At 47.8% G+C, this 142,701-nt stretch overlaps 2 protein-coding genes, 1 long non-coding RNA gene and 1 other non-coding gene across 7 annotated transcripts; 3 read left to right on the top strand and 1 right to left on the bottom strand.

The window, feature by feature from the left end:
* The first annotated feature begins 5,381 nt into the window (after positions 1 to 5,381).
* LOC142450259 (uncharacterized) lies at positions 5,382 to 12,963 on the top strand. The gene is made up of 3 exons (XR_012784927.1): positions 5,382 to 5,878; positions 6,755 to 6,857; positions 10,242 to 12,963. It is a non-coding gene; the product is annotated as an uncharacterized LOC142450259 (long non-coding RNA).
* An 11,840-nt stretch (positions 12,964 to 24,803) lies between these two features.
* Positions 24,804 to 74,989, top strand: CDC42 (cell division cycle 42). 4 transcript variants are annotated; one of them, XM_075552030.1, is made up of 6 exons: positions 24,804 to 24,950; positions 51,678 to 51,830; positions 59,759 to 59,831; positions 67,720 to 67,829; positions 67,944 to 68,141; positions 71,807 to 72,084. In XM_075552030.1, exons 2-6 carry the CDS (start codon positions 51,726 to 51,728, stop codon positions 71,894 to 71,896), a joined length of 576 nt encoding a protein of 191 aa, XP_075408145.1. In that variant the 5' UTR covers positions 24,804 to 24,950; positions 51,678 to 51,725; the 3' UTR covers positions 71,897 to 72,084. The 4 variants fall into 4 exon arrangements, with proteins under 4 accessions (XP_075408145.1, XP_075408153.1, XP_075408131.1 ...); XM_075552038.1 differs by lacking the exon at positions 71,807 to 72,084 and adding an exon at positions 70,201 to 70,558; XM_075552016.1 differs by lacking the exon at positions 71,807 to 72,084 and adding an exon at positions 73,312 to 74,989 and having other exon boundaries at positions 24,805 to 24,950.
* An 11,103-nt stretch (positions 74,990 to 86,092) lies between these two features.
* Positions 86,093 to 86,253, top strand: LOC142437956 (U1 spliceosomal RNA). Its single transcript, XR_012782453.1, has one exon. It is a non-coding gene; the product is annotated as a U1 spliceosomal RNA (small nuclear RNA).
* An 11,387-nt stretch (positions 86,254 to 97,640) lies between these two features.
* Positions 97,641 to 123,431, bottom strand: WNT4 (Wnt family member 4). The gene is made up of 5 exons (XM_075552051.1): positions 123,350 to 123,431; positions 109,570 to 109,805; positions 100,279 to 100,410; positions 100,037 to 100,179; positions 97,641 to 98,219 (listed from the first exon to the last, which is right to left on the bottom strand). Exons 1-5 carry the CDS (start codon positions 123,424 to 123,426, stop codon positions 97,752 to 97,754), a joined length of 1,056 nt encoding a protein of 351 aa, XP_075408166.1. The 5' UTR covers positions 123,427 to 123,431; the 3' UTR covers positions 97,641 to 97,751.
* Positions 123,432 to 142,701: the final 19,270 nt, after the last annotated feature.

A 142,701-nucleotide genomic window follows, 5' to 3' on the forward strand; every position in this document is an offset into this window, starting at 1 on the left:
GAAAAAAAAAGACTCAAGTCTTCTTTGGTCACTCATTCTTTCAACTAATTTTACAAAGCATTGCCTAGGTTTAGTTTTTGGCACTGGGGACATGGGGGTTGGGAATGGGGATAGGACAGACAAGGTCCTTGGCCTTGGGGGCTCTTCTAGGAGTAGATGAGCTAGCAAATAACCACGTAATAACAAAAGTAGGCTAACAGGCTAAAAGGGACAGGATGGGTTCTGGGGTCAGGGAAGCAGCAGAAAAGGTTACTCTGGGGAGGTGATATTTGAGTTGGAACTTGGAAATATAAATGTTAAAAGTGGTAAAAATAAACTTATGTTTGCATAAAAAATAATAATAAGGTCAGTGTGCCTGGAGCAGAATGAGAAAACAAAAGAAACTCCCTCTATGGGGTTTCCGAGGTTGCTCATCTTCATGGGAGCAGACAGCCTCATCTTTCTCCATCAGAGCAGCTGGTGGGCTCGAACCACTAACCTTGAAGTTAGCATCTCAGCACATACCTAACAACACCACCAAGGCTCCCATATGTCCATGGGTTTATTCCACACAAATATGTCTCTGGGATCAGTGGGTGGCTGCACACAAGTTCTTTCAGTAACATACCGTAACTTGCTTTAGTCCTATTACAGTGACCAAAAAAAAAAAAAGATAAATAAAAATACTTTTCTGTGCTATGGAAGAAACTTCAGTTTTGAGACTTAATATCAAATTGTTAACAAAACACAATGTTCAATGTTCCAAATGATTGAAGCTTCCCAACAAGTTTACATAAAGCAACAGGTTTTAGCTGGATCAAGCTTTTTCAAGAAGGCCAGACAGCTGCTAAGATGAACCAAGAAGGGAAACTGTCCTCCTCAAGGAATGAAGACCCATAGCTGAAGCTCCCAGACTGGTGGAAGCCTGGAGGCTTACCATCGATGCGACAGTACTGCTGGCACTGGGCTCCTTGGGTGCCAAAAGGATTCAGCAAAGATCAGCTAGCTCAGAGAGCTGATTTTTCCATCAGCCCTTTTTTCTTTTGCTTTCCTTGGATTTTATTATTATTATTAATCCATCAGTCTTTAAAGTGAGATAGAAACTAATAAAGATTATATCATGAAACAACTCGCAACCAGGGATGAGCCTGGGGCCAATAGGATTGAGAGAACAAAATCCAAGCAAAGTAATTTCTAGGGAATCTGCTGAGCCAGTTAAACTCAAGGCAGAGAGGGCAGACCAGAAAGTTATGGAAACTAGTTTTAGGAATTTCAAAGGGATAATCTTAGTAGATATTATTGAAGTACATAGGATGATCGCAGAGGGTTACTAGAAGTTTTAAGAAATTTGAAAACTATGCTGTTGTTAGGTACCCTTGAGTCACCTCAAACCCATGGTGGCCCTATGCAGAGAACGAAACACTTCATAGCCCATGATCACAATTGTTCCTATGCCTGAGCCACTGGATCCACCCACAGTGTCAGTCCATCTTGTCAAGAGCCTTCTTCTTTTCTGCTGCCCCTCCACTTTACTGTGATGTCCTTCTCCAGGGACTGGTCTTTCCTGACACTATGCCAAAGTATGCAAGGTGCAGTCCAGCCATCCTTGCCTCTAAGGAGCACTCCAGCTTTAGTTCTTCCAATCCAGATCAGTTTGTCCTCTTAGTAGTTCATGTTACTTTCCGTATTCTCTATCACCACAATTCAAATGCATCAACTCTTCTACGATCTTTGGTATTCAATGTCCAACTTTCTTTTCTGTCCTTCTTCTTCTTCTTCTTTTTTTTTTTATCATTTCAATGGAGGGGGCCTGTGGTAGTTACATAATCTGTTGTCAATTTGAAACTTAAGAGTGAAGGGGTGGAGTTTAGTCTTTCAATCAGGTCGCAGCTTAATGCCTCATTCAGAGGCACTAGGGAGAAAAAGAGCTCACTGGAGGCAGGACACATGCTCACTCCCTGCGAGACATTACTGACTATGAGCCTGATGGAGCTATGCTGATGCAGCCAGAGCCTTGGAGCTGAAGGAGCAACGTGGAGACCCCCGCCAGCACTGAGATGCTTTCAATGCCACTGGATCCACAAGACCTTCCACCCACTGGCCTGTGATCTTCCTGCATTCGGCATCATTGCATGTATTGCGTGAGTTTGAAGAGGAATTTATAGATTGGTATCGGACATATGGGCTAATACCAGACTTATGAACTTGATCTGAACTGGGCTGGGATTTTTCTCAATATTCAATTGCTCTTGTATATAAAGTTCTTTCTTATACATATGAGTGTCTCTATGAATTTGTTTCTCTAGTCAACCCAGGGGCTCTTACCAATCTTACAACAATACATCATTTGATTGTCTTAAGCACACTTGTACATATGTTGCCATCAACCTTTCCAAAACATTTTCTTTCTACTTGAGTCCTTGGTATCAGCTCCTCTTTTTCCCCCTTTCCTCCCCAATCAATTTCCAATGTTCACATGCATATGAGGCAATTGAGAATACCATGGCTTTGGTCAGGCACACTCAGTCTTCAAAGTAACATCTCTGTTCTTCAATACCCTAAAACAGCGGTTCTCAACCTTCCTAATGCCATGACCCTGTAATACAGTTCCTCATGTTGCGGTGACCCTCAACCATAACATTATTTTTGTTGCTCTTTCATAACTGCAATTTTGCTAATGTTATGAATCAAAAGACCCCTGTGAAAGGGTAGTTCGACACCCAAAGGGGTCACGACCCACAGGTTGAGAACTGCTGCTCTGAAAGGTCTTATGCTATAGGCTTGCCTAATGCAATACATCTTTTGATATCTTGACTGCTATTTCCATGAGCATTGATTGTGGATCCAAGTAAGACAAAATCCTCGACAACTTCAACCTTTTCTCCATCGGTCCAGTTGTGAGGATTTTGGTCTTTCTTGCATTGAGTTGTAATCCATAGTAAAGGCTACAATCCTTGATGTTCATCAGCAAGTGCTGCCAGTCTTCCTCAATTTCAGCAAGCAAGGTTGAGTCATCTGTATACAGCAGGTTGTTAATATGCCTTCCTCCAATCCTCATGCCACATTCTTCTTCATATAACCCGACTTCTCTGATCATTTGCTCAGCATACAGATAGAACAAGAGGATACCACCCTGTCTCACACCCTTTCTGATTTTAACATGCAATTTTCCCAAGTTCTGTTCACACAACTGTCACTTGACCCATGTACAAGTTCCAAATGAGCACAATGAAGTGCTCTGGAATCCCATTCTTCTCAAGGTCATGCAGAGTTTATTATCGTTCACACAGTCAAATGCCTTTGCACAGTCAGTGAATCACAAGTACACATCTTTCTGGTGCTCTCTGCTTTGAGCCAAGGTCCATCTGACATCAGCAATGAGATACCCTCGTTCCACGTCCATTTCTGAATGTGGCCTGAACTTCTGGTAGTTTTATTTTAATTATTTGGAAACTATACCGAGAAAAAAGTCAGTAAAGTTGCACCGAGGAGTCCCATTGGCCTTATGACAATGTTCTTCTTCTTTGAGGGTAGCAGGGCAGTTCCATGAGACTCCTGTAGAGGAGCTTTACCCCATCCACACTACAGTCCTCATCTTGCCCCTTCAGACCAATATCAAAGAAGATTTCAAATGAACCAAATTTGAGTCCTTCCAGGATGTCATTTTGATATGCTATAAATGGAAGAGCACAGAATTCTTCAGGGAAGGATTAGAAATGCAAATGGAAAAGTATATGCACTTAGATATGTCAAGGAGGATATGTCAAGAAACAATTAGCTTCACATCTTGATAAATTTGCTTAATAAATGTTTCTTGGAGTTTGTAACAATACATTTTTAAACTTACCCTTAAATACTTGCATATAAAGTTATGAATCTATAAAATTGGAGCTGCTTTAGGACTCAGCGCCTTCCACCCCAATTTTCTGAAGCAACCCCAGTAAGCTTAGAGTCTGGGAGAGACATCAAGATCTCATCCAATTCTATTTCAGGTGGGAACATAAGGCTGACAGGGAGGTGGGAGGTGCAAGGTTGGAGGGTGAGTGAGAGATGGGCTTCAGGAGGTAGGGGTACAGCAAGGAGTCCTGATTTCTGGTTCCCCAGCTGGAGTTGCTGGCCCTCTGAGAGTTTATAAACCAGCAGTGACAACGTAGACTGAGGTCTTATCTTCTTTCCCTAGCAATCTTGGACCTGGGGTGTTAGCCTCACAATGTTCACTTGTGTTCTCCCTCTTAATACTTGATGGTGCTGTGGGTTAGATGCTGGACTACTCACTCACCAAATGGTTGACGGTTTAAATCTACCAGCTACTTTGAGGGACAAAAATGAATCTGGGGGCTCTCACAAAAAGCTATTGTCTTAGGAATCCTCTATAAGGCTGCAGGAGTTCATCCCAAGGAACTCTGATAGTGTGCTGGGTCCTCTTGGGCTGCTAACGACAGGCCAGCAGTTTGACCCCACCAGCGGCTCCTTGGAAGAGGAGATGTTCTGCTCCCGTTAAGTCTTAGTCTTGGAAGTCCCCCAAAGCGGCAGGTCTACTCTGTCCTATCGGGTCAATGAGTTCGGTTGGGGTTTGAGCCTATCCTATTTGCCAGGCCAACTGGAAGGCGAGTGAGCCTGCCACCTGGGTGTCCCCCAAGAGCTTAATCCCTTCTCTCTCCAGGTTCAGAGCAAGGTCAGCAAGCTGTCGTGGCTGACATCACTGCTCCTCTTGCTGACTGGGTCGTTTGACATGTCTGCCCTGACTCAAACCAGGTCAGCATGACTTCAAAGCTTACCCATCAGGTCCAGTTGCAGAGTCTTGGAGAAGAGGCACACAGGACTACGGTTTAGCCTCCCACACATGGGGTTCTCCCCACTGACCTCGACAGCCTGTCAACCCCCCATGTGCTCACAGCTTTCTGGGTACAGTGAGGCAGGACCTAGTTAGTTCATTGGCTGTGTCCACTGCCGCCCGTGGAAAGATTCTACAGGGCGCAGGCAGGCTCTTTGCCTCCACGATGCAGCAAGCCATGCCTCCAATTCGGATTTCATTCCTCTGAGTGGTGAAAAACCTCACTCAGGGTGGGGCCCTGACTCAGCCGCTGGACCTAGACTATCACAATTCCTGCTTCATTCCCCACCCCCACCCCTTTAGATTTGGGTAAAATGCAGCTCGCAAAGGCTTTTGCCGAAGAGAAGAACCTGTTTAAGCCCTACCAAGGCTCGGCCCAAAGAAAGACTAGGATTTGCTTTGCTCAACGCAACAGTAAAAGCCAAAGGGCCACAAAGGTCAAGGCCAGACCCAGAGACGCTCCCTTACCCCACCCCTCTATCTGACCCCGCCCCTCTATCTAGCCCCGCCCAACTTCCGGGCTACGAGGCCCGGGTTCCGGTTCCGGCGACGCGCTACGAAGCTCTGCGCCCGGCAGCTGGGATCCCTTTTCCCGGAGGCCGGTGCTGGGGCAGGGCCCTCCGCCGCGCCTCCCGGTTCGCGTTCCCCGCCCTCTCCGTGCGCCGGGGCTGCGGCGACACCCGGGCCTGCCGTGGGGTGGCCGTGACCGTGGCTGCAGCCGCAGCGCCGGCGGCGGAGAGAACCGGGCTGGGACGCTGGGGGTCATTTTCTGGCCCCCCTTGGCCCTGCGTCTGGCCCCGGCCCGAGATCTGCGCCCACGCCGCGGGAGGGGCCCGGGTCGGACCCGGCTCCCTACCCCGACGCCGGGGAGCCCTTTACAAGCACGGTTGGTCCCACTACCTCCGTGGGCAGCTCCCTCCTCTCGCGGCCTCGGATGGCTTCTGTATAAATGAGAACGAGTGTCTGCTCCACTGGGTAACGGAGAGGGAACGGCGGCTGTTCACGGCAACAGCTGGGCAGCAGCGAGGCGCGTCCAGTGCTCTAGAGGAGCCATCAGAGGGGATGGTATGTAAACTCAGCCACGTCCCAGAAAAAGGGCTCCTCTCAGTGCCCATTCCGACGCACAGCGACCCAAACGGACTGGGTGGAACTGCCCCTGTGCATTTCTGAGTCGGACGAATCCTTAAGGGAGTTGAAAGCGCCATCCTCCATAAAATGCTTAGTTAACTGGAATTGTTTACTGGTGGAAAGTAAGCTTCATGCTCGGCAGGTGGTCTCCAAAAGGCGGTAGAATGAACAACCTGGGTAACGGGTGTAAGTGGTCCATGTTTTCAGGACAAACCTTCCTGACAATTGGGACCATTCCTAGAAGCTGGAGTTGGAAAGGCCAAGGGTGCTGGTAATTACAGCAATTCAATAAAAGGATGTTTTTCTAAACGTGTCAGGGGCTTTGACTCAGAAGGGTTGTGGGTAGGAGGGGAAAGCTCGAAAAGTTTTCCACTTGAGTCGTGAAAGTAATGTGTGCTTGTCTCTTAAAAAATAAACAAGATGAAACAAAAAGAATAAATGCCCTCTTGCCTCTGCCTCTTTCCCTAGGAAGTAAGATACCTCGAGTTTCTCAGTCTCCCAGGCACTGTCTGTGGTGTACATTTTAAGACTTAACAGTTTTTCATTGAATAACAGGACCATACTTGACTGGCAGTTTAGACTGTTCCCACGGTTTCCCGTTCCTTCCATTTTGCAGCCAGTTGTTCCTTGGCTACATGCTTTCTTGTATCCTAGGCTTCCTTGACTTGCCAGCTCTCCTGTTACCTCAACACCCTAGATGAAGTCACTTTGGGGAATGAGCAAACTCACTGCCATCGAGTCAAATCCAATAGTTGACCCTATAGGTCAGGGAAGAACTGCCCTGAGGGGGCTTCTAAAACTAACTCTTTACAGGAGTAGACGCCCTCCGAGAAAGTTGCTGGTGGCTTTGAACCTTGCCGTTGGCAGCCCACCACATAAGCTGCTACACTACCAGGGCTCCTGGTCAAAAACCCAGGTAAGTATGTGAAAATTGGTGTGCTCTTAGGAGAAACCAACGCCCTGGATCTCAAATCTGTTCAACGATCTTAGAAAATAGACCAGGGAACCATTCACACCTAGGTGACCAGCTATTAGATCTGGCAATGCAGGGTCTCTGGCTGTGTTGGCCTCTATCTGGTGTCACCCAGGACACCAGTGGAGTGAGTAAGAGGAGGGATTTTCAATGTCAACATGAGCTAGGTAGTGCAAACAAAATCCCACTGGAATTAATTCCAACTCATAGTGACTCTAGACCTCGGAGGACAGAGTAGGACTGCTCCTTAGAGATGCTGAGACCGTAGGTCCTTACAGAGGTAGATAGCCTCATTTTTCCTCTTGCGAGTGGCTGGGGGTGTTGAACCACCAACTTTGTCGTTTAGCAGCCTGATGCTTAACCCAGGGTGCTCACTAAGCTTCTTGTAAGTAGAACCAGAAAGGATGAGTTTTGGGGGGAGGGTGCTAATGAAAAAAAGCTGCATCTTGAAAAAGATGTTATAACATGCCCCTTGATTAGGTGACAATGTACCTGTAAGTGCCAAAACACCCTGAAGTGAGAGTTTAGTTATTCCTGTTGTCATTTGAAGAACTGAGTCTTCTTTTTTTTTTTTCACAGCAGGATGTGGTTTTTCTGTAAATAACCCAACCCCTCTTTGTACTAACCTAAATGAAGCACAGGCTTCCGCCCTCCCAGCACCCTCCCGGCAGGTATTTATTTCTTCCCTCCTTCCAGAGCTCATTAATCCTTCAAAGCTCAAAGGAGGAACCATCAAACCTCCAAAGGGTTGCAAGTCTACACTGCTAGGATGCTGACAAGTTCTTACACTAAATGGAAAGTGTCCAGGTTTTGATCTACCTTGCGTTCCACCCTCAGTGTTAGCTACTTTGGAGTGTGTATGCCCTGGCCCACAGCCGCCCCACACACAGTGCAACCACATTGCCTAGCCTGCTAGCCCCACGTCCATTTGTGGCTTGGACTGTTGTGACCCACAGGATCTTCAGTGGCGGGTTTTCAGAAGTAGTCTGCTAGGCCTTTCGTACCCCGTCAGCTGCTGTTAGTTGCTGTCAATCATTTCTGATTTCTGGAGACCCCATTGTGAAGCGTAGAGCTGGGCCTTAGGGTTTCCAAGGCTGTGACCTTTCAGAAGAGATCAGCTAAGGCGCCTCTGGGTGAATTCATATTACCAGCCTTTGGGCCACTTGTGAAGGTCTTAACTGTGTGTGCTACTTAATGGACTTGCCATGATAGCTCATGACAACCCCACTGATGAGTGGCCTTATCAGACAGAGTAAAGCTGCTCCTTAAGGTCTCCAAACTCCAAACCAAATGTACTGCTACTGAGCCCATTTTGACTCATGGCAACCTTATAGAACAGAGTAGAATTGCCCCTGTGGATTTCCAAGGCTGTAACTTTTTAGGGGCAGTAGAAAGTCATCTTTCTCCCCCTAGAGTTGCTGGTGGTTTCAAATTGCTGGCCTTGTGGTTGGCAGCCCAATGCATAAGGGCTCAGGGACTATAAATTTCTATGGGAGCAGATAACCACATGCTTCTACCATGTAACTGGTAGGTCTGAACTGCCAACCTTATGGTTAGCTAGGTAAAAGATTTTCTGGTTAGCAAGGCTAGTGTTCTTCATTCTGTATGAGAATACATTTTTCATTTTGGTACCCATTGATAACATCCTCTGAAGCTGTGTCCCAGTACGAACACAAAAACCGGTTTTCCAGGAGTTTTAGTTTAACAACCGCTGAGATAAAATTGATAATAGCAGCTCAAAAGGTTAGAGAAAAAGCTCAAGGGAGCAGTGAGTTCATTTAAGTAGTGGCGGAGTCACTTTGAAAAGAAGGATGAGAGCGGGATAAACAATCTGGAGGAGAAAACTACGGGTCTGATGGTTCCGGGGGGACAGTAACAATAAGTGGTCTAAAATTGATCAAGGACAATGTAGCTGGGAGGAATTACTGAGGCCAGAATGAAGACTGAACATGATAGTGGGACAAGAGGAAAGTAAAAGGAAATAGAGGAATTAGTTAGGAGGCAAAGGAAACTCACAGGTCTAAATACAGGCATGTACATATGTATACATATTTATATATAATGATAGGGAAATAAATATGTACATATATGTTAAGTATTAAGGTAGCAGACAGACATTGGGTGTCTACTCAAGTACTCCCTCAATACAAGAACACTTTGTTCTAATAACCTGGCATTCTGTGATGCTTACCTTCCTGACACGATCACTGAAGACAAAATGTGTGCATAAGCAAATGTGGTGAAGAAAGCTGATGGTGCCTGGCTGTCTAAAGATATAGCAAGTGTCGGGTCTTAAAGGCTTGAAGATAAACAAGCGGCCATCTAGCTGAGAAGCAACAAAGCCCACATGGAAGAAGCACACCAGCCTGTGTGATCATGAGGTGTTGATGGTATCAGGCAAACAATCCTCTATCAGGGTGAATGAGGGGAAGTGTTTAGAGACCCATCTGTAGACAATTGGACATCCCTTACAGAAGGGTCACAAGGAAGAGACAAGCCAGTCAGGGTGCCGTATAGCACTGATGAAACATACAACTTTCCTCTAGTTCTTTAATGCTTACTCCTGCCCACCCCCACTATCATGACCCCAATTCTACCTTACAAATCTGGCTAGACCAGAGCATGTAGACTGGTACAGATAACAGCTGGATACACAGGGAATTCACAACAGATCAACCCCTCAGAACCAATAATGAGAGTAGTGACACCAGGAGGGGAAGGTGGGATGGGGGGGGGGAAGGGATTGATCTACATATAACCCTTTCCCTGGGGGACAGACAACAGAAAAGTGGGTGAAGGGAGATATCGGTCAGTGTAAGACATGGACAAAAAAAAAACTATCAAGGGTTCATGAGGGAGTGGGGGTGGGGGGATGAACTGATACCAAGGGCTCAAGTAGAAACTTTTAAAAATGATAATGGCAACATGTACAAATGTGCTTGACACATGGATGTATGCATGGATTGTGATGAGTTGTATGAGCCCCCGATAAATGATTTTTTAAAAAAAGAAGGAAAATAACTGTACAGCTAGATGGACATCATCAATATCACTGAATTATACCTGTGGAGAATTTGGATTTGCCTTATGTATTATCCATAGCAACACCACCACCAAAAGTATTTATTTAAAAAGAAAGAAAAAAACCCTTAAGATTGGAAGGCTGATGAACCCTGGCTCTGGGCCTGATCCGTGAGGCCGAAATGGGTTTAAATCTGTGGTCTCTGGGGACACTATGTGTCGGCATCAACTCCTCCGTGAATGTGGTTTGTTTTCCTGTTCTTGATGGTCTGATTTGCTGTTACCCACTTGTCTCTTTGTGCCTAGGAGTCTGAGACATTGTCTCTAATTCCAGATGGAGACTGAAGGATACCTGGACACAGGGGAACAGAGGAACAGTGTTGACCACAGTCAGATAAGGTTGCTATCAGATGAGCAGCCAGAAGTTCTCCTGATAACAATTCCCAGGGTCCGGGTTTCGTTAGCCTCTGTGAGCCTCCTCCCAAAGAGGCACAGTGAAGAGTCTGTTGAGGACCTTGAGGCCATCTCACGAAGACGTGCCCCCAACTCCGCAGCCTCCCTGCAGAGGTTCAGGCCGTCTGCTATGAGGGTGCAGCTGGGCCCTGGGAGGTCCTTCGACCCCTCCAGGAGCTTGCTGAAGAGTGGCTGAGCCCGGACATCCACAGCAAGGAGCAGATTGTGGAGATGCTGGTGCAGGCGCAGTTCCAGGCCATCCTGCCCGAGGAACTGACTAAGCACTGGTGTCAGCCAGGGCCCCGAGTTAATGGCTAAGCACCCCCCCACCCCACTAGCTCCAAGCTCCGCCTATAGGCAAAAAAGGAAGCCTGATCCAACTGCAGCAAAGGGGGAGTGGAACCTGTTTCCTTTCAGCTTGCCTTTGTTGGTAATAAGAAAGCCCATGTGTGGACAGACCTCTTTTTGGCCAAGGCAGCTTTATTTCCCAGACTGAACTCCAAAAAAGAGTCCCTGTGCTGGGATAGTTGGCCAGTGACTTCCAGCTCTTTCTGGAGCGTGTGTATGCTCTACCAAATGCTGTCTCGTTTGTACTTGGTGATAGGCTTTCATATATTATTTTTACCCGTCCAAAGAGCTCGCGTAGACTAGAGAAACAAATCCATAGAAACTTATATGTGTATAAGATAGTTTTACATAAAGGGTAATTGTACATTAAGAAAGCATCCCAACCCAGTCCAGTCCAAGCCCATAAGTCAGATATTAGCGATATCTATAAAGTTTTCGTCAAAGTCATAAAACACATGCAATAATGCAGAATGTCGGATGATCACAGGCCAGTGGGTAGAAAGTCTTTGGATCCACTGGCGTTGTAAGCTTCTCAGCGCTGGCAGGGGTCTCCACGTGGCTTCTCTAGCACCTCGGGCTGCATTAGGGTGAGTCCATGCGGCTTCCCAGGAATTTCTCCCAGGGAGTCGGCCTTATCAGTAGAGCATCTCCAAGGGAGTGATGAGAGAAGTGTCTCCCACCTCCAAGGAGGAAGTAACCGGAGTAACCAGAATCCTCAGGGGAAGGCCATGTCCACACAGAGACCTTGTTGGCACTGACCCAATTAACAGACGACTCTACCCCTTCACTTTTAATCTTCTCAAGTCCCAAATTGATGCCAGATTATGTAACTACCATACGCTGCAACTTTCCAAACTCTTGATTCTCACTGTTAGCCTGAATAGAGTGTGCTATTGCTCCACAACATTCATTAAGGATATCCTCAAAGTATTAAATTGGTCCTTAATAAATATGTCCTGTGATGATTGACCACTTAGCTCTCCGTAGTCAGCATATGACATCACCATCCGGAGTAGGTTGGGAACTGTCACCGAGCAGGGAAATAGGAGCAAGCCTGGCCTTTGTTTTAAAAAATCAATATAGGGGGAGCGGGGAGGGAGGGGGAAAAAAAAAGACCTGATGCAAAGGGCTTAAGTGGAGAGCAAATGCTTTGAGAATGATTGGGGTAGGGAATGTATGGATGTGCTTTATACAATTGATGTATGTATATGTATGGATTGTGATAAGAGTTGTATGAGTCCCTAATAAAATGTAAAAAAAGAAAAAAAATCAACATAGATCGCGTCCTAAGAGGCGAGGAGCTGAGCAGAGCTGGTAGAACCTCTGTCTCCCTACTTGCCAGCACCTTGGTGCTGTCCAGCCATCTGACAGTGTGCTGTGGACCCGCCTCACCACGGAGCTCAGCCTCGCTTTCCGGCTGTGACCCATGTTTCCCCAGCTGAGACACACCGGGAGCTGAGCTGAAGATGGGCACAAAGTAAACAACAGCTGTTTCCCCAGCCTGGCCCCGAGGAGCCTTCCTGTCCCTGTGACCTGACTATTCTTGTACTGTGGATTCACTCCTGTAGCTAACTGTGCCAACCCAGAAACGAAGCAGCTGGGGCTCGGAGTACTGTTGATGGTTTGGGGCCCCCTGTGCCTCTGGGACTGATGTAGACGCCAGAACACAAATAAGAAACCCATTTCAACGCCGCTCGACAGTTTTTTGATGAAAAAGGATGAAACCATGAACATGTTCAGTGGAACAGTAACATTTCAATTGTACCAAGGGGTTACTTATCCGATAGGGGGAGAGTATCCCAGAGGTTGGTTTGGAACATTCTGAAATGGGTCAGGCATGCCCCTGGTGGGCAGGAATGTCTTGGCCTGTAGCAGCTGCTTCACCAATCGTGACTTTTGGATGTGAGCCGACCAAGAAGCTTTGTATTACCTTTGAGGTCTTAGGGCAAGAGTTTTCTGACAGCTGACGTTTCTCAGTGTTGGCACTGGACGCTAGGGCCAGAGCATTCTGTTGCCTGCGCTATGCGCTGTGGGGTGACAGCAGCCCCCATGCTGGACTAGGGGCTGAGGAAGAGCAGTGTGAGCCGCTCTATACCTCTTTTATGTGTTGGACAGCGCCACCCATTTAATAGACCCCCCACTCAATGCCGTTTTCATGAGTAACCATGTTCGCTGTTTCATTGACACATACTTTGTGTGCGATACAATTCAGTGGTTTAAATATAATAAAAAGAATCGTGCGATCATCACAATCAATTTTAGATCACTTTTAAAATTTTTTATTTTATTTTTATAGATCACTTTCTTCATTCCTGAATCCATTGCTTTTAGCTTCCCATTTTCCCAAGCCTCCCATCCTTAACTCTTAAGGATCTCTTATTCTGGTTACTGTCTCTAGATTTACCTATCCTGGGTTTCATATAAAGAAAATAATTTAAAAAAAACAACAAAAACATCAGGAACATGGGTCAATAAAACCAAAAATAAAATAAAAATGGGTCTAAAGGGAAAATAAATGGTAAGCTGTTAAATTTTAAACTATTTCTGTAACATTCATTTTCTAGTGCGGTGAGGACAAAACTTCTGACACCTGGTCCATGGTTACTCTGACAAACCTTAAGCTCTTTGGTGTTCATCTTCAACGCCTATTACACTCTATTGCGATGGTTTCCTGTGAGGCAGGCCCTGTACCGTTGTGTTCATGCTTCCGGTTAGTCCCAACAATTCGGTGAGGAAGTCGTACCTCTCTACCTGATTGACAGATGGAAAAATAGGTCCAGGAGTTACAGAGGACCAATCAGTAGAGCTAGACTCTGAGCCTGGGAGTTTTGTCCCTCTGCTGGTAGCTTTTTCCATCACATGTAAATTTTACTTATCTGACAATTTGGAATATTGTTTCTTAAATTCACTTTAATATAGACTTAAAATCCTTTTTACTATTAATTGGGAGTTAATACATGTATCATTCCATACTTCAATCATGTTAAGCAGAATTGTATAATTGCTAACACAGTCAGTTTCCAAATATTCTTTTTCTTCCTGGATTCCTTGATAGTGTCTCCCTTTTACCCCACCCCCACTACTTTCCCTGCCCTTCCGCCTAGAAAAAAACTCTTATTCTGCTTGCTGTCCCTATGGGATAATTCATCCTGGGTTTCAAATACCCAAACATGGAAAAACAGTGAACACAACTTTAAGAGGGTGACTGATAACTAGAAAAAGATTTTTTAATAGCCCAATAATCTTACCACCTAGGTAACTCCTTTGGCTTTTTTTTTTTTTAGGGTAAAGAGATATTTATACATGAACTTAAAAAAAAAGACCCTTGCTGCCCTAGTGACCCTATAGGACAAGGTAAAACTGCTCCTGTGGGTGTCTAAGACTGTACCTCTTTAGAGGAGTAGAAAGCCCCATCTTTCCCCTGAGGAATAGCTGGTGGTTTCACACTGCTGACCTTGAGTACAGTCCAGTGCTTAAAGACTATGCCACCAGGGTTCATTTGTGGGTAGAAAGCCAAATCTAGAAGGAGATAAGGATTATACACGTGCAAGCAAATGTGTAGGGAGCCCTGGTGACGCAGTGGGTGACACAGTGGTGAACGAAAAGGATGGCAGGTTTGGAGCCAGCACAGAAAGCCATGACGGCCTGCTGCCTTACAGAATATTCCCTTGGAGACCCCAGGGGGCAGTTCTCTGTCCAATAGAGGTGCTGTGAATCTGAATCAATGCTGTGGCTGTGGGTTACATAAGCAAATTGTGTGGTATGTATACACGTTACACGAAATAGACATTAGGCGTGTTTTGTTTTTCCACACAGTAAATCTTAAGAGGGCTTTTGCTAGTTTACTTTTTTTTCCCCTCATTTTTTTAAGGTGCTGTATGGCTATTTTAGGTCCACTGTATGGCTATAATTAGCCTCGCTCCCCAGTAAGAAGTGTAGGTAGATGATTTCTGTATAGGACCAAACTGCCAAGCGAGTTTCAGAGAGGAACAGCCAGGACAACACAGTATTCCACAGCCTGGACCATTCAGTACTGTGTAGCACACTGTCCACCAGCCCTGCTCAGCTCCCCACTCACCCATGGGTGGGGATTTGCAGTTGAGAGTCTTGGATGCATTGTCCCGGGTAGACTCAGTCTGGAGAAAGAGGAGTTCATCTGGCACCAGCCCCATGCTCCAGTCACAAGGTCACATTGCCTGACTGTCAGAGTCGACCAGCTCTGATGTTTCCAGACCTGAGAGCAGAATAATTTCATACCACCTGCTGAGACAGTCCCTATGTTTCCACTACTCCGTCACTACCTGTGTCACTGTCATTTGAGGGGGAAACCCAGACTCCACCTTTTAAGTTCCCTAACCACACTGAGTCCAGTGAGTGATGGCGAAGGAGGAGGCACGCAGAGAGCAGACCAGGGGAAGTGTTTCTAAATGTCTTCTGTATCTGGTTCTGGTATCCCCTTTGTGTTCCTTTTGCCTCCAAGTGCCACAAAAGGACGACTTCATCCGGTCTTTGAAAGTGCTCTTGCTGCCTGGCTGAGGGGACCACAAGGGGCCGGGAGATGCGTAGCAACTGGCCAGGGCCATGGAAAAATCTGTCATGTGTTGGGCAGCTACTCCCTGAGCAATGAGTGGGTGTCAGGCTCTGGCTGCCAGAGAAGAGGCTGGCTACGGGGGGTACGGGGCCATGGGGAGTTCACCATGGTGGCAGTGGCCAGAGAATTCAAGTGCAGCTAAACCCTCCTCGGAGGGTCATGTGTGGCCAGTCTCCATATGCGGCTCATACAATGCACACTGAGTTGGCTAGGCCTTTGCTTCCCACCCACTGGGTTGGTTGGACATGTTCCCTCGGCCTGGAATGTCACCCCCTCTCCCCCCATCTTTGTCATCCTACTCCTAGTCATTCTTTGTGACTCAGATAACACGGTCACCTTGGAGAGGTTCGCTTTCACTTCCGCCTTGAACCAGGGCTGGGAACCCCATCTCCTCTGACACTAGTTCTCTCCCAGGCTCAGCACTTACGGGCTGTGGGCTCTGTCACATGTAGAAGGAAGGGCTTCTTTGGGTCCCCCCCCAGGTTGAGCTCCAGGGAAATGGGGTCTCTGTGCTTCGGCATCCAACACAGAGCCTGTACCCCATTGATCCTCCAGAAGCATTTTGACTTTTGTGGGAGACAGCGGTGGCCCCAGTTGGAAGGCATTTCCTGGTGAATGCAAACTTAACAGCAGCTCAGTGAAACCCCTGGAGTGTTGGTGCCTTGAAGGGGAGGAAGTGAAATGAGGAATTCCTGGGGGTGAAGGTACACATTTTTAAAGTGAGAAGATTCTGTCAGGTGGCTGGTTTTCCTCCCTCTTCTGTACCTGACCTTGTGACAAGGTGAGGTTAATGAGGTGAGGCCAATGGCCCTGGCTGGACCTGCTTGAAAGCTCAAGGGCCCCCTGGGTGCCTAGCAACGGTTCTAACTTGACTTCCCAGAATGATGATGTTGGAGCTGGGTGTGTCTCCTGGGCAGGAAGCCACCCACACCACCAAAGCAGCCAGAGCCTCCCCTCCACTTCCTCTGAGCTCAAACTCCACCTCCAGGGGAGGCCAACACTTCGTGTTTTTGAGCTTTGTCTTTGGAACACAACTGGAGGGTTCTTGCATTGACTCTCTCCCTTAGGGGGTACCCGGTCTCAGACAAGTCACGCCCTTCCTCCGAGGCGTCTTCCTCCCAGCCAGGCTCACCCTAGCACAGCACCCAGGGTGCAGAAGCAATCCCTGTCATTATATTGGAATTGGCTTGGTTAGGGACAGATCATTGAGTGGTGCATTCTCCCCCCCCCCCCCCCTTGATCTAGTTCTTTCCTCCTAGTCCCTGTCGCGAACCATCTCAGCAGCATAAGTTTCTCTACCTGAAATCCCCTCCTTGCCACCCCACTCATCTCTACTCTCTTAACTACATTTTCCACCACGGCTCCATCTCATCAAGACTGGCCAAATGGCCCCTCGTAACAAACAGCCAGGCCAAGACTGCTGCTGGTGGGATCTTTAGGTTGATGAATTTTTAAGTATAACTTGCATTCTGTAGAGTGCACACACCTTAATTATACAATTCGGTTCATTTGTACAAAATGAGTACAGCCCTAGAACCACTGCCAGAGGAAAATACCGAATATCACCAGCACCCTAAGAGCCTCCTTGTGCCCATTTTACTCATTAGCTGCCAGTAAAATTTCTGAAGGACACTGTTGGTGGAGAGGTAGAATTCTTGCCCTCCACGCAGCAGACCGGAGTTCCAGCCCCAGCCAGGGTGGCTCCTGTAGAACCATCACCCTTTTGTCAGTGGAAGCTTGCCTGTTGCTATGACGCTGAGCAGACTTCAACAGCTTGCAGACCAAGTCAGATTAGGAAGAAAGGAAGGAGCCTGGTGGGGGTGTGGCTGGTGTGTTCGAACCCACCTGCTGGCTAAAGAGGAAGCTGTCTGCTTCCTTCAAGATTGACAGCAGCGGTTCTCAACCTGTGGGTCGTGATATCTTTGGGGGTTGTACCGATTCCTAACAGTAGCAACATTATAGTTATGAAGTAGCAACAAAAATAATTTGATGGTTGTGGAGGGTGGGTCACCACAACATGAGGAACTGTATTAAAGGGTTGTGGCATTAGGAAGGTCAAGAACTACTGATTCACAGTCTGGGAAATCCAAAGGGGGCAGTTCTACTCTCTTCTAGGGTCCCTAGGAGCCTGACTTGACTCAGCAGCAGTGGGTTTATTTAGGAAAAAAGGCCTGGTGATCAACTTCTGAAAGTCAACCAATCACAACAGTTCAATCTACAACGTGGCCTGGGGGTGGGGCCGGGGTAGGGCACTGTGCTGCCTCCAAGCAGCTAACGATAACATCCATAGTAAGTTCTGTCCTTCTAGAGTAGTGTTGGTCGGAATGGATTCAATCAGCAGAGGGTTGTTGGGTTTTTTAAAAGATCATTTTATTGGGGCCTCTTACACCTCTTATAACCTCCTATACATCAATTGTATCAAGCATATTTGTACATCTGTTGCCATCATCATTTTCTAAACATTTACTTTCTATTTGAGCCCTTGGTATCAGCTCCTCTTTTTTCCCTCCCCGCCTCCATCCCATCCCACCCGAGAGGGTGTGTTTTTGTTTGGTGGTAGTGTCTGTTCTGAACTGACAGGGATCATACACTACACATCCTATTGTGTCTGGCTTTGTGTGTCCAAGGAGATCCATCCATTCCCTTGGTATCCTGCTTTTCTGTGCTCATATACCTGGAAAGGCCTGTTCTTTCTGCCAGGACTTGGCAAGCCCCACCCCTGCCCGGCCGGTCAGTGCAGGTCCTCGGGACTCCTGCCTGCCGGGAAGCCTTCCTGCATCAGCTGCGCTTTGCATTTCAGGGTCTCCATTACCAGCTCTGTGATTCTGGGCAAGTGTTGCCAACCTTCCTTCCTTTACCTGGCTTTTCTCTATTCTAGGGTTCCTGCGGATTTTAACAGAGATGTCGACCTGCCGCCAAGGAGTCGATTCGGATTCATAGTGATGCTCTAGCACAGCGTGGACTCTCTCTTTGGGGTTTTACAAGTGCAGACAGGCTCATCTTTCTGAGTAGCAGCCTGGTGGGTCGGAACCAGGTTAATATCCCAGTGCTTAACCCACAGAACCACCAGGGCTCCTTTCATCGAGATCATGCATATTAAATACTTGGAAAAGGGCCCAGAGCATAGGGAGTGCTTGCCCAGTGTTGGCTGTAACTACTGTGAACACTCTTATTCATGTAGGTCCTGGTACCTTCCCTGGCCTTGGTGCTTATCACAATGCAATGCATTTTATTATTTGTGTAGCATTTATATTGCTCTTTGAGAATAAGGGCTGTGTCGTCATTTGCTACATTTTTTCAATAGAGACTTATGGAGTATTCACTATATTTTAAACTGAAGGGCAGTGGTGAATGAAGCCCTTGAATTTGCTATTTAATAACAAGAAAGGCCAATTGACTAGGTCAGTCTGCAGTCTTTAGAACAATCAACCACTGGAGATCAAAAGGGCAGCACTTACTCAAGGACAAAGTCCAGAGACTGAGGAGAAGAGGAGAAATGCAAACAGAAAACACAGGGAGGTAGATCTGTATTACATCATGGGAATTGCAACCAATGACATGAAACAAAGGCGAAGGAGTTGTTGAGTGGAAAATGATTTGTTCTGTAAACCTTCATCCCAATTTACAATTAAAAAAAAGAAAAGAAAGAAAAGCTAACAGATGAGATCACTTTGGATGGAGAAAACACTATGAAGGAAACAAAAACAATGTGGTGAGACAGTGGGCTGGGTCCCACTTATGCTGGGCTGGGGCGATGGGGGCAGGAGAGGGGGTGCGATGGGGTGAGAAGGAGCCAGGTGTGAGAAAAGCAGGAATGGGAACAGCAATGGCACAGGCTTGGCGGTGGCAGAAGCTGGGTTCCCAAAGAACATAAGTTAGCACGCTAGAGGGCAAGTTAGAAGCCAGCTAGTTGAGGTTCTAGGTTGGCATCTCATTCCAGGGGCCAGAATATCATTCATCTTTGCATTCATACTATGTAGCCCACAATACTCATAAAGGCAAACTCACTGCCACCGAGTCCACTGTGACTGATGGCCACCCTCCAGGAACCAAGACTAAATTCTAACTGTTGTATCAGGAGCCCTAGTGGTTCAGTGGTTAAGCTTTGGCCCCACGGATAAAAGGCCTGGTCATCTGCTTTTGTAAAGATCATGGCCAGGAAAATCTTGTGGGCACTTCTACTCTGTGGGTCACTCGGAGTTGGAATCAACTCAAAGGCACCTAACAACAACCTTTCAGAAAGTGGCCCCCAGAGAGATTTTGAGCTTGTTGTCGAGGTTGAAATTTCACCCTTGTGCCATGTGCCTTAAAGCCCTACTGGACAGTGATCGAGTTGTTATTTCTAGACTTTTCTCTATCTCACCCGCCCCTGCTTCAGGGACCTAGATTGCCATCTCTTCCAGAGATGTGTAACCGAGAGGAAGGAGGCAGGCCTGGGCCAGTTAGAAAAGACACAAGTGGGAAACAGGTTTGGTCAGTTCTTCTTTCCCTAGCTTCAAGAAACACCAGGTCCTTGGACAGTCATAAGCTAACCAGGAGGGGGCAAGCAGATATTGCAGTCCCTCAGTCTCAGCCGTGTGGAGTGGTTTGCAGCTTTAGCCGCTGTGGCCTCACATGGGTATAGCAGGCCAAGCCAGGAATACCCTGGAGTCGCGGAGCACAGCAAGGCTGCTGGTCATGGGTAGGAGGATGATGGGAATTCATACTCCAAAATCAGCCTTTCAGTAACAACCACTTCGGTTGACACTTAGTGGATTCTAACGGCCTCGTGAATGCCAGCATTTGAACTCTGGTCTCTTAGGGCTTTCAGTGGTGGATGTTTTAAAAAATAGATCGTCAGGCCTTTCCTCTGAAGTGCTCCTGAGTGGATTGCTAACCCACCTCTCAGTCAGCAGCTGAGCGCTTAGCTGTTTGCATGACGACCCAGAGACTCAACATGGAGGCTTTATTTCTCCTGCTTCCTTCTTTTTGAGTTTGTAGACTGCTATCCACTCCTGCGATTAAGACTGATGTTGGAAGTTGGAGTCAGGCAACCTCAGGGACAATGGGACGGGACCTTTGTAAGCTGTAAGGTTTTCATTTGTCAGAAGAAGAACGCTAGGTTTTCCCCTAGTGTGTCTTTTCTGAAGGCTTGGTTGAAATCGGTTCTGCATCACAGCACCTGCCAGACTTCAGCACAGATGGATGGGGGCTGCGCCCGAGTGCGTTGGCTGAGATGGAAGTCACAGCTCCCACAAGGAAGGTGGGAATCCTAAGGCCGCTCCACAGACGGCCCTGATCTAGGATTTGGAGCCTGTATTAGTGCAAACGACCGCCCGGGTGAGAAGTGCACAGCGACTAGGAAGCAGGCCCAACGTGCTCACTGTCCAGGTGAGCATAACAGAGCTAGAGCCCTGCCCACCCAGGAGTCTACCCAAAGGTATCCTTTCCAGACCCCCCTGCCCACTCCCGTCAAGGGGACCAAGGATCACTCTGGAGATAAGCAAGCGCTAGGAAGGACAGAAAGCAGTGGCATGTGACAATAGGGTAGGTGCGTCTGAAGCTGGCCCCCCAGGGGGAGTCTTCTTCCCCGGCTTGGAACAAAGACTGATGGGGTGGGAAGGAGCCTGGCAGAGTCTCATGATCATCACTTCCTTGCTTTTCTGGGTCCTTTTATCTCCTGTACACCACATCTCTCCCTTCTACTGCCTTTGAATGGATGCTGACTCACAGCGACCCTATAGGACTCCCTGTGAGTTTCTGAGACTGTAACTCCTTACTGGAGTTGAAAGCCCCATCTTTCTTCCAGAGTAGCTGGTGGTTTTGAACTGTGGGCCTTGTGGACCAGAGCTCAATGCTTCACCACTACGCCAACAGGGCTCCACAGAGAAAGTTTTAAACTAGGATGTTCTTACACAACTCCCAAGAGTGAAGACCACAAAGGAGAATCTCTTCAATGTAGATCCTTGTCTTCTTTATAAATCCCAGCAAGCCCTGAAGAGATGGTGGTTGGTTTGTGGTCTCGAACATGTGGCCAAGAATGCAATCAGAGGCTGTGTGTATCCAGCAAGTGCCGAAGGGCTCATACTGCTCAAGGCCTGGAAGAGCACTGCACCTGTCCATTGGAGCACATAGTAGGCAGACAGAGCATGGGTGAACATGGTCGGGCTGAAGGCGGTGGCGGTGAAGGGGTAGATTTTCGCTTGCCATGTGGGAGACAGGAGTTTGGCTCCTGGCCTGTGCCTTTCATATGCAGCCACAAGCCAGTGAGAGCTTGTGGGTTGCTAAGATGCTGAGCAGGTTCTAGCTGCGCTTCCAGACTGAAATAGATGAGGAAGAAAGGCCTAGCGATCTACTTCCAAAATTCAGCCTATGAAAACCTGATGGGGCACAATAGTTGGATCTGCCAGTGGTCACGCGGACGGCTGGGCAGCATGGCGCTCTGTTATGCATGGGATCAGCCTGGAACAGGTAGCTGACTTGATGGCTGCTAGCAACAGCAGACCTGATCCGACAGGTAGAGAACCTCCAGAAGACTCAAGCAAGAGAGATGGGATTGAGAAGAAGCAACTCTCGGGTGGTGGTGGGGGATGTCGCAGAGGTGGCAGAGTGAGTTAGCAGGAGCCTTGTAGTTGTTGCAAATGACAAAAACCTACCCACCTCGAATGTGTTGGCACGCGATGTTAAATGGAAGCAAAGTTGGGCTCAGGGACTCCAACAATGGCAAGGGCACTTCGCTTCACCGTCTCCAAGGGTCAGCTCTGCTTTCTCTGCCCGCCTGGGTCTCATTCTCAGCCTTTCTCCTTGCAGGGGGAAGATGGCTGTCAGTACTGCCACGATCACTTCCTGCTCTCAGCAGAGATTTGATCCAACGTGACGTTTCTGACCAAAGTCCCAGAATTGGATCTCACAGGCTCTCAGGAAGTCACATGTCCATGTTGTAAGTGCTGTGGCTTGCTCTGATTGGTGGAGCTTGGGTCACAGGCCCCAGCACCTGGATTAAGAGTCATCTTTTCTCCAGTTCTGTGGACTGAGAGCTGGGGTCGGGGCCTCTCTAGGAGAAATAAAGTATTGCTGATAGAAGCGGGAGGCTTTGACAGTGAGTGGTTGCTGGCAACCACAGAGTGGGGGAGGGGCCAGAGAGATTCACAGGCTACCTCTCCTGCTAACATGGGGCAGGGCAGCTGTAGCCAGTGGAACAGTGAGGAGGCGGCGGCACTCGGGTCTGTAGCAGCAGTTGTGTCATGTTGTGGTGCCTCTGCCATTTGGGCCCGTGAAAAGGCCTGGGAGGGCCCTTCTGACAAAGCTCTGTCTACAGAATAGACAAAGTGCTAAGTGAGTCCTTGTCCTCAGAATCAAGGCAGGAAAAGTCAAGTACTTGGGTGACACCCCATCGAGATATCGCTGCTATGGAAAGGGCAGACATTGTCTGGGGATATTCATGGACTGTGAGACTGGACGATGGAAAGGGCACTTCAAGCTGGCTTTGCAAACGGAGAAAACACCGCTGGTTTTCCAGCTTTAGAAACTAAGCTTCGGTAGTTTTACAACAGTCCAAAATTTCAAACATGTTAAAATAGCCATCAGCAACTTTAACCTCTAACAATAAAAATTGGATAAATATTATCATAGCCATATAGAAAACAGTCTTTTTTAAAATGCTGCTTTATGTGGCATGGGAAGGTGTTTTGAGAGAGAAAAGCAGTTTACAGTCTTATTTTTGTAAAACCCAAAGAAACCCAGTGCTGTCAAGTTGATTCTGACTCCTACTGACACTATAGCACAGAGAAGAACTGCCCAGAGGGTTTCCAAGCCTGTACAGCTCTCTGCAAGCAGACTGCCACATCTTTCTCTTGGTGGACTGGTTGGTGGGTTGGAACTAGTGACCTTACAGTTAGCAGGTAAGTGTTTAACTCCTGTGTCACCAAATCCCAAAACACTGCCACCCAGTTGATTTCAACTCAGCGATCCTACAGGACAGATCCTAAAGGACAACTTGGGGTTTCTAAGCCTATATCTTAACTGGCGCAGCTGGCCTCGTATTCCTCCCTTGAGCAGCTGGTAGGTTTGAACTGGTCTCCCCTGACATATCCAAAGTAGGTGAGCTGAAGTCTCCCCACCCTTGCCTCTAAGGGGCACTCTGGTTGTACTTCTTCCAGACAGACATATTTGTTCTTGTGACAGGCCAGCACCATACTTCAAGGGCATCGATCCTTCTTCGGTCTTCTTTATTCAATGTCTAACTTTCACAAGTGTATGAGACCATTGAAAACACCACCACTTAGGTCAGGTGCACCTTAGTCGTCCAAAGTAACCTTGCTTTCCAACACTTTGAAGAGGTCTTATGCAGCAGACTTAGCTAAGGCAGCATGTAGTTTGATCTTGTCTGCTGCTTCCATATCCGTACAGACATAGAAAAGTATGAAAAGTTACTCACCAAGATGAGAACAGTTGGTATCCTGAGGGTAGGATGACAGCTGAAGTGTGTCTTCTGATTTCCCTAGAGAAAGCTTGCTGGGCAGTAGAATAACTGAGAGGTCTAGCTAGAGCTAGTCTCCTGGGTCCAGTCTCTACTCTGCCACTGCTTGGCTCGGTGACCTATATCAAATGTCTTAGGACCTCAGTTTTAACTCACTCATCCATAAAAAGGGGATAATAGTTCTTAATAGATAATAGTTATTTTAATAGATAATAATTCTTAATTGTAGTAGCTAATAGAATTAGTTACTACTACATGCAGTGTTAACACTATGCTTACAGTAAATACTGAAAAATATGGTTATTAAAAAACCCCAAGAGAAAATCTGATTATTAAATGAACTATATGGAATTTTGTATCTTTCATGGCCAAATAGCTGTAAGCAATATATGAACTATTATTAGGGTAAACCAATTTTCTCTCAACATTAGGAAGCATCTGAGGATAAAATAGAGAAGATTTCCATTTTCCTGGACTGGTATGTACTAGGATAGGAAGGAGCACGCTAGCAGCGGTGACATTATAAACGGGTGGTGTGAGGATAGGTTGACCAGGGACGACTGGGGTGGGGAGGGCTGGGGCGTGCACTTAGGGCTGAAAATCAACCAACAGTTCATTGCAAGGCTCTACATCGTAGGCAGGAAGTTTCTGAAACAAAAGGAAGCCTTTGTGGCTGAGGCAAGGGACAAGGAGGTGTAGGCAGCTCTCACGCCACAGCCCACTGAATACAGTCAGGCCACCCACTTGCTGTTTTATTTCGGGCAAGCCACCGCTCGTCTCTAGGAAGCCTCCGTCTTTTTTGAAAAATAGGGACGATAATATTTTGCTTCCCAGGGGTACAAGGATCAAAGGAAATTTAATTGACGTGATTTGCAATCAAGTGTTTCTAATATTACGATAACTACAAACCTCGGGAAGAGAGGCGCGGGACAGCAGCCAGACAGCGTCGGTTTGCGCGTGCGCGCCGGCCGGGCTCCGCCGAGGCTGGGGAAAGAATCAAGGCTCCGCCTGGAACCGTCCCAGCCGTTTCCTCCCCTCCCCTTCTCTCCTACTTCCGCGGGCACCCAACCGTGCGTGGCTGCGTGCTGACGTCAGGTGCGTGCCCCTGTCCGGCAGTCGAGGAGACCCCGCGCAGTGCTGCCAACGCCCCGGCGGAGAAGCTGAGGTGAGTTCGGGGCCCGAGGCTCCTCGCGGGAGAGTGAGTCCCCTGTCGTCCTGTCCCCTCCACGCCTCCCCTAGCTGTTCCTAGTCCTCGGGGACACTCGGTCTCGGGGATCCCGGGCCGCCGGAGGTCGCGGGACCCGGGGCAGTGCCGGGCTCGTGTTGAGCCCCTGGGCGAGCGCGCGCCCGGCTTCTGGAGAGGAACTCGGGGAGGAAGTCGGGGCAGGGACGGGGGGCTGCGCGGACGCTGTGAAGCGCGGCGCCGGGGCTCGGGGTGCTGGCCCGAGGGCGCGGACCCGAGGGCGCAGGCGGGGCCGGGCTGTCACCGGGCAGCGGCGGAAGGAAGGGGTCACACCCATCCCGGCCGCCCGGGGCTCCCCTCCCCCCCCACCCCGGGCCGGCCCCGTGGCCCCCGAGGGCGGCCTGCCGGGCGGCGCGCCTTGGGCCCCGGGCCGCACAGCCGCCAGAGGTGAAGGAGGCGACGGTCGCTGGGGCTCGGAGGCCGGGAGCTGCCCACAGCGCCCCGGCCCCGACTTCCTGCTTCGCCGGCCTCGGCCGCCGCGGACATTTTGCGGCGGGCGGGGGGAGGGGGCCGACTGTGTGGCGGCGGCGGGGCTTCGGCCGCCGGGGAGCTGATGGCCTACGGAGGGCCCCGCGGGGGCCGTGCCTGCGCCGCCTTTCCCGCCGCAGCCGCCCGGCGCGGGGTGGGCCTGAGTGCCTTTCTCCAGGCTCCGGTCCCCTGCCCCGGGTGGATCGCCCGCGATTTCCTTCCGCCCCTCCAACCTCTCTCAGCCGCCCCGCGAATTCAGCCGGAGCTTCCCCTTGGCCGAGTTACCTAACCCCCTCCCGGAGCTGCCGCCCGGCCGCTTGCTTCGTTCCTCCTCCTCAGGGGAAATTTTCTTTGTTCATTTGTTTTTTTTCCCCCCTCCCCTTTAAATCCTAGAGAAAATGCGGTGTGGAAGATTACGTCATCGCAATATTAGGGGTGCGAGTTTTAACTCCTACAAGTCAGGGGCTCTGCAGATTCAGACAGCTTTAGGCTGTCACCCTGCTTGTCACCTGCCCACTTCCCAACGCATCATATTTAAAGATGTTTTTTGTTGTGTTGAAATCCTGTTACTTGGATTCGTGGCTTCCTCACATGGGAAGGCTTAAAAGCCCATGATGAAGGTGTGGTCCAAAATAAAGCTTGCAAAGGCACGGACTTTAAAGATCCCCTTGAATGCACTTGAATGAAACCGATGTAACTGTGATTGCATTTGTTTGGCCTCAAAATGACTTTCCCAGACGGATAAGACTTCCCATCTACTTATTTACTTGACGCAAACTACCTACCTAAATTAGCCCACTGGCTCTTTCTTGTGGCCAGGGTGTGGTGGTCAGACTTGTTTCTTAGGCCTAGAAGTTTGTCAGTTACAAGCTAGCTTGGGATTTTGAACAGGAAAAGCAAATGAGTGTTAGATTTTGGGAAATCACAATTTTTGTTCCCAAGACTGCCCGGTTCATTCTAAGTTTGATATCCTTCCCTGCGCAGAGTCCAGTAGCACAGAAAAATGTGAGCATTGTAAAGCAAATGAGATCCGATTGTGTAATGCAGTGTTCGAAGGGGAGTTCATGTTGGAACCGGCAGAGCTTCTCTCTTGTTTCTCATTTGTATGGAGAGAACAGATTGCTCGTTGAGCAGCACTTTAAAGAAGTGGTGGTTTAAATGAGCGTTTCTAGGTGGTGGGTGTTACAGAAAGGTATGGACCTTCTGAAATAACACTTGTTTGCTTTAAAGTGGTATCTTGTTTTAAGAGAATGAAAATGAAGCACTTACCTCTGCTGCCTTATTTCTTGAGGTTTTCTGTATCTAAGAGGTCTTTATCATGTGTCAATTCACATTCCCTTTTGAAATATAGCAGAATATTCTGAATTTTCAGACTGAGACAAAGATTGGCATTTAAGGGGGTATTGAAAGTACACTCCTAGTAATTTCTAAAGACATCCCACGTTTAACCCTAAGATGTTTTCATAAAATAACCAACCCGTGTGCTCAGTGGAGAAATCTGCCCTCCCACTGCAATCTAAGGGGGTGCCAGTGGGTTTCAAAAAGTTTGAGGATAAAATTTTTAAAAGTTACCTTTTAATTGCATTTACAGACTTTTTGAAGTCGTCCCTATCATGTACAGCCGAAAGTAGTTAGGGCACTTAAATACCAGTGAGATCCTTAAAATCTCTCCAGACTAAATCTAGGAGTTTTTTTTTGGTAATTTAAGGTTTTGCTTTTGTTAGGATACTTTCCCACTTAAATTTTAAAAAATTGTTTTAGGTGAAAGCTTGCATATCAGGTTTCTGTTTAACAAGTTTTCTATAAATTGCTCATGATACTGGTTACATATTTTACAGGGTGTCACCATTTTCATGCTTTCCATTTTGTTTGTTCTGTTGCCCATAATTAGCTTCCCTATCCCTCCTTAGCACCTCATCCTCGTTTTAGAGTAAATGTTGACTGTTTGAACTCATACTTACTTAGGAAGTCCAGTAGTCATCATACTATTCATTTTATCAATCTGTTACTTGGCTGACAGAGGCCATCATGAGTTGTTTTACTTTCAAATTTAAGGGTATCTTCGGGCGATAGTCTTGGAGGTTTCTTTAGTCTATTGGTCCAGTTAAGTCTGACCTTTTTGAGGAATTTGAGATTTGTTCTACATTTTTCCCTTTCTAACCAGGACCTTCTGTTGTGCCCTGGTCAGAGTGGTTGGTAATTGGGCATCTTCTAGTTCTTCTGGTCTCAGGCTACATGAGGCTAGCTGGTTCCTGTTGGCTTAATCCTGTGGTTTCGTTTCTTTGAGACTTTGGTTCCCTTCCGTCTCTTCTTCCTGACAACGAGAGACCAATAGTACCTGAGTCCACCCGGGCTTTTATGGACTATTGGGAAAGCATTTCTTGTACTTTCTAGAATACTTGTATCAATAAAATATTTTGATCTAAGAGCAGCAAATTTGGAAAACTTAATATTTATTTCTGGGGAATATTATTGATAGGTATTCTTAGGGAATCAAAGGTAACATTTTTATTTCTATATGCACTTTTTTTTTTTTTGAGAGTGATGAAGAGCATCTAATGAGTACTTTAGACTATGGAGCTTTTCAGGGGAGATAGAGTAGTACTGTTTTAATGTATTTCCCATATGTAGATTTGTGATAGTGTAGGCTAAGCGTTGGCCTGCTAACAACAAGGTTCGTGGTTCAAACTCACCAGCTGCTGTCTGGGAGACTGGTGAAGCTGTTCTAGTAAAGATTTATTATAGTCTTGGAAACCCCAAGGTTTACTCTCTGCTACACATTTGCTGTGAGTTGCCATTTCGACAACAGTAGACCAATATCCTATTTTTAAAGGGCTGTCTCCTAGGCTTTTGAGATATGCCTTCTTCAGGTTACTCAGTATATTGGTTGCCTCTCTGCTAGTATATAAGCTCTAGGAGGGCGGGGCTTTGGCCTGGTATGGTTACTCCTCTAGTCTTAGCACCTAATGCCAAACACTTTAAGTTTCAAGAATTCTTTGTCAAATAGGTCAGTTTGATACTGTCTGATGGTTAACATTTTCTTCTCTAAGCTGCTGTACTGTGTTTTCTGACTGCTTTTGTGCCGGTCAGCCATATCCATATTTGGACTCATTGAAGTGAGATTACTAATCTAGCCTTGTTTGACTTTATCCAACTCTTTGGTCCAGTCGCTCCTATAGCTTCATTATCTGAACAATTTACCATCACTTAGAAAATCTTTTTTGATGTCCAAGTTCCTTATTCTCCTAGCAGTTACTCAGATGTAATGTTGGTTTCTCTGGCTTCCTCAATTTCATTTCATTGTTCGCGAATAGCAGCTTGCTTTCTGCCACTTCTTCCCCTCTGCAGTCTCAAATTTCTCCTCATGTGCTTTATCCTTGACCAGTTTCTACTTTTAGTTACCCCTTCAGTCCAAAATATTTTTGCTAGTGTCATTTTCACTATTTGTCATTTCAGCTCTGTTGGCCAGGGCTGCTGTTATAAATCCTGGGTATCACTTTTCATACTTGGGATGATATTTCTCAAAAGACTTAGTCCTTGAGGTGTTTTTCCACCAAAAGGATGTATTTCCTTTCAGTTTTAGAAAACCATGTTGTTTATTTGACTATAGGTATTTAGCATTAGCTATTAAGCTAAAGTCCAGAATAGTTTTTAAATGTAACAAAGACAACCCATGTAATTTCAAGCCATGATAGTTAACCAGACCAACATTTCTAGGTGTGTATAACCTGAAGAGCACCTCAGTGACTAGGTGGTGTTCTCTGTTGTTCACTTTCATGCTTGCGTTCTCTTTTGCAACCAAACCCAAACCCTCTGTCCTAGAGTCGGTTCTAGCTCTCAGCAGCTCCATACAGGGTTTCTGAAGGAATCTTCTTGACAGCAGTCTAATTTTTTTTCTTCTGTGGAGGGGCCGATGGGTTCAACTCTTACCCAACAGCACCACCAGGGCCCTTTGTTGTCTTCTCTAAAGTAAACTATTTACTTCCATTTGCTATTTTAATTTTGCCATAGTATTCTTGAGAGAGATACTGATGATGTAGTGCTTAAAGTATAGACTCAGGGACCATATTAAAACCCAAAAACCGAACTGTCATCAAATCAGTTCTGACTCAGAACAATTCTGTAGGATAGAGCAGAAGTGCCCCCAGAACTTTCCAAGGTGCTTCCCTAAGCAGACTACCTACCCATCTTTCTGCTGTGCAGCAGCTAGTGGGTTTGTTGATGATCTTTCTGTTAGCAGCTGAGCTGCTTAACCATTGTAGTACTACCAGGCTGGGAACCAAATTGGGTTCAGACACTGGCTCTGCAGTTTATTATCTATGTCATCTTGGACATTTAAGTACACCTTTGTAATTTAGTAAAACATGGAGAAAGACGGGGCTTGCCTCTCCTCCAGAGGTAGTCTTGGAAACTCACAGGCAGTTGTACCAACTTGTCCTTTAAGGTCTCTATGAGCCTCGATGGCATTGAGTTTGGTGTCGTTTTGGTTTTGTAAAACAGTTAAATGTTCCCTACTTCACAGTTTTAGGAAGATCAAATAAGTTAATATATGCAAAGCCTTCAAAATGTCCATGAAAAATTCTTTTTAATAATCTTTTAAATTTCATTTTTCCCGACAAACTTCTGAAACTCCCTTGTATGTGAAGAGGCACATAGTAAGTGAATAGGTGTTTGGTTTGCTTACTTTCATAACCTCCCTTAGACCTTTGAGAAGTTTTGCTGTTTCTTCCAAACATCCACATTGTAATAATCATTCTCCCCCAGATCTCACTATGAACCATACTAAAACCATACTCACTGCTGTTGAGTCAGATTCTGATCTAGAGCAACTCTATAGGACAGAGTAAAACAACTTTTTGGGTTTCAAGACTCTACATTTTATTTTATTTTAAATCATTTTATTGGGGGCTCGTACATCTCTTATCACAATTCATAAATGCATCCATTGTGTCAAGTACATTTGTACATTTGTTGCCATCATCATTCTCCAAGGCTCTACATTTTATGGGAACAGACAACCTCATCTTTTCCCCTAGGAGCCTCTGGTGGGTTTGTACTGCTGACCTTGGGGTTAGCAACCCAACACAATCCACTGCACCACCAGAACTTTTCAAATGAAGTGGGGATTGTTGACTTCTGTGCATTTTTATTCATTATTTTTAACCAGTAAGGAGTCCAGTTAAAGTATTTGGCTGCTAACCAAATGGCCAGCAGTTTGAATCTACCTGTGGGGTGCATGGGTGAAAGTTGTGACAGTCTATTTCCGTCAAGATTTAAAGCCTTGGAAGCACTGTGGGACAGTTCTCCCCTTGTCCCTTAGGGTTTCTGAGATGGAGTTGACATTTCTAGAAGCAGGGCTGGCCTGCTTCAAGGGTACACTGCATGGATGAGCTGTATAAGCAACACTGGGTCATTCATTAGAAATTTTAGGCCCAGGCCTGCTGAATCAAAATTTGCATTTTTACAAGGTTTCCACTTCATTTTTGTGTACATTAACATTTGAAGCACCCCCTTAGGTCTGCTAGACTAATAGGTTAAATAATTTTATTAACATGTGGAGTGTTTTTATTGGTAAAATTTTATTGTACTCACTGCCATCATGTTGATGCTGACTCAGACCTTATAGGACAGAGTAGAACTGTTTGTGAGTTTCCCAAATTCTAACTGTTTACAGGAGAGAGTTGCTGGTGGTTTCAAATTACTGACTTCAGAACTCCCCTTTTTGTACTAAGATATAAAACAAAACACCAGTAGAAATTTTCATGTGTACAATTCAGCATTCACCATGTCTGTTTGATAATAGTTTCTTGCCTACTGTGTAGAGTTGCCTAAGTCTGCTCAGTCGGTAACTAATGTGTTGCTTAGAGTTATTAAAGTTATCACTGCCCACAATTAAGTTCATGGTTAGCATGTGAATTACATATATAAATTTAAGTGACATTTAATTGAAAACAAAGTGTGAAAAATAATCCAAGTATATGATCAGGATAATTCATATATAATTATTGACTGGAAACAGATAAAATAAAAACTTGGCACCATTTACTCAAATGTTTTCTTTGCTGAAATAACTAAACTAGTCTCATTTCAGTTAGCTGCCATCTTGAAAAAAATGTGCTGTTTTTCAGACAACATTGATTTTGGGGTCATTGGAGATTGATTTAGTATTAAAATTCTCATCTTCCATGTAGGCAACCTGAGTTTAAGTTCCAGTTGGAGCATTTTATGCACAGCCACTGCTGCATGCCGAAAAGGTTTCAGTGGCGTGTCCAGACTAAGAGGAAGTAGGAAGAAAGGCTGGTGATCTTTAAAGAATCAACCAGTGAAAACCCTATTAATCACAGTAGTCTAATCTGCAACTGATCATGGAGAAAAAGGTGCAGGACCAGAGAGCACTTAGTTCTGTTGTGCATGAGATTTTTACCATGAATTGGGATTGACTCAGCAGCTAGCAACAAGATAGAATTTATTTCTCTAATAATTATACTTTTTCATTTTTCTTAAACCATTTGATGTAGGTGAAAGTGGTGTAGACAGATACTTGGCTGCTAACCAAAATAATCCCAGGCAGTTTGAGCTCAGTTTGCAGCTCTGTGGGAGAAAGACCTGTAAAGATGGATAGCAGAGAAGAGGGGGGAGGGGAAGGAAAGACATTGGATAGTGTTAACGTGACAAAATAATAATAATTTATGAATGATAAAGGGTTCATGAGGTAGGGGGGAGTGGGGAGGGAGGGGGAAAATGAGCAGCCCATATTAAGGGCTCAAGTAGAAGGCAAATGTTTTGAGAATGATGATGGCAACACATGTACATATGTGCTTGATACAATGGATTTGTGTGTGGATTGTGATAAGAATTGTACGAGCCCCCAATAAAGTGATTGGAAAAAAAAAGATGACAGTTAAGAAAATCCTGTGGACTGTTGTGATTAGTTTAGTGATAAGGGCTTATGTAAGTTTCATCTGAATATTTGCAGGAATGAGTGAAAGTGAATTTGTTGTGACAAAAGTTTTATGTGATTTAAAAGTAATTTAATTTTGACTTAAAGTAAAACAAAACCAAAAGAAAAGTCTCTGGTGCAGTTCTGCTCTATCATAAAGGGTTGCTAGGAGTTGTTACCGACCCAGTGGCACCCAGTAGCAGTGTCCCCATGCAGTGCGTTCTCTGGAGAAGTACTTCCTACCCTCCTTCAACTCAAGACAGATAGAGAAACACTTAATGCCACCCGAGGATAAGTAGATGCTGCTGTCTTGCCTGGCTCTGTAGGTGCTCCAGACCCAGAAGCCAGAAAGACTTGGGGATCAGTGTCTCAGGCAGACCCATGCCCCATTCTCTGGGTCCCAGGAGGCAAAATGAAGCAAAAACCATTCCTTTTAGTTTAAAAGATCGTTGTTCTTAGTGGAAAGAGAAGTTGTTATCTGAGAATATACCAAATGAGCAATGGAACCAGAGGGGGGTGGGCCAGGGGAGAAGTAGAATATAAATGATACTGATATAGTGTTAAAGGGAATGGGGAAAAAGAGGATATGTTTCTTTTAAAAAAACTTATTTTTTAAGAGGATGTTTCTTATAACCAGGCATATGCAGGATTTCAGCTTTAATCTATTTGGTTGGTAGGCATTTCAGAAAGGAGTTACTGTTTGTTTTAAAATCCAATTAAAAGCAAATAATAGTGGGACATCAAAGAAAATTTCTTAACAGAATTAATGCTTTCTGTGGTCTCAGGGACTTTTTACTAAAAACAACTTTACTATATAAAAACCAAATAACTGAACCAGTTGCCATCAAGTTGATTTTCTTTCTTTTTTTTTGTCATCAAGTTGATTTTCATACGTGGTGACCCCATGTGTTTCAGCGAGAACCACACCCCATAATGTTATCCCTGACTGAGATCTTTGGGAAGTAAGTTACCAGGTGTGCGAAGTACCAACCTGTGGGGTATAGCTGAATGCTTTGTGACACTCATAGACTCCTTTCCTATAACCTCCAAACTAAACTTGGCATAGAGTTGGTTCCAACTCATAGCACTTCATATGCCTGAGAGTAGAGCTGTGCTTCATGGGGGTTTTGATAGATACATTCTTAGGGAAGTTGCTGTGCAAGCCTTTCTCTTCCAGTGCTGCTAGTTGGATTTGAAAAGCCAGTTATTTGGGTCACCCAGAGACTGACTTCACTATTGAGCTACTGATCTTAAAATTTCCCTCCTCTCAAATAATATTCAGGGTCAAGTGTTGGGCTGTTAGACACAACAAGGTTGGAGGTTGGAACCCACCAGTTGTTCAACTGGAGAAAGCTGAGGTTGTTACCTGCGTTCAGATTTAATCTTGGGAACCCTGTGAAGAAGTTCTACTTTGTCCTATACAGCTCCTAGGAGTCCAAATCAAGTCAGTGTCAGTGAGAGCAAAACTAACCATTCTGAAATGTCATTAAGTCATCTACATTACTTACCACTCTCCCAGAATGTCCTGTTTTCAAAATTGGGCTTCAGATGAACAGTGTTTGAAATGATTAAACTTTAAAATATAAAGCTTTATTAGATTACTAGAAAATAATGTATAGTTCCTATGAATACCACACACACACACACACACACACACACACACGGCTAGGGTTTAAATCAGTGTCTCATACTCTAATTTGTTTCAGAAAAGTACAAATACTATTGCTAAATATAAGCTTATTGGACATGTTTGAATTATTTTAGGACATGTTTTAATTTCTTCTGCTCATCATAGACCAAAGGAGGAGACATTGTTATAAATCTGATCATTATGAACCAGTAGCTTAATTTTCACTAAATGGTAGCATAGTGTTAATGTGCTTGACTGCTATCCAGAAGGTTGCAGTTCAAACCCACCAACTATTCCATGGGAAAAAAATGTGTCAGTCTGCTTTCTTAAAACTTTACAGCATTGGAAATCTTATGGGGCAGTTTCCTCTGTCTTGTAGAGTCACTATGAGTTGGACTAGACTTGACAGCAGTGGGTTTTAGAGTAATACTTATTTTGTGTATTGGATGTGTACCTGGCAAGATGTTCCATGGGGGAGAGGGAAGGCTGTAAAGTAAGTTAAGCACCCCATTTTTTATGTTCTCTTCTTGGGAATCAATGACATCAATTCATTAAAAGCTTAGAGAAATCAGGATCTGTTTAATTTCCTGTTTCTTAAACTTGTTTTGGTCCACCCTGCATGCCCCTCCCTCCTCCATTAAAAGAACCAACAACTCAGGGCTCTAGGTGTGGTTTTCTATGAGTAGAAAAAAGAGAAAAAATTCCCTTGAAGTTCCCAATGTGGGTGAATTAGAGACTTCAGCAGAGGGGGCCTCAAGCAGACCTGTTTGCGGTAACTTTAATTTTGGATTTCTTGGAATGGAACCAACATATTATGCATACACAAAGGTTTCAAAAAGTTTGTGGAAAAATGGAATTAAGAGTTTCCCAGGAACTTTAGAGGCCTCCTTGTGTATGTAGAAGTCATTATAGTAACCGTAGGAAGTAGGCCCGCTTTGGCCTAAAATTGGGGAAAGGAAGAAGCAAACTAGCTTAGGACCTGGGCAAGTGGTTGTCCATTGGCTGCCAGGGAAATTTCTGAAACTGAGCTACTGGATTTAGTGTCTCCTGCTCTTAGCTCAGTGAAAATAGTTGGAATATTTTATATTTTAATATTCTCAAAGTTCTAATTCTTAAGTTTTTATTTGTGCCTTACGGATTTTAAAATACTCATTATTGCTCTAACTTTTCTTTTTTTTTAAACTGTTTTCTTAATGGTTCTCGTTCATGAGAAGTTAAGTTTCTTTTAAGAGTTTTGGATATAAATTTTCTATACATTTTTGTATTTTTAAAATTAGTGCATTTTTTCTCGTGATAACACCCCTGCCAACCTCTCCCAGCTCCTGAAAAATCTCATATCCCATCTTTTAAATTAATTTGTTTTCTGGTTGCAAGTATTAATATGGGAATGAGGATAGAACCACTTTTTACTCCTTAAATTTTGAGCTAATTAAATGAGAGCCAGGGGCAGAAAAATAATTTAATTCACATTTATATCTGTGTTACCAGGAGAAGTGAAGAAAGACATAGCTTTGTATATCAGAGTTAAGGGTAGGGGCGCATGTTATTTCATATCTTAAGACGTTTCTATTTTTTGGTAATTAAGTTAATTTTTTTCAGGGTCAAGCTTAATTACTGTCCTGGATGTGACGTGTTGAAGAGCCAAACATTTTTTTTTTCTGTCACCAAATCTTTCACCTGTCCTTTCAGTTGGAGAAAGTAATACAGTTTCTTTTCTTGATTTATATATAATGTAAACCAGCATCTCTTGCTCTCAGTCTGTTTCTGAAATTGAAAGTTGTGTTATTATCTTAATGGTGTTAATCTTGGGTTCAAAGTACTTGTGAAAAGGCAGATTTGTGGTCAACATTATGGTTTATTCTTCAGAGGTTTTGCAATTCTTGGGAGAAATGTGAGGCTATTTCCTTAAAAATAAGCAGTGAGAGTTTTGAGTTGCAACTCTTGTTTTTGTATCTCTTGAGTTTTTAGTGGCTGGCGCTGTGCCATATCTCACTGCTGTGCAGCCTAGTTGAAGCATCTGCAGGTATGCCAGTTGAACTGTACTGAGATACTACTGCAGCACTTACTAGTCTGTCAGGAGTTACTCATAAGGTATATGATTGAGTTTTTTTTTTAGAAATTCATCCCATTACTAACAAGGCCGTATCTCAAAATTCATAGATTGCTTTGATTCAAAATCTTGATAATCTTGTCTGTGATGATTATGCCCTTGTCAAAAATGGCTTGTGGTTTGCAAGGCTACAATTGTATGAGGATGTGATGTGCACCTATGCATCAGATAGGACCAAAAATTGCGCTTTTGTAGATGGCAGCTAGTCTGCTAACCTTCTACAGAATGTGCTAGACTGTTCCTGTAAAGATTGACAATCTTGGAAACCTTGTGCAGCAGTTTTACACTGTCCTCTAGGGTTGCCATTAGTTAGATGGCAGTGGATATGTTTGATCTGGTTAGTAATTCCCCCCCTCCACCATTCAGAGAAGGTTTTTTACCCCCCTTGTGTGTAAACCTCTTTTTTTTTGAAAAATGCCTCTTGTTTGTCCTTCTGTGATTGACTTATTTCACTCAGCATAATGCCCTCCCAGTTCTTCCATGTTGTGAGAGCTTTCATCAATACCTTGTGTAGTAGTCCATCATGTGAATGAACCACAGTTTCTTCATTCATCCATTGATTTGGGTTATTTCCATCTTTTTGCTCTTGAGAATAGTGCTACAGTGTTACGGGTGTGCATATAAGGGGACTCCCCCCCCCCAAAAAAAAAACCCGGAATTTTTTTCAAAGCTATGTACTTAATTTTTTTTTTTTACAAAACCACCTTATCACCTTAAAAGTACACTTAATACATTTGTCAAATCTGCGATTCCATTCTTAGAAACATTTTTCAAACTCATCTGTTTGAATGGCTGACAGCGCCTCCCTTGTGTTTTTCTTCAACATCTCTTCAGCATCATCAAATCGCTGTCCTTTCATGTCCCTCTTCATTCGCAGACACAGAAAGAAGTTATACCACCAACCAAAAAGTTGCACAGAGTGAGGTCAGGTGAGTCAGGTATGTGGGGCAAGAGAGGCATGCCGTTTTTCGCCCAAAACTGGCACACTGAGATTGTGAGTAGTTGCATTTCTGTGGTGGCAAAACCAGTCCCCCACCTGCCACAAATCAGTCCTTTTTTGTCACAGTTATGCATCCTTTTCAGGACCCCTGAATAGAAAGCTTGATTAACAGTCTGACCCGGTGGAATGAACTCCAAATGTATGAGTTGACATTTTCGGCTGTTCGGGAAGTTGATGGACATCCAGAATGAAGTTTATCATCAATCATTTTACCTATTTTTGAAATGAGAAAACCACTCACACATTTGAGTTTTTCTAAATAGTGCTGCCCTTGTAAGCTGTGATCAATATCACAACCATTTCTGTGGCATTTTTTCCTGAGCCGGAAGCAAAATTTCACAGCCACATGCTGTTCTCTTAAATTGGCCATCACAAAAAACGAGGTTCGAGCAAAACTGCTTTTATGAAAATACTCTGTGACTAGAAGGAGCCTTTCCAGGTGACACCACTGGGTACACTAACTCGAGTGAGTTGCTGGATGCTTGCCTAGCCAGAAAAAGACATACTATAAAAGCTCTGCTCCCCCAGCCCAATTCCGGTTTTATTTGGGTATCCCCTTATATATCTGTTCAGGTGCTTTTTTTTTTTTTGGTATTCCTTCTAACTAGAAATTTCTGTAATATGTATTATTTAAAAAATTTGTGACACTCAGAGATTGTAATTTTGCAACAGTTGTGCTAACCTCTTCTTTTTATAGCCAGAAATATATATGGTGGTTGTGTGTCAATCTGTCTTGCATAGTATTTGGCACTGAATGGACATTCTGTAAATTATTGAAATGTTTTGAAAGCAGGCTTCCTTTCTTACCCAGTGTTTTTAAGTATTTTGCTGACTTTATTTAATAGAATTATTTCTTGGAAAAACAGACGCCTGTTGTGTCAGACGTTTTAGTTCTTAGTTAAGAACTAAACTTGGTCCAGATGCAGTGAAGATTGAATGCGATCTGATCAGCTCTTGGGCCTAGCACAGCTACTGTTAAAACGATTTGTTTTTATTTTCTTCGCTTTCATTAGAACAGCCACAAAAATCTAAGTTAATGACATTATATGGTTTTTAATAGCATTGTCTTATAGTTTCCACAACTATTTAAATATGTATATGTATAGTGTTTCCTCTTGTGTATTGTTACTTGATCATTTTTTATTGCAATAACATTTGATGTTATGAAATTCCAGTGTTTCTTGATAAAATACCTTGTTCCTTTTGGATAAATACTTGAAGTGGAATTACTGAGTCAAAGGATGTGAATACTTCTATGCTTTGTAAATTATTTGTGCTAGACATTTAAAGGAGACCAAGGTTTTTTGTGCATTTGGCTTATTAGGACTTGTTTGGCAGCTAGATCTCAGGCCTGCCACTGTTTTTCTTAAGAATATATCTAGTAGTGGATTAATTTCATTTAGTAGTTATTATTTTGAATTAAGGAAAATAACATGCATGTGGTGAAAACTTCAGTGCAAAAGGGAATAAAATGAAAAATAAGTCTTTCACCTATTCCAGACACCTGTATTCCCTTTCCCGAGTCAGCCAGGAATCAACTTCTTGTGTATCTTTGTAGTCTTTGCATCTTTATCATAAGTCAGTCCTGATGGAAATCAAAGATCTTGTGTGTGTGGTTTTATTATTGCCATTTACTCTCACTTTCTTTGTAAATCCAATTTTTATTTGCTTTTGGATGTTGAAAATATTACATAAAAACTTACAGGTGTATTTTAATACATACATAAAAATACACAAACCATAAATATTTACTTAAAGGATGGATGTTGTTGGCATTTTGCTAGTTGTGGTAATAACTCCACTTGTGGAAGGTTCTGGATTGTGTTAGGCAAGGTTTTCTAGAGAAAGAAAACCATGGCGTATGATTTAATTATATATATTTAAATACACCATATATATACATATATGGATAGGGTTATACAACAAGAAGGGTTCTAACAGCTAATTAGTCCACACAGCAGTACAGAGAGTTCAGTTCAACTCATTTCCTTGGAAGTCAAGGTCAAGGAAGCAGACAGGGAGTCCTCCCTCTGGCAAGGTAAACAAGAGTCTGCCCGCAGGCAGGCAGCAAGCAGCAGGGTGGGTCACTGATAGCCTGTGGCAGGGAGCTCAAGGAAGCAGGCCTGGATGCCATATGTAGTGTAGTGCGGGCAATACAAGGTGACTAGCTCCAACAGCCTCAAATTCTGTTTTTCTGATGGTCTATTTCTGAAAAAGCAGCCATCGAAAATCTTGTTGAGCAGGTGTGTTCTCACATAACATGGTTATATTCTCATACTTGAGGTCATCTTGAGTCATATCTGACTTAAAAGCCTCTGTTTTGTGTGTGTATGTGTATTATTCAGTGAATGAGTACCTATTATGTACCAGATACTGAACTACAAGGGCATACCCTCCCCCCAAAACAAAAGAAAACAGAAACAAACCAGAAAATATTAGTATGCATTTCCCCCCCCCCCCCCCAGGGGAGCATTGGGGAACTCGCTCTGTGTTAGGTACACCCAGTGGTGTCACGTGGGAAGGTTATCTTTGGGCACAGTGAATTTTTTTAATAAAAGTTTCACTCCAACTTATTTTTTTGTGATGGCCTATTTAAGAGAACAGCATGTAGCTGTGGAATTTTGTTTCTTGCTCCGGGGAAAAAGCTGCAGAAACTGTTGGGATATTGAACACAGCTTATCATGACAGTGATATGGGGAAAATCCAAGCGGGACGAGTGGTTTTCTCATTTCAGAAAAAGTGAAATGTCTATCGAAATCTTGTTCTGTCTGTCAATTGCAAACTGTTAATCAAGCTTTCTATTTAGAGGTTCTGAAAAGATGGCGTCACTGTGCAACAAAAATGGCCTGATTTGTGGTAGACTGGGGATTGGTTTGTCACTATGACCATGCATCTGCTCATGCAGCCATCTCTGCACTAGTCTCGGCAAAAAACAGCATGTCTCTCATGCCCAGCATACCTTACTCACCTGACCTTGCTCTGTCACTTCTTTTTGTTTCTTCAAATGAAAAGACATGAAAGGACAGTGATAATGTACAAGACATGAAGAAAAACATGAGAGAGGTGCTGTCAGCCATCTGAACAGTTGAGTTTGGAAAATGTTTCCAAGAATGAAACCACAAATTTGGCAAATGTGTTAAGTGAAAATGGAGAGTCCTTTAAAGGGGATAAGGTAGTTTTGTAAAAAAAAATTAAATACATAGTGCGGGTGGTGGGGGTGGATTCGGGTTCTTTTGGGTACCACTCGTATTTCCTGAGAATACATCATGTTAAATTTTACATGGAGTTCCTTCTGTATTATCTGCCTCCTTTACTGCCAAGTAACAAACAAGATAATTATAGATTATGACTGTGCTGTAAAAGAAATACACAGGGAAGTATGATAGAGTAAGGAGGGGGAGAAGGTAGTTACTCTGGAGTTTTTTTTTGGTTCTGAAGACATGATTGAGCAGAGATGTGAAGTTCCTGAAGGAATTTAGCTTTGTCAAGTGCAAGGGGAAAGGTACTGTAGGCAAGGGTAAGGTTCTCAAGGGAGAGCTAGGGAGGTTGGGCGTCGTGGAGGGCTGTGCCACTAGAGAGTGTGGAAGCTGAAAGGGAGAGGAATAGGAGAGCACATGTGCTGTACGACCAGATGAACTGAGGTCACAGGAGAGCTGGGGATAGTCTGTCTGAGAGCTAGGATAGTTGGGGAAGACTTCTCAGATAAGGTAAGATTTGGCGATAGAAAACTTGAGTAGGAATAGAAAGAGTTTTAAAGCTGCACATGCAGGGAAGATTTGGGGGGAAATTATGTGGGAAAATGGTGTAGACTTTGAAATAAACACGAGACAGGCTGGATAATTGAAATCGTATAAGGCATTTAACAAGTTGAGTAATTTTAACCCTTTTTTCCAGGTTGTCTGGACTTCAAAGTTTGTGATAACATAGATTTGAGATAAACTTTCTATCTCGTATTGAAATATGAGGATTAAAAAGGACTTGTTTTTATTAAGAGAGAAGATTATGTTGCCCTTTATTAATTGGGAGACCAAAATTGTGGGAAACATACACATAGGATGCCAGTTTCAGAAGGTTATAACGGAAGAATATGTGAGTTAGAAAGGTGATGCTTAATCTGTTTATTGAGGGTGTAGACTTTGTTCCATATAGTGTGGAGTTTATAGGACAAAGCGTAGTGTGTAGTAGAGGATTAATAAATATTAATAAATATAGAATATTTCTTGGAAAAATTTCATTGTAATTTTCATCTCCTAATCAAATACTTTAATGGCCATGTTTATTTGTATACTCTCCAATTTTTATATATCACTTGGTTTGAAGTATTACATGTAAAATTATGTAGTTTATATAAATATTTACTGATTACAAATTTTAAATACTTTCCACCCACAAATATGAGGGGCATTCAAAACGTTTGTGGGAAAATTCCATTAACTTTTGAATTCAATTTTTCCATGAAATGGAAACCTTCTATTTTAACATGTAAATCCCTTGTGCAATATAGAATGGCGACTGGCTAATATCCCATAGTTTTTGTCGATTTGATGAAGGAAAATTAAAGTGGTAAAAATATAGACAAGCTTTCCTTGCCCGTCATTCCAGAATGAAGTCATTTTCAGAAAAGAAACTGAGATGGCAAACTTCTACCACTGCTGAACCCATCTTTGACCACATGGAATGTAATCTTTCATTTGATAAATACCACTCCAGAATTATTTTTTTGTGACCCAGAGAGCTTGGTTTGAGACCCATTGCTCTTTTCTCTTCATGTACTGTATATACTCGAGTATAAGTTGACCTGAATATCAGCCAAGGCACCTAATTTAACACAAAAACTGCATAAAAAATGTGCTGAAATACTCGGCTTATACACAAGTATATACGGTATGTTGTATCATTTTACAATATGTTACTTCACATGTAGCTGAAAATGAAGGAATTTGAATAATTGCTTTATTTAGTGCTTACTAATTTGCCAGGCAATACTTGATATGTATAATACATTTAATTGGCAGCTGGAGATGTTAGGAGTTTTGCAACCATTTTGTGAGACATGCTTGAATGCTTGAAAAAATTTCATACTGTACGGGTCTTGCAAAAACATAAAGATACTTTTGATTAATACTCTATTTGAAAACCTCTGTTTTCTCCAACAATCAACAGTTTTTCTCCTAGTCACTTACTGGGAGAAAAATTGAGGCTTTCTACTCCCATAAAGAGGTGCAGCCGCCTCAGAAACCCACAAGGGCAGGTCTGCCTGTAGGATCACTGTGAGTTGAAATCTCCTTGATCGGAGTGAGTTTGGAGTTTTCACTTACATTTCTGCATGAGTCTTCTTACTTTGACTTTTCCTGCATAAAACACCTGCTGGTTTTTCACACGTACACTAGCCTCACGTCAAAAGTCAACAAGACTTCATCCAAGTAACAATAAATAAAAAGTTCAAGTCAGCTAGAGGAAGGCAGCAACAGGAGCTCCCTGTCAAATACCATGGAGACTGTCCTTTACATTTCTGGGATGGTTTGACACTGGAGGTGGGGAAATGAAAGTTGGGTAGAAAATGAGATTACCTACAACTATTCACGGATAGTAGAAAACAAAATGTTTGTTTGAAAGACCAAAAAAAAATATCCTTGATAAAGTAGTTTCTCTCAATTATTTTTATATGCATACAGTGAGGAAGAACCACCTTCCTTTCTTGGTGCTGGAATTCTGGCCTTCTGTAATACCTTTTTAGAATAGGCACATCTAGACGATAGAACGATCAGAACAAGTAAGTAGCTTCTAGGGATGTTGCGCTCACTGATGTATGAGTGAGGGGAATAAGGTATGAAAACCCCCACATTATTTGAAGGATGTTTTTTCTTTCACAAAGTTCATTCAATTAAGTACATAGGTTTGGAACTTTTATCTTTTAGCCTGGTACTAATTTAGCTGCCAGAAGACACAGAAACTAAGAACTTAGCCCCACACCAAGCATCATGAGCATTTCATGGGGTGTTGTGGAGATCCGAGATGAATGGTTTGCTTGTCACAGCTGGGGAGTACTGACTTTTGTGACCCACCACATAACAGCAAGCTGTAAGCAAGCCTGCTCTTTGCCCCTAGGGGATGCTACTGAATATCTTTATACTTGCAAGCTGAAGGCAAATTATAGGTCGGAAGCATCCCCTTTTGGATTTTTATGAGAGCAAATACTTTGAGCAGTAGCTGCACTGCTTTGATTTTGAATAAATGTCAAAAGTTTTCTAAGATTTTTTTCCTGGTTTACTGGAGACTTGAAACAAATTATAAACTTAAAATAAGGGCTGTCTTTATATGGCTTGTTCTGTATTTGCCTGAAGTAAGCAGCATTAGAAAAAAAATGTCAGGCAACTTGAGTGCTCATGTCTGGCTGTGGGGAAGATTTCTTGGGATGGTTGAGTTCATTCATTTGGGGACCCTCCATTTCTTTTTTTTTTTTGACCCTCCATTTCTAAAAGAAAATTCATTCTTTGTTTTGATTCGTTTGATTAATTTTGACTGAGTTCACATGATTAAACTCTCTTAAAATGTTTTCTAAGTTGATTTCAGGTTTGAAAAACTCCTTTTACACTGTTGTTTATTTTGTGGGAGAAGATACCTGTAGTGAAATTGTAATAGGATTTATAGGCAATACTTTATTCTTAGTTGAACATAAAGGATGAGTTACGCTTTTTCCTTTCATATATGCTGCATTGCAACACTAGACAAGACAATGGAACAGATGCATAGGTTACAGCTCTGTACTAGAGGTACTTTAGATTACTTAATCACAAGGAAAATATACTCTATTTTTTCTAACTTATTCATGCTAACTGTAACGTACAGACAAAAATGATTGGATTTGATAATAGACAAGTGGTTCTGAGTTTATTTATCTAACTAAATCTTGCCACCAGACCACCAGTTCCATTGGATTGATTAAGGCAGGCTTGTAAAATTGGGTCATTCTCTTATTTCCTGTTGCTATTTTCTGTGCCTTAGGTTTGGAAATTAATTACTTCTGGAGGAAAATGTATTTCAGATGAAAACAGCCTTAATTTTAGTGTGTCTTGCATTACTCTGAATTTCCAAAAATGGGATTTTTGCCTTTTAGTCACATAGTTTACTATCAGTAGTTAACAATCCAGTTGAGATAGTGAATTTTGTGCAAAACACACCAGCAAATCCATAATCTCAAATATTTTCATAGGTTATTTGTGCCTGTGTCTGCTTCTTCTTGCCCTATGCAAATCCCTTTTCCAGGGATTGTTTTTGGTGGAGTTTAATTAGCAGTCAACCAATAATAATAGCTGATTCTAGAGAGAGTTCAGTAGCTCCTTAAAATCTAGAGCTTATGGACCTCTGAAAACATCAGGGGCTTTAACTGAGGCTTTCAAAGGGTAATGGACACCCAAACATTAAGAACATATAAAATTGTGGATATTAGAATGACTGCCTAGGACAGTGGTTCTCAACCTGTGGGTTGCGACCCCTTTGGGGGTGGAACGACCGACCCTTTCACAGGGGTCACCCAGTTCATAACAGTAGCAAAATTACAGTTACGAAGTAGCAACGAAAATAATTTTACGGTTGGGGGGTCCCCACAACATGAACTGTATGAAAGGGCGGAGGCATAAGGAAGATTGAGAACCACTGCTCTAGGAGGATAGGTATTGAGAAGGAAGTTGACAGACCTTTTAACAATTTGAAGCTCAGAGTCATTTTTATCTTGCTAGTTGTCCAACTCCAACTCGAAGTTGTGGCACAAATGAACATTGTTAAAGAGTGTTTGTTGTTAGCGCCTGTTGCTTTGACTCAGACTCTTGGTGACCGGGATGAAACTTTGCCGGGTTCTGCACCATCTTCATGACTCTCTTGATATGTTTGAGTTTGTTGTGCCAATTCACCTGATTGAGGATTTCTCACTGTTTCACCGACCTTCTACTTTACCCAACACGATAGCCTTTTCAGTGATTGTCCTTTTTAGATATGTTCAACGTCAGTGAGCTAAAAATCTCTTGCCATCCTTTTTCTAAGGGGCTGCCTGATAGCACTGTTTTCCACGATTGATTTGTACATTCTTCTGGCAGTTCATGAGAATAGTATTTTTCACTAACCTTACAATTTGAACACATTGGTTCTTCTGTCCTTTTCTAATACGCAGTGCTTTTTTCCCCCTTTTTCATGCATATGAGGCAACTGAAAACATGATTTTGGCCAGGTATACCAGAGCCTAAAACTTTGAAGAGGGACGTTATTTATTCATAGCTTTTTTTTTTTTCCTTAAAGCCACTCTGGATAGCCAAATGGTCATTGGTGCTATGGAGTCTTTTTCCTGTGGTAGTATTTGACATTCTTTCAATAGGCAATACACACAGATGTTCAGATATGTGTAGTTCACTTTCCTCCATGTTGTTGGAAGCAAAACCAAAGTCTCTCCTTTGATTGCTCTCCAGATCTGTCGGTCATCTGGTGATATTTGAATACAGGAACACTTCGGTTGCTTACACTTTGCTTTATTGCACTTTGCAGATACTCCTTTAAAAACAAACAAACAAACAGTGAAGGTTTGTAGTAATAGAGTATCATTTTTGGAAATAAACATTATGTTCTTCCTACATAGGTTAGAATTACTGTTTTAAAACTGTATTTTAACTTGAAGTTGCTTTTAATGTTTTAAGAGTGAAAGTTAAGGTTTATTGGGCACAGACTGTATATCAAGCACTGTTTTAAGTTTTTACATGTTTTATCTTACACAATCAACTTACTCTATGAGGAAAGTACTACTGTTGCAATCTTTAAACAAGGGAAAATTGAAACACGTTTAAATTCCTGCATATTCTCGAGTATAAGCCAACTCAAATATCAGCTAAGACACCCAATTAAAAAAAAATCATTTATTGGGGACTCGTACAATTCGTAACACAATCCATACACGCATCCATTGTTTCAAGCACATATGTACATTTGTTGCCATCATCATTCTCAAAACATTTGCCTTCTACTTGAGCCCTTAATATCGGCTGCTCATTTCCCCCCCTCCCTTCCCACTCCCCCTACCTCTTGAACCCTTCATCATTCATAAATTATTATTATTTTGTCATGTTACACTGTCAGACGTATCCCCTTGCCCTCTTCTCTGCTGTCCATTTCCCAGGGAGGAGGCTATACGTGGATTCTTGTAATCAGTTCCCCTTTTCTACCCCACATTCCCTCTACCCTCCAGGCATCGCCACTCTCACCACTGGTCCTGCAGGAGTCATCTGTCCTGATTCCCTGTGTTTCCAGTTGCTATCTATATCAACGTACACCCTCTGGTCTAGCCAGATTTGTAAGGTAGAATTGGGATCATGATATTGGGGCGGGGGGGAGGAAGCATTTAAGAACTAGAGGAAAATTTTATGTTTCAACGTTGCTACCCTGCACCCTGACTGGCTCATCTCCCCACAACCCTTCAGCAAGGGGGAAGACACCCAGTTTCACCACAAAAACTGCATTGAAAATGTGCTGAACAACTCGGCTTATACACAAGTATATGCAGTACTTGTCAATGTCATCTCTAAAACATGGGCCCACAACCAGCTTCAGACAAATTGCTGAGCTATCAGGTCAGGGGGCCCAAGAAATGAAAGTTTTTGGTAAATAAAGGAAGAGCCAACTGTTTTACTAACATTCTTTTCTGCTGCCTCTTCATTATTACAATTCATGAGTTGTCTGCAAGTTGAACTTACAGAATAAGTTTTGACCCACTGGACAAAAGTGCATGTGATTGGATTGATTTAACACTTCTCATTCACTCTCTGCCACTCAGTTGATTCTGACTCATAGTGACCCTGTAGGATGGGTTGAACTACCTCTGTAGTTCCTGAGACTAACTCTTTATGGGAGTAGAAAGCGTCGTCTCTTTTCCGAAGAGTGCTTGGTGGTTTTGAACTGCTGACCTTGTGGTTAGCAGCTCAACTTGTAACCACTGTGCCACCGGGGCTCCTTTGGTTAACAACAGTTCAGGGAATTCATGTATATCGAGTATGTGTTGGGTATCAGGTTCCTTTATATTACTGAATCTTCATTAACAGCCATACAAGGCATTGGCATACAGGTATATACTCGAGTATAAGCCAACCCAAATGTCAGCAGAGGCGCCTAAATTTACCTCAAAACTGCATTAAAAATGTGCTGAAAAACTCGGCTTAAACACAAGTAGATTAGTAATTCTATTTCACAAATGAGAAAAACTAAAGTTCCTAAAGGATAACTTATGACCTGCTCTAACTTCACAAAGGGGTGGAAGAGAATCAGTCTAAGGCAGAGTTCTATGTGAGGTAGAGGGGAGACATTCCTCCACCTTCCAACCTATTTTTTCTCAATTCTCCCACCAACCTTTTTTCCAACAGCATAGCTGCCTTCAATTTCTCATTGGCCACATAGAATTTACAGACCTTCCTCATAATTACAGGATTTACCAGGGAAGTAACAATATTTCAAGATCAGAAATAACTCTGGATATAGTTTTTCCAGTCAGGACAACTTCTTGGCCATGCCCTCAAACAGTTCTCCTAGGCTAATGGCCCCTCAGTCACATGGCCTCTTTGCTTCTACCCTGTTGGGACAGTGTTACAGAGTGCCTGAGCAGAGATTAAACCCTAGTTTTCTTTATTTCAGAATTGCTAAAGAACATAATTTTTTAACCCATTAGAATCAGAGCCTTGAATATTAGATTTTTGAGACATTTGGGGGATTTTTGCTCTCCACTTGATTCATCATTTTTTGCTTAAATGTACATTTGATTAAAACACCCAATAATACCATTTGTCATATTTGCTTTTTTCCTTTTTGAGAAAGCTGCACATGTTCCTCATTGTTTTAAATTTAAGAATTGAACTTAAGACATTGGTACAGTTTTAAAGAATTTTAGTATGTATTTTTCAGCTGTATCAGAAAACAGAATGACCTTTAAATCTTTTAATTGAATTCTTATAAGATGAACAACAGATAATTAAAGAAGTCCATAGTATGTGGACAGAAACTATCAAAGTTCTTTTAATTGTTATTAAAAATGGCAATTTAATATATTCGTGTATTTACACATATTAGGTAATCTACACAAGAATGACGGATTGATTTGGAGCTGTTTCTCCTGATTAGAGAAAAAAAGATCCAAATTTCTACAAAGTTCCCAATGTAGTAACATCTGTTCAATAATCCTAACTCTTTGATCTGCTGAGCACATTTCTGCTGTATGGATCCTGTTTGTACCTTTTGTTGGAAAATTCTGAATACTTTAAAAAGATTTGGCATTAAAGCATAGAACTCAGGAGCCGTTTTCAAATGTCTGTAAGCTCACCTTGCCAGATGTCTTTTCTCTCATCAGAGTTGTATTGTACCATATGTTTTACCCTGTAGTTGTGAGTTTCCTGGTGGCCTAAATAATCTTTTTTAAAAAAATATTATAGTTACATGTTCTTTGTGTCATAGAGAAAGGCATGTTTCTTTATAAAAGGTTTTTTATACAGCATAAGGATTTTACTACATAAACTATTAATATTCTAAAGTAGCTTATGGATGGTCTTCTGAACATAGTTTATATTAAAAGACTTCCCAGAGATAATACAGAAAAGAAGTTCAACTTGAGTCATTTAAGTTCTTCTGCTTTAATGCAACTAGTAATAAGATTTTCCTATTTTTGGAATGTTGTACATTAGCTACAAACCTCCAACACAGCTGTATTAGTTTGTGGTTTAGTCATGTGGTAAATTGTACTCATGAGCTTTAATAGACACATTTTGTTTCTGATATGAGTCTTCCTTATTCACTGGTATGTGCCATCAAGTCTTCTCCAACTCATCAGGACCTTCTAAGACAGAGTAGACCTGCCTCACAGGGTTTCCTAGGCTTTAATCGGTAAGGGAGCAGTTGACAGGGCTTGCCACCTGTGGTACATTACAGCTAGTGGGTTTGAATTGTCAACCTTTCAGTTAGCAGTTGAAGCGGAACCATGGTGCTACCAGACCTCTTTTGTTTATATACTGTCCAGTCCCATCATTTTGACTCATTGTGACCTTATGGGACAGAGTAGAACTGCTTCCTTCCTAGTGCTTCTGAGGCAGCAAGGTGTTCCTGTGGGGTGGCTTGGGTCAGTCATTCTTCTTCAGCACATTAAAGAGGTCTTGTGCAGATTTACCCAATGCAATGCATCTTTTGATTTCTTCCCTGCTGCTTCCATGAACATTGGGGGATCTAAGAAAGATGAAATCCCTGACAACTTCAATCTTTCCTCCATTTATACTGGTCTAGGTGAGATATAATCCATACTAAATCCTGCAGTCATCGATCTTCATCATCAGCAAATGCTTTAAGTCTTCCTCACTTTTAGCAAGCAAGGTGATGTCATCTGCACATCAAAGGTTGTTCATATATCTTCCTCCAATCCAGGTGCCATTTTCTTCTCTGCTTCCAGCTTTTCTGATTATTTGCTCAGAATACAGTCAAGTATTGTAAGAGAATACCTGATGTATACCTTTCCTGATTTTATCTCTTCTTGATCCATATATAGGTTCCACATGAGCACAGCGAAGTATTCTGGAATTTCCATTCTTTTCAAGGCTATCCATAGTTTGTTAGTATCCACACAGTTGAAAGCCTTTGCATAGTTGGTAAAACACAAGCAAATGTTTGGTAATCTCTGCTTTCATCCAACATCCATCTGACATCAGCAGTGATATATTTTGCTTTGCATCTTTTGAATCCAGCCTAAATTTCTGACAGCTCTTTATCAGTGGAGGATTCATGATGGCGTTTTAATTACTTGTAGGATCCATTGTGGCGTATTGGTTACCAATTGGGCTGCTAAACACAAAACTAGCAGTTTGAAACCACCAGCTAACTACCAGCTACTTTGTGGGAGAAAGACGGGGCTTTCTACTCCCATTTATTCTCCAAAACCAGCAGGGGCAGTTCTGCTCTGTCCTGTAGGGTCGCCATGAGTCATAGTGGACTCAGTGACAGTGAGTTTTGTTTTTTTTCCAGTTTAATGTGCTGCTTGTTTTGACAGATAACTTTGATTTGGTTGAGAGGTTAAATTCTTTAACCTTTATTGCTGTATTAGTGTGCGTGGAAAAAGGAGAGTTGAAAGGTTAGAGAGTCAAAGGTTGAAAGTTGAAAGGTTAGAGAGCCAAAATAGTTTTTAAGAATGGGAGAGTTGTAGTTTTCTGTCGGTTATTCATAACTACTAATGAGTTGTGTGTGTGTGTTTTGTTTGATTTTTCATTCAATCAACTCACTTTGTGTGACTGTGTTAAGTGCTAGAAATTCAGTAGTGAGTGAGATGTTAGCAGTTTAGGAATACAGAAATGTTAGGCACATAGATTTCAGTCAGTTTGATTAAGTGTTGTGAAGGTGCTATAGGAACATGCATCTATGATTTTTTTTTTGTTTAATAAGGTGACAGCCTAGACAAACTGTAACTCCTTTAAAGTTCTAATTGAAATTTCAATTTATTTTAAAATCTAGGTACATGGGGTGGTATTTCCTTTCTAAAAAAAGTATGATAAATCAAAAACATTTGTCAATTCAGCATTAGTTTTCACATGTACAATTCAGGGCCTACATGAGGTTCATTATGTGCAGTTTCACTTCTGTCCTTTTCTGTAGTAATATACCACAATTTAACAGAAAACCAGTGTCTCCTAAACATTGATACTCCACCTTCTGGAACAGTAATAAACTCTGCTCCGTATTTGCTTTCTTATATAAGTGGGGTCATACAATATTTGCCCTTTTGATTTAAAACTATTTTATATTATGAAACGTAGATTTTTTACTGCTTCATACCATAAATATTGAATCAGTAATTATACAGCCAGTGCAAATCAGCCCGAGACTAGGTAGAAATCACTGTAGATGTTTTTTCAGTTTCTCATGCTGTTCATGTATGAGGGGGCTTCAAATAGTGTGTGGGAAAAGTCCATTGCCTTTTAATTCCAATTTTTTTTCCATGTTTAGGTGTGATAATGCTCAAGGTTGTATAAACTTCAAACTTTTTGAAGCTCCCTCAATACAGGAAGGTAGTGGTGGCAATCTGCCTATAGATTATAGCCCAAGAACAAAGCTCTAAGGCTGGCACATTAACTGTTCTTCAGAGCAGCATTCTTTGTGTGCAGTCTATTACATATAAAGGTATATACATGTTTGCGTGTGTGCACGTACAATTGAAGGAACGGTTTCACAAAGTAATGCATGGCTATTTTAGTCTTTTGTTTAAAAACATTATGCTGCTTGTTATATCACCTAGGCCTTTTCTTTTAAACACTCAAGTTGAAATAACCTGGGGTTAGAAACTTAGAAAATTGGCTTCAGCAAGTCACTGATTCTCTTCTTTTAGGTTTCTTCATCTATATCCCCTGTGGTGCTCTGAATCCGTGAACCTGTTGCTAATTGAGATAAACATGTAGATTAATATTGCTTAAAGAATTAAAACCAGTATCTTTAATCTTTTGTAGGTCAACATCGAGTTTGAAATTAAAAGTGGATACAATACTATTTCAGCAATGCAGACAATAAAGTGTGTTGTTGTAGGTGATGGTGCCGTTGGTAAAACATGTCTCCTGATATCCTACACAACAAACAAATTTCCATCCGAATATGTACCAACTGTAAGTATAAAGGCTCTCAGCCTTTGTGAAATGTATTATGATTTGCTGTTCTTTTGAAAACTCTTCGTTGTGTCCTGAAAATTTGTTTCCTTCTTTTCCATCTCTAGAATAGATGTGACATATTAAATGCTGATGGGAAGACCAAATGAGTTGTGAGATGACATCTAGGACATTATACTAAAAAGAGCAAAAGATAACTTAAGGATTTTGACTTCTCATGTATACATTTTAAGCACCTGAAAAATGAGTGGCAAACCAGCAAGGGTGACACCAGGATTTGCAAGAAGTGCCAGAGGGCAAAGCCCTAGTAGACAACCTTTTAAAGAGTAGTAGTATTAGTTTGAAGAAATATGCCCTACATTTTGAAATGAGGTGACTTGGTATTTTTTTTTTTTTGCTGCCAATGTGTGATTAGTGCTTGGAAAGGTTGGAGATCCTTGAGATGTTTTGCAGGAGTTTGTAACTTGAGGGAAGCTAGTATGTCTGGAACCTTGAGGAACTATTTGCGTAGAGGTAATACTTATTTCCTTAGAAGTAATTTCCTTCGATTTTATACTTATTCCTTAGAAGTTAAGGAGTTCTTTTCAGTATTTGGGAACTGGTTCTTGGTGTTAGAAATGACACAAGAGTGCATGTGATACACACAGTTTTGCAAGACCAGTGGTATTCCTGGGAAATAACTTTTTCAACAGTATAGATGGCATTTATACACATGGACTTTGCCAGATGGAATACACAAGTAGGGATTACATTGTGGAAAGAGATGATAAAATTCAGTATTAAACAGAACAAGGTCGGGGACTGACTGTGCAGTGGACCATCAATTGTTGATAAGTCAGTGAGAACCGAAACACAGCCTTGAGTATATATCACCCTTAGATGTAGAGACGAGACCACCTCAAGAATTGAGGTGTGAGGTGATCTCAAGGACATGATACATTAAAAGAGCAAAAGACCATTAAAAAAAGAGAAAAGATCAAAATGGGCGTTAGGACAGGTTCAGCAACTGCTCTTGTACGAAGAATAGCTAAAGTGAGCAGATGAACTGATAGGAATAAGAGCGCTGAATAGAAGATTTCAGAGGGCAGCTCAAGAAGACAAAATGTGAGATAGAATGAAATGTACTGTTAGAAAACCAAAAAGGAAGAACATGCTTAGCATTTCTTAAATTGAAAATTTCCTGAAGGGAAATTTAAACCTCAAGTTGCATTAATGAAGAATTGTGAACAATGGGCAAGATAGTGCAATGTAAAAGAAATGAAGGGAATTAAGAAAGAATACAGAATCATTCGACCACGTCAGTAGGCAGCTTATGATCATGAGCCAATGCTGGGAGGGAAGAAGTCTAACTTGCACTGAATGAATTTGTGACAGTGCTCCAGGACTTGAGAGAATACTAGTGGAGATGCTTCAATAAATGGAAACATTCTGAGGTGCTCATTTTGGTCTATGTCAAGAAATTTTGAATTCAGTTACCTGGCCAATCAACTGAAAGAGATCCATATTTATGAAAGTTAGTCTAACAGAATTAGGAAATAATTAAACATCAGTGGAACTTGGTGGCAATGTCAAGTAAGCATTTGACTGCTAACTAGGTTTGGCAGTTCAAAGTTAGTGGTTCATTGGGAGATAGATGAAGCTGTATGCTCTTATTTAAGATTTACAAAGCTTTGGAAACCCAAGTAGGGTTACTATGTGTAAGAATTGACTCAATGGCAGTGTTTTTTTTTATTTTGTTTTACTGCTACTATCAAATGCAAGTAAAGTTTTGCTGAAGGTAATACAGCAATGGATATACATGGAACTGCCAGAAATTCATACCAGATTCAAAGAAGTACATGGAACGAGGGATATTATTAATGATGTCAGATGGATATTGGCCGAAAGTAGAGAGTATCAGAAAGATGTTTACTTTTTTATTGACTATCCAAAACTATAGACTGGATTGTAATACATTAAAGCAAACATTTCAAAGAAAGGGAGTTTCAGAACATTTAATTGTGCTCACATGGAACCTATTCATAGACAGTTAAACAGAACAAGAGTTCTGTGCAATTTAAAATCAGGAAATATGTGTGTCATGGGTGTGTTCTTTCATCATATTTACTCAGTCTGTATGCGGATCGAACAGTCTGAGAAGCTAGACTATACGAGGAAGAAGGCTACATCTGAACTGGAGGAAGACTCATGAAAAGTCTGCGATATGCAGATGATAACAAATGTGCTTGCTAAAAGCGAAGAAGATTTGAAGCACTTACTGTTGAAGATCAAAGACTACAGGCTTCAATATGGATTTCAAAAACGAAATCCTCACACACAGCTGGAGCAATAAAAAACATGATAAATGGAGAAAAGATGGAAGCTGTCAAAGATTTCATTTTATTGGTTCCACAATCAGTGCCAAATGGAAGCAGCTATCAAGAAATCAAATGGCATATTGCACTGGTACATCTGCTACATAAGACCTCTTAAAAGTATTAAAAAGCCAAAATGTCACTTTGAAGACTAAGGTGCTCCTGACCTAAGCATTGTCAGTTGGCCCATATGCATGTGGAAGCTGGATAATGAAGGAAGACCTAAGAGGAAACCATGCTTTGGAATTATGGTATTGGTGAAGAAACTTGAACACGTCTTATCAGAAGGACAAACACCTGCCTTTTATTAAGTACAGCTTTTTTGAAGTGAGGATGGTAAAATTTTAACTTCCTTATTTTGGACCTGTTGTCAGGAGAGATTAGTCCCTAGAAAAGGACATTGTGTTTGATAGAGAAGGGTCAGCCAAAATGAGGAAGATGGCCTGACAGAATGAATGACTGCAAGGATGAGCTCAAATACAGCCAGGATTGCTGAGGGTGGCACAGGAATGAGTATTTTGTGGCTTATTGTCCGAGTTGAAACTTTGAGTTGAAACAGACAGACACTTGACAAGCACCTAACAGCTACAACAACAACCAGCAACAGTGGAGCTCCACTTGTGTGGTTTTTCGGCTGGAGAGAAGACCCGTTTTGTTTGGATAACAGTATACTTCCCAAGGAGAGGGATGGGTGCTATTCCACAGTTACGTTTTATCAATTCCTTAAGGAGCCCTGCTGTGAGTCAACACTGACTTGATGGCAGTGAGTTTTTAGGACCCCTACTAGTACTGTAGGGTAAGTGTTGCACTGTTTACCTCAAGGTTGGCAGTTCAAACCCACCACCCACTCCTCTGGAGCAAGATGAGGCTATCTGCTCTGTTTTTTAAAAAGAAGGTAGAGGAAATAAGGGAATTATAAAAAATAATATGAGTTATTTAGAGGATAGGATCACTTGCTTATAACGAATGTGTTTGGGATCTGCTGTTTGTTCCAGGTTGGTAGACTGACCCAGTGTTATAATTATGTTAAATGCAGATATTCATTCAGTAGCGAGAGGGTCAAGTTGGGGCTGACCTGGCATGGCAGCAGCCACTTGTGTTAAGTGAGCTATTTTTAGGGGTTATAAGGAAATGGTGTGATTAACATGGGAATAATGTTCTTTGCAAGTGAAAAAGAATATACTTGAGTTAGGTTAAGCTTCAGATAGAATTATTAGGATGGTGAATATAGGGTTAAGCCCGTAGAAGTGATGTTCCTTCAGAATTAGCACCCTATATATGGAAGCCCTGGTGGCACAGTGGATTAAGCACTGGGTTGCTAACTGCATGGGCGGCTGTTCAAACCTAGCTGTTCTTCCAAAGAAAGATGAGGCTATCTGTCTCTAAAGATTTATAGTTTCAGAAACTATGATGTTACCTACTATGTTTTATAGGATCACTATGAGTTGGAATCAACTGCACCAGGTTTAAAAACAAAGTTTTTCTAAGGAGCTCTGGTGGTGCACTGGCTAGCGTGCTGGGCAGCTAACTGAAAGGGTGGCAATTTGAATCTACCAGCTGCTCACTGAGAGGGAGAAATATACGGCAATCTGTTTCCATAATGATTGTAGCCGGGAAATGCTGTGGGAATAGTTCTCCTCTCACTCACTCACTGCCAGGCAGTCCGTTCTGCCTCCAAGTGAGCCTGTACATTTGTCTCTGTGGCTTTCCAACACTAACTCTCTATGGCAGGAGTCAGCCTTGTCTTTGGCCTGCAGAGCCTGCAGAGTGGCTGGTGGCTTCAAACAGCCGATGGTGGTTTGCAACCCATCACGTAACCACTATGCTGTCAGGGCTCCATGGTTCTCCTGTGCCCCTCAGCATTCTTTTGAGTTGGAATGGATTTGATGTTCATGATTTATTTTTTACCCCTTGCAAGGCTCAACATCACCTAACAGCAGCAGCAACAAAATAACAAGGTGAATTTCTAGGAAAGGAATAGGGAGTTGAGGGATTTGTAGAACAAAACATTTAAAAATAAGCCTAATCATATAAATGAATGAATGGGGTAGGACAGTGTACTTAGGTCTTTTTAAGGATTGTTAAAATGTGCTATAAAATGCTTTTAGTGCCTATATGAATTGGATTTGCCATTTCTAGGAACTAGAAATTTAGAACTAGAAGTGGTTATTATGTCTTCTCATACGGATGAGGGAGGGAATTCAGGCGCAGTTGAACAGACTTATATGTCTTAAGTAGTGAATTACTAGCTTACATAGACATTGGAATGGTAACCAGCTTTTCTGATTCTTGATCCAGTCAGTATTTCTGAAAAGTGTAGTAATGGGCAATTATTTTCAGTCCTTTAATTGTAACAAAATAACGTGTGGTTTTCAAACTTAACTAAACATTCTTGTTACCAAGAAGTGAATTCTTTTGACCACCACCTTCTTCACGTTTAAACCGACTGCCGAATAACTCACTCAAACTGGGAACTATCAGGGTTGGAAGGAAAATGTAGTAATCCTTCTCCTTGTTTGAGAGCTTTTAAATTGTAAATTAATTAAAAGAGAACCAAGAATTAGCATTGGAGAATTTTCTGTTTTTGCAGATTTGGCACCATTACTTCCCATTTTTACAGGTACCTAGAATGGCCAATATTATGTTCTGGGGAAAAATTAAACCCAAAATTAAAATATATTTTCTAGATACCCCTTTATTAAGCCCTAAATAGGACAAAGACAAGACAAAGACAAGTCAGATTTGACAAAAATAAACCATCAATGTGAGGCCATACTGTTGTCTGAAAGAATCACAGCTATGCGGCTTATTATATAGAACATGGAAGACTAATGAGATTGTCACACAATCATTGGTGGCAGATCACTTCATGGCTGTTACAGGCTGAGCCTGTGAATTTGGACCATTTACAGGATTGGCTTTAGGGCCCTCTAACTACTTTGGTTAAGATGACTCTTGACCATGCTGCGTTGACGCTCCTCTCTCCATTCATTAAGGACACACTTGGGCAAGTCCTTGGTCAAGAGGGCTCCGCCCAAAGAAGTCATATCGACCCACTATCTTTTTTTAAATCATTTTATCATTTAATCATTTTTATCACAATCTATACATACATCCATTGTGTCAAGCACATATGTACATTTGTTGCCATCATCATTCTCAAAACATTTGCCTTCTACTTGAGCCCTTAATATTGGCTCCTCATTTCCCCCCTTCCCTCCCTATTCCCCCTCCTTCATGAACCCTTCATAATTCATAAATTTTTATAATTTTGTCATATGTCAGACGTCTCCCCCTCCCTCTTCTCTGCCGTCCATCCCCCAGGGAGGAGGCCATACGTAGATTCTTGTAATAGGTTCCCCCTTTCCACCCCACCCTCCCTCTACCCTCCAGGCATCGCCACTCTCACCACTGGTCCTGAAGGGGTCATCTGTCCTGGATTCCCTGTGTTTCCATTTGCTATCTGTACTAGTGTACATCTTCTGGTCTAGTCAGATTTGTAAGGTAGAATTGGGATCATGATATTGGGGAGGAGGAAGCATTTAAGAACTAGAGGAAAGTTGAATGTTTAATCGTTGCTACCCTGCACCCTGACTGGCTCATCTCCTCCCCACAACCCTTCAGTAAGGAGATGTCCAGTTGCCTACTGATGGGCTTTGAGTCTCCACTCTGCACCTCAATTACAGTGATATAATTTTTTGTTCTGTGATGCTTGATACCTGATTCCTTTAACAGCTGTGTCGACCCACTTTCAAGCGCGTACTACCTGAGGGCAAAGCTTTTTACATTTCTGGGTAAATGTGTGTGTGTGTGGGCGTGCGTGGGTGTGTGTGTGTTAGGGAAGCAAGTACAGAGCTGAATTTATGTTAGACTCAGAATGGAGTGGGTCCCTCCTGTCAAACGCGGCCTCCAGCAAGCCTAGTGCTTAGAATTTAATGGGTTATTTATAAATAGTCAAAAAAGGCATCTTAGATCATGTGATACAACTTTGTATCCAGTACATGAATTTTGTTAATGAAGTTCACAACAAATAATCAGCTAGACCCTTTTTTGGATACCTTCCTTGAGTACCATGAAAGACCCTTTATTTCTCTCTTATGGGGTTGTTTGTAAAAAGATTCTTCTTGCCTTGGCCCCTGAAAGGAATAAGATACACGAGCATTGCTCTAGGACACAGGTTCCCAAACTTATTTGGCCTTCTGTCACCTTTTTAGAAAAAAGCTCCTTAGCAGCCCCCTAGCAATTAAAAAGCTTTTGTACTCCAGCCCATAATCCAGGGTAAAGTGTAGGTACCTCCTTTTGAAGTCCCTGCTATTGCTCTAGCCCCTCCCCAGCCCCAAATCACTCACTTTGGAAGACATTGTTCTAGGAGATGTTAAGTTTTGATGAAAAGGAACTGTTGGATTAAATTCTTAGAAATCAAATTGAACACTGAGGTATATTGTTGCAAAAGTTTTCAATTTGAGCAGTGTCAATTTATATAGCTAGAGTACTGTGCTGTGATAGTTGGGTCCTACTCTGTGTCTTTATCCAGACTGCTGGCGTAGGGCAGACATCCAAGGACCATTCCCTGCCGCTTTTTCAGAACTACCCTTTATACTCGAATATAAGCCGACCCAAATATAAGCCAAGGTACCTAATTATTACCTGGGAAAACAGAAAAACTGATTGACTCGAGTATAAGCCTAGGGTGGGAAATGCAGGATGTGAATTAACAGAGACCAGAGGGGAGAGACGGAGCGTAGCCACAGACACATCCTTACCAGTTCAGCTGCTGGCATAAGTGAATCACTATGGGTGCTTCACTATGGGTGCTTCTGGGAATTGGGGCCATCCACATCATAGGATGGCTCTGATTGGTTAGATGTGAATAAACAAACATTCAAAGCCCTGCAGTGTCCGCGCCTGGGGCTTTGAACAGTTGGAGGAAGACAATCACCCGCAAGATGTTACACCTCGCTGGGGTACCACTGATCTGTGTATAAGCCGAACCCCAGTTTTTCAGCACATTTTTTGTGCTGAAAAACTCGGCTTATATACGAGTGTAGATGGTACTTAGCTCTTTCAAGGTCTTGATTGGCAAGTTTGATTATATAGGCATACCTTGGAGATACTGCAAATTCAGTTCCAGTACACTGCAATAAAATGAGTATTACAGTAAAGTGTGAGTCATGTCAAGAGTTTGGTTACCCAGGGTGAATAAGAGTTATACTTACACTGTACTGTAATCTAGCCAAGAATGCAAGAGCATTTTGGAAAAGTTGGAAATATTGTGAGAATTACCAACACGTTACACAGACATAGAGGGAGCCCAGGATGTAAGAAAAATGGCACTGATAGACTTGCTCAGTGCAGAGTTGCCACAGACGTTCACTTGGTAAGAAATGCAGCATCTCTGAAGCACAGTCAAGAGAAGAATAAGAAAATGAGGTATGCTATTTAAGGGAGATGAGCTAAGAGAGAAGGAGGATTAATGGTTGGGAAGGAGAAACGGTGCCTTAGTTTGGGAACTTCCCTGTCCAATTTGACCATGCCCCTCTCTGCACACTAACAGTATTGTATTTGCGTTTTTAGGTTTTTGACAACTATGCAGTCACAGTCATGATTGGTGGAGAGCCATATACTCTCGGACTTTTTGATACTGCAGGTGAAAATTTAAAATATTTTATAATAATGTTTTGGGTTATAACAGTTGTCTGCCTTTTAGGGGATGTTTTGGGACACTACCATACTAGCAAATCACTTGTTGTTAGTAGTTAGTTGGATTAAATGCCATCGCAGTTGATGCTTGACTAAGGAACAATCCCAAATCTGAGCTGGGTAGCTGCCAATTGATAATTCTCACAGTTGGACTGTAGCCAGTTGAGATTTCCAGTATCCTCGGTGGATGCTATGGAAGAAGGTAAGGGTGAGTGCAAAGTTCAATTAACTAAACGCAATAAAAGCTCATGTTTGAACCTTGCAAGAGAGTTGGGGATTGTGAGAGATCAACATAATCTTTAGAACACATCTCTTGATTATATTTTCACTGTCCCCTGTGCATTTTTTGAGATTACCTAAATCTATCCAAAATTGTAAGTACATAAAACCATATGTACTATCATTACTCTCTGAAATTTAAAGATGTATTTGGTATATGCTTTGTATAATATATGTACTATATGTAGAGCTGACTTTCTAAATTACAAGAACACATTTTTTCCCTCAAAGTTATTTCCTTTGTATTTTAGCAGTGGCTGTGGATTTTAATACCTGTTATCTTTCTCAGCTCCATTAGCCAAATGAAAATTTCAGAAAGATATTATTTTAATATGTAGGAATTGTAAAATTTTTGCTTTTTGTGAGTTGCCTTGTCACTCTGTCAGATGATACACTCCTTTTTATGGCGTGTGATGGGGGTACCCCCTTCAACCCTCCCCAAACAGAATATTTTTTCAAAACATGCATTTATATATTTTTACAAAACAACCTTATCAACCTTCAAAGTACTCTCCATTACACTTAATACATTTGTCAAATCTGTGACTCCATTCTTGGAAACATTTTTCAAACTTAAGTTGATTGGATACCTGACAACACCTCCCTCGTTTTTTTCTTCATCGCTTCTATTTTATCAAATCACTGTCCTTTCATGTCCCTCTTCATTCTCTCAAACAAAAAGAAGTGGCACAGCGAGGTCAGGTGAGGTCACACTGAGGATGACTGTGTGAGCGGGTGCATTGTCGTGCATTTTTAATAAATGAAATGCAGGTGCATTTCTAATTGTTTCATAGTTCTGTAGCATTAAATGTTATAGGGTAATGTTATATTAGAGAAATTTAGGATATAGAAAAAATAATGACCCTTAATCCCTTGATGAGTGAAGAATTTTTCTGTTATATGTGTGCCCCTGGAAGAAATCATTTTTGCTGAGAAAAGACAATTTATGGCCACCTGGGGCTTTACAGTTTATTTCCAAATTTCCAAGCTTATTTTTATGTAGGCCTTCACATTTTTTACATCAACACTTTATATTTTTAGCTTTCTAACCTCACCTTCCTTATGCCCCTTTGCAGTCACTTCCCTCTCGGGACCTCTGGCTTCAAGTGGTTACAGGATTGCTTTCTGTCATCATAGTTTCACCATTTTTTTTTCCTCTGCCGCCGCCGCCCCGACCGACGGAGCACATGCACCCGCCTGGTTTCACCTTTTGTAGAACTCCACGTACATGAGGTTATATCATATGTAGTCTTTTGTTCTTTTTTCACAGAATTAAAAAACCCAGCTCTTTTTGTGAATTGAGTGCAGGTTTACAGAGCTGATCATGTTTACATTCAACAATTTATTATACTCATTTCATTTCATTCATTGTAATACCCTCAACATGCTATCACTTCCTCCTTTTCTTGTTTTCATTCCACCTATGCCCCTAACTTTGTCCTCAGTTAAACTCTGCCTTTTTAATAATTCACATAATGGTTTGAGATTCAATGGTTTCTTTTTATTTCTGAGAAGAGTTCTGTGAATGTAGCAAATTTATGTACCCATTTATGAATTCATGGATGTTTGGTTTCCAATTTTGCCTATTATGGATAGTGGTGTTAGTATTCTCTTCAATAAATAACAAACCTTTAAATTTAATTTCACAACTTGTATAAATTTTGTGCTCAAATAATGAATTTTAGGAAGTGGTGCTATACTGGTTTCCAAAGTGGTAGTACCATTTTCACAGTCTCAGATTGAATGTTGGAAAGGGCTGGAGAATTACTGTCAAGCTGGTGACCTGTGGGGTGTCTGGGGGTTAACTCTAGCTCCTTCTACTTTCCGGTTAACCCTCTGGTCCTGTGTCCTTAATCTGCTCCAGACCTGCCTTGAGTTTGATCTGCTGGGATTCTCTGGAGGAGAGCTGAACCCTCGCCATGCTCGCTACCCATGAGGATTCCGAGAAAATGGACAGGGACCCTTAGACCCTGTACTTTCTTTTTTCTCCCCCTTAAAAACTCCACTTCCCAGACTGTAGGGGAGGACTTCCTTTCCAGCACATAGATATGTCATCAATATTTATTTATTCTACCAAGCCATTTATATATCTTATTACTTGTCGAACTGTGTTCCTCCCTGACATACAAAGTTCCCAAACCAGGAAGCTTGGGATATAATTCTGAGGCTGGACCCCTAAAGTGCACTGCAAAGTATGGGGACTCCATAAATAGAAGCTAAAGTAATGACCATTTCTCAGTGTGGATGTCAGAGTAGTAATAAACTTTTAGGATCCTAGACAGTAGGTACTCACTGAAGTAGGAGCTCGAACCTTGTCGTTATGTACTCTGTTATGCACCTAATCTCAGCAGTTCCCAAGATTATGGTCCTTAGCTTTCTAGTTCATAGCTCAGCCCTTGGAGATGATTCGACAAGAAGTTTTCGTAGCTGTGCCCTGTCATATATCAGAGGGTTCCAAAAAGTTCACGAGTACTTGTCTTTGCTTCTTATGACATGCCTTAGTTCTGCAGACATAGTTTGGCCTGAGTGAAAGAGGGTTATTGTAATTTTTGCCTTGTGTCGCTCCTCATTGTTTTCTTAGTGTCCATTTACTTAAAGTTTCCTATATATGTATATTTTTCTTAATAGTATTTTAAATTTTATACCATTGACTAGATTAATGATGCTTATTGTTAGAATTACCAAATGTTTCATGGAGGTTATTTCTCAAGAAACTGACAATGCTGCCTATAAAGTAGACCAAGAATTTTTATATGTGTGTGTGTGTACACACAACACATGCCATTGAGCCGGTTCTGACCCATAACAACCTTATACACAACAAGACAAAACACAGCCTGGCCCTACACCATCCTCACAATTGTTCTTAAATTTGAGTCCATTGTTGCAGCCACTGTGTCAGTCCATCTTGTTGAGGGCCTTCTCCCCCTGCCCCCCACCACACCGTCCTCTACTTTACCAAACCTTCTCCAGAGACTGGTTTCTCCTGACAATATGTCCAAAGCATATAAGATGAGGTCTAGATCATTGTAATCTTAATTATGCTGAGTCAAACTTGATATTTGGCCAGCTAACCTCCCTCTAGACCCAACCTAATTGGTGCAAGGTTTTCTTTCTATTCCATGACAAAAACTCTTTCCCTGGCTTTTACAATATTCATGGAGGTCTTTTTAATACTCATTTTTTGTATTTTTATCTTTATATTACTATTTTTATCTTTACCACCTGATTTTGTTTCTGTTGTTTATTGTTTCTGTTGGGTTTACCAGTTTGTGAAGCACAGAAGGAGTGATGCCTAGAGATAATTACTAATGGAAGGACTTACAGAAAAGAAATGTAGGGGCAGGTAGGGGGCGATGGGGACCGTGAGGGGCTTTGTGGAGTAAACAAGGCAGGAGGGAACACTAGAACTGAATGTGATTACACAACTCATTTTAAAGGTGATTTAATCATGGGGGGTGGGGGAGGGAGAGTTCTGAAAATGTGATAATGATTGTACAATTCTTGACATAATTGCACGATTGAATTATGTGATGTGGATTATGTGCCAATAAAACTAGAAAAAATAAAAAGACCATCTATTTCACTATGGAGCAATTCTGGTCAGACTTCCATGAAAAATTTGTTTTTTTAGTAGCCCATGAACTTTGATGTTCTTCACCAGCACCATAATTCAAATGCATTGATACTTTGATCTTTATTCAGTGTCCAGTTATCACATGCATATGATGGCAATGGAGAATACTACGGTTTGGGTCAGGTGCACTTCAATCCTCAAAGTAACATTGGTCTTCAGTAATCTAAAGAGGTCTCAAGCAGCAGATTAACCTAATGTAATACGTTTTTGATCTTTTGGATCCTGCTTCCATGAGCATTGGTTGTGGCTTTAAGGAGGACAGAAATTCTCAATAACTTCAACTCTTTCTCCATTCATCATGTTGTTTCCTATTGTTCCAGTTGTGAAGGAGTATGGGTTTCTGTAGATTTTCTTCTATATCCTTCAGGTAAACAAGCTTGCACTTAATCATAAGCATTAATTTAAGAACAATGAGTTCTTACGATGTGGCCCTGCTCAGTACTTGCACTCATCAAGTGATTACTGAAGATAAGAATGCTATAGCAAAGTGGTGAAGAAATCATATGGTGCCTAGCTCTCAAAAAGAATGGCATCTAAAAAAAAACACAACAGCATCTGGGGTACAAAAAGTTTTCTTAAAACAAGGAGTCATCTAAGTGAGGTGTCAGCTCAGTCTACATGGAAGAAGCATATACCAGCCTGTGTGATTAAAGGATTATTGATAATAAAATTATTGATGGATGGGAAGGTTTGTGTTAGTCCAGGTAGACTAGAGAAACAAATCCAGAGCGACTCATATGTTTATAAGAAAGAGCTTTATATACAAGAGCAATTGAATATTGGGAAAGCATCCCAATCCAGCTCAGATCAAGTCCATAAGTCCGATATAGCCCATATGTCCAATACCAATCTATCAATTCCTCTTCAGACCCAAGAAAACACATGCAATAACCCCGAATGCAGGAAGATCACAGCCCAGTGGGTGGAAGGCCTTGCGGTTCTAGTGGGAGTAGAGGCATCTCAGCGCTGACAGGGGTCTCCATGTGGCTGCTTCAGCTCCAGGGCTCTAGTGTAGCTCTGTGTGTCATCTCAGCAAGCATGCCTCGCCAGGAGTCAGCCTGTGTGTCCTGCCTCCAACGAGCTCTTTAGCTCCTTAGTGGCTCTAAGTGAGATCATCAAGCTGTGACCTGATTGACAGGCTAAACCCCGCCCCTTCACTCTTAATACTCAAATTGATAATGATTATACAAATACCACAAGGTTTATTAAAGTTTAAAATCTGAGCACCCAGTTTGCCAAAGTCTATGGATGATAATTAAAGCCTCAAATTCATTTATAGAGGGGCACCCCCTCCCATTAAGCCTCCATTGAATTCATTTTATTCATTGACTAAAGATCTGATGAATAGTTTTGTCCTCAGATAGTGCACATTGGACAGTGGATTACTGCAGATATAGTTGTTAAAATTTAACATGTTACTATCTCCTTTTGACCCTGAATTCTCCAAGTTTGATGTTTTTCTGTGTTTTATTTTGTTGTTGGGATCTTTTTGATATACTTTTCTTTATATGGAATTCAGGATAGGTAAATCTATAGAGACAAAAACTAGATTGACTGTCTTAGGGTTATGGCATCTATAAGGAGCTCTGGTGGTGTAGTGGTTATGCATATAACTGTAATCTACAAGGTCAGTAGTTCTAAACCACCAGTTGCCCCGTGGAAGAAAAACTGGACCTTCTGCGCCTGTAAACATTTACAGCCTCAAAAACTCACTGGGCAGTTCTACCCTGTTCTACAGGCATGCTATGAGTCGGCATTGCCTGAGGGCAGTGGGCATTTATTATTAGGGTTATGGCAGGGGAGATTAGGGGGAAATAAATATGGATATAAAAATTAAAATTGAAAAATGGGTTGTAGTAATGAGTACAGAACTCTTTTAAATATATTTTCATCATTGAATTGTATGGTACATAGTTAATGTGCCAATAAAACTTTTAAAAAGTTCATGGAAAAGTGAAATTTAAAATATGCAATTTCCCCACAAATCCACTTTTATATATAAATAAATATATATGTGGCACATACAAACATCTATGTAGAAAAATTTACACCCTAATCTATGTAGGTTATGCATTGTAGGTTATGCCCTCCCACACCTATTTGATATGTATATCTACTGACATAGCCACTAAATTGTTCACTATTACTGTGGTTGTCCTGGAAGTGTAGTGGTTACTGTGCTGGTTGCGATCTGCGTGGTCAGTAGTTCAAAACCTACAGCAGCTGGGCTTTCTCTTCCCATAAACAGAGTCTTGTAAACCCATGGGGGCTCACGAAGAGCCAGCATGGACTTGATGGCAGTGAGTTTGGTTTTGGTCGTTGCACAGTTGTATATGGTAGAGTATTTACTGTGGTTGTAATTTATGAACATGGTGCCTGGTGCCTCTTAGTGCCTTTCTTTGCCTTGGCCACATGTGCTGCCTGTATTCACATTTTCTTCATCAGAAACTGCCATATGTTTACTAGAATTAGTGAGTCTCCCTCTTCTCCTCTCACCCCTAGTATCCATGAAACAATGTTTCTCTCTGTATAATCCTATTCTTGAGTCTTTATAATAGTGATGTCATAAGTATTTACCCTTTTGTGATTGACTTATCTCACCCACCACAGGAGTAGTCTCCAGATTCAGCTGTGTGGTGAGACGCTTTATGGTATCAGCATTCTTCTGTACTGTTTTGTACTATCTAGTGTGTATTTAAAAACTCACTGCCATTCAGTTGATTTTAACTCACAGTGACGCTCCAGAATAGATAGAGTAGGAATGCCTTATGGGTTTCTGAGGCTGTAAATCTTTAACCCTGTGAAAGGAATGTTCAAACTCCCCCCCCCCCCCAGGTGTGGCAACCCACAGGTTGAGAACCACTGTTCTGAGGTGTGTGTGCACCTTCCTCGTGTTAGTGTTCCTCTTAGAGACATGTTTATTATTAGGTGAAAATTGAGCCACTGTGTTCATGTCTCAGTATGAAAGGTGACTAGGTGCCAGTCTTGGGTTGGACCAGTCTCTCTGACCAGTTCTTCTTATCTAAGGGTTGTTGAAATGGAAGTTGGTGTGCACCATTAGTTCATTGAACTCATTGTTTCTATGCTCCTTGCTTTCCTCTAGACAGAGACCAATAGCTGTACCTTAGAGGGTTGCTCAGCAGTTTTTAAGACCCTCCTTGCTACTTGCCAGAGTAAGATGTAGAAGTGCATTATGCCTTTGACCTGGTGTCCGCTCCACACTATAGTACTGAACTCCTAGTACTAGCTGTCCCTCAGAATGTTTGGTTGTGTCTCAGATTTTCATAACTCTTGCTTCTGTGTGTTCTACATCCATGGGTATATTTACAGCCTAGGTACTTAGACCTATATAAGTATGTTCATGGTGTTTACTCCCATTGTTTAAAATAATTTTTTCAGCAACAGTATTTTTATTACATTACTGCTGAGCTGAAAATTGACAGAAAAATTGAAGAGTAAAAATTGGTAGTACAATAAAAGTTGAGAGCTGGAACCTATATGGAAGGCAGAAACCTGTCAGCAAAGAAAAGCATACATATTTTCCACTAACAGAGTACTAGGAAAGTAGTTAAGACTGCCCTCTGCTAAAGACAGGAAACTTGGAAAACCAAAGGCAGTTCCATGAAGTGTTGGCTGTCACTGGTTTCACTTAAAAGCAAATGACTGAAAACCAAAACAAATAAACAAACAAACAAAAACCCCACCCCAAATCATGGTTACTCTAAGTGCTTGATATATTAAATTGAATTAACTAAGTAAGACTATTGCCTAGATTTTATATTACAAAGCTGTACTTTTTATTAGATATTGTTTTTGTCTGAGTTCTGTTAAGCTCTGTGCTTAGTTTGATGACTTATGATCTTAATACTGCGAGGGCACAAAGACTTATAACTGACTTCTCTCCATTTTCCTTCACTAGGGCAAGAGGATTATGACAGATTACGGCCGCTGAGTTATCCACAAACAGATGTATTTCTAGTCTGTTTTTCAGTGGTCTCTCCATCCTCATTTGAAAATGTGAAAGAAAAGGTGAGTTGGTCAAATAGTCTTCCCTGAAAAAGGTTGTTCCAGCACTTCTGTTGACCTGTTATAAATTGATTTTTAGGATTGTAGATTAAATTTTTTAAAATACCTTTTCTTTAGTGGGTACCTGAGATAACACACCACTGTCCAAAGACTCCTTTCTTGCTTGTTGGAACCCAAATTGATCTCAGAGATGACCCCTCTACTATTGAGAAACTTGCCAAGAACAAACAGAAGCCCATCACCCCAGAGACTGCCGAAAAGCTGGCCCGTGACCTGAAGGCTGTCAAGTACGTGGAGTGTTCTGCACTCACACAGGTGAGGACTGTTTGCAATGCCATCTGTTTGCTTAACATGGGATAGATTCGTAATGCTTAGGGCACCAGCGTTATGCCCAGCAGTGGTCAGGAGGTCTTGAAAAAAGCTGCCCGCAAAGAATATGATCAGCTTCACAATGTCTGTTATTTTGCTTCAGGTTCTCTGTATTTACAGAAAAATTATTAGTCTAAGTTAAACTCTTGTGTTCACAAGCTCCTGTGTTGTACTGATTGATTTTCAGTGTTCAGGGATTATGCTGAGAGAGAGAGAGAGAGAGAGAGAGAGAGAGAGAGAGAGAGAGAGAGAGAGAGAGAGAGAGAGAGAGAGAGAGAGAGAGAAACAGACCAGAGTAAATTTAATGAGAGAATGTGATTTAAAAAAAGTTTTTTTCCCACGTAAATATATTGTGATCTTACTAATTCTTAAAACTGATATTACCGTTTATAGAGTAATTCAGTTGGGTCAGGAAATTATTCATAATAGCTGAGACTTCATGTAAAAAAGTTGCCCCCCCCAAAAAAAGTTGCCTTTACTGTTTCTGCTATAATTATCAAGCATGCTTTGCATAGTGCTTGTATTCCTATGTGTTTGGAAGTGTTTTTTCCCCTGTATGGCTTTCTCTTCTGTCTAATTTGGAATGATTTAAATAGACTGTCTTTGTAAGTTTGATGGCAAACATCAAATTCTGAGGGTGGGAGAAACAGTAAGAGTATTTAGAGTGAGAGTTGTAACTGGCCTGTATGGTATAACTCACCTTCATGGTGTTATCAATGACCTTTTTTGAATATTGCTTTTGGGCCAGAGGAAAGAGTTCTGAAAGCAGTAGTCTATAACCTTTATATTATATTGGTACTTTATATAATATTGGTACTTTGAATAATGAGAAAACTTGCGTAAGTAAAATAGGGAAGGGTGGAGCTTTCTAATAATTATATTAACCCCACTCAGGTTCGTTATGCTTACTTTTCCAGGTAATGATTCTTAAAATTTTTGTTTCTTTACACCGTTAGTGTTTTGATTATATATACACTGAGGCGAATACTATTTATAATTACATATATTTATAAATGACATTCATAACTGCATTGTATATGCTAGGTATTTGGTATATAGAGCCTAGTCCGTAGTTTAAGAACTTTGAGCTTAGTGCACGCTTGACTTTCCAAAGAGAAACTTTTTCTTTAAGTTCTTACCTGGGTATTTCTCAGGATAATTTCAAGGCCTAGTATCACGTAATTTTATCACATTTTCCTAAGCCTGGATTGTCTTGGCAGATTAGTGCCATTATAAAGCAGATATTTTAAAAGTTTAGAAAGTTTACTTCTTTGCACATAAGCACTGATTTGAGCTTAAAAAAATTTCTAGTGCTTTTCCTTGGTGTTTTCAAGTTACCTTCAGAAAAGGGTGGGTGGTTTGTGTTAGGGGAGGAGTAGATGACTGTGGAGCGGTGGGTCACATTTGACCGGCTGTTGTGTACCATTCTCTAGATTGGGAATGCCTGGGGGAAATGGAGGCACATAGTCCAGGTGGACCCTTAAAGTCACTGTCAAAACTTATTTTAGATGCTTCCATATAAGATTTCTACAATGTGAATGGATTTATGTAGTAAGTTACTTTGCTGAGAATAGAATGGTCAGAGGGTTCTTCAGCAGATACATTTTTCTTACGAGATTTTTAAATTTTGAGAAGACAAAAGAAGAGAAGGTAGAACATGGGATCTGTGATGTGTTTGAGGTAGAATTTTCAGGACTCCGGATTCTGTTTGTTTACTCCTCTAAAATGGAACTCTATATCAACAGGTAAAACACACTCCAATAGTCAAGCAGGGATTAGTCTTATTTGATAGGTTATTTATTTTTCTTTGTCCATACTAAGTATGAGATAATTTGCTGCTTATTATATGATAGCCATAGGTTGTATTGATTTCCCCCTTTTATAAAACATATTTTCCTCTGTTCTATCCTTCCTTTTGTTATTTGACCACCGGAGTTTCTTCCTAGATGTGCACAAAAAATTTCAGAGGAACTTTTAACTTTTTCTACTTTATAAATGATAATAGGAAGAAGAAAACGTTTTGACCTGCTTTTAAACAAGGAATATTCACACCCACTCCTCACTTATTGACATGGTTGGGTTCCAAAGATCAGATCACTAGGAGAAAATTGGCACTGTGAAAATGGAAGATGATAACACCAGAACACAAATGCAAATGGAAGATGACCACATAATATCACAAAATGGAGAGAGGCTACATCATTATATAACTGCCAAACCACTGAGAATGAAGGCCCAGCCAAGTAGACACATAACTTTAACCAGCAGAGCCAGCTTTATTCTTCCTCTGAACCTCTGCCAAATGCACATTGCAGATGCACAAAATAGTTGGATAGTAGATTTTTTTTCAACTTGACATAAATGTGGTTGTCAGCTATAAAATGTGTATAAAAATACATAAATGTCAGATAATGAACTAGTTGATAAGTAGTTGAGTGTATTACTATTTATTTTGTGTCTAGTGGAATAAATAAGTAGGTACCAATTCTCTGAGATGCAGTGGTGGGAGTCGGGTGAGGGCATGGGATTGGACCTAGGCGGTTTGGGACTGGCATTTGTTACTAGAACTGTATCCTGGCCTTTTTGGGAAATTTTTTGCTTGGCATGAAATTAATCTAAGGAACACTTGAAATTTCTCTGGGTAGTAAACCTGTGGCTTCAGATCTAGGTGAGTCTAGGTGAGTCTGTAGACCTGGGCCTAAGGTACCACTTCTACTGAGTCCCACTGTCTCGTTGGAGGTTCTGCCTGTGGTGTAAGTGTATTTCTGCATCGTAACCCCTGTAGCTTTGAGGCTAGGCTTTGTTTTCACTCCATGCTTTATGCTCTAATATTCATGCAGACATGGGGAAGCACTGGATTGCTTGCTGAGACTCATTCTAGGACCCATTCTTTGTTTTCTTATGACTTGGGTGGTGGTTATTTGCTCAATAACATCACTGAATAACTGAAGTGTATGCTCTTCTAGAGTCTGTTCTTTAAACTCCACCCCCTCCTCCACACACACACTCCCTGTTGATACGCTTGACTAATTAACACTTTTTCTAAATGCCTGAACCTTTTTGTTCTGAGAACCCAGTTTATTTTGAAAATCCTGATTTGATCCCACCCAGATAGGTCATTGAAGCTAGAAACCTACAGCATGCCTGTTAGTCTGCCATTGTGTCCTTCAGTTATTCCAGGCTGAATTCACACAAGCTTGAAATTGTAATAGATTTATTCCCAAAATGTGTATTATTAGTAGAAACACCAGGGAATTCCACAAGACTTAATTACCCAGATGCACCACTTACCAAATATTTTATGTTGGCGTTATTTTCTTAAAATGCCGTGATATTAAATGTCACTGTGCTGCTCTCTTAAAGGTCAACATACTACATTATCATAAAAATGGTATCTTGCTCAGTCGACCTTTTTTGATGCAGGACGTTTTCTGTTCAGTTTTCACTTTCCCAATAATTGGTTTAAATTCCAGCTTCCTGGAATGGACCTTTCTTGACTCTCATTGCTTCTGTGAATTCAGCCCATTTGATCTGGACTGCTATTTGTATCTGCTAGTCTTTCTAACCCTCTAACCTGGCTGCTATTCTCTCTCCTCCCCTCTGTCTTGTAGAGAGGTCTGAAGAATGTGTTTGATGAGGCTATCCTAGCTGCCCTCGAGCCTCCGGAAACTCAACCCAAAAGGAAGTGCTGTATATTCTAAAGTGTTTTCTCCTTCCCCTCTTTGCTGCTGCTTCCTGTCCCACCACTGTAGAAAGATCGTTTCAAAGCAAAGGAATAAAACCATCCTGTTTGAAAGCCTCTGCGTCTTTTTACTCACCACCTTAGAGCAACCTCTGTATTAGATTTTGTTTGGGGGGGATGTCAAGAATGCTATATGCTATAACTTAGAGAATATTTTTTGTGTTCAGTAGTCAAATTTGGACTTGTTTTACTTTCTGCTGCTTGAGTTGCCTGATGCTTAGAGCTTTTTGGTTTGGATTTTTATTGAAAAAGGGACCATGGTCTGGCATTAAGAATTTCCTCTAGGAGAAAGTAAGAAGAGTTTTAAACCCTTCGAGATCTTAGTTCTTGATGGAGAAAATGATACAAGCACCATTTTACTCTTATGATTGATTGTTAATTTTAATTGCATGACAAACCTTCATGGAAAAAAAAGTGACCTGCTAGTAGAGCTGTAATGGAGAAGGGAAGATTCGCTTCGGTTTTCCTTCATGCAGTGAAACTTTGTGTTGCTATTGCTTTGGCTGTCTGTGCTGTAGTAAGAGTATTTGTCAGTCTGGGGTTGGGGAGGTATTGATGTATATGCTACTGCTTTAAGAGATCATTTGTTACATTATCTTTTAAGCCTGACATCCATTTTAACAGTTGACTCAAGATTTGTTAATGTTGAGATGTAAAGCTGTTATCATGACATTTTCCTGCTTCTGATTTTATTGTTGTGAGGGAAACTTACAATTGTGGTGACCTTAAAATTTGAAATTAAAAGCAAAAACAATTATTTGTATAAATGCCTGATGCAGCCCTCTTCTTGTTCTGACTGGCTCTAGTTTTATGTTTGTACCAGGTACCCACATTTTTGCTTCCTCTTGGCTTGTGCCTGATAGATGGGATCAAGAGAGTTCAAAGTGCTTATCTTTGATACAGCCACCGTGATTGCTCTTGCCATCTTTGCCTGCGCCTTCCATATAATAAAGTTGCTACTTTTTGTGCTAGTCCCCTGGGTCCTGTTCCATATCCAGCTGTTTCATTTGAATGCAGAGCTGCTTCACTTGTTTTTATGTAAAATGTTTCAGCAGCACATTACCAAACTTACATCGAATGAGCAAGTGACACATGTGCTTGGTTGCTTCTTGTGACATACATTGGTCTGCAAAAAGTTTTCCTAAAGGACTACCGTCTCATTCATGAATATCTGCCCCTTTGCTCCTGAATTATTGGATCCTTCCAGGGCCCTGACTGGACCAAAGTTCGTGAAGTGAGATTACTGTGTTGAAATTCAGAGATGTTTGTAATGTTTCCTCCTTTGCCATCTTATGGAGATTTGTATGCTTTTATTTGAACTTGGACTTCACTGAAAATCAGACTGCCCATTTTTTTCTTTCTACCCCTTTTCAGAAAGGCCTAAAGAATGTATTTGACGAAGCAATATTGGCTGCCCTGGAGCCCCCAGAACCGAAGAAGAGCCGCAGGTGTGTGCTGCTATGAACATCTCTCCAGAGCCTTTCTGCACAGCTGATGTCGGCATCATACTAAAAGCAATGTTTAAATCAAACTAAAGATTAAAAATTAAAATTCGTTTTTGCAATAATGACAAATGCCCTGCACCTACCCACATGCATTTGTGTGAGACAAGGTCCCTATGTATGTAGGTGTGGCCCCCGCCCTCTCCCTGTACTAGTTAATTTTGAGTAATTGTATAGTGTCAGAAAAGTGATCAGTACTAGTTTTTGTTTTGTTGTTTCAAGGAGATTTTTTTTTTAAAAAAAAAAAGCAAGGCATGCTTGGTGATGACTCTGTAACAAACTAATTCGAATTTTTGAAGCTGCTCCCTGGTTCCACTCTGGAGAGTAATGAGTAATCTGGGACATCTAAGTGTTTTGTGTTGTTTTCCCTTTTATGGGGGTGGGTGGGGGGGGAGTGTGTGGGGAGCTCATTTTACTTAGTTTTATTTTTTAATTCATTAACCAGTGGATAGCCCCCGAGGGGAGAAAGACGGGATTGTAGTCACATTCCACTTAGAGATCAAGTTTAGAAACCATGTTCCCCACCTGGTGCTCTTAGGAAGGAGTATGGTAAATGCCTCATTCAATAACATACTCCTTTTTGAAAGTTGCCTTTCTCTCCACCCTAGAGTAGGTCCAGTATTTGATGAAACTCATGACAGTGGGTGGAGCCTCTCTTGCCCCTCCTCTTTTCTAGGATGCACTATATACTTGACTGTGACTTTCAAGGAAATTTGTTTGCCATTTGCTGAGTTTTTGGAAGTTAATTTCTAACTTCTTATACTGATAAACGAGAAAAGTATTGCACCTTTAAAAATAGACCAAATGAATTGAGTTCATAATTTAAAAAATTGTTTTCCTTGTCAGTCATTGTCTGATATGCTTAACTTAGATGTGCAGCTTAATAGGACATGATACTGTGTTCCTAGAACACAACCGAAGACCTGGTGTACAGAGGACGTATGAGGGGTGGTGCTAGCAGACAGATATCTATGGAATGATTCACATCCTCTTTCAAGTGATGGGGATGGAGGCCTGCTTCATTAAGAAGCTGGGGGTGGGGTGGGGGTGGGGAGAACATTTAACAACATGGGGACCAGTCAGGGGAATCCCCTTATTTCAGTTTTTACATGCGAGGAACCCTAGAGCAGCCAGTTGAGGCTCTCTAGTTTAATAAATACCATGGAACGAGTCTTAAGAAGACTCTACTTAAGTGTTAATAGGGATTTTATCAGCTTATTTTGGTGCAGTTTCCAATTTCTTAAAATGTTTAGGTTATCTTTTCTACCTTCCCCAAATTCTAATTCTTGTAGAATCATTAGTGTTGAACCATTGCTTTCTCATGTCTCAATTCTTTGTATATGCATTCTTTTCAGATGTATTAAACAAACAAACAAAAACCCTGTATAAGCCAGCCTGAGGGTTGTTCTTTTCCCTCCGCCTCTGACTTTTCAGGTATTTAGGAATGGGAACTTAACTTCTAACATCGATTTCTAACCATCTTGTAGATAAAATTTTGCAGCTTGGTTATTTCACCTACTCCTTGAAATATATATGTTTTCCCCAACATATTCAGGCTTGTGTTTTATCCCGAGTTTGGCGTGCCACCCAGAAACTCCTTCCTTCAAATACCCAGTGATTTCATAGCAGTTCTTAGTGAAGAAATGTGTAGGAACCTTATTGCTTATATTGCAAGAAATACCAACACACCTTTGATCAACAGATAAATTGGAAGATAGTCATTTCCCTCCTGACTTTTCTGCATTAGTGGTTCTCAAAATTAGCTTCTTATTGTGTCATGAAAATAGTAAAATTTTCAGGTCTTTCCAAAATGCATCCAAGTTTGAGAACTGCCACTCTGACGTTGCTAAACCAAACTGTCCATTAGATTCCTGATACATTGTTGTGAATCTGAACACAAGATAGGCTTTCTTAAGGAGGCAGCAATGATTCATTTGCCTTTGAATATTAAACGGATCGATAGGAGACTCTTAAAGACTGAGGACTGTTACTCTAGTCAAGGTGGTACTGGTCAGACTCCTCAAAGCCATGTTGGGCTTGGTTCCATGTACTGCCTGCTAGATTCAAGCTGGGGTGGAAGAGGCACTGATCTAAGCATGACTGATGGATACACCATGTGTTGTCTTCCTTGCTGACCATGTTTCAGAGAGCTACCTGGCTCATGCTCCGTGGGAACACACCCTGGGTATCCCCAGTTCGTAACACAATGCTGACTCATAGCAAGCCTAGAGGATAGGGTAGAACTGCCCCTGTGGGTTTCTGAGATGGTAACTGATAACAGGAGTAGAAAGCTCAGTCTTTCTCCCATGGAGCTGCTGCTGGTTTCAACCTGATGACCCTGTGAATCTCAGCACAACTCATAGCCACTACACTACCAGGGCTCGTCAGCCACCAATAGTCATCTGCCAATTAACTTTTTGAAGCCCTTTCTCCCAGCACATTGTAGGCATAGATTCAGTTCCTGCCACATGGTGTGTCATTCAAACTGGTTTTCAGAAGAGGTCAAGACTTACTCCTAGTCAGGATTTGGATAATTGCGTATTGGTGTGAGCTTTGTTTCTATCACATTTCTGGTTGATGGGGTTAACGGTACATGTTAGATGCTATGGTCCGTCGGAAGAAATGAAAATTGGAACCCAGTGCCATTTGACTAATAGTGACCCAAAGGCAGAACAGGACTTCACTTTCTGAGTTTTCAGGGCTGTAAATCTTTATTGGAACAGAAAGCCCTCACCTTTTTCCCTTGGATTGGCTGGTAGATTAAAATAACTAACCATGTGATTAGAGAGGATGAGAGAATGCATTTAAAACTTGTAACCAGTAAAGTTTGGTGAGTGTAAAAGGAAAGAAAGTGGGGTAAGGAAAAGTTAGGGAGCAATGAGCATGCAGGTGAGAAACTACCAGTTTTTATGAAGAAATAATTTGTTCTACAAAACCCCTAACTGGGAATTCTGGAAAATCCAGAGTTAATAGTGCCAGTTACTTGGTGGTATTACAAATATGATTACACTTATCTGTAGATGCTCGGTCACTAGTCAAATCCAAGCCAAACATGTTGCCATTGAGTCCCTTCTGACCCAGCAGTCTTATAAAACAGAGTAGAACTGCCCAAGAGCGTTGCCAAAGAGCTGATCTGTATGGAAGGGCATAACTACAGCTTTGCCCTGTGGAACGGTGGGTAGATTTAGACCACACACTGTTTTAGGCGTCAGTCAGTGACTGCTTATGTAAAGGAGGACATTGGGTGTTCTTTTGTCTGCAGGTGGATGAGGGCCAATTGTCTGAGCAGCCTTGTACAGGCGAACGCTTTTCCCAGCAGAAAGTAACCTCCAGAGGAGCAGGTTTTCTTTCTTGTTCCTTGTTGCATCCCAGGCCTAGAACAGTGCTTGATACATAGGAGGCTCTAAAAATAGTCATTGGAGGAATGCGTGATTTCAAGAATGAGCAAGTGAAGTAAAGCAGGTCATTATGGCTGTGTCAATCAGTTGTTCATGCATCAGAAGAATAAAGGTGGCCAGTAACAAATTTGATTCTCATTTCTGCTTAGTAGGGGAGGGAGAGTGCCCAGGGAGTCCCAGTGGGATCGAGGCTGGAAAGGGAATATTTCCATAAAGCAGTCTGCAGCAAAAGTACACTTTTAGTGTAGATGACACTAATACATCACTTGTTTTCTAAAATCCGTATTTTAACAGAAGGTCTTCGAAGTCAGGCAGGTAGTTCAAGCTGAGGCCCTGGGTATGGAATTTGATGCCAGTAGGTGTGCTAGGAGAGAAAAGAGCATTGCGGTGTGGATAGTACACTTGTGATGCTTTTTACTTTCTAAGGCGTGTTTGTCCTCAGTTTTATACTTCATTCAGAGTGCATCGGAAACTCATGTTCCGAGCTTCTGCTTTTATGGCCTTTATCGTTGTCGTTAGGTGCCGTGGAGTTGCCCCGGCACAACAGAAGGAACCACTGCGCCACCCTCGCAGTGCCGGAGCCCAGTGCTGCATACACGGTTTCAAAAGGTCGTAGTGCTGGCTTTGTGGGGCCCTAGGTCTTTCTTGCACAGCCAAGGACTACCTTCCTGTACGAGTTTCTCCCAGAATCTTGCCATTCTTATTTTGCTATCCCCTTAGGTCATTTGGGCATTAGAACTAAGAGCTTGTGACAGCACTCTTAAATGTCTGTCGAATTAGAGACTTGCCTATTTGAGGCACATCCAGGTAGTCAGTAAAGCCTTCTGTTACAGAGAAATAGAAAAGAGCTTCATCAAGGGGGGCTAGAGTGTGTACCTACTTTGCTCATCAGTGAGATCAAGATGGGAGAAAAGCCCTGAATTGAATGCAGTGGAATAGCAGCCGGGGTGCTCTTTCAAACGTAAGTAACTTCAGACGCATTGGTGCACCCTTCTCTGTGGTAAAAGGGGACACATTTGCAACTGTTGGATAAGGGTTTCTTAGCCCCATTGAAGCAGGACACAGATTCGTAGTGAGCGCTGATTGCTCTAAGGCAGTGGTTCTCAACCTTCCTAATGCCGTGACCTTTCATATAGTTCCTCATGTTGTGAGCCCCAACCTCAAAATTATTTTTGTTGCTACTTCATAAGTAATTTTGTTACTGTTATGAATCAGCGACCCTTGGCTGTTCCACCCTCAAAGGGCTCTGACCTACAGGTTGAGAACTGCTGTAAGGCATCCTGTGGAGGTGTGTGTGTGTGTGTGTGTGTGTGTGTGTGTGTGTTGAGGTCATAGTGTGTAGGGATGGATAAAGAGCAAGTGGTTCTTGATTGTCAGGAAGTCCGAGTGCAGTGCTGTTCCTTTGTCAAAACCTGCTCCTGGACACTTTCGTTCTATGTGAGGTCTCATTGTAAGTCCGGTACTTGTTTCATCCACAGATAGCACCCCCTCCCTGGGCCCAGTATTGTGAATCTGTAGATATGGAGCCATCTGGGGATCCAATTTCTAAAGGCTCCCCAAATATAACTTTGATTAACCCTGTGTTGGACCAGTGTACACGTCAGTTGAACTTTACTCTGACCCTGTGTCATCTAGGAAGTGTATTTATAGAAAAAAAGTGTGGGGTCATCTACGTATATGTGATCAGAACATGAACTAGAAATAAATTTTAAGGGGAAGGGGCTTTAAAAGAGGGAGGCTTCTTTAAACTCAGCAAATTATTTAATGTGCTAACAAGTTTGCAACCATCCCCCCACTACACTGGGTGATTTTGGATTAACATTAAAAAATTTTTTTTTTTGGATTTTCTGAGGCACAGATTGGGATTACAGGTCTTTATAGCTTTATCAGTTCTTTGAGGACTGGGGGTTTCCCAACTTGTGGACCCAAGCCAGCGTTTACCCTCGACAGGAGGAAAGGTTTTATAACATAGTTCATCTTAACGGTGAGCTGGCACTGAGAGAATTTGGACACTCCGCAGTACTGAAGTTGCTTAGGCACCACTTTGAAAGAGGATAGGTGTTTGGGTTGCAGAGATCAGCTAAGGTTTTCAAAGTCAGCATTAAGAATAAAGAGGAGACTGTCTTTGGTCACTTCAGGAAAATGTCCCGGGCAAAGCCCGCTGCCGGGGAGATCCTTTTCACTTCTCAGGGGTATTCAGAAGCATCTGCCGAGGCTGCAGCATCAAATGCCAGCTTGCCAGTGAGGGTTAGAAGTAAATATGAAACTCAAGCTGTTCCAGGGAGATGAAGGCTTACACTGAAAAACAAGGTTTGTTTTGGTCTGCTGCTGCAGACCCCCTCCCCACTTCCCTTTTTCTGATTTGTCAGACCTTTGAGAGGGCTGGTATTGTGTGTGACTTGATTTCCCTGTTTTCTCTGAGTACATCGAATATAGTTGCAAGTGGTTTGGATTGATTTTGTCAGTCCGAGTGATGAAACCGGCAGCTGCGCTTCCTTCGTGTACACGTGTCGCACTGAGGAATTAGTTTCTATGTCTTTGTGGTTAGCTGTAAATTGATGTGGTCAGGTGACCTGTTGTCACAAAGGCAGCAATTGGAGAAGGGCACCTGAGTGGGTTTACAAGTATGTTTGCTTCTGAGCTGGAAGACGAATTGAGGGGAAAAAGTCCTCTCTGCTTCCTGGCCATGACTATCGAGGTGTTCCCTCATGACGGTGGAGAAGTTTGTGCCAGCCTCCCACTGTCGATTTCTAGTTCCATTTAGGCAATGGAGTTACTTTTACCGCCTTCCGGTATGTGTTCCCTCTCCTTAGAGGCCTGCCTACCTAGCCCAGGAGCTGCTTGGATGGTTCAAGCTAGCTCCGCCTAGTGGTGATTTCAGTTAAAACTGGAGGCTGCATGCAGGAAGTACTCTACCAAATATGATGGGGCTTCAAAATGTTTGTGGAGAAATTCAATTATCTTTTGATTTTATTTTCCCATGAACGTTTTGAAGCTCCAGCATAGCTGGGTGTCTCTTCCTTATGGGCTCTAGATGTATGGGGAGAAGGTGGTGTCAGAGAAAGTTACAGAAGCAGAGTCAGTACTTTGGTGGGATGGGTAATGCCAGGACTTTTAGAAGAGGTGTCTAGTCAAGCTGCGAATCTATTACAGTCAATCAGTTTCAAATCCAAAATCATGTCTATTTGTGAGTAAGTGGTATGGCGATGGCGTCTGGCCTCTGATTTCACAAAGGGGGAAAGAGAATCAAGCACTCATCCCAACGTCAGTTCTTGTGAGGGAGGGGCGCAGACATGCCTCCACCTTTTTCCCTCCCTTGACACCAGCTGCCCCTTCCATTCCTTTCAGTTGAGGGTAGTAATTTTTTTTGCAATATCCACACACAAAATCTTGTTTACAGTTGATCACATTACAGTAGAGGACCAGAAATGTTCACGATACAGTTCTTTAGTTAGAACAGCCCCATCTCTGCAGTCCCTGGGAAGAGACTTCTCTCTGATCCGCAGCCCTTTGGCCTGGCCTTTTGCCCTGGAGTGATCCTTTGAAGCTCTCTTAGCAGGACTGGTACATGTCCAAAGGGTACTCCACGGAGCCATAAACTCAACTTGAAGGTCTTGGCTCTAGCTCCATGAGCAAGTGCCTGGAAGCACTTCACCACACAGTCGAGCCTCCCACCCCATCACTCAGCTTTATTTGCTCCATGGGCCTGGAAGCCCACCCCACTGCCTCGTGCTCTTACTAGTCTCTCAGATTTCTGTCACCCGGACCTAGAAGGTTCAATACAAATAGATCTAGGGTTCCAAATGACGTGCTCCACTCCTGGCTCTTCTATTTTGATTGTAGTTAGATTCTCCACCTGATGCTTTGGAGACGGTTTATTTTCTATCCAGGAGATGCCAAACTTGACCAATCCCCACTTTAGGCATGCCTCCCACAGTTCTGACACTAACTGCCTACTTTTTTTTAAAAACCGTTTTATTTGGGCTCATACAACTCATCACAATCCAAAAACACATAAGTTGTGTAAAGCACACTTAAACATTCGTTGCCCTCATCCTCAAAATTTGCTTTCTGCTTGGGTTCTTGGAATCAGCTCCTCATTTTCCTTTTTTCCCTCCCCCTCCCTTCCTGCTCCCCCCCCTCCCTCATGAACCCTTCACTCAGGGTTCAGTGTAGCAACAATGAAACTCACCTTTCTCTAGTTCTTAAATGCTTCCTCCCCCCAACTATCATGACCCAATTCTACCTTGAAAACCTGGTTAGACCAGAGGTTGCACAGTGGTACAGATCGGAACTGGAAACACAGGGAATTTAGGACAGATGAACCCCTCAGGACCAGCAGCGAGAGTGACGATACCGGGAGGGAAGGGGTGTTAGAAAGGGGGAACCGATCACAAGGATCTACATATAACCTCCTCTCTGGGGGATGGGCAACATAAAGGTGGGTGAAGGGAGATGCCAGGCAGTTTAAGACAAAATAATGATTTATAAACTGCCTACTTTTATGATCACAATTAACCCTTTATGATCACACAACTGAATCCTTCATCTCTCTCAGTCGCTTCCTCCACCTTCTTTTATCAAAAGCTACGACTGGAAGAGCCATACCAAGTAATCTCTTCACGCTACACGGCTGGTAGTAATTACTCAGAGGCTTGAGTGTGTCACAACAGTTGTGTGATCTTTGCTAGCCAGTGATGGTCAGTCCCAAAGTGCCCTTTGCTTCATTTGTAAATTAGGGACAGTGACATTTCAGAAGTGAGTGTGATGATTACATGAGATCATAGGTGAGACATTTTTTTGGAAACATGAGTGTTAAACAATATTAGCAGTTAGCAGATTGTCACTGTAATGGGGAAGATGTAAGTTATGTTTGAGGAATGCGTACTGATCCCATTGTGACATGCTATTGGGTCTGTTAGAGTGTGTGTGTTCTTATTACAGGACTATAGATTGAATATTTACAAAACTAGGGATTTAGAGCTCACGACAGTTTTAGAACTTTCTTAAGAAAAACCTGAGACCCAGAGAGGGAGGTTTTGCCCAAACTTTAAATTTCATAGAACGGCCTGTGTACACAGTACACTGTTTCTGCAGAGCTTACATGCTCCACCACCTAATAGCTCTTTGGAGGCAGGGAAACCAGGAATTCCTGAAGGTCAAGTCCTTTGTACAGTTTCTTCTGCCTCACAATGAACAGGAGCGGTGCCCTAGGCTGAGGCCTACATTAAGATCCTGCTGGTCTAAGCCAGGTTAATGCAATGCACATTAAGTAGTAAGACATTTCCAGAGGATATTATAATATGAAGATCTCATAAATCATCCAAAAGCCTTGTTTTGTGTAAGGTTGATTTAGCAGATGTGTATGCATAGTTTTATACATGTACTGTGTACACACACAAGTACTGAAGCTACAAGGTTCTGTGGTAGATAGCAAAATGGCGAAGTATGATTCTAGTAGTGTGAGTAAGGAGTAGGACTGAGAATGCACTGAACGTTAATTAGCAAGGCCTCTCAAAAAAGGGCAGCACTTAAGCTGTACCTTGAAGGCTGGATCTGATTGGGACATGCAGAGATACATAAGCTGGCTCAGGCAGAAGGAGTGTGAGTGAAGGAGAGCTCTGACATGTCATAAAAGACATGGAACATAAACGCTCCATTAATCGAACACTTCCTATGTACTTTGCACTGTGTGAAGCACATAGCAGTATCACTGATTCCCAAACAGGTCTGTGGCGATAACTACAGTTCCCTTTGTCTTGAGAGACTTAGAATCTTAGTCATTTGTCATCATTGACCAGTGGCTTTAATCAGGGTTTGGACGTTGTGGAACTTAAGTGCTTAGCCCATGCACACGTGCTAGAGATTCAATGGGTGTGCCTCAGACTAAGCTGGAAATTAACAGCTTGAACATCATACAGTGCCCAGGGCCAGCACAGCAACCTCAAAACCTCCTCTGCACTGGTCGAGTAACTGCAGAGGAGCGTTCCGAGGGATTTTGGGAGCAGTGGTAACAGAATGAAGCCCTTTTCATTGGAGAGGCTGTGCCTCTTGAGGTGCCTTAGCCGTTGTGTTGCTGTTTTTTAAATGTTTAATATTTGAATGTTTACTTTATACTAACACTCTTCTAAGAGTGTAGATGAATATAGTTTAGTCCTCAAATTCGCATTTGTCTGTTGTGAGAACTAAGGCATAGGTGAGTTGAACGACTTGCCGGAGGCTGTAGAACTATTAGACACTGGGATGAGGATTTGAGTTGTGTAGCTGGCCCCCTGCTTTTAGCAGCAGCCTGGTGAGTTGGACAGAGCCAGGGTAGTAGAAAGCTGGCCCTTAGTGAGTGCCCACACCGAGAGGCTTGTGTGGGGGGCCTGCTTTCAAACTTAGCTCCCCGTCTCTTTTTGCCGCCACAGCAAATGGCACATAGAGCAGCACAATTGCTTTCCACATTTTCCATGTGATCAAGAGAAAGAGAACAGCCGAATAAGTTTGATCAAAATATAGGGAGGTAATTGGGGCTCTGGAGCGGTGTTTTACCTCAAAGCTCCGATTGATGGTCCTCTCACTAGCTAACTTTGTTAGATGGCAAACTCATAAACTTCAGATGTGTGCATCAGTGCTTCCTTTTGGCCCTCAACACAACCTGTAAAGGAGGCAAGGTAGACGTATCATTTGTTGGATGGCAACATTGAAGTTCAACAACTTGTCATTGTGTTGTTGTAGAGAAAGTACAAAGTCGTCAGTGTTGAGGCTTGGCTCTCACTAACTTGATTTCCACATTAGGCAAGTTCCTGTGTATTCCCCTCTCTAAGTGGAAGTAGCCATGCTTACTTTGCCCGGGAAGTCGTGAGAGTTACATGAAATGTTCTATGTAAAGCACAGTGTCTGGCAAGTAGTAGCAGAAGTCACCATCGTCGTCATCGTCATCATGCCAAACTAGAACCAGAGAACCCTGTTGGCTTCTGGATCAGAGGCTGCTGGTGAGTAAGGGTCCAGTTGCCCATTGTCAAGTGTAGGAAAGGGCTTTGAGGGAGCTTGAGTGTTTCACCATGTGGAATTTTCTGTCTGACCTTTAAGAACTTTGTCATATGGCTGGGAATTTGGAACTATAGATAAAACTATATGATGCCTCAGTGTCAGTTGCTTGGCCTTTTTCTATTTTTCTGTTTACAGTGGACTTGAATGTCATTAAAGACTCCAAGTCCACTTCAGTTGTACTCTTCCTCGTTTAGCCACTCAGACCAATAAGGAATCTGGAGGGGTTTTTTCCCCTCCATGAGGCAATTTTTATTTTATTTATTTAGTTTAGTTGTGTTCATATTCTTGGCCTGCCTTTATGAGGTTTGCAGTGACCTAATGGGAGAGAAATTTTCATTTGATCCTGATCCTCTTACTGTTTAAAGACGTGTCATCCTTTCCTCTTGCTTCGGAGTTAGGTGCTAGGGAGTCTGGTGCATCCTTTGGCAGCTTGTGAAGGACAATTAAGCACCTGTGAATTTGTCACTTGCCTCATGAGAGCATGACGACATGACTTTATCTGTTACTACAAAACTTCCATATCATGGGTGCCAGTTTGGTCTAAGATTACCTTTAACTCCCAGGGACTTTGAACCCTGGTAAATGTTACATGGCAACCAAGTCATTAAAGGAGCCCTACTGGTGCAGTGGATTACGTGTTAGCCTACTAACCACAAGACAGAGATAGAGGCTGTCTGCTTCTTTAAAGATTCACAGTCTTGGAAACCCTAAGGAGTTCTTCCACTCTGCCATATAAGATTGCTCTGAGTAGGTATGGACTTGATGGCAGTGTTTTCTTTAATTTTTTATAATCAGAAATTATGAAACCACTATTATCACATGCAAGTAAAATTTTGTTAATTCAAAAATGGTTGTAGCAGTACATTGCCAAGGAACAGACAAATTCAAGCTGGATTAAGAAAAGGATGTGGAACATTGTTGATGTCATTGTTGATGTCAGGTGGATCTTGGTAAGAAGCAGAGAGATGTTTGCCAGTATTGTATTGACATTATCCAAAGGAATTTGCCTGTGTGGGTCATCACAAATTATGGATAGCATTGTGAAAATGGGAATTCTGGAATACTTCATTGTGGTTATACGGAACCTGCCAAGAGGCAGTTTTTGGAACAGAAGAGCAGGGTACTTACTGTGTGGTTTCAGATCCGAAAAGGGTGCATCATGTTTACTCCTGTAGGCTGAGCACATAATTCGAGAAGCTGGACTGTATGAAGAAGTGTGTGAAGTAGTCTTGGGTGGTAAGACTGCCCCGTGTAAATTGGGCATGTTTTCAGGAGGAGCCAGTTTCTGGAGAAAAGGACATAAAGTAGAGGGACAGTGAAAAAGAAGAAGACCTCAACTAGATGCATTGACACAGCGACTAACAGTGGGCTCAAGTAAAGCAGTGATTGTGAGCATGGCATGGACCGGCAGTGTTTTCTTTCTTTGCTTCTGGGGTCACTGTGTTGGAACCACCCAACAACAATAACAAAGCCCTGTTTTCACATTTATCTTGCTTTGTAGTGATTGTTGTTCTCCATTTTTCCCATCGTAGTAATATTAATTACAGGAAAATGGATTAGGAGTTGAAGACTTCGGTTTCAGTTGAGTTCCTAGAATTTTCTTGGCTGTGCTGCACATTTCTGTGCCTCTGTTTGCCTGTGTACACAAAATAGGCTGCCTTTTTAGCAGTGCGCCCAACAAGATCACATATAAATAAATCCCTAATACATACACAGAAAAAGTTTTATATGGAACAGAGCTGCTGTGGGGGAAGCCAGCCCAGCAGTTTTATCTCCCTTCCTCTGTTCCCTTGCCCCAAACAAACTTTGTGCACCCTTTTGGTGTGTCTAGGGCTCTGCCAAGAGATTCGAAGGTCAGACACTGCTTAGTAGTTGTTGCATCCCCTCCTACAGTTGTAAGTCTTTGCTTTCTGGCTGTTGACTGATGGTTAATAAAATCAGCATACTTAAACACTATAGGACAGTGGTTGCTGTTGAGTCTTTTCTGATTCCAGGTGACCCCGTGTGTGTCAGAGTAGAGCAATGTTTCATGGGTTTTCAGTGGCTGATTTTTCTGAAGAGCACCAGGTCTTTCTTCCAAGGTGCTTATGTGGGTGCATTTGAGCACCCAATCATATTAACTGTTTGTACCACCCAGGGACTAAGTATACAAGTGTAGGTTGTCCTCAGCTACAGCCACTAAAGACCAATAAAGATAACAGTAATAAAAGACAATAATTAATACTTACCTGGCAGGGGAGATATGATCACGAAGGTGGTTTTCCCAGGGCGAGGCTTATCCATTGCACTCCTGATGTGCTGACCCTTGCGATTTCCCCAAATGTGGGAAATTCGACTGCATCATTTGTGGTACTGGGGGACTGCGTTCGCGCTCTCTCCTAGGGTGGAAGAAAAGGCGTTTTTAAAAAATGAAGTATTTGAATTAACATCCAAACCGACTTACAGTGGAGCTGTAACGTTTTCGGGATGGACCCATCCTTGGCAGAGGACATCACTGAAATCTTGGAAAGGGAGGGGCAGCATGAAAAGGAAAGCCCCTCAGTGAGATGACTGGGCCCAGTGACCAGCAGGGACTCAACATTTATGGCCTCCAGCGTTGGGAGGGTGGCCGCGCGGAGGCGTGCTTCATCTGAGGCGCACTGAGAGTTGGAACCGACTTCACAGCACCCAACAGCAAGCACCCTAATCTAGATAGTTTATAGAAATAAAACCACGATGTGGTTTTAGGGGGGCTTCCTCATCTAAGCAGAGGGTTTCCCAGGTTTATTTTTGCTGTAGAAGCATCACACATGAAAAAACAAACAATCACACATGTTGGGTTATTGTCTCTGACTTCAGATGTAGAGATTGTGTGGGGTGATGTGCCTAGTTCAAGGTGCTGTTTTCCAGCGTGAGAGGAAACTGATCAGCGCAGTAAATAGTCATTGAAGGTCAGCTTTTGTTTGGGGACTGAACTCCTGTTTCTTGTTTCATTTATTCAGGAGGAATGATACAGGGATGCACTTTGGTGTCGCATTTTCTATTGACCTCTGTGTGACTTCTGTAAGCCTAAAATCTTTCCCTCTTTGGAAAATAGTGTTAACAATCGCCTTCCAGTGTTAAGAAGATTAGCAATAATTTACGTAAAAGATTCAGCATAATGGATAGTATTGGGAAGATAATGGAGGGGCCAGGAGATAGATCTGTAATGATCCAGAGCAGCCACTAGATGGCAGAGAAACAGCAAGAAAAACCTGGCTGACTGTGCACCTAGGATTTAGCAACATTTGTCCGTTTTTGCACCTCCTTGTCCCTGGAAAGAGAATAAAGACTTTGTTCCTCAGATTGCTGGGGAAAGAACTTACATCCTCAGTGTCTCCTCATGCAGACCTCCAGCTTGCACTTCAGTTCTGTTCTCACATTTCTGAAATCATTCCTACCGGGCCCTAGACCACAGTTGGCTTGATTTCTTGTGCGCAACCAAACCTACCTTTCACCAGCAGTCTTCATCCTCTTACGGTTGCATCCTGAGCCCAGCTGTGGCGCAGACTCCGGGAAGCAGGTCCTTTGTTATGCAGACGCATACAAGGTCTCCTACAGAGGGCAGATAGGCAGATTTGACTGTCAGAATAGTGAGTGTTTATTTGAGGGATCAGAATTGTTGTGTTCAGAATGTGTACATCTGAGTGCCATTAGGGTGGTGCCCCTGGGTGCTGGCCTGGTTTAAGTAGTTGGCTGTAAATAGAAAGGTCAACAGCTGGGTCTACACCTTGGAAGAAAGGTCTGGTGGCCTCCTCCAGAAAAACCAGCCATTGAAAGCCCTGTAGAACCACATTTTTCCTCTGATGCCCACTTGAGTTGGCATCTCCATGGCAACCGGTTTGTGTTTGTTTTAAATTGGGATCATTAGACTCATGCCCTCTTGTAGTTCTGAGGATCCAGAGCTGAAATGGGAAGTCAGGAGAATGTCCAGTCATTCGGAAGGATTTCTTGCCCTAAAGGAGGCAGTTGTGTATCTCTCCATTCAAGCTCTCCGTTTTGCAAAGATTCACAAGCATAGGATGGAAAAGGAAGTGTGAGTAGCTGCTATGTTAGATTCTGGGGCTGGAAGGGTCACTTGGGTCATATCTTTGCCCTTCTGCAGTTGAATGTGTGAATTGGAGGGGGGCTAAACCTCTAGGCTTGAGTCCCCTCAGTCAAGCGGAAAGAACCTATGGTAGGCTGGAAGCAGAAGGAAGTGAATATGGCCCCTGGGCATCCCTGTACTTGAACTCCTCAGCAGGCCTTCCCTCCTGTGGGTTGCCAGCCAGTTGGTTCTGGTCTCAAGTTATAACGTCCCTCAACCTGAGTGCGGCCTCTCCGGGTGTATAGCGTGGGGTTGAGCACACAATGAGCTCAAATGTTTGAGAGAGGGGAGTCAGGAATGGAAAGAAACCAAGAGAGCCCATTTTTGGGCCACCAGCCCTGTCTGTTTATAAAGCGGAAGAAAGGTCATCAAAAGGTCCCTGAGAAAATGCCTTAGGGTTGAGCTGCTACACGATCTCGCAGGCTGAACCCAAGTCTGGGTTCTGGGTTGCATGCCCTTTCTACTGAAGCATGTAACTTGGGATTGGGAAGGCCTAGGACTGCCTTTCTAACAGTTTACAAAATGGGTAATACTCATCAGCACGACTATGTGTGTGTCTTCTCCCTCTCTGAAGCCACACACCCTTGGGAGAGACCATTGGGAGCGCTTACGTTGAAGCGCACGACTCTCAAGAGACAGGCTGTTAACTGCTGCTGTGGCACCGGGATTAACGAGTCTAGGTTTGGGGCTTTCTTGACGTTTCCCTCAGGAAACCTCTCTACTTCCTTGCAGTTTAGAAGCCACAAGTTGGGGAAGAAGGAACCAGACACAAAAGGGCAGATTGAGTTGGAGCAACAGAAAGACTTTGGATCGAAACATGCAGGTTTCAAACCCAGCTGTGCATCTTATTAGCTGGGACTTTGGACAAGCCTGTTAACCTCACTGAGCTGTAATGTCTCCATCTCTAGAATGAAGTACCCTTGCATTGTTGGGCTGGTGCACATGAGATGTGTACTCTGCAGACGGATGGCATTAGCCCAGTGCTGAGAGCAGGCACCCTGGGCCCGGGCCTGGTTTCTGGGAAGCTCCCCCCAGGGATTACAGGCGCTGATGGATTTGTACTTTCCCAGTGGGAGAGGAGCTGACTTCTCACTGGCTGTTGAGCCCTGGGACAAAGAAGAGACGAGCCCCAGGGCTGAGACAATCACGTCTTTATTATCTCAGATGTCTCAGGCCTGTCCCCCGCCTGGAGATATATGGCTGGGAAGGCTTGCTCTGTGGCCTCGGCGCGATTCCAGCTCCTAGGAATGCTTGGCTGTTTTATAGCAAACAGGGTCACGCACAACAGCCCAGCATCCAGGGCTTCTCTGCCCCAGCGAGCTCGTTCTCTCAGCCAGCTTGTAAAACAGTGGGACCTACAGCAGTGTGACACAGGCCTCATGGCTTTTGGGGTCCACTTATCCTGGCACAAGGCAGCAGACCTGGGCAGTGGCAGACCCACCTAAGGCTCTGGGTGCAGGGCCAGTGGCTCTGCTGTACCCAAGGGCTACCTCTGGTGCCAGCTCCTCTGTCTCGGTTGTAAGCATGGGCTGCCCTGCGTAGGCGCTTTCCCTTGGACCCTTTGCGGAGCAGCTGCAGGGAGCCACTCAGAAGACTTGTTTACAGATGCACTTGGCACAGATGGAGGGACCAGCGGCGGCGAGTCCTTGAGTTCCAACCTCCAGCTGCTCCCAGGTGCTGGGGAGCCTTCCACTCCAGGCCCCAAAGAAATGAGTCCACTGTTGTCTTTGGCTGCGACTGCAGGAATCTTGGGGATGAGGCGACCGGCAGACAGTGGGTCAGGGCATCATTTATAACAAAGCCATGTGGGCTGGCCCTTCGGGGAGGCCTTGCACAAGGACCAGGGGTCATGGACCCAGGCTGAGGCTGGGGCCCTGAAAGAGGAATTGGGTTTTGTGATCTGGGGACTAGTAGTGAGAGGGAATGGTTGATCCTTTCCCACTTGTTTATCCCGGAGGAGGAGGAGGAGCCCAGAATCTCCGGCATCAAGCTGTAGCTTTTGAGGGCTTTCTGAGGGTTCTAGCCCCTGCCTGCACTGCTCCCGGCAGGAGCTGAGCCCACCTCGTACTTATTGGAGGCGCAGCAGTTGGCGGGAGAGGGTGGTGTTCCTAGGTGTGGTTCTCAGTTCACCTGGCTGTTGCTCATTCCCTTGCCCTCCAGGCATGGGAAAACGAAGCATTAGGTGCCCCCCTCAAGGAGTTCACAGCCCAGAGGGCATGCAGTATGCTAGCAACTGGGTGGCCCTGTTCTAGATGGCAGGGACCTTGGGGAAAACACCACCCCTTTTTGTAAAGAGTGGCCCCCTCCCTGAATCATCAGCTGGCTCAGCAATCCTCGGGATGGGAGCTGGAGGGTGGAAGCAGGCTCGGCCTGCTGTTACAGCAGCAGCAACAGCTGATGGCCAGGGACCTCTTTGATGGGCTGTGCTCAAGGTGCTAGTACTAGCCTGTCCCGTCCCCGTTATCCATCCTCTCCCCTCCCCCAGCTCCGTGTCTTAACTGGCTAAGTGACTTGCCCAGGGTACTCAGCTGGTGGAGCTGGGGTTACTTGACTCTAGAACTTTAACCACTAAATTCCTCATGAGGTAAAGTAGTAGAATAGCCAGTGGGCGAGTGGTGTGTATAATTTGAATATGCTTATTGTGAAATCACCAGTTTAGATTTGTTTTCAATCACAAGATTTATTTTGAGATGTCAGCCAGAATTAACAGAAGGCAGGGGTTTTGTCCCTCCAAGCCAGGGCCGGAGGTTAGAGGTTGGGGAATCTCTCGCCAATTGGCTGATACCTCACCTGTGCTGAGTGAGCTGGGCTGAGCTATGACCCTGCACGCCCCTATAGGGCTGTGTCTGCCCAGCACACTGACTTCGGCGAGGGTTGACAGTTGTGTCCAGGAAGCTAGGTGTGCTGGCATATCATACACCATATTGAATATATCAGGTCCAGAGGAGAGGATGGAACGTGTATAGATACTGGTCCAGGTGGGGAGGGCAGGGTACATGGTACACGTCAGCTGTGATGGGAACTGGGGAGGGCTGTTTATTGAACACCTGCCTACCTTGGTCCACGCGTCACAATAGTCTGATGCGACACAGACACAATAGAGGTTAACCCAGTAAGGAAGGGGCCTAGAAGCAGCTCAGACCCAGAGCTGTATGACTTCAGCTCCGCACCAGAACTGCACTTTTGCAGGCAAGTCTAGTTCCCCCTCCTCATCCTCTTTTGATGGGAATGACCGAGTTGCCCCTTTGCTCCGCCTCCCTCTTTCCGGAACTGAAGCAGTCTGCATTCTTTGCAGCAGCCTGTGTAGCCCTGGTCACTTCTTTGGATCCACGCCAACTCTGTGATGAATCAGAGGGGCAGCAACTTACCCTGTCCTGGCGGTGATAACCATCAGCCATCACTGAAGCTTCCCAGGTGCCTCCCGCCTCTGTCCAAGAAGCTGGAGGAGGGGGAAGGGGCTCTGGGCTGCAGGAGGTACCGGGAGGGGGGCCAGGGACAAGGGATGGAGATTCCCAACAAGGACCAGAAACCCAGCCAATGATCATGCCATCCAAACTCAGTGGGCCTGGAGCCCCCAGTCCCTGTCAGAGCCCACCCTCAGCACCCCTCCCCCACCACGTGTTGCATGGCCACACTGCCCTGGGGGTGGCAGGTTCCAGAGGCTGCACAGCGTGGAGGTTTGGGAGTTGACCCCGCCACGCTCTACCTTCGATGTTGACTGGCTAGCCTCAGGCCCCACAGCAGGCCTTAGAGGGCCGGAGCTGTGAGGAGAGCCAGGAAACAGCTTTGTGAGGACCCTCCAGAGAGTCCTGCTTCAGACTGCTGGTGTGTGTGTGCCACGGCCATCAGTTTCCTGCAGCTCCCTAGTCAAAGGCCCCCCTGCAGGAACTGCAGAGGAAAGAGCTCATCTACTGATTGTGCCAGGGCCCAGGTTTGACGTCCAGAGCCAGGGGTGGAACAGCCTGCACCTGTGTGCAGGGGCCTGACAGCTGTCTGCCACAGAGCCAGCCCCAGGGATGCCATCGGCCCAGGCTTCTCGGCACTCCTCTGGAGCAGAGACTGAGCCTCTAGGTGGATGGAAGACAGCCCTAGTCGAGTGAGAGTTCAGCTTTGCCCACCCAAAGACACAGTGCTGCTCTGTGGGGGTGAACGCTGGGCTGGGCTGGGCTTCAGTCATGGAGTAAAGGAAATAGACACAGGCTCGGGTGGGGGCTCCAGGTGGTGATGCATCTTCCCTCCTCTGGGCCTCAGCATCCTTATCTATAAAGTAGGGACAGGCTGTGGAGAAATCCAGGTGCTGCCTTCTTGGCCTGTGGTGGCTAGCCGAGTGCTCAGTGAGCCATGGGGGGTGGGGTGGGTAGGTGGTTGCCGTGTGCTGCTGGATCCTGAGAGGTCTTTGCCCACACGGAAGGCTTCCCATAAGAGGCTGTGCCTATCCCTTTCCCAAGACACGTGCCAAGGTGGCTTCAGTTTTGGCAGGAGACCTGCGAGCGCTTGGAGGGTAAGGAGAGGTACCCAGTTAGGTGAGGGCAGGGGCTTTGGCCACTAAGGCTGATGACTGTGTGTGCAATTGGTCTGGATTCCAGCAGGAGGTGGGTGCTGGGGCGGGCACATTGGGAGGGCCTTGTCTGGGGTCTGGGCTCCCCCCGGTTGCTGAGTTGAGCTGATGAAGCCCAGAGGCACCTCCTGGCCCAGGACCTCTAATCTGTGGCCAGACTTGTCCCGGGCCCTGTCTGCCTCCCTGGGTACCATCTCCCCAGCCTGCTGGCCCCGGGCTCTTTCTCCTCCGGGTGCTCTACCTCGGCTTTCCAGGTAGGGGGTGTGCTGCCAGGGGTCAGGCACACCATGTTTCCTCACTGGTCTTTTGGCTCCGTAAGGGCAGGGCTCATGTTGGAGTAGGCTCTGGGCTACATGCATGGCCATTCCCTTGGCCTCGGTTGGGCTGGCCAAGGTGGCACCAGCCCAAGCTGGACTTGCTCCCTTGCAGGTGCCATGGTGGGATGGGGGCGGGTGCTGATGCGGACTCCATGGTTCCTTGTGTCCAGTTTCCTCATCCCGGCTGGCCCAGGGCTTGGGAACAGTGGCTGCCTTTCTGTGTGTGCTGTCAGGAACTGTTCGCCCTTCAGCAGGCCCGGGTCCTCCTCTTAACCTAGAGAAGGCCCCGGGTTATTGGTGTTGTTCTTGGCCGACCATCGGGCCCCGCAGCAAACAGGGAGGTGAGTGTGCACCCGGCCTGGGCCTGTTTGTGTTGGCCTTGCCAGGCGGGGGATTAGCTCAGCTGGGCTGCTAATTGCCTCCGAAGTGCCGGTCGGGAGGCTGACAAGGGCTGGACCCCTAGTCCCCTCCTTCCCCAGCAGGCACAATGCCAGGCTTGGGGGCCTGGCCCAAAGGGGCCCCAGTCTCTCCCATCAGCACTAGCTTGGCCTAGAAGCTTAAGATGCAGGCAGGGGTCACCAGACTGGTAGCTCAGGAAAGGGGGTGGTGGTGGTGGTGGTGGTGGTGGTGTGATGCCTATGAAGTCATTACTTGGGCCAGGCCAGGCCACCTTCCCCATGCCCCTCCTCCACACCCTGGAGAGCCCCCTTCTCCCCCCTCCTGAATCAGCCTCCACTTACCTCACACCTTCCAAAGCTCAACACTTTCTCCTCTTACTGGGAAGTTGCTGGGTGTCTCTGCCCAGATGGTCCTCTACCTCCCTCACTGCCCCCCAAGCCCCACAGTCTGCCTGTTGGCCTCCCTCTGTCCTTCACCCTCTTCACAACCCCCATCATGCCATCCTCCCCTTGCCTTCTGTGTCCTGTCGCCCTCCCTGGGTCCAGGGACCCCAAACTGGTGCTCCTCAGGACGAGGCCACATGGGGAGGGTTCTCGCAGAGCTCTGCAGGCTAAGCACAGAGTGATGTGAAGGGTGGAGCCCTTTGTGTGCCTGCCCACCCCCAGGAGCCCATCTCAGTCCCCACTGAGCTTCCCAGGTCAAGCCCCTCAGACCCTGCCTCCAGTTCTGGCCCTCCCTCAACGGCACCCTCCTTGCTCTGTGATTCCCACAGTGGGACCAGAGTTTAGCTTCTGGTTGGTGCCTAGGGGCTCCCTTTGGCATAGCCTTGCTTACTGCTTCAACAGCACCCCTCAACCCCCCACCCCAATCCTGAGTCTCTGTTTTCCTGCTTGGAGAGTTCTGCCCTGAGTGATTCGCCTGCTGCTGCTCTTGGGGGTGGGTCCAAAGTGAGAGTGCAGTCTGGAGAGCCTTTCTCCAGCTCCTAACCTGCTCCTCACCATCTCTGTTCTTGTTCTAGCCCTCCTCTTCCCAGCCCCCATCACCTTAGTGCCAGCTTAACTCTCTCCTAAACTCCTGAAAAGGGGACACTTCGGGTAGTTATCATAGCTGCCATTTAGTGAGCTCTACATGTGTGATCGCTTCACAGCTCCAAGAAGTAGGATCTAGGATAGAGCGGGGAGATGCTCCATGTCACCAGTGGAGGGGCCCTGAGAGGGAAAGGTTGCCATTTGGAAGGAAGGTGCTCACTGGCACTCAGAGCTTGGCTCCTTTTTACGGTCTAGGAAACGATGGGCGAGGACTGGACCACCCACTCCCACCCCATTGCCTGTGCCCGCCTCCATTCCTCTTCCCTAGACCCATGTTTGTGCTCTAAACCCATCCCGTTGCCCTGGCCCCGCCTCCTGCGTGTTCACACTATCCCTTGTCCCCCACTCCCTGATTCTTCACAAACTCGTGTGCCCCCTGCCATCCTGAAAGTACTCACTCAATTGTTGGGAAACACCGCTTCAGGTAACTGGTCTGCAGGGGCTGGAGGTGGGGCTATTTGCACAGGGTGGGTGAGGATTAGAATGTCACCCAACTAGACTGCAGGTTCTTTGAAGCCCCCCTGACGGAGTCTCCCCATCAGCAGGGTACACCCTTGACTGTGCCTTCTGGCTGGAAGCCTCCGAGAGGAGTCCCACTGTCCTTGAATGGCAGCCCTCACGGGACGCTTGCCAGCCAGGCTCCTCAGCCTGACGAGGCTCAAATCCTGGAGTCACTTCTAGTCACAGGCTTTGGGGCAGGATGATGAGTGGCTTCCCAGGTTTGTAGAAAAAGTGGAAGGAAAGAGAATGGGCTTTGTGAAGCCTGGCCTTTCCCAGACCCGGTCGGAGACTGCATGTGCCACACTCAGAGCAGTAGCACTCAGGCCAGGGTCCAGAGAGCTGACCACTTGCACATGGCTCAGTGAGATGCAGGCGTGTGTGTGTGTGTGTGTGTGGTGGTCCCTGTGCCCCTCCCCCCTTCCCCTGTAAGCCAGTAGTCATGTCAGGAGACGCATAGGCTGCCGTGCCCAGAAGTTGCTATGGGCAGTTTCCCCACATTCTTTCTCAAGTTCCTCTCTCCTACAAAGAAGTCACTGCCACAAGACCCAGATAAAGAAATAATTACTTTATCGTGCATCAGACTGTCACGGGGAGGTCACAGTGGCAGCAGCCTAGTATCAAAACTGGACAACAGGATGAGGGCACAGATGAGTAGCAGCATCCGGAGCTGGGGCCTATCCAACCCACGATCTTCACCTTGGGGCAAGACTAGGCGAGAGGGCTTCAGACAGGCTAGGGTTCTCTCCGGCCAGCTTCTCGAGCCCTGTGGGCCCAGGAATGAGTGGGCAGTGACTGGAACCTCTGCCAGGCCTGCGCCTCCCTTATTGGGGCAGTTTGGAGCTGGTTGTGATCAAAGTAGCGCCACCTTCCTGGGACTGTAGATGCCTTTGGGGGAAGTGGTGGAAAGGCTCGCAGTGGGCAGAAGTTCCCAGAACTGGTGTGATTCTCCTAGGTCTCAGCCCTTCAGGACCCCAGGAGGATGCATTTTGAGCAGTCCCCAGCAGGCAGAGTGCTCACCACTACATGCCAGCCTGGTCTCCTCTCCCTCAGCTCTGGGGCCACACTAAGGGTGGTGGTCCTGTTCTCTGGAGTAGTGCGGGAGGCTCCTAATACGTCCTTTGGGTTTGGCTCTTGCAAGTGAGGAGTTGTGGGTGGAAAACCGGCCATATGAGCCTGTTCGAGCCGAGGTGGGCCCAGCTAGGCTGCTTCTGGATACTTGGACAGCTCAGCTTTCATCCCCATCAAAGCTGGCCTGCCTCAGGATGACCCCCTACTCGGCTGCAGCATCTCACATGCTTCTGGCCTCCTTTCTGGATGGACATTGAGCAGAGAGCTTGGCTGCGAGCCCAGGGTTTTGACCTCTCCGTGAGCGAGCCAATACCAGGAGGCACAGACCACAAGGCCTGGGGGAGTTTTTGCAGACCAGAGCCATATTCTGATCCAGGGACTTTGAATCCAGACACCGAATGCTGGAGCCAAGAGCTTGAGGTCTGGGAACCCCTAACGGGGAACCCAGCGCTACAGATCTCAGACTGGATAGGGCCTGAGCAGGAGCCTTGGACAGTGAGCTCCTTGGTGGGTGAAAGTCCAACTGGGAAGTGGCTGGGTCAAGGGCCAGGCCTTGCTCTGCCCATGTTCTGCTCACACAAGTCTGGGCCAGGCTCCCGAGGGTTTGGCTGGGACACAGGGTCAAGCCCAGGCTGCTCGTGCTGCCTCTCAGGGGCTCTTCAGTTCCCATGGAACCTTGAACCTCAGTTGCCCACTTTCTCAGAGCCTGTCCCACTGCTGGTCTACCCTCACCCTCCAGCCAGAACTCCCACTCCACGGCTCAGACCCAAAGAACCTGCAGCTTCTGGGCCTGGAGGAGGCAGCGGGGAGCCATGTGGGGGGTCTCCTGTGGTATAGCCTTGTCTTCTACCTCGCTGTGTGACCTGGACAGTCCAAGTTTTCCCCTCGGCTGTAAGATGGGTACAAGCAGCCCTGCTTTTGTCTGCCTCCCAGGATGGCTGTGAACATCAAATGAGATGGCCCCATCCCCAGCTTGCAGCCAGTACCTGTGTGGAGGGGGTGGAATAAGGCTGGGGAGGAAGGTGCCAGGCCTCTCTTCTGTGCGTGTGCACGCGGGTCTGACTCCCTCAGTCTCATTGCGGAGCAGTGCTGTCAGAGAGCAGCTCCCGGCGCCGCAGAATCCTACTGGGATCAGCTCTTCCCAGGGGGGCGAGGTTGGGGATGCTCACTTAGAGGTCCTGGAGTGGGGAGGCTCTGGGTGGGACTGTAGCTTTTCTTACCCTCACCTCTCCTGCTTGTTCCGCCTGGAAAGTCCCCTGCCCCCCCGCAGAGCTCGGGCTTCTCGCTGCCCCCGTGAGGGCTGAAATGAGCCCTGCATCCTAGACCTGGTATCTGTGCGTTCCCTTTGCAGCGACTTTGAGAGACAGGCCGGCAGCCCAAGCTGCTGGGAGAGTGTGTGTATGCGTGTGGGGCGGGGAGGGTTATGGGTGGGGGTGGTGGTGAAACTCCCATGGTGACAGCCCTGATCAGAGCCACTGCCCTCCCCTAGTAGGCAGGGCCAGTCACCTTGTGGGCTGTCACTCTCCTTGTTACCTACCTTAAGTCTGCACGTAGGAAATCGGGATAACAAGAAGTGGTCAGCAGCGGCCCAGGGTGACAGCCAGAGGCTGCTCTTTGGTCAGTGGCAGCCACAAAGGCCCAGGCTTCGGACATACCCTGCTTGGTGACCTCAGGGTCGCCTGCCTGGTTTCAGCAATAAATAACATGAGGACCCAAAAACCAAACCAAAACAAAAAATACAACCAGTATCTTTCGGGGCAGGTGGTGGGTGAAGGACTGCTTAAATTACCGGCCTCCCCCGGGGCCACTGGGCGGTTGCTGGGCACGTGGCTGGGCCGGGAGGTCATCGGCACGTGTGCAGCTCCACGAGCCGCTGGCACTGGCGGCACTTGACGAAGCAGCACCAGTGGAACTTGCAGCTACAGCGTTCAGCCAGTTCCACCTGGGCCGTGTGGAAGCCGCGGCCGCAGCACAGCAGCTCGCAGCCGTCGATGGCCTTGGACGTCTTGTTGCAGGTGCGGCCTCTCGTGCCCAGCACGCCGCTGCGCATGTCCTGCTCACAGAAGTCCGGGCTGGGCTCCAAGTACACCAGGTCCTCATCGGTATGCGGCTTGAACTGGGCGTTGCGCGGCACCAGCGCCCTGGAGGAGCCCACGCGGCGTGGCTCCACCTCTGTGGCACCGTCAAACTTCTCCTTCAGCGCATGTCCCACCTGGCGGAAGGGGGGCACGGCCCGCCAGCACGTCTTCACCTCACAGGAGCCGGACACCCCATGGCACTTGCACTCCACCCGCATATGCGTCAAGATGGCCTGTGGGGCGGGGGAGGTGGGCAGAGGAGAGGTCAGTGGAGGCCAGGAGGGACCAGGGGCTGGACCTGGGAGGCTGCAGGCTTCCTCTGCATTGGCACTAGCACCAGCTGCCAGCCAGTGGCTTCCCACTCCTGAGAGCTTATTCGTGACTGAGGGTTGGAGATGGCCAGGCCTTCCTCCCGAGGCTCCCCGGGGTGGACTCAGAGCCCCAACCCTCGAGGGCTCTCCGCAGTGAGCCCCCCTGTCTGCTGCAGGCAGTGCTGGAACAGAGATTGTGGCCCACTACTCTCAGGGTGTCTTTCTGGGGACCCAGAAACACCCATTCTGACAACAGATGTGAACTTTATTGTGACACACAAAAAAGGGGTCACATCCTGACTCATGATTCGGTGGGGGGAGTTGTGTATGACTGGCTTCGGGAAGGGGGCGGTGAGCAGGCTGCACCATGGATGGGAACAACTGATGTGTTGGAGTCAAAAAAAAGGAGGAGATAGGGATCCGAGGCAGGGGGTGAGGGGGAGAGATGTCGGAACAACAGCAAACTAGCTAAGAGGAGGTACCAAGAGGCAGAAATAAGGGGAAAGTGACAGTGGGGCAGGAGGAAGGTAAAAGGAGACAGGAAGGACCAAGGAAGCAAAACAATGGATAGAGGTATGAACAGAGTGGTGCTCATATGTAAATACATTAATCCACAAAATAGAGGTACTGGCCCATGTACATATATTTATATGGCAATACACTGAAGTCGATGCATAAGTAAATGTGGTGAAGAGGGCACATGGTGCCCGGCTCTTGAAAGATTTGCCATCTGGGATCTTAAAGACTTGGTTACTCAAGCTGCCATTCAGCAGTGAAGCAACAAGTTCACATGGAAGAAGCACACCACCAGTGTGATCGTGAGGAGTCATAGGGACCAGGTGATAGGCATCAGCAGACACATCACAAACAAAGACATATTGTTGAGGACAAGGGGGGCTGGAGTGGAGATCCAAAGCCCATCTGTACATAGTGGAACAATCTCCCCACAGAGAGCCCACAGGGAGGGGAGGAGTCACCAGGGTGCAGTAAAGCATGGACGAAACACACTATATTCCTCTGGTTCCTTGAGCCTTCTTCACCCCCCACAACCATGACCCCAGGGCAATGTACACAAGTATAGAAAGGAATGGGAGCACATGACAACAGAATCCAGGAGTGGGAGTGGTGATGCCGGAAGGACAGGGGGAAGAGGGAGAAAGGGGGAAGCGATTGCAATGATTGACACAACCATACACCCCTCTACAAGGGGAAGAACAAGAGAAAACCTGGGGGAAGGGAGACAGGGTCGGTGTGAGAGATGAAGATAATCACAATGTACAATCTTGGGGTGGAGGGGGGGCTATGAGGGGGAGAGGGAGACATTTTAAAAAGCTGGTACGAGGACTCATTAGAAAGTAAATGTCTAGAAGAGAATGAGTGCAACATGTACAAACATGTCCGATTCAATTGATGTATGGATTTTGATAAGAGTTGTACGAGCTCCAATAAAATGATTAAAGAAAAAAAGATGATAGAATGTTTACATGAGCTTCTTGAAGCCTGCACATCTACGTGGGTGGGGGACGTCATGCGCTGCGCTGGGGGCTGTCCACTCGGCTCTGTCTCTCACTCACTTGGCTGCTTCTGTGAGCCCGAGTCTCCCCGGTGTGCCCACTACCCTGCTGAGCGCCCGCTTAACAGCAGGTGCCCGGTGCTACCTGGAGGCTGAGCAAGTGCTCCCCAAGTGGCCGGGGAGGGGAGCTGTGTGCCTTCCCCCCGGTGGTGATGGGTGCCAGTACCTTCCTGCCGGCCTCATTGTTGTGCAGGTTCATGAGGGCCCGGCTGGACGAGGCCCCCTTGCTTCTCTCCCGCACATCTACGAACGACTGCGAGAAGGCCACGCCGTAGGCGATGTTGTCTGAGCAGCCTGACCACTGGAAGCCTGAGTGGGGGGAGCACAGAGGAGGGCCAAGCGGGTCAGGACCAGGACCAGAGCCGTGTCTGCTCAGACCAGTGGCCCCAGCCAGCCTCCTGCACTTACCCTGTGGGCTGACCCCGTGTACTGTCCGGTCACAGCCACACTTTTCCAGCTCCCCACTGCTGCACGCACGCGTCACCGCAAAGGCCACCCCGGCTGAAGAGATGGCATACACAAAGGCTGCCTCCCGAGTCCCTGCGGAGGAAGGACAGGCGCTGAGGGCGGCACAGCCTCCTGAGGGATGGACAGGTGTCAAGGGAGAGCAGGACTCGCCCAGGCCAGGCCTGGTGCTGGCCCTCACCACGGCGAGAGCGACCTATGCACTTTCTGAACACCCAGTCCTCCCTGCTGGAGGGGAGTGGGGGTGGGGGGGAGAGCGCAGGGCTGGGCTGTCACTGCAAACGCCTCGGAAGACAGGTGATGCTCACATCTTGGTGAAATGGAACAGCCCGGAGAGGCGAGCCGACCTCCCGAGATGGCAGGGCTATGAGACTAGGACGGAGCAGCCACGGAGCATCAGTCATTGTTTCCGACTGGTCACGACTAAAGGACAGGGTGGAGCTGCTCCACCGTGTGTCCGAGGCTGTGAATACGGGAGTAGACAGTCTCATCTCTCCCCAGGATCAGCAGGGGTTAAATGGCCCTCCCGCTGGTAAGCAGCCTGGTGCCTCTCCCACAGTGCCACCAGTCTCTGAACGTTGTTTACCAGGAGACCTCACAGGGTTTAGAGGGAGGTCCCCCAGCTCTGTGCTCAGGTCCCCACCTGAGGTAGTTAGTTCATTGTGCCAACATGGCCGATAAACACGTGGGATTAATTGAAAGGGGGAGAGATAAATGGCTTGGTGAGCCTTGCCTTTTTTCTCTTGCTCTTTGACCATCGGACGAGTATGTGGCTGCCTTGCTTGTTCTGTGCCTCAATTTGAAAACTACACTACCTGTGGGATACCTTACCTGTGGACTGTGTCGCTGTAATTTGAGGTTCCTACAAGACCTGCTTCTTCACACCATTGGAATTTACATCTCTTGAGCTGGGGACTGTTGGACCCTGTCATCTGGCTGACTGTTGGTGACCTGCCTTGCTGTTTGCTGCCTGTGCCCAGATAGCCTGAATTGCTCTACAGAGGACTACCCGGCGGCCCTCAAGACTTGAAGGACTGCCAGTGTCTCACAACTGTCTCACGGGAGTGAGTCGCACTGAGCCATTTGTAATGCTTTATAATTTAATTAACTGTTTATTTCTTATGTAATATATCTATCTGTATAAATGTATGTAAAATTATTAGCAATCTGGTTTTGTCTCTCTAGAGAACCCTGTCTAATATACCACCTTCCTCCAAACATGCCATGTGTTTCCTTAACCTTGACGAGTAAACCGTCACGTCACCGAATTGCAAGATGGAGAATGCTGACATGGTAAATACTGCACACATGGTAGGTCATAGCAGAAATCACAGTAACACCAGCTCCTGGCACAGCGATGGCTGGCCATCCTGTGCCTCTCCGCTCCCTGGGAGAAAGAAAGGCTTTGTACTCTCCTAAGGAGCTACAGAGGAGCCCTGGTGGCATAGTGGTTAAGCATTGGGCTGCCATCCATAAGGTTCACAGTTTGAAACCACCAGGCGCTCCTTGGGAGAAAGACAGGGTTTTCTACTCCGTGCAGGGTTGTGGCCTCGGACGTCCACAGAGGTGCTTTTCCCTGGGCTACAGGGTCGCCTGGCATCGCACGGACTCGGAGGTGCTGAGCCTGGAGGGTCCAGGGTGCCTCTCAGGCATGACCTCCACTACCAGAGCTTTTGCCCATTTTACAGGTGCTACAGCGAAGGCTCAGGGAGTGAGAGCCAGGACTCCGGCACATCTGACTGCCTCTGCCTCCTGCTCACTCCCTTCCACCCATAGCCACTCGGGGATTCTATTTTGGGGCCTGCCTGACCACCGTCTCCCGCCTGAATGGGCGTTTTCATCCTCCAAGCAACCATGCCTGGTAGAAGGGGGCCTTGGGGGTGTGGGGCTTTGCGGCTGTGGAGATGTGCAGGGAGTTTGTGTGCAGTGCATGTCCGAGTGGCCGGCTGGGTGTGTGTCAGACGCCCCTGCTCACCCCCACCCCCACGGGCCCTGTGAGAACCTCTGTGTGCCCGTGACTGTCCTTCTGTCTCTTACTGGAGTGGCTGTGTCCACAGGAGCTCGGGGGGCAGGTTTTGGCCCCGTGGTTGGCAATTACCTCTGCGACACCCAGGCCTGTGCTCCGGGCTGCCCCTGGGAGCAGCGGCCACAATCACCTCCTCTGTGTCCGAGTCTGCGGACAGAGGCAGCAGGAGCCAGCGCTAGGGTGGGAGGCAGCTCGGTCCCCGGCGACGTGGGACACCCTGTCCTTGGTCCCAGCCAGGACTGGAGACACGGCTCACACCCGTCTCCACTGCTCAGGCCGGGCCTGGCCACTTTGGGCCGGCCCTGGGGCCTTGGCTGGAGACCCGGGGTCTTGACAGCCGGAGATGGCGTCTTCTCCAAGTGAATTGAGGTTAATAGCAGGATCATGTTGGTTGGTTTTGTGCTGTGGCCGCCCGAAGAGAGCCGACTTCAGTTTCTGGTATTTCTGGTATTTCCAGGCCTGAACCAGCGCATGTCTTTGCCCCAAAGACCACGGGGGAAGGGTAGTCCAATTGGGAGGTGAGGCCGATGGACTGTGGGCCTGTCCCCGACTCTGGACCCTGCTTGGGCCTTGTCCCTCTGCTTCTCGGGGCTCATGGGTGCACCCTGGCTCTGGGCTGACCTGTTCCGCCAAGTACTCGTCCCAGGGGTACAGGACCTTTGTGAGATTGCTCAGGGGGACTCCTGGTCCCCTTGCCCCAACCTGGGTGGCAGAGCAACTTGCCCCAAAGACTCAGTGAGAACATGATGGAGCCAGAACTGAAACGTGATTGAGCAGTCTGCCTCTAGAGCTTTACCCTGTCCCCCAGAAGCCCCGAGTCCTCACGGAGATACAGGGGCTACCCTAAAGCCCACTTCCTTTTCTGGGTTCGTCACTAGACTTGCGAGTTCAGCCCAGGAGGCTCCAGGCCCAGACCATGTGGGCAAGCAACTTGGTACCTGAAGCTGGCACCAGGGGCTTCTCCGACCTTCTCTGAGCTGTCCTGGTCCCTGTCCCGTGACCCCAGGGCTGCCACCGTGGCCCCGGGACCCAGGCTTCGGCCTTGCTTGCTGCCAGGGCCCGCTGTTCCCTGAGGCTGCGCAGACAAAGAGTTGTGCTTCTGGGAGCGTCAGCAGTGGGCCAGGGAGTTGACTGCCCCTGGTGAGGAGGGCAGAGCTCACACTGTCCTATCCTGGGGCGGCAGTGTGGGTGGGGCTGGGGGAAGCGCTCTCTAGGGGGGGGGGCAGGAGGTGGCCTACAACGCTGTTTCCTGTCCATGGGCCACACTCACACTTAGCCACCAAGCTCGGTGCCTCCACGGTGGGCTCTTCCCCAGCAACTCTGGGCCCCGTCCTGTGTGTTCTCTGGGTCTGGCTGCCGCTGCCCTCTCTTCTGAGATGCAAGGCTGGGCTGGGAGGCAGGAATTATGCATCCAATAACAGCCGCTCTCCTTTCTGAAGGCCACGGTGTGCCAGGCCCTCTCCTTAGGTGCCCAAGGCTCGTGGTGGCTAGCAGCCTCTCCTCTCTGCTCTCCAGAGGAGGAAGGCGAGGCTCAGCGGGTGACCAGGCAGGAACTGGAGCCCAGGCCTGCCTCACTCACTCACGACCTATGCCACCTCTCCCAGGGGTTGGAAGGAAGGACATTTAAATGGGAAGGAGTGTTTGGGGGAGAAGAAGCGGCGTCTGAGTCAGGTCGGCAAGGAGACCATGGGCATGGTGATCCTTGGAGTACTCGGGTGGGGGTCCTGGGGGAAGGGAGGTGACAGGTACAAGCCAGGTTGATCCAAGGCAGGTCCAGCTGGTGTTGAGTTGGCAGGGCGGGCCCGGGTTTCCGAGAGCGGCCTTCCTCTGCCCTCTTTATAGCCTGTCTCCAGACTGCCTCTCCAGGTTTCTATGTCCTCTGCTCATGGGTTACAGTAAAGGCTCTGGAGCCAGTCCGATTCATGCTAGGCCCTTACCAGCGGTGTAGCCTTCTTCTCTGAGCCTATACAGTGCGCCTGACCCAAACCATGGTATTTTCAGTTGCTCCATAGGTGTGTGAAAGGCGGGCCACCAACAGGGAAGTCCAAAGAAGAATTGAGGCATTTGAATTACGGTGCTGGCGAGGAATCTTGAAAGTGCCGCGGGCCTCCAGGGGAACACACGAATCTGCGTTGGAAGAAGTGCAGCCAGCACGCTCCTTAGAGGGGAGGGTGGTGAGACCTCCTTTGGGCATGTTCTCATGTCCTCGGGGAAGGACACGGTGCTCCGTAGAGGTCAGCGAACAAGAGGAAGCGCGTCGAGGGGATGGACAAAGTGGCTGCAACAATGGGCTCGGTCAGTGACCACTGTGGCGGGTGCAGGGCCGGGCGGCGTTTCCTTCTGTGGTCCACAGAGTCCCTGTGAGTTAGCACCAAGTCCAGCACCTGACAACAGCCACGACAACCACCATGGCATGCTGCCCGGTAGGCCAGCCCCGAGCTCTCCCCCACCTTCCTCGTGAGCCCTCCACACCTCCCCGACCCAGGCACTCTTGCAGGCATGCCTGCCCCATGTGCTTGGCACCGGGAGGCGGGTTTACCTTCCAGTTGTCCAGCATGTCTGGCCCCCTCCAGTCAGGCCGGCCCACCTACGTCTCACTGGGATCCCCAGCAGCCAGCAGCGGGCTGCTCCACAGCTACTTGGGGGTGGAGCTGTACACTGGGAAGGAACCGGACCGAGTTCTGCTCCTGGCACTGCCTAGAGGTGTGATTTCACTTGTCTTGATGGAATGGGGCTGGTATGAGAACCGCCTCTGTAGTCGTCAGACTTAAGGACATCAAACAGGGTAGTGGCCCCGAAGTCCAGTGCCTGGTTATCGCAGGCCCTCCATGCACAGCAGCTGTTGGGACTGCTATTGCTTTTATTCCTCTGCCAACCTCTCCGTTGGGAGGGGACACTGAGAGGGTCGTTAGGGTGGCTGCATGCTTGGCATTGCCCTTTGGTGTGGTGCCCGCGGGACAGCATCCTCTCCTGCTCCCTCATCCACCCTGACTTCAGTAGGGCCCCCGAGGTGAAGCGTGTCCCCAGGAGCTCCCAGTCCAGGGAAATGGCTGAGCTGCCCGTCCACCAGGCCTCCCGTGACTGGCTGATGGCCCCAAAGGAAGTTCTCTCCCTTGCTGGGTCTGACTTGATGACCAGCCTAGCGTCCTGACAGCAAGGTGTCCTAGATGGTGCTGGGCCTTGTCTGAGCCCTCCCGTGATGGCCAGTGCACATGTGCACCCCCTCTCCCCCAACTAGCCAGGAGGCTAGAGCCAGGTGGATGTGTGTGTGTGTGTTGGGGGGGGGGAAGCAAGAGAGTTTGCTCACCTCTCCCACTTGTCCTACCCCCTCGGGAGGCCCACTCCAACACCCCAGTGCAGCTGCTCAGAGACTTTGACCCTTCACACAGTTCTTGACCTCCTGCCCTCACCCCCCTTGCATTCAGGCAGCAGGTGTCTTCTGGCTTGTCTCTTGTGTGCAGGTCAAGGCCCTGGGGGACGGGGGTGGGGTGGGGTGGTGGCAAGCAGTGACTAGAACACAAAGCCCACTTCCTGTGGCCCTAAGGTTTGCTCAGTCAGTTACTCGTATCCCCCTGTCCCTTTTCAGCAGACTTCAGGGGAGATGTTCAGCTTAGCGCACAGTTTCTTGGGCAGTGACACAGAGCCCTCAAGCGGTAGCCTGGCTTGGGGCTGTGGGTGGGGAGCAGGGTGGCTTCCACCATAGAGGGAGAGGACGAGGCCCAGAGCTGGTGGCCGGGGCCTCCACATGCTGCCGATCCTGGGGCTGCCTGGAGGGTCCTGGGAGGGTGAGGGAGCGTCTCTGAATCCTCACTGGAGTTCCAGGAGGCAGGCCCTGGGGTTGTCCCCATTTTACAGGAAGGAGGTCACAGAGGCTTACAGAGGGGCTCTGACAGCCAGGAGGTGGCAGGTGCAGGGCCCAGGACCAGCCTGCTTGCCGAGTCTCTGTTCTCGGTGCACTGTGGGGACAGCAGTATGATCCATAGTGCTCGTGGGGATGGTTGGAGGTGAGACAACTGGGGGCCCTTTCTTCTCTAAAGGAGCCCTGGCAACTACGTGTTGGGCTGCTCACTTCAAGGTCAGCAGTTTGAAACCACCAGCTGCTCTCTGGGAGAAAGATGAGGTTTTCTACTCCCGTGAAGAGTTACAGCCTTGGAAGCCCACAGGGGCAGTTCTACCTTATCCTGTAGGGATGCTGTGAGTCGGCCTCCACTCATGGCAGCGAGTTTGGTTTTTTGTTTTCTCTAAGGAGTAGCTAGGCGCTAACTGGTATTGAAAAGCTTGCCTCTTGAATCCCCCATGATGCACTTTGGCAGAAAGGCCTGGGCGTCCACTTCCCAAAGGTGGCAGTCATGGATAGAGTGCAGCTCTGCCCTGACGTGAGTGGATGCCAACTGGACCCCCGCCGGTTGTGTTTTATTTTCTAACCGGGGCTTAGTGGGATCCATTTGCCCTGTCCTCTCCGATAGCCCGAGGTCATGACCCCAGCCAGGCAGGTCATGGTTGTTGGGCTTCATCCAAACCTCCCGGACCCCAGTTGCAGGGGGCAGGGTGGGGGGCGTGTGTGAGACTGCTGGGGGCCAAAGCCCCTGGCAATGAGGACAACCACAGTGACCCCGACGGCTCCTCTCAGGCCAAGGACCTTTGTGCGGCGAGTCTCCTGGACAGGGGAGGACCCCCAGGTGCCAGGAGGGAAGTCACCTGCTGAAGCTCCTCATCCCCTACCTCCCCAACCCCAGAACATCCTGAGCCGCAGGAGCCCTTTCCTCCTTCCCGTTCCCTCTCGTTTGGTGGAAAGTAGGGAATTTCTCAAGAGGAATTTTACCAGGGAAGGAAAGGGACAACGTGCAAGTGGGAAGATGGGTGGAAAGGGCGGAGCTGGAGCATCTCCAGAGGAGACAGACATCTGCCTGCCACCGCTGGCCTGGCGTCAGGGAGCCTTGAGTCAGCTCTGAGGGGACTGGGCGCTCAGACTTCAGCCTGGTAGGAGTCCCAGTGTCTTTAGGGTGTGCTGAGCCAGGCCTGGGCACCTCCTCTGTGGTCTTACCCCCAGAGGTCAGGTGGAACACGCACTGGACTCGGGCTAGCCCTGATCCACACTGCCCCTCTGTGCCCCCTTCCAGCCTTGACCCCCTTTCTGCCATCAGACAGTGTCCACTGACTGCCCAACCCCTGCAGCCTCAGCTGGGGGCTGGGGAAGCCCATGTGACCTCACCCTCAGTTTCCTCCAAGACCTCTGGGTTGAGAGAAGGGGTGGGGGGAGGACGTGGTGGAGGGAAGCAGGGGCAAACAGTCTGAGTGAGGTACAAATGCAACGGTGAACACAACAGCTTCGAGAAGCCGTGCACCCCTCTAAGTGCCTGGAGGGAGGGGAAAGTAAGCAGGTTGAACCTGCGTCACGATCTGTGGGGATTCCCTGGGCTCCTTTGACAATGTTTCTGTACTTTCCCCCCAATTTGGTATTTCCTATCAAAACAAAGGAGTTATTTAAAAAAGTTATTAAAAAGAAGAAATCCAGTCATTACAGAGCCATGGAGAGCCTGAGGGAAGCAAGGCCCTGTTGACAGGGCTGGACGGCTATGTGGAGGTGTGCGTGTGGGGAGAGAATGTGGCACGGGATATGGGGGAGACAGAGGAAGGACCCAGTCCAGGGAAGCCTGCTGACAGACCGATCAATCCCCCAAACACTTGCCATGCCCATTGAGCTCCTGCAATCCGTCTTGGGCCTTCGCTTCTGCAACAGCGCCGCACCACGACGCCAAGCACGGCCAGGCCTCCCCGGCTCCTGCCAACTCCCAGGAGAATGGCTTCCAGATCTCTCTCACAGTGGGTTTCCAACAACACCCACATGGTTCGCTACAGCCCAGGCCCCCGCCATCCAGGACCACAGGTGCCAAGACCCAGGCTGGCCCGGGCGACCTCTTCCTGTTGCCTGAGCAAGCCAGGGGGCCCTGCTCCTGCCCATTGCTCGGCCGTGTCCGTGTCCAGCCCAGAAAGCAGAAAAAGAGGCGGCTGGTTCAGAGCCACTCCCTCGAGGGCAAGGAGCCCTCCAGGCCTCCGGAATGTGTGCTGTGCTCCTGTTCACCGTCCTCCTTTGGCTTACTGCCCCCTCAGCTTTCAGGTTCGAGGCAAGAGGCTCACGGCTCGGGGTAGGGGTGAGGGGACTCTGCTGATCACCCCACCTGGTCAAGGGCAGTATCTGCTTTTGTGCTCTGCCCCCTGTGTAATGCATCAAATCTGCCCCGTCAGCATAAGAACACAGAGGCTGGAGTGGTAGGTTACCTGGGCTTAAGTCCTGGCAAGCCCCCTTCCTAACTCTGTGCCTCCATTTCTTCATTTGCCACGGGGGGAGGGTGGGGGCAGTAATCCCAAAGAGGCCTTACTCACTGCCATTGAGCCGATGTGACTCACAGCCACCCTACAGGGCAGGGCAGACGTGCTCCCTCGTCTTTCAGAGACTGTAACTCATTACAGGAAGTGAGAAGCTCGTCTTTCTCCCAAGGAGTGACCGGTCGTCTTGAACTGCCAACCTTGCATTGAGCAGCTCAATGTGTAGCCACGATGCCACCAGGGCTCAGACAGGATACAATTATTAGACCCACGGGGCTGTCTACTCCCATAAAGAGTTAGTCCCGAAATTCACAGGGGGCAGTTCCACCCCGTCCTGCAGGGTCGCTATGTGTCGGCATGGGCTTGACGGCCATGAGTCTGGTTTTCTGGCCCACGGGCACTGCTAGAGTGGAGCCAGCTTTGCCTGCTTCTGCGCCGCGTTCACTGTCTGTCTGCCCCGCTGCCCCTGACTGAGCCCAGAGGGCAGGAGCCGGGTCATGGATCCTTGTATCTCAGGACTGAGCAAGGTCAGGCTGCTAGAGGCTAGCACCTGTGATGTGGGGAGGGAGAGGGGAGGCAGAATGCTGGCGTAGGAACAGCGACGGGCAGAGTTTGAATCTCCAGCCTGCCATGAACTCCGAGTGAACCTTGGGCAACGAGGTCCTCTCCCTGCGTGAGCCTAGGTCGTCCTTTCTAGAGTGACACGGGAACTGAGCATGCTGAACGGCAAAGCCCCCCACGGGCACCAAACTCGCACCGCCCCTCACGCCGTCCAGTCCCTACCCACCCCCCTGCCCCACGCCCCCAGCTCTAACGACTGTATTCTTCAACATCGCGTCTCCCAGCCCCGCCCCTGGACCCTGCCTGTGACCTGCCCTCACCTTGCGTCACCACCTTGCCAAAGACGGGCAGGGAGTCGAGCGTGGAGCAGTTCCAGCGCCGGTTCCGGAACTGGTACTGGCACTCCTCGATGGCCAGCTGGGCGCCGCGGCGCACTGAGTCCATGACCTCCCAGTTCCGCTTGCACATCTGCACCTGCCTCTGGATCAGGCCCTTCAGCTTCTCACAGGTTTCCTCCTCGGAGATGCTCCCCACTGACGACAGCTTGGCCAGGTACCTGGGAGGCACGAGGGCGGGCGGTGGGGTGAGAGCTCCCTGCACCCGGCCTGTGCGCACCTTGCCCCGTGTCTGGGAGTGACCAGTCCCAATGCCCGTCCCTGGCACGCTGTAGGAAGGCTCTGGTCTCTAGGCAGCAGCACCCCAGCCATGGACCCCTGCCCTGCCTTAGAAGTCCAGCACCCAACAGCCCATGGCCTTCTGCCCTCCCTGTAGTGAGGCCCTGTCCCTGGGAGTCTGGAGCCCGTTTGATTTCCCCTCCCCAGTCAGGGTCCCCAATGACCTCAGGCCCCCTCTGGCTTTGGTGAGTTCATGCTCCTCACTCCAGCCGTATCCAGGATGGAGCGGGCAGGACGGGGTTTCTGTAGCCCTGGGGCTGAGGGTTGGGAGGGGGAGAACACAGGTATGAGGGGCTCTCAGGGTAAGGTTTGGTGTGCGCGGCCCACGCCCGACCTTGAGCTTCACAGCCTGACAGTGGAGCCCACGATGCCTGGCCCACCTGGTAGGGCTAGTGACACGATCCAAATGACCTTGCCCAGGGAGGCACCCCAGGACCAGGCTGGCGCCTGCACTGGGGCTGCAAGCGCTCCAGTTTTGGTGGAGGGTAGGTGAGAGTGCAGTTTCGCCAATGCCCAGAACGGTGCCACGTTCATCGCAGGGACAGCACATTGTCCTGCTGTACCCCAACCACACACCTGTGAGCGTTAGTTAGTCTCCCCACTTTATAGAGTCTGAAACAGAGACCCAAGGGGTCACAGAGAGCCACGCTTTAGCCCCCGAACCTTCCCCTTAGTGCAGGGTGAGGGGCCCAGGAGGTCTGCCTTTCTGGTGATTCAAGGTCCGCGTAACTGCCCACTGGGAAAAGAGCAGCCCCCATTAACTGAGCACTCGCTTTCCAGAGAGGCCACATGCCTGGCTCCTGGGCTCCCACACGAAAGGGCAGTCTGGACTGGAGTCTGGGTTGAGATGGCCCCCGCCAGGGAGGGCCAGGTACAGAAGAGGGCCGGCTGGCTCACAGCCGGGCTGGGCTCTTGGATGAAAGCAGAGTTGAGGGAATGACAGACCTGCAGATTTTTCTCTGACAGGTGTTTGGCTCAGGCCCCTCATTTTACAGGTGAGCACCCTGGGGCCCAGAGAGGGAATAGGGCCTTCCCATAGCCTCCTGGGAGAAAGCTGGGGCCCTGGCTCTCCCTTAGCTTTAGCTTCCCAGACTGCTGCCCTGCTGGAGCAATCTGCAGGGAACTAGACCCTCAGTGGTTGGGTCCAGCAAACTGGGCTCCCAGGCAGGATGTCGCTGGATATGTTCCTTCTCCTAAGAAGGACTGCAGGGGAGGAAAGGCTGGGCGCCTGGGCCCAAGGCCCGGTGGTGTCCTCAAGTGTGGTCTCAGGTCACCCCGGGCTCTCCAGACCAGCTCCTCTGCGTGTGGGGAAGATAGTCCTGCCTCTGCCTGTGGCAAGGGGCTGTTGTCAGAAGCCAAAGGGAGGGAGGGAGGGAGGGGAAAGAAAGGGGGAGCTGACGCCAAGGGCCCCATAGAAAGTAAATGTTTAGAAATGAATGATGGCCACAGATGTACAAATGCACTTGATGGAATTGATGTATGGATTGTTCTAAGAGCTGTAAGAACCCCCAATAAAAATAATCTTTTAATTAAAAAAAAGAAAAGCCAAAGGGATCCTGTGGGCGGAAGATGGGCAGATGTGGAGCCCACGGTCCCCGCAGGAACACAGCCTTTGCTGACGAAGCATTGACCGAGGGAACCGTACACAGAGACTAAATGTGGAGACGCTTCTCTGACCGTGGTAATAAGGACAGCCACGCTTTATGGCCCTGAGTGGAAACCAGGCTACTTGCACGACTGATTAATCATCTCAGCAATCCCATTTTCACAGCAGGGGAAACCAAGGCACAGCCAGGCAGACAAATTGTGTGTGAGGTCCCACAGCGGTGAGGGGCGAGGCCAGGGTTGGAGCCTGACTTCACAGCCTTTGCTGGAGACAGACTAGAACCGGGACCAGAGGGCTGCCGCAGGGGGGAGGGGGAGGAGAGGGGTCCCCTAAGGATGTGGGCCAGGGTGGACTGCTGGGACTGTGCTGGGGCCCTAGGCCTGGCGAGTGACAGTTCTGTGCATCAGGAGCATGTGTGGTTTGCTGAAATGGCAGAGACCTGGGCCTTCCCTTTCCCAACTAGCTGCCCCGCTGAGTGGGCCCTGCCCAGGGGATGCGGAGGCCCCAGCCTCTCCGAGGGAAGACTGAGGGGCTTGCCAGGGCCCCCCACTTCCTGGGCCGCCGGTGGGAAGGGGTCTCTTAGGGAGCCAGTCCCACCTGCCGCTCGTGGCCTGCAGGGGGCGCCAAGAGCCCAGCAACTGGCGATGGGCCAGGCCCACGTTGGGGAGGTGGTAGAGTAGGTGGGTGAGGGGACCCGGGTCCCACCTGAAGTTGGATCTTACTCTGCTTAGGCCCAGACTCGACCTTTCAGTGCGGGGTGGGACCCTCATCCCCCTGTGATGTGGGAGCACAGACTTAGCCTCTGTCTGTCCAGCTGAGGCAGGTGTGCCGAACCCTGGCCTCTGGTAAAGGGGGGTGAGGAGGGATGGGGGGACAGGCTTGACCAGAACCTGCCCAGGGTCCCGGCCTCCCATGGGATCAGTGGACTAGTGGCCTGTCCTCCCTTGGTCTTCCCCGCTGTCCACAGGCTGGGAGTGGGGTGTCTGGATAGGGATGGAGAGGCTGCCACTGAGCAGGAGCGAGCTGTCCCCCTAGCTGCCCTTGGGACAGCCCTGGAGAGGGGAGCCAGGCTAACATGACAGTGGCAGGGACTTAGGGGTGAGCACTGGGCTGCCAGGGCTGTGAGTCACTGGGACAGCTTCCAGGAAGAAGCTGAGAAACCTCTTCCGTTGAGGAGCCTCCCTGCCCCCAGGCCTGGCACCAGTGCCCACTACCGCCAGCCCCTGCCTTCACCTGGCACGACAGCTGTCCCTTTCCAAGCCACAGGAGGCACAGCCCCACCCTCGACTACTCTCCCCAACCCCGGATCTGGCCCGTGGGAGGCTGGGTGCTGGAGCTGGTATGGAGGCTGGGGAGAGGTGGGACTCCGGGCTTCGCAGCCCTCGCCCACACTGAGTGGGCTGGCCATTCTGGCGATTGGTTTGGGCACTTGACCTCAGTGTGTAACCAAGCAAACTGAGGCCCCGAGAGGTGAGGGGGTTTGCCTAGAGCAGAGGTTCTCAACCTGTGGGTCGCGACCCCTTTGAGGGTCAAACGACCCTTTCCCAGGGGTCGCCTGATTCACAACAGTAGCAACATGACAGCGATGAAATAGCAACGAAAATAATGTTATGGTTGGGGGTCCCCACCACATGAGGACCTGTCTGAAAGGGTCGAGGCATGAGGAAGGCTGAGAACCACTGCTCTAGAGACACCCGGCTGCAGAGCGGGAGAGCCGAGATGCAAATCCAGCTCTGTCTGCTTCTCAGCTCCCCCGGTGTGCCCAGCTGTGGCTTTGCCCCGTATGACGACTGACATCACCCATGTCCCCAGGTCTCCTCGTGCTCGGCCAGGGCATGCTGGAGAGGTGTTCGAGCCCCCTGCATCATGAATGGAGAGCGTGCCCATTCGTCGTCCCCTCTGCTCGCCTTCTGGTGGACTGAGAGCCCAGGGATTGGGAGCGAAGAACCGGATTCCTGTCTCCGGAGTCCCTCCTGCTCCTTGCCTGTCAGTGGCCAAGGGCTTGGGACCATTTGGGACTAGGCCTCACTGCTTCCTGGGACCTAAGGTGGTTCAACCTTTCCCCCAGAGGCACATAGGCCACTTGGCTGACCCTGACACCGGGCTGGGCCCAAATGTCAACCGCACCAGCCGTTTATGGGGAAGACCGTGCCCGGGCAGGATAGGAGGCAGTCGCCGATGCACTGGGCCGGGCCTGTGAGGGCCTCAACCATCTCCATGTCTTTTCCGGTTTGGCCTCACTGCCCACTTAGACTTCTTCCTGCCACTACCGAGCAATTTGCCACCTGCAGCCTGGCCACCCAGGCCTCTGGCTGTGGCCATGCCATCAGTTCGGTTACGCTGCCAGCCCAAGCTGGCCCTGGCCCAGAGCTTAAGGGGACTGCAGGTCCTTGAGGCCCCTCCCAGGAGGCCCTCCCCGCACCCGGGCCCGTGCTGCAGCCTGGAGGCTGGAGCGCCCTGCCAGGAGATCGGATCCTCTCGGCCACCTGCTGTTTTCATTAGAAACTAAAATTAGCTGGGCTTGTCCCAAGCTTTTCCAGGTTTGCTTGCTTTTTAAAAAAAATATACAAATTCCTAGAGGAGAACCCGCGCCTCTCTGACCCTCCCCTCGTGTCCCGTCCCGGGGAGAGGGGACGGGAAATAGCTGGAGCATTTGGGAGGCCAAGCAGGTCAGTGTCGCGGGTCCTGGCCCGAGGGTGTCCAGGTGGGGGTTGGGACGCTGGCCCAGGCCTCTCTGCCCCCTCCCGCTGGCCTCCCCGCCTGCCCAGGCCGCATTTAGAGCCTGCTCAGGAGCACTGGTGCCTGCGATACCAGCGATACCAGCGGGGAAGGAGGCCAGGGGTTTGGAGGGGGAGCAGGAAGGAAGTGGGTGCCTACCCAGCAGGAGCCGCCCCAGGGGCTGAATCAAGACCTCTGCGGTCAAGACGGGGAACTGGTCCCCCAGGGCACAGGCCACGACCACTCAACCCGAGTGGCTCTCAGACAAGGCTGCTGGCCTCCCCCCAGGACCCCTGGGAGTGGCCTCCCCTCAGCCTGGTGCGCAGCGAAGCTGTGTCAGAATCCCATTCCTGCCATGCCTGGCGGTGTGGCTGGCATCTCTGAGCCCGGGTTCCTCTGTCAGATGGGGTGGGAACAGTCCTCGCCTCAGAAGGATACAGCATAACTGACGTCTTGAAGCACAAGAGGAACCCTAGGAGCACCCAGTGTTGCACTGCTAACTGCAAGGCCAGCAGTTCAGACGGAGCAGCTGCTCTGAGGGGGAAAGACGAAGCTGTGTGCTCCTGTAAAGACTGACTGCCTTGACATCAGAAGCCCCAAATCAAACAAATTTAAAAAAACCCATATTGTTGAGAATGAGGGCAGTCAGAGCAGGGACCCCAAACCATCTGTAGACAATGGGATATCCCCTTCCAGAGGGGTCACAGGGAAGGGATGAGTCAACCAGGGTGCAGTATAGCACCAATGAAACGTACAATATTCCTCTGGTTCTTTGAGGCTCTTCACCCCCCACTATCGTGACCCCAGGCCCGTCTTTCACTGCGGGCTAGACCGGAGCACGTGCACAGGTACAGATAAGAGCTAAGAGCTCACTACATATGGAATCCGGGAACAGGCCTGGGAGTAGCGATACCAGGAAGGTAGTGGGCAGGTAGGGGGAGGAGGGGAGGAAGCGGGAACCGATCGCAGTGATCAATTTATAATTTACCAAGGGGCCATGAGGTTGGGAGGGGGTAGAGAGGGTAAAAGAGGAGCTGATCCCAAGGGGTCAAATAGAAAGTACATGTTTAGAAAATAATGATGGCAACACATTTACAAATATTCTTGATAAAATTGAAGTATGGATTGCTTATAAGAGCTGTAAGAGTTTCCAATAAAATGATCTTTTAATAAAAAAATTACTGCCTTGAATGGCATGTGAATGATATGCCAATAAAACTGTTAAAATAAAAAAAAGGTTTCCTGCCTTTGGAAGCCCCGTGGAGAGGTTCTACTCTGTCCTTCAGGGCTGTGTGAGCCAGGGTCCACCTGACAGCAGCGGGGTGGTGGTAGGGGTGGTAGACAAAGCCACAGCCACCAGAACCTCTCCACTCGGCCCCACCTCAGCCCCCAACCCCTTGGTCCTGGAGCTGGACCCTCTGCGGGATAGCCAGCAGCTGCTGGGCCTGCCACCGGGCCATCCTCTCCTGGCCTCTGACAGCCCTCTGAGCATGAGCTGCCAGTCCCACTGCACGCTCTCACACGGTGCCTGTGGAGCCAGAGGGCACCTTCCAGAGCCTCCGAAGAGCAGGCGTATAAAAGATGGGGTAGCCAGATGGTGCCATCAGGAGATGAGGGGCTAGGGACACGAGTGGGCTGGGCAGGGACAGTAGGGGCTGCAGACAGACTCAGGCCGTGCCTAGGGGATTTAGCCCAGCTGTTTCTGGACACACAAGAAGACAGCAAGGGTGTGGGGGAGGGGTAGAGCTGTTGTTCTCCCAGGTGTGCTGTTACTCAGCATCACCCATAGCAGCAGCACAGGGGACCCAGGCAGGTGCCATCACCTCTGTCTTCAGATTCGGAAACGGAGGCTCCGAGAGGGATCTGCTCAGGGCCAGGCAGCCACCCGGGGTGGGCAGGACTTGAACACAGGCCCTGTTGGTTTCCAGCCCAGGAGCCACTGAAGATGCTGCAGGGCATCTGAGGACGTGATGGCCTGGCAGCCAGGGATGGAGGAAGGTGGCCTGATTGTCCCACTGATGAACCAACACTTCTAGAACTGTTCGTACTCTTTGAGCCACAGTGCAGGCCTGGGGCCTGCAGGCTTCTGGGCTGGCTTTCTAAAGTGCAGGTGCTAGGAGGGCCCTGCTCTCCAGGTTGGGTGGACACCTGGGCCGGGCCTGGGCCCATGGACTCTGTGGCTAGCAGATCCATGAAAGGAGTAGCTGCCCTGGCCCCAAACTCCACAGGGCCAGCCAGCATGGAGGGGGCGGCTTTTGAAACACATGGGGTAGCTCGTGGGTGGTGGGTACTGCCTCCCCTCCACACTTTACCCACCTTGGCCAAGTTCTGGGTCTTAATACCCCGTCCCTGTAGTCTTCTCACTGGAGGCCTCCTGGGGAGCAGATCCCTTCCCCCTCCCCTCCCCCTGGCTGCCCTGCTCCACAGAGACCTCAGCGCATATTCCCCGCTTCAGGGCATCTCTGGTTCCCTGTCGTCCAGCACCCTGGTGCCCCCGCTCCCTCTGTTTTACTCTGTGCCCTGACTTCCTGCCTGGAAGTCCCCTCACCCCCATTTTCCAGGGGACCCGGTGGCTGAACAAAGTCCAGGAAGTGGCCCCCCATCAGATCTGATGGTCCTAGAGCTGTGCCCAAGCTAGGGACTGTCCTCCTTCCCTGGGACACTGGGTTGGCAGGGTCCCCTCCGGGGCACTTTCTGTCTACTCTCCTCTCTTACCAGCAGAGAGAGACCCACCAGCCCCTGTTCTCACACCGCTGGACACCTGGCGGCTGCTGAACTACTGAACCTGAAAGCTGTCCTCGGAGCTTCTGGGGAGGCAGTGAGGGGGGAGGAGGAAACCCCAGTCACGCCATCTAGAGCCAGCCCTGGCTTCCTGGAGGGAGGCTCCTGCTTCGGCTCCAGGTCTCAGGCTGTTCCATGTCAGTGGGTCCCTTCAGCTCTGGGAGAGTCTACAGCTGAACCACTCACTCGCTGCCTCCTTGTGCCAGACCCGGGTGGCCAGAGCCATCGTTCTCCTTCTTGCTCACTCCCGTCTCCAGCACAGAATGACCTGGGTGCTTTCATCTGCTACAGAGAAAATTCTGGAGAGATTTTCAGGACCGATATTGAGGTCTGGCTCTACCACAAATACATGATGTGACCCTTAGCGTCCAGGGCAGGGCCTGAGTTGAAAAAGTCTTGGCCAGTGCTTGATCTGTTTCCAGGGGGCACACCAGGCCACCCCCACTGGACACTGGCCATCCCTGACAGCCTGGGGCGGCATGCTACTGGGCCACCTAGTTTGGTGGAGAAGGTGCTGCTGCCTCTAGCCTTTGGGGAAGTGTCCCTGGCCCAATCCCGAGAGACAGGTATTGGGAGCAGAGTGAGGTGGGGATAGGGGAGTGTGGCGGGGAAGGGGTGGTCTGTGAGGACCAGTTAGAGTCAGAGCGGGATGAGTCCCCTGGAGGCCCATCAGCGGTTCCCACTGATTCCCATGGGCCTCTCAAAGGACATTCTGTGAGCTTAGGGAGGCTCCCTCCCTCCCTGAAGACCATTCCGTCCTCCCTCCTTCCCCCCACCTCCTCCTTCCTTCTCCTTCTTCAGACCAGGTCCCCTCCATTGTGGGGTTCAGCCTAGGCTGGGGAGCCGGTCACACTTAGCCTGGTTTCCAGTTTTCCAGGCGATGGGAAGGTGGATGGGGTTTGGATGGGGAAGTGGGGACTGGCAGGGTCGCAGCAGGGAGCAAGCCTTGGCTGGATCACTGGAGATGCAGCTCAAGGCTTGGAGACAGAACCTGGCAACCTTATGGAAATTTGGCACATGAGTCTGGGGTCGCAAGGTCACCTTCCAGATGGGTTTGCAGAGCAAGCACGGCTCTTGCAAGCTTGGTTGGAGCGGAGGGGTGAGTGAAAGGGCCAATGGCAGGCCAGGCGGCTGCCACCCCTGCCAGTGATACCCTGGCCAACTCCATGCCTGGCTGGCTCCGCCTCAGCCTTTCTCCCCAGGGGGAGGAGCAGGCAATGTGGGGCTGCATGCACACGCTCAGCCCTCCAGATGCACCCACAGGGCCGAGGTGGGCGAGTTCCGACAGGTTGGGGAGCTCTGTCTTGTCAGAGGCTTGCTGAGTCGCTCGATTGCTAATCCAGGGTTGGAGGAAGAAGTCAAACCAGAGCAGACGCCTGGGTAGGAGCTGGTTATGAGGTCCCACGACAGGCGGGGGTCTGCTCTAGCTGAGCATCCGGTGGGCTGGGGGACAGCCTCGTGCCCCCCTCCATCTTTGGCACATTTGGGCACCACTGAGGCTGAGGGCAGTGGGCGCACCTCCTTCCCTGTGGAGGCCGGTCTCAGTGTCCTCTGAGAACCCCCTGTGGTGAGAAGCTCCCTGCTGTATGGTCGCAGCACCCGGGCCCGCCGCAGGGGACTAGGCATGAATGAGAGGCTTATTCAAAGGCATGTGTGCCATGGTTTGGTCGCCAGCTGTTCCTAACCTTGTAGAAAACGCCAAGAAGACACCCGAGAGGGCTGCTGTTTCTACTCATAACGACCCCCTGGGACAGAGGAGAACTGTTCGTAGGGTCCCACGGGCTTCGATCTTTGCAGAAGGAGGGCGGGCGCTGCAGTGGTTAAGGTCAGTGGTCCCACAGAAAAGAGCTGGTCATCTGTTCCCATGAAGAGTTGATTCTGATTCAAAGCTGCCCTGCAGCCCCGAGTCCAACTGCTCTCTGGGGTTCCCAGGGCTGCCCTCTGGGGCTTCGTTATGGAAGCAGACTGCTGCACCTTCTTCCCTCGGAGCTGCCGCTGCCGACGCCGACCTGGTGGTCCCCAGAAGAGTGATTAAGCACTGCGCCCACCCCCAGAGCCGCTGCTGGGCTCCAACTCCGTGTCTCATCATATACCAGCCTGTAACCTTGAAACCATTTTAGAAGCAGGGGATACAAATCATGAGATTTGAACATGGGAGAACAAGTCAAGTTCAAGTCCATCTTAATGACCCAGATGGTTCAGACAGGACGACGGACGTGAAGGCCATTGATTCTCAACTGGATGGGGATGCAGCCCCTTGAGGGGCTTGTGCCATTGTGTGCAGACATTTCTGGTTGCCACCATGGGGGCGGTGCTGGGTAACCCTGTGATGCATAGCCTAGTACCCACAACAGAGCATGAGTGACCCAGCCCCCAGGGTACATGGTGAGGGTCCCTTGGATGGAGCTGGGCTTTCACCGCTTAGAGGGCTAGGGACTCGGGGGTGCTTCCTGGGGAAGACAGACCATGCATTTATGTGTGGGGCTGGCATTGAACACCTGGGCCAACTCTCCTATACCTGGCACCTGTACACTGTAGCCAGAGTGTCAGGCCTCCCCCTGCCCTCACCCAAGGGAGCCCACTTTCCCCACACTGGGCAAGCAGGTGCCAGGGAGCTGCTCCAAGACACACTCCTGTGGGGAGTCAGAACCAGTGAGGCTCCCCTGCCTCCCCCCGAGAGGCCAGCTCCTCTGGCTGGCAGGTTTTACCGAGGAGCCAGGCTGTGCCTTCCTGGCTCTGTGAGGCTCTTGGGAGGCCTGGTTCAGAGAAGGGCGGTAGCAGCCTGGGGACCAGACAGAGCAGTTGGGGATATAAGGGGCTTGAGAACAGCAGCCTGAGACCTGCTCTCCGCATCGCCCCTATAAACAGGGACACGAGGGCCTCAGCTCATTGACAGCAGTACTGGCAGGGGCTCAGGGTCTTACAGGTGCATTCTGTCCTCAGGCTTTCCTCCCCAAAGTGGGTACCACTTAACAGAGGAGGAACCGAGGTCCAGAGCAGTAAGCCACCACCCCAAGATCCCGTGGCTGCTATGTGGCACAGGGGTCTGGGCAGTCTGTCTTGGAGAGCCTGTTCTAAGCCACCCTGCTGGGCTGTCTTGAGAACAGCAAGGGGCTTTGCCTTGGGGCTTCTTCTAGGTTCTAGAATCTAGGACTTCCCTTCCAGATAGCTACAAAACCTTAGCGGACCGATTCCCCAGCTCTTTTCAGCATCCCCAATTGGAGTTCAGAACCACATGCTGAGGACTGCTACCCAGCATGGGGGAGAAGGCCTCGCGGCATGTGGAGCAGAGCTGGGGCCTGGACCCCAGGACTTGCAAGGCCAGCACAGCTCAGTGCCAGGGGGTGGGATGGGGAAGTGTTGAGGAACCTCTGGGCCCAGGTCTGTGGTAGGGTAGCCCCGAGGGCAGAGCCCAGGCCTGTAGTGCTTGGGGCCATCTGCTGGAGGACTGTCCATCCTTCCCTTGGTGATGGGAGTCGCCACAAGCTGTCAGCTTGTTCTGGGTGCCAGAAGCAAGTCTAATCAATAGCTTCCAGCTTCTCTGGACTTACCCAGACCTCAGGCTTCGGAGCCATCTCAGCTCTAGGCTCTGTTCTGCTCATGATCTGCACTCAGTGGGACACCTGGTCTCCCCACCCCCTGCCCTTCTAAGACAAGAGACAACATCCCGCCACGTGACCAACCAGCCACATGATCACCCCCCCCCCCCCCGCGAAGCCTGGCTCTAGGTACTGGGAGGGGACTGGATACTCAAGACAACCATCCTTTGAGGCCAAGCCTAGGGTGGTTCAATCGCTAGACACAGTGCCAGTCCCCAGGCTGCAGTGGGCATCTATGTACTGAAAGCTTTTCCTGGCTTTAGAGTCAGAGGGTCCTGTCATTACTACCTGAGTGATCGCAGGCAATCCCTCTGTGATCCTCACCTTCTCATCTGAAAGATGGGTTTCTGCTGCTATCAGGTTACTGTTCTCATGAGGCGGCGCTCCCGGCTGAGTCCTTATTCTGTGACTGTTCCCACTCTCATTCAATCATTGCTTCTGACAGCACCAATAGGGACAGCCCCTACCCCATCCCCCGCCCAGTGTGGTTTGGCTTTCACCTTGTCTTCCCACCTAGACCCCAAGCACTGTGGAGGCCAGGCTGTGGCATCTTTATGGTGAGCTGGCCCAGCCTTTGGCCAGAGAAGAGGAAGCTGATAAACACAGTCAGTGTCCCAAGCTTGGAATGTGCTCAGTGATATTGCCTCCATCACAGTGGGTCTGCTTTGGGAGGGTCTTGGAAGCTCCCTGTCTCCTCCGGTTCTGGGCTGAGCTAAGAGCCTAGGCTAGAAGTCTCAGATGGGGCAGGGGAGAGCTGGGTCGTGGGGAGACCTGCCCTGTGGCAGCCTGAACCATTACCGTTGTTGCAGAGAACAGGTTTGCAAATCTCTCTCCCCACTCCGCTGTTCCTCCTCCCCCTGCCCCCACCACCCCGTGCAGGCTCGGGGACTGAGCTGTTGGTCTGCCCGCAGCTCGTGTGCCCAGAGCTGCGCTGCCTGCCTGGCCAGGATTCTGGCTTCTCTGTGGCACAGGGTGGACGGCAGCTCTCTGGGCCACACGGGCTCAGGGATGGCTTTAGGGAAAGGGGTATGGTGCTCCTGCCTGGGGTCCCTGACACCTGGGCTCTGCTTTCAGCTCTGGTCCTCAGTTTCTTCATCTGTCAAATGAGCTCAACAACTAACTGCGGCGCCTGGTGGCCCTATCCCGACAGAGGTGGTCTCTTCCTTGAAGGCCCAGGCAGACCCTTGAGTTCACACTTCTCTTTCCTCTGCTCTCGGTGCAGTGCTGAGCAGGCAGGGCAGACCCAGCTCTTCACGTCTGACGCTCAGACTCACTTTGGAGTGCATGGCTCTGAACTCAGCCAGTCAAGAGCCAGCTCCAGGGGCCCCAGGCTCCCTCCTTTCAGCTCTGCACCCTGGGCTCTGCAGGGCCCCATGCAGGGGGCTGGCCTCCAGGGGGGTGGCAGGAGGAGGCAGGGGTGCCCTGGTTTCTGCACACCCTGCCACCGCTCCTGAAGTGTTAATCAAATGAAGCCTCCAAGAAAAACAACAGCTCCACAGCCACCTCTGACTGCCGTGGACTCGCTGGCTCTCGGAACAGCTGGGAGAATTCCACATCACCTCGGTCCCCCAAGCCCTGGGTGGCTGTGACCCCCCAACTGAACATGCTCCTTCTAGCCTGCTGGGCCCCGGCTGGCCGCAATGACCTCATAGCAACAGCCATTGGACACTTGGGGCAATTTCATGGGAGAGATTTGTTCTTGGGTCTTGATGCAGAGAGAATTTTTTCCTCTCCCGCCGTCTCCATGGAAACCCAACTACACTGTTGGCTCTCCCCTTTTCCACCTCAAGTTCCTCAGATCAATATTGGACCGTCTCCCCCCTCCCCCTCCCCCTCTGGTGGCCCACTGGCTGCCCACTGCTATTGGGGGCAGAGTTCTGGGCAGGGAGACTGGGGCCAGGGTTAAGCCTGGGGCCTTGGGGCCGGGTGGCAGCTCCCCCGTTCACCCACTTAGCCAGCTCATCCTCGATGCCCCATCCCCCCCAGTGAAACTTCTGTCCCTTCCCAGGAGCCGCATGAGTGCAGGCCCACTCAAGGAGAAACAGACAGACAGACAGGTCACCAGCGGTCACCATCCCGCCCCTCCTTAGACCAGCCACAGGGAGGTGGGGGCTGCTGTCCCCTCCAAGGGCGGGACACAGTTTCTTGCCGCCCCGGGTAGAACCACGGCCCGGTCAGCGCCCGCTGAGGCTCTGAGAGGCCCCGCGTGCCGGCCCCGTCCCTCCTCCTACCCCCGGCCCCCACCCCGCAAGGAGGAACAGGTCCCTGCACGCCAGCCCGCAGCGCGGCACAGCTCAGCTCCGGGCTCCGCGGGATTAACCTGCCGTTCTGTTTCGAAGCCCTGCCCTGGAACGGGCTTCCTCGGCGGCGACCTGTCAGTCGGCCTGGATGGCGCCCCGTGCCCGCACCCCTCCGCAGCCGCCGCCCCGAGCTCGCTCCCTCTGCGCCCTCGGGCGCCCCGGGCCGGCCGCGTTTAGGCGCGGACACCGCCGCCGCCACCGTCTCTGGGCTGGGAGTGGAGCCTGGGCAAGGGGAGACCCGAGGGTGCCCGAGGGAGGCCCGGGCAGAGGCGGCGACGGCGGCGAGGGCGAGCGGGCGAGCCTCCTGTCCCGCGGCCGAGACACCTGCCGGGCGCCACGCGCCCACCGCCCCGCGTCGCCTGGCACCGGCCGTTGCCCCGGGCCCTGCCCTGCCCTGCCCCGCCCCGCCCGGCCCCACTTACAGCCAGTTGCTCGCGGCGGCCGAGAAGACGGCGAAGACTAGGAGGCGCAGCGAACGCAGACACGAGCGGGGACTCATGGTGCCGCCGCGGGAGCCGGGCGCGGGGCAGCGGCCGCGGCCGCGGGGGGCCTCCCGTCGGGGCGGCAGGTGGGCGCCGGCGGGCGGGCGGCTCGGGCGCGGCGCCGGGCGCGGGCCGGGGCGCGCGCGGCGGGCTCTGCCTCCGAGCTGCCGGCCGCCCTGCCCGCTCTGCGCCCGCTGCCCGGCGCGGACCAGACTGTCAGCGCCGCCCCAGAGCCGGGATGCGGCGGCGGCGGAGGCGGGCGGGCGGGCGGCGGCGGGGCGGGCCGGGGGCGGGCCGAGGATGGGGTTACCTGGGCGGGCCCAGCGGCGCGGGACACCCCCCCACCCCCCGGGGGCGGGCCCGCGCCGCGGCGGCAGCGGCAGCGGCAGCGGCGGCCCGAGCCCGCGGGACTGGGCTCCTTCGGGGGCCTCCCCGGCCCGGGCGCCCGGGAAGACTTGGGGCCGGAGCCCGCGACAGGCACGCCTGGCCCGGCTCGGGGAGGCAGAGGCGCGGCGACCCAGCTGCTGGCTCCCTCTCTGCCCGGGCCCTGGGGACAGGCGGGCACAGCTCCCCCAGCCCGCTGCCGTGGGCACTGCAGCGTCGCCCTCGCCGCCCCCCAGCCCCGGCGCCAGCCCGTGGCGACTGGCCGGAGCGCGGCTCCCACTCGGCGCACGGGTCGTTCGCGCTCGCTCGGGCGCCCGGGGCTGCGCAGCCCCGCGCTGGGGGCCGCGGGCCGCCCCTCCCTGCCCGGCCCGCGCGTCCTCTGCGCTAGCCCCTCCCTGGCGCTCACCTCCCTCCAGTCTTCCGGGAGCTGGACTGGGCCTCCTCAGCTTCGGGCAGCTTGGGACAGTGGCCGGAGACGGAGGAAACCCGAAGCCTCTCTTCTGGCTAGCCACAAGATCTGGGCGCGCCCTAAGCGGGCGGCTGGTGGCCGAACCCCTTCCCTCTCCGAGCCCCCGTTTCCCCGTCTGAGAAACGGACATATGGCCCCGGGGGTTGTGAAGTTGGAAGGATTTTGGGGGTCCCACTTGTTCACTGCGTACCTTAAACAAAAACAGAACACACCCCGCCACGCAGATTCCACATCGTGCTGGCCTCTGAGCCCCAGCCCCTTATCCGATTTCTGCAGCAGTGTGGGTGGCCGCCGGTGTGCGGGATGAGTGCGCCAGGATACACCAGGATAACCCCTCACAGTTCTTGCCTGCCCAGTTCAGTCATACCTGGCTCTGGTTCCGCCCCAGGCTGGGTCCCAGGAAACAGAACTGCAGGGCAGTCCGCTCCACCTCACCAGGCAGGGCTTGATCTGGAGAGTCTCAGGGGGACAGGGCAATAGATGGACATGTTTGGGTGCCTGGTTGGAGGGGTGGGGTGGACTCAGCACTGAGGACTGAGACTGGGCAGAAGGTGGCAGGGATTTGTAGGGTGGGGCAGCAGTACAGATGGAGGCTCATGCCCCATATGTCTAAATATTTGCAAGCTATAAATCAAGCTTACAAAATACGAAATAAAATATGCTCCGTGCTCTTATCTAGACAAATTCGCTTTCAAAACAAACCGGAAGGCCAGCTTTGCATGTAGCCTCCTCAGACTCCCTGGAGTGTGCAGTGGAGGGTGGTGGGGCATGGGGGGCACCTGTGCCCCTTCTCCAGCCTTCCTTTTGTTCCTGTCCCACCCGGCAAGGGGCTTTGTGGGCAAGCCTGCGGACATGCCAGCCTGCACGCACACAGAGAGCTGGTCCTTGGCTGATTTTCAGGCTCAGGCATGGGCACGCCAGGGTTCAGTCTGCCCTCAGGGCAAAGGACTTAGGTAGGGAAGGCACCCCCCACCCCCACCCATTTGAGCAGGGACTTCTAGAGCCCGAGTACCTGGGAACGTCCCCAGATGGTGCACATGGTTTACTCTCCACCACTCACTAAGGGCTGGTGGGCAAGGCCTACAGGGCACGGAAGGAAGACGTGTAAAAGCCTTCCAGCAAGATTGCTGTTGGAAGGAGCTCCAGAGCGGGTTCCAACTTACAGCGACCTCCTGCACCACGGAACAAAATACACACCCGTCCGGTGCCACCCGCATGGCCGTTGCTGTGTTTGAGGCCATTGGGGCACCACGGTGCCCATTCGGCTCCTGGAGGAGTTTGCTCTTTTTGCTGACCCTCTTTCTCCTTTACCGAGCATGATGTCCTCCTCCAGGGATGGTCCCTTCTAATGACAAGTCCAAAACACACAGGAGGAAGTCTTGCTGTCCTTCTCAGGACAGTGTGGCTGCACTTCTAGGACAGATTTGTTTGTCCTTCTAGCACTCCGTGGTACTCTTGGCTAACCCTGTAATGCCAAGGCACCCTTCTTCCTTGGTCCCCCTCAGCCATTGTCCAGGTTTTGCATGCTGATGAGGTGACTGAAAACCCACTGCAGCCTGCATAAGGCGCTCCTCAGCCCTCAGGACGACGCCTTTGCTTCTTAACACTTCGAAGACGTCTTTGGCAGCAGATTTGCCCCAGTGCAATATGCCCCTTGATCTCTTGCCTGCTGCTTGGGTGAGCGTTGATTAGGGGGGCAAGTAAAACGAGATCCTTGACGGCTCCCATCTTTGTTCCGTTTCTCCTGATGTTGGAAGATTTCAGTTTTCTTATGTGTCGTCTTTGATCTTCACCGGTAGGTTCTTCAGGTCTCTTTCCTTTTCCCGAAAAACAAGGTTGGGCCAGCTGCCTACCGCAGGATGTCAGCTGGGCCTTGGCCGAAAGCAGAGCACACCAGAAAGGCACCGGCGATGCAGGCACATCCGGCTGTGGTGCCATTGTGAAGGACGGGAGCTCCCAAACGAACACCTCACTGTGCTCCTGTGCAGCCGCACGTGCCAGATCAAGAAAGCCCCAGGGAACAGTTCTGCTCGGTGACATACCATGCGTCGGATGCAACTTGGTGACAGACCGTGGCTCCTTTGTGTGTTTGCTGGGTATTCAGAATGTGATCTTGAAGAGGGTGTGCAGGTCCCAAATAGGCACGTCCTTTTGCCCCCGTGGTTCCCTTGAGTTAAAATCTTCCCTTCTGGAGACCCCATGTGATATGGTAGAAATAGTAGCAATAGTCATTTAAACCACAACTGGACGTTACTTTCAGGTGGCCATGTACAAAACCCAGATCCAGAACCACACGTACTGCCCCTGAGCTGATGTGAGTATAGCGACCCAATAGGACAGGGTAGAACTGCCCCGTGGGTTTCCAAGACTGTAACTCTTGTCTGGCACAGAAAGCCCCATCTTTCTCCTACGGAAAGAGCGGTGCTTCTGAACTGCTGACCTTTCTTATTGCAGCCCAACTCTTCACCACCACACCACCCCCTGGCCATACACAAGGGGCTTCAAAACCTTATGGAAAAGCCCATGATATATATATATATATATATAATCCATGATCATTTAATTTCAATTATCTGAGACCTGTTTGAAGCCCCCTCATAATCTTCTTCCAAACCAGGCTATTTCTGAGAGTGACAGAGACTGGCAGCAAAAGGTTTCCAGGGCACCAGCCAGAACCTGGGGCTGTGCCAGACGCACCAGGAGACATGGTTCCACTAAAGTGCTGCTGTAGTTCAGTACCATGGCGCTGGCTGCGGCCCATGGTGACCCCACGCACAACAGAACGAAACCTGACACAGCCCTGCGCCATCTACACAACCATGTGCCAAGCACTGCTCTACGCGCCTTGTGTTCATTCATTCAGTGACCACAGCAAATCTAAAGCCCCCACCCCCACCCCACTCCCAGTCTTTACAGAGGAGGAAACACCAGGGGATCCGGGCTCTGGAGCTGTGTCCTGAGCCCCCACGCCACCTCCAGCACGGCCATAGGTGTTTGGGTTTGTCTCTGCCCCACAGCACATGCCCCTTGGCTCTTGGGCAGCTGCTGGGCCTTCCATGTCTATCTCTGTCAGGACCAGACAGTGGCACTTGCCTGGCTTCCCCTGGGGTTGCTGCAAGGCTGATGGGAGCACTAGAGTCCTGGGAGGTGAGGGAGGGCGCGTCTGCCCAAGGCCAGGGAGCCCCCCCCGCCCCCCGATCTGTGATAACCTGGGAGGAGCCCTTTGGTCTGAGTCAGTAGAAACTCTTAATGTCTTGTTGTTTGGTTTTGTTTTGTTTTAGGAAGGCTCCTCGAACTTTGAAGAACAGTTCAGTGGTGAATAGCTCTTTACCTTGGAATCACATGTCACAATAATAGCGAATGCACAATGAGAGTGGCGATATCAGGAGGGGAAGGGGAGGGTGGGGGAGGAAGGGGAACTGATCACAAGGAGCTACATATAAACCCCTCCCTGGGGGGGATGGGCAACAGAAACGTGGGTGAAGGCAGACATCAGACAGTGTAAAACATGACAAAATAGTAATGACTTATAAATTATCAAGGATTTGTGAGGGAGGGGGGTCGGGGAGGGACAAAAATGAGGAGCTGACACCAAGGGCTCAAGAAGAAAGAAAATGTTTTGAGAATGATGATGGCAACAACTGTACAAATGTGCTTGACACAATGGATGTATGTATGGATTGTGATAAGAATTGTATGAGCCCCAATAAAAGGATTTCAAAAAAAAAATAGCTGATGCTTATCTAACATCTCCTGTGTGCCCACCACTGCTTTTAGGCCTTTGCCTATAGATATGTTAACCATTTCACTCCTGGCCATAGTGCAATGAAATAGGTACTGTTAATTATTTCCTTTATATATTCATATATAAATATGTAAATATATATACACACATATATATACATATATCTATATAGTGGTGCTTGGCTGCTAACTGAGAAATCAGCAGTCTGAACCCCCTAGTTATCCCTGAGAAAGCGGGGGCAGTCTGTCACCATAAAGCTTTACAGCTCTGGACACTGTGGGGTAGCTCTGCTCTGTCTGATAGAGTCTCTGATCGGGCCACAATCCATTCAACAGCAACCAGTGCGCAGTTTTGGCTTTTATTTGGATTTTATAGATGGTTTTAGCTGTATCAGCAACTCCGACACAAATGGACCTAAATTTATGCAAACGGCACATGCAGGACCAGACGATGTTGTGTACTGTTTGTACACAAAGTTGCCATGAGTCAGAGGCAGCTTGAAGGCAAACAACCACAGCCACAGTGATGCAGATCTGAGGATCATTTCCATAGGAGCTGGTGACATACGGGTTGGGTGGCTCGCTGCAAAGCCAGCAATTGGAAGCCACCAGGGAGAAAGATGAGGCTTTCCACTGTGGCAAAGATTGACAGCCTCGGAAACCCACAGGGGCAGTCACACTCTGTCCCAGGGGCTGGCTATTAGTCGGGATCCACTCGTTGGCAGCGAGTTTGATTTCTGTTTTCCATAGAGAGAAACTGAGACAGAGGGGTTACACGAATTGCCTTTAGTCACCCCACTTGTAAGGCTGCCCGGGCGCTGAGCGGACTGTTCACAGATGAGCATCTTCACACAGAAGTGTCATCTGAGTCCAGAGGCATGCTCTGTGGGGCTTCTCTCAGCACCTCCCAGAAGTATCTCAGGTGTGTGGTGGGGCCGTTTCATTCTATACGCCCCCAACCTTGCCCTGTACATCCAGTGTCACTGCCACCCCCGATTTCTCCCCCCCCCCGCCTGAATCATGCACTCTAAGCACATCTTTGTTGGAGGAGCCGCCTCTGTAACTTTCTGAGCGACCCATTTTCTGAATTCCACTTCTTCGCAAGTGCAGCCAGGAACTCTCCTGGAGGAAGGGATCCACCCGCAGACAACGGCTCTCAGCCGGCAGGACCTTGGCAGAGACCCATCCCCATGGCTTCCGGGAGATCCTAAACATCAGCAGCCACTGGTTTTCCCTCCGACTTTCCAGTATCCAAGGTGGAGACCTCGGGTTGGGCTGCCGTGATCCACAGCGTTTTCTCCAGCTGGCTTTTGGCAGGGGGTTGCCAGGCCTTTCTTCCTAGTGTACCATAGCCTGGAGGTGCCGCTGGCACCTGCTCAGCACTCAGGCTGGCAGACGGGGGAATCAAAACTGTCTTCCTCACGGAGGCTGAGAATGCTCTCACTGAACCACCATTGCCCAGGTTAGTGTTTAGAATATTCCTAAGCCAGTTACAACAGTTTTCTAGGAAGGCGAGAGAGAGGGAGAGGGAGGGAGAGAGAGAGAGAGGGAGAGAGGGAGAGAGAAAGAGAGAGAGAGAGAGAGAGAGAGAGAGAGAGAGAGAGAGAGAGAGAGAGAGAGAGAGAAGAAGAAGAAGAGGAAGAAGAAGAAGAAGAAGAAGAAGAAAGGGAGGGAGGGAGGGAGGGAGGGAGGGAGGGAGGGAGGGAAGGGATGGGGAAGGGAAGGGAGGGGAGGGGAGGGGATAGAACAGAAGAAGCGAGAGGAAATCCCCTGCTACCCTCTTAGGCTTGGCTGGATGAGCCTGTACAATTGTCCCCCAGGGCCAAGCAGGCAGGGCATTGGGCACTGTGGGGTCAATCCTTGCTGTCTGCCCATGGTTTTGTGACCCTGCTCCTCTCTGGGCTGGGCATTTACTCCCTAGAAGGAAGCCCAGATCCTTCTAGGAATGTAGAGGGGCAGTGAAGTGGAAATCAAGCTTTCAGGGAGACCTGCCTTTGTCCTTGCAAAGGGATAGGCAGGCTGCAGCCCCACGAGCTGCTCCACTGCCTGTGAGTGCTTCCTCTGCTCTATGGGGCAGGCCCAAAGTCACACATCAGCGGACACACCGGTGGTCAGCAGGTGTGTTTTGTTCATCCCACCCAGCGTTTTAAAACATGAATTCTTTGACATTTAAAAAGTAGCAGGTTTTACATAAGCCATCCAATCTTTGGCTTCTCTCAAAAAAATGAGATTCGGCAACAGCGGTTCACGTTCTTGGGTGGGGTACGGGGGCCATGCGACTTCTGGCCCCTGACTCAAGTCCCTATGGGAAAAAAGGAAGCTGATGTTTACTAAGCACCCTACTGCATGCCAGGGATGCCTGCTTACAGCCAAGATGCCGCCAACACCAGAGGCGCTAGCCCTCAGGCCATGTCTTCTGAATCCGCCCTGCACCTCTGCCAGGGCCCTGCGAGGTCCTGCTGCAACCAGTTTTGAATGATCTTCAGCCAAAGTGTACCTTGGTCTCATAGCAACGAGGCTGTTCAATAACTTTCACATCCCATTGGATCGATCGCCTTTCTCTGGAATGGACACCCGTTTGAATCTCCTCTGGGCCGTTGGCCAGGTTGCCGTCTTCCGAATGTCTCAGCCCAGAGTGAATGCTTCCTGCCTCGCGTGTTTACTCAGAGGGTGTTCTCAGGTGGCATTTCTTAAAAGATGCCCACATTTTGTCCCTAAAAGATGCCCACAATGTGGATTCTCTCAGTACCATCGGTTCTGCATCCTATGTCAACACCTGTCATGGTGGCGCCTCCACTTGGCCCGGTGGCTGTACACCCCTTCCTCCTTTTGATGTTTCCCGGCTGCTCGGGATCTCACTCTCTTTCCTCCACTGCTGAAGCTCAAGGCTTGCATTTTGGGTTTTTTTCACCCCTCTTCAGTTCTTTTAGCTTGAGAGGCGCTGAAGCTGTTCTTCCATTTGGCTTTCTAGCTCCAGGTCTTCCCACATTTATTACCTTGACTTGGCTTCTCAAGCTGCCCTTTAAAACCTTCTCTTCTGTCATTTATTTTATTTTTTCTCTTCAGTCATTTTACGTCATCATTTCTCCTACTCAAGAGCCTGTTTCAGATTCTCCTCTGACATCCATTCTGGTGCTTTCTTTCTTTGCTCTTTAAATGCACCTATTCTTGTCTTACAAACAGGGACCTTTCACTATCAGAACTCAGGTGCTTGACTCTTTTCACCTAGCATCATGCCCTCCGGGCCCATCCATGTTCTAAAATACATTCCATATTCATCACTGCCCTTTTTTACATACAGTAGTTTTATTGGCATACGCTTCAATATCCTGCAATTCAATGGGCCACTCATATTGAGAAGCTCTGTACAATCACCACCACGGTCATTTCCTTCTCTTGCTCATTCTTGTTAGCGCCCCATCTCCCCTCCCCCTCCAAGCCTCTCCTGCCAGGCCCCTAGGCAATTATCAATCTAGCGACTGTCTGTCGATCTCCCAGTCCCGGATTTCATCCACAGAAAATCATGCCAAACGGTTCTTGCACGCTGCCGAGTATCCAGCGTCCACATGTCCAGGTAGCTCCGATCACAGAGCTCCACGTCAACAACCTGGTTGTAAGTTCATTCTGACATAAGTCAAACATTACATTTCCTTTTTCTTTGTCTATATAAAAATTTCTGTTTTGTTTTTGAACAGCTGAATCACACATATTGCATAAAAATATTCAAGTGAAAATTTAATAGGAAACAGATCTAAAGTCTACAAGAGTTACGAAAAGATAAAGAAAACGAGGGCTCTCTCCTCCCATCCTTCCTCCATCAACCCAGTGATCATTGATAACTTCCTTCCAACAGTCATCAAGTGGATTCTGACTCAGGAGGACCCATTAGGACTGGGCAGAATTTCTCCTTGGGGTGTTCCCGACTGTGAATCTTGGTGAAAGTAGACAGACTCAGCTCTCTGCACTCAGAGCACCCTGTGGGTTTGGCCCTCCAAGCTTGTGGTGAGCAGCCCAAAGCTTGACCCACCGGGACACCAGGGCCCCTTACACTTCTTGCTAGTGGTTTTGATTGTTTCAGGGATATTTTATGGATTATATATGATTGTTTTTTAACGAATTAATAGCAAGCCACATGCACAACTTTGCACCCTGATTTTTGAAGTCGTTCCCTATCATTATGTAAAAAATTTTAAGTGAGTGAAAATTCATTCACTTAAAATTTTTTCTTTCTCCCCTAAAGTTAATTAATTTTGTTGCTGTTGAGAATAGCACAGATGAAAAAAAATGACACCACATCCAACCATTTCTACATATATAATTTAGAGACATTAATTACATTCTTCGTGGTGCACAACCATTCACACCCTCTTTTTATGAGTTATTCCTCCTCATTAACACAAAGTTCTCAAGGCTCCTAGCTAATCATCTGAGGTACTATTTCAATTTAATCCTAAACAGATGAAAGAGCAAGGATGTCACTCTGAGGAGAGGTGCGTTAGACCCAAGCCATGGTATGTTCAGTGACCCCATATGCGTATAAAAGTTGGACACTGAATAAAGAAGACCGAAGAAGAATCAATGCACGGACCGATGGTGCTGACAAGAACTATTGAAAGTAGCATGAACTGCCAGAAGAACAAGCAAATCTGTCTTGGAAGAAGTACAGCCAGAATGCTCCTTAGAAGCAAGGATGGCAAGACTTCATCTCATGCACTTTGGACATGCCATCAGGAGGGAACAGATCCTGGGGAAGGTTGTCATGCTTGGTAAGGTAGCAGGGCAGTGAAGACGAGGAAGACTCTTGACGAGATGAAATGACCCAGAGGCTGTCACAAAGGGCTCAAATAGAATGGGTGCAAGGATGGCACAGGATCGGGCAGCGTTTCATTCTGTGGTACCTGTGTCAGAACTGACTTCATGGCACCTAATAACAACAATAAGCTGCTTCTCCTCCTCCTCTTTCTTTTTGAGGCCAGATGAAATATAATTCAGAGTCCAGGGTGGTAAGAAGTGAGCCACATTAGGTCAGGTCTAGGACTTTTCTCAGAATATAAAACAAAATGACCCCAAAAGGAAAACATTAGCGAAAAGACACACAAGCTAAATCCGGGGGATTGACATTTACAGTGTCTCTGGGAAGAGAATCCGTGGACCCCAGTTTTGGTTCTTCTTAGGCTGTATACAGCTATATAATAATACAGAACCCCTTCCAGCCACTTCAAGAAAGCAGGCACGTACAGATGCTGACCTGGGACAATCTCAAAGGTAAGTGGACAAAGAAGCATGTCTGCAGCCATGCTACATCCCGCCCACAGGGTCGGTTTTGGAAGGAGACCCAAGAAACTGGCACTGGATTCCCATCTGGTGATGGGGAGTAGGTGTTTGGAGTGGTGACGAATTTTTCTTGATCCCTGGTGGGGGACTTTATTATTCTTTAAACACCACGGGCGCGTAATCTCACAAGCCTGTTAATCAGCCATAAATAAGCATGGAATACCAAACAGATTGCAAACCTTATCAGCTTCTTCAGCGTAAAATCATGGACGCAAGGCAGAGAGGAAGTAGGTGAGGGAGGAAGGCAAGATCACGGAACGAATACATTAAATTAATGTCACCGAACAGACACCCAACCTTTCGTGGCTGTTTCCTGGTCCAGCAGCTGCGGTAGTCATAGGGAAGGATACGCCACGGAACACAATCCACATGTCCCTTTTTCTTTGCTTTATCCAGGCCCGTGATGATTTTCTTCGTCACCACTTCTGCTGGCGAGTTCATCGGTTTCTTCCTGAGTGGTGGAAAAGGGAAGGTTTCCAACACTTGGAGCGCAGTTCTTCTCCGGTGATCGTCTCGCTGCTCCGGCCACCTGAAGGTGTGTCAGTGTGGACTCCGCTCAGGGCGCACGAGCAACTCCACGCAGCACCACTGTAGGACGCGCGAAATTAAAGCCGGATGCTTTCGTCTGCAGAGACGCATGAGAGCGGAAGTTGAATCTTTTTCATTTTAATCATGCAATGCATAGAGTAGGGAGTACCGGAAGTGCTGGTACCGGCACTCGGTCAGCTCCCAGAGGAGTCGCCGGGCAAAGCCTTCAGGCCATCGGGCATGGTGCAAAGCGAAGACCAGTGCTCCCAGACTGCAGGAACACTCTAAGACACGTCTTAAAAAAGCATACTGCTCAAGGCAGTTTTCTTTATTGCTTAAAGTAAGTTATTACTCAGTTTTAAGACTTCCGGTGATATGTTGGCTGAGTGTTAGAGAGGATCTCAGGACCACAGCTTCCAGGGTTCATCCACTTCCCATGCCTCCAGAAAATCTCCAGTCCAGGAGAACCCGAAATTCTGACCCTTATGGTTCCCTCTTGAGCAGGATTCTTCTGCAGAATCTTTGGTCAAAATATTCAGTAAAGGAAGCCATTCTTCTGCTTCTTCTGGCCGCAGGGCAACGGCGGCAGGTGTTTCTGGAAACAATTAGCCGCACAGCCCAGGCCTCCTCCTGATCCCGAGTCGAGTTGTCCTCCGTTGCTCCGGGTGCTTAGAGACCCATTGTCGTGCCTTTGATGGCCACTTGCGGGCTTTTAAGACCCCACCCACTTCAACACCAAGGAGGAGGTGGAACACAAATGCTATACGTGGTATGCGCCCAGTTCATTGGAATGTCTCACGCAACCACGACCCTCCACTTCCAAACGGAGGAATCAAATCCCGCAAAGTCTTTGGTTGCACATAAGCAGTTTTAGTAGCTCTTTTGGTTTTTGGTCATTATTGTGAGATATGAGCATCTTCAATTGTTTACAAGTGTGCGATTTACTGAGAGCGGGTAGGCTGTTTCCACTTTGGGGCACTGTGAAGTGCCACCAATGAACATTGGTGTACGCACCTCTTTTGGAGTCTCTGATGTAAAGTTTCGGGCATGCACCAAGGGCTGAAATGGCTGGGCTACCCTCGTTCTAGTTTCAGCATTTTGAGAAACGGCCACACTCTTTTGGTGGTTCCTGTTGTAATTTTGAATTTATATCATCAATAGGGAGCATTCCAATGTTCCCATATCCTCACCAACATTTATTACCTTTAAAAAAAATCAGTGCCATTTTACCCAGATGTGAGATGGTATCTCTTTGTGGTTTTCATTTGCATCTCTCTCATGGCTGATGGTGGCCAAGGTCTAATCTAGAGCATCCAGCAGTGGCAGCTGGGGCCACTTTGCTCTTTCGTGGCCTCTCTTCCCATCCTCACCTTGCATGGGGTCTAAGGAGACTCAGGCATGACCTAGGACGGACTGCTAGGTGGACTCAGGCATGTGATGTCTGTGCCATGGTGTCGTGGAGCGAGGGTAGGGACCCAAGAATCCTAGGGCATAAGATCTTAAGATTCTTTCTAGAGGTCACATTCTGAAAATGATGTAGACACCTGGGCCAAGGAAAGTGGGGAGGGGGTGGGGGGGCCTAGTATTTTAAAAAAAGAAACAAAGAAACTGCACACCTAGGATTCTGGGTTAAAGGTCTGCCACCTGTATAAAAGATGATTTTAGTTGAAAAACTTTTATTTATTTGGAAAATGTCCAAACATACACAGTACAAAAAATTGATAACGAAGACAAACAAGACTTCAAACACCCAAATCCATTGAGCCGATTCTGACTCACAGCCATGGGTGCCAGCCAGAGTGGAGCCGCCCTATCAAGTTTCCAAGGCTGTACTAGCTAAGGGAGGCGATGGTCACATTTGAAAAAAATCATTTTATTGGGGGTTCATACAACTCTTATCACAATCCATACACCCATCCATTGTGTCAAGCACATTTGTACATTTGTTGCCATCATCATTCTCAAAACATTTGCTTTCTACTTGAGCCCTTGGTATCAACTCCTAATTTTTCCCCTCCTTCCCCCACCCCCCACCCTCCCTCATGAACTCATGATAATTTGTAAATTAATATTATTTTGCCATATTTTACACTGTCCAATGTCTCCCTTCACCCACTTTTCTGTTGTCTGTCCCCCAGGGGGGTTATATGTAGATATTTGTGATCGTTTCCTCCTTTCTACCCCACCTTCCCTCCACCCTCCCTGTATTGCCACTCTCACCACTGGTCCTGAGGGGTACATATGTCCTGAGTTCCCTGCTTTTCCAGTTCCTATCTGTACTAGTGTATATCCTCTGGTCTTGCTGGATTTGTAAGGGAGAATTGGGATCACTATAGTGGATTGGGGTACGGGGGAGGAAGCATTAAAGAACTACAGGACAGTTGTATGTTTCATCATTGCTACACTGCACCCTGACTGGCTCGTCTCCTTCCCCTGACTCTTCCCTAAGAGGAGGTCCAGTTGCCTACAGATGGGCTTTGGGTCCCCAATCTGCACTCCCCCTCATTCACAATGATATGAATTTTTGATCTTTGATGTCTGATACCTGATCCCATTGACACCTCGTGATCACACGGGCTGGTGTGCTTCTTGCATGTGGGCTCTGTTGCTTCTCAGCTAGATGGCTGCTTGTTCATCTTCAAGCCTTTAAGACCTCAGACAATATATCTTTTGATAGTTGGGCACCATCAGCTTTCTTCACTGCATTTGCTTGTGCACCTGCTTTGTCTTCAGTGATCGTGTTGGGAAGGCGGGCATCATGGAATGCCAGGCTAATAGGACAAAATGTTCTTGCGATGGCCACACTGGTCTCCTGCGCAGCAGCTGGCAGGTTCTGCTTGCTCTTGTAGGGTTGCTAGAGGCTGGAATAGATTCCCTGGTGGTGGGGTTTTATAGTTTCCACAAATAGCTGTTTGTTGGTATCTTGTTCTAATCCAGAATCAAACAAAGTCCACTCACGAGATTGGTAGTTATGACCTAATTGTCTCCCTCGACAGCAGTTGTAGATTTTTTGTGGACCCTTTGATGTGGCGCCCACCCTATCAGCTGATCTGTAGATCGTCTTCCACTTTCTGGGCTGGCGGTTTGTGCCGTTCCTGTGTCCCTGTGTGTCCTGTGTGTGCTCCAGCACCAAGACACCCTGCGCTGGGTGGTTAGGTGCCATGGAGGTGGCTTGGACTCCGAGCAACCCTCTGCACAACAGAAGGAAACCCCGCCTGGTCCCGGACCGCCCTCACCATGGCTCCATGTCTGAGCCCATTGCTGCAGCCACTGTGAGAGTCCATCGGGCTGAGGCTCTTCCTCTCTCTCACTGCCCTTTGACTTTACCAAGCATGATGCTGTAGCGCAGGTGTCCTCAAACTCCGGCCCGCGGGCCACATGTGGCCCACCAAGGACATTTATCCGGCCTGCCAGGTGATTTTGCCCTGTTTTGTTTTTTACGTCAAAATAAGATATGTGCAGTGTGCATAGGAATTTGTTCACAGTTTTAAAAAAACTATAGTCCAGCCCTCCCACAGGTCTGAGGGACAGTGAACTGGCCCCCTATTTTAAAAGTTTGAGGACCCTGCTTTAGTGCATAGACTTAGGGCCCCTTCCCCACCTCCCTCATTTTTGGCCAGATTTCATGGATGGGACTGGATCATAGAATTGATTTTTCAGTATTTGTATATTATTTTGTTTTGGAAATGCAAAGGTTATTAAAATAATTTTAAAATCTCTAGTGACTTTTGGTTGTTTTACCATCATGTAGAGGTGGGTGAGTCAGTGCCAGAAGAAGCGGATTAGAGGATTGAAATCAGCACCAGGACTGAATCCAGAGAGGGGGTGAGGGGACAGAAGCCCTGTCAGAGACATCAGAACCACACCTGGAGGCTAAGTGGACAAGGCCCCAGGCCTCACAGGCTGCCTGGGAGGCACCCCAAGATGACAGGCTTGCTGAGAGGATGGAGGACAGGAAGCCCTTGGTGCTGCTGCGGAAGGATTTCAACCTTTAGCATGAATTACAACTCACTGTGAAGAAGACCCACAGCCTCACAACTGGACAACAGGCAACAGCATGGAAATGGAGAAAAGGTGGAAGCTGTCCAGGGTTTTGTCTTGCTTGGATCCACAATCAATGCTCATGGAAGCAGGAGTCAAGAGATCAAAAGAGGCACCGCATTAGGTCAATCTGCTGCACAAGACGTCTTTGGAGTGTGGAACAGCAAGGATGCGAGTTTGAGGACTAGGGTTCGCCGGACCCGAGCCTGCATCACGTGACCGTGGGACACTGATTAAGGGAGACTGAAGAGGACTGGACACAGCGGCCCTGTGGTGCTGGGGAAGGGAATGCAAACACGCTTGACTGGGAAGCAGGGCAGCCAGAGGGCTCCTTAGAGGCAGGATGGCGAGGCTTCGTCCGACATACTTTGGCCATGGTGTCAGGAGAGACCAGTCCCTGGAGAAGGACGTCATGTTTGATAAAGCGGAGGGGCAGCAAAAAAGGGGCAACAACCCATCGATGGCATGGATTGACAGGGTGGCAGCCACAATGGGCTCAATCACAGGAACAAATGTGAGGATGGCGCAGGGCCAGACAGTGTTTCCTTCTGTTGAGTGTTGAGTTGCGATGGGTTGGAATATGCTGGTTGGCATCTCATAGCAACCTCCACCGTACTCTCCCTCCTTACACTCCACCTTACACTCACTCCTTACACTCCACCTTACACTCACCTCCATCTGACACTCCCTCCTTACACTCCACTTTACACTCCACCTTACACTCATCTCCACCTGACACTCCCTCTCACCTCCACCTGACACTCCCTCCTTACACTCCACCTTACACTCACCTCCATCTGACACTCCCTCTCACCTCCACCTGACACTCCCTCCTTACACTCCACCTTACACTCACCTCCATCTGACACTCCCTCTCACCTCCACCTGACACTCCCTCCTTACACTCCACCTTACACTCCACCTTACACTCATCTCCACCTGACACTCCCTCTCACCTCCACCTGACACTCCCTCCTTACACTCCACCTTACACTCACCTCCATCTGACACTCCCTCTCACCTCCACCTGACACTCCCTCCTTACACTCCACCTTACACTCACCTCCATCTGACACTCCCTCTCACCTCCACCTGACACTCCCTCCTTACACTCCACCTTACACTCCACCTTACACTCATCTCCACCTGACACTCCCTCCTTACACTCCACCTTACACTCACCTCCATCTGACACTCCCTCTCACCTCCACCTGACACTCCCTCCTTACACTCCACCTTACACTCCCTCACCTCCACCTGACACTGCCTCCTTACACTCCACCTTACACTCCACCTTACACTCATCTCCACCTGACACTCCCTCTCACCTCCACCTGACACTCCCTCCTTACACTCCACCTTACACTCACCTCCATCTGACACTCCCTCTCACCTCCACCTGACACTCCCTCCTTACACTCCACCTTACACTAACCTCCACCTGACACTCCCTCCTTACACTCCACCTGACACTCCCTCACCTCCACCTGACGTTCCCTCTCACTCTACCTTACACTCATCTCCACCTGACACTCCCTCACCTCCACCATACACTCCCTCTTACCTCCACCTTACACTCACCTCCACCTGACACTCCCTCTCACTCCCCCTTACACTCACCTCCACCGTACACTCCCTCTCACCTCCACCTGACGTTCCCTCTCACTCCACATTACATTCACCTCCACCTGACACACCCTCTCACCTCCACCTGGCTCTCCCTCTCACTCCACCTTACACTCATCTCCACCTGACACGCCCTCTTACTCCACTGTACACTCCCTCCTACCTCCACCATGTCACCTCCAGGACTCTGTATGTGCTGCTTCCTCTTCCAGGGATTCCCCCAACCCATTCTTCCCTGGACCACAACCCTCCAGGACTGGTTTACCTGCCGCATCCACGAGTCCTTCCTCTCACATTGTCTCCCACCCCCTGAACTTGTTCTTTGAAGCAGTGTTCGTCAAATCAAAATGATTATTAAACAGAAATTTGCCAGGTCATTTATTGAATATTGTCTCTTCCATGTTGCTCAGAGCGGTGTTCCTAGTGCCATTGGGCACCCGGCATGGAGGGGGAGCCCGAGAAATACATGCAGAATGAATAAACCAGATGTGAACAATCCTCTGAGCCTTGACTTCTTCATCTGAGAAATGGGCCTATAAATACCTCTTCCATAGAGCAGGTGTGTTGAAACAAAAACATGTTCTTGACCAACCGTGCTTCCTCTCCTAGTCCCATCTGTCAGGAGAAATACTGCCCCTTTGAAAGTGTGAGTCTGATATACTGGAGCTGTAATTTGGGCATGATTTCTATACCCAGCGCTTCTGCCACAAGGGGCCAACTGAATGACACCCTCGCGCTGGTGTTGAGAGGTCCTTTCTCCTGGGGATGAGAGGGGAGCTGAGGGCTGGCTAAGGCTCTGTGCCGTGTGGGGTTCTCGCCTGACTCGCTGTGGCTTCTAAGAGTTGCTGGGCCTTTGAGGTGGAAGTAGGACGGCCTTGAACACCTGCTTCCCTCTGCAGCCAGGGGAGGCTTCCTGCAGCCGTGGTCACATCTGAGTGCAGGCACAAGAGGTTAGCTGGGCAAAGGGAAGGGGGAGACCAAGGCACAGCATGGGCAAAGACCTGTGGATGGGAGGACATGGTGAGTCTAAGGACAGCAGTCTGTCTAATGGACGGAAGCGGAGTGGGGGTGAAGGGGGCGTGGAGCAGCATGATGAACTGGTGGAGGTCAGCAGGGGTCAGGGTGAGAGCAAGAGAAGCGGGCCACCGGCTGTGTGGGGAAGCCCTGGAGGAGGCGGAGCTTCCAGGAACTGTGTGTGTGTGTGTGTGTGTGTGTGTGTGGTGTGTGTGTGTGAGAGAGAGAGAGAGACAGAGAGACAGAGAAAGAGAGACCGTGCATGCTTATAGGCCATGCCTGGCTACCCAATTAGCAAACAGAGGAAAGCTCGGGCTTTGTCTCCTTACTTAATAATCGGTGTGAACAATTTCACATGTTTTTACCACATCAGAGATTCTACTTCTGGGTCTGGCTGGCCTCTGTCGCCCCCAAGCCCGCCACAGCTTCCCACAGGAGCCCAACAGCTTTCAGCTGTATCATCCCGGTCAGGGCGGGAGGACCCAGTCAGCAAGGTGGGCCCGGGCTTAGTTACACATGCTGTCACGTCACCTTCCTTGCTTATTGATGTGCGTGCACGTGCATGCATGTGTGCATGTGCCTATGTGTGTGGGACAGCGGGCACCTGTGTGCATGTGGACGCGAGTGTGTGTTGCGCAGGCAGATAAGTGGGTGATCAGGAGGGCGGAGTGCCCAGCCAGGAACCACGCCCAGACTCGAAGCCTGGTCCCCCCAGCAGGCCCCGAGTTTCAGAAACCTGCCGAGGCCTGAGCAGCTGCTTCTAAATCAAGGCCAAAGACAGCCAGGGGCAGGCCTGGGTTTGGAGGCTCTGCTGGAGGGGCCAGCATGGGGATGGGTGGGAGTGGGGGCTGGGAGGGGCTCTCCGGCAGGGACTCTGGGCCAGAAGGAACCGGCTGGTTTGGGGAGGTTTATTTTGGAAGCTGAGATGATGCAAAATTAAGTGGAAGGGAAAAAATAGATGAGGCGACCGAAAGGGTCTGTCTGTGGCGGCGGGCTGACCGTGTCCATCCAGCGAGCAGAGTGTGGTCAGTAAACAGATGGGGGAGGCTGCCTTCTGCCTGAATAGGGCTATAAATACCCCACAGCTCTCCACCCCTGCTGGGGTTCCTGGCACCGTGGGTGTGGAGTTCCAGGTGCAGACTCAGGGCACTTCTGAGAGCAAGGAGGGCGAAGATGCCTTCGCCATGGGGTGGGGACTGTATGTGATGACCAGGGCAGAATGGGGGTGGGTACACCCTTGCTACTAACTGGATGTGAACTTCCGGCAAGTCCCAGCTCCCACAGAGCCTCAGTGTCCTCACCTGCAAGGTGGGGTGGCATTGCCTAAGGGGGCCCACTGTCTCCTGTGTTGCACCTGCACCTCAGAGGAACTATGTGACCTGAGCTCCACTTGCCCTTCACCAATGTCTGGATGACGGAATGGCACTGTGGCTGTGGGTGGGGATTTCAGGGCCAACAGTGCGCAGGGCCAGAGCTCGTTGCCAGTCCTCCAGCCTGGACCCCGGGCCCTCCTCAGCACTGTGGTTCTGTAGCATTGACTATTGGTAACTGCGGTCACCTGGCCCCCCACTCAGGGTGACCCATGCTGCCTGCCCGCCTCCAGCCCTGGGATTAGTTAAGGACTGGACCACTGTGATCCACAGGGTTTCCATGGGCTGATTTTTAGAAGTAGATCACCAGGCTTTGCTCCCTAGTCTGTCTTAGTCTGGATGTGCTGCTGAAACTTGTTCAGCATCGAGGCAACACACAAGCCTCCACCAACAGGCAGGGGTGCCTGTGTCCTGTATAGAAAGCATGATTTCTACCATTGATGAGATAGCAGCAGCTGTGCCCACTGCTGGCCTATGGTCCAGGACTGGCACACAGTATTGCACTACCTCTTTCCACCCTTGCTCCCTGGCTTTCAGATAAAGAGTCCGAGGCTCAAAGAGAGGGGCTGGCCCGGAGACCACACTGCAGGGCAGAGCAGCGTTGGGGTTCACAAGTTTACCTATCCAGCCTGGACGACTGCTGACTTTTGAGACAGAGAGCCAATCTTCTGGTGCCTCACACCAGTTTAAACAAGAGCCACCGATGGATTTTTACAAACAAATGAAATCACCACTATCTGAATGATATTCTTTAATTTTTTCCACTTTTACTTCAAAGCCAT

This window comes from Tenrec ecaudatus, chromosome 1, assembly GCF_050624435.1.
Source record: "Tenrec ecaudatus isolate mTenEca1 chromosome 1, mTenEca1.hap1, whole genome shotgun sequence".
NCBI lineage: Eukaryota > Metazoa > Chordata > Mammalia > Afrosoricida > Tenrecidae > Tenrec > Tenrec ecaudatus.

Bases quoted from the DNA above. Each gene is read 5' to 3' on its own strand.
- WNT4 (XM_075552051.1), bottom strand. From the start codon at position 123,426: ATGAGTCCCCGCTCGTGTCTGCGTTCGCTGCGCCTCCTAGTCTTCGCC. The intron at 100,411-109,569 runs GTGAGGGCAGGT...CTTCCTCCGCAG, and splicing joins TGGCAAGGTGGTGACGCAAG to GGACTCGGGAGGCAGCCTTT. The intron at 98,220-100,036 runs GTACTGGCACCC...CCCGCCCCACAG, and splicing joins ACAATGAGGCCGGCAGGAAG to GCCATCTTGACGCATATGCG.
- CDC42 (XM_075552030.1), top strand. From the start codon at position 51,726: ATGCAGACAATAAAGTGTGTTGTTGTAGGTGATGGTGCCGTTGGTAAA. The intron at 51,831-59,758 runs GTAAGTATAAAG...TTGCGTTTTTAG, and splicing joins CATCCGAATATGTACCAACT to GTTTTTGACAACTATGCAGT. The intron at 68,142-71,806 runs GTGAGGACTGTT...TCTGTCTTGTAG, and splicing joins AGTGTTCTGCACTCACACAG to AGAGGTCTGAAGAATGTGTT.